Source organism: Canis lupus, chromosome 26, assembly GCF_003254725.2.
Source record: "Canis lupus dingo isolate Sandy chromosome 26, ASM325472v2, whole genome shotgun sequence".
NCBI classification, from domain to species: Eukaryota; Metazoa; Chordata; class Mammalia; order Carnivora; family Canidae; genus Canis; species Canis lupus.
Window position 1 is genome coordinate 34,561,664 of NC_064268.1, and position 144,179 is coordinate 34,705,842.

The window sequence follows — 144,179 nt, forward strand, 5'->3', positions numbered from 1 at the left end:
CTCAAATAAATAGAATCTTCAAAAAAAAAAAAAAAAAAAAAAAGAATATAAGTAAAAAGAAAAAAATTGAGAAACGTTTGTTAAGGAAAACAGGGGTAAGTAGCATAAATACAAGGAAGGAGAGTAAGCCAGGGACAGTGAGCTGCTGGATGTTGTAATCATCCTTGTAAGGCAACTCCACGGAAGGGACAGGAAATGACAGAACTCTTTAGGGCCCCTGGTGTATGCTGCCCTCTGCTGGTAATTTTTTTAAGAAAGATTTTAAACATTTTATTTATTTACTCATGAGAGACAGAGAGAGAGAGAGAGAGGCAGAGACACAGGCAGAGGGAGAAGCAGGCTCCATGCAGGGAGCCCGACGTGGGACACGATCCCAGGACCCCAGGATCACACCCTGGGCTGAAGGCAGGGGCTAAACCGCTGGGCCACCCAGGGATCCCTCTACTGGTAATTTTCAAGGAAAACGTTCACTGATTTCCTACAACAGGAGTCTCCAAGGTGTGAGAGAATCGTCGGGGAAGCAAGTCACATGTGGACAGCAGCTGAGACAGGGATGGGATCAAGTCCTGGCTCGTGTCCTTCCCACACACGGATTTCTCCAGCAGTGATGCTGACCCATTACCTTCTCCTGTCCCCTCCCTGACGCCAAAGGGCAATGAGACAGAATTTTTCCCAGTAGGACATGTGGATGCTGGTCATCCCAGTGACAGACCCCACATGTCCACAGGGCATGCAGCGTAGCACGGCTTTGTAACAACCCCCATGACTCTTGCAACCACATCCCCGGCCTCAGGGTGACTGGCTAAGCCTTCCCCCACCTCTCACTAGGCACCTACATGAGGAGGCTGACACAGAAAGCCCATGACCTCCCCAGAGATGGGTCTCTCTGCCTTCAAGGCAGAAACAACCAGATCAGATCAGGTGATATAAACAAAGATAGGAACCAGAACGAAGTATGACCATCTCAGGCATGGGGCATGGGGCAGGAAGGAACCAGAACAATCTGCCTCCAGTAGATGCCTCTCCCCAGAATCTGTGCTGAGGAGACTCTCAATGGTGGACTGCCTTGAAGAGACACAGTCTCTGGAATGTATTAGCACAAGATCCGAGTCCCTAAGTCCTCATACCCCACAGTCCCTGCCTCCACCCAAAGCCTCTGTTTCCCTCAGTGGGTGCCTTGGCAGCTACAGTGTTTAGCCCTCACGGTGCTTTGGTTTTTCTGGGAATACCCCCGTGCTTGCCCATTCCCTTCTGCCCATTGCCTGGCTCAGAGGTGCATCCTTGGAGAAGTCTTATAGGCTACTTTCCATTTCTGGGGCTGTGCTGGCTTCCAGGTACCAGGGAGACCCTTGAGTTCTACTGGGATCTTCTCAGCACTACTAGTAGGGAGCTAAACGCTGGACCCACACAGAGATGGAGAACCTGAGTCTCAGTGGCAGTCAGATGACCTGCAGGTTCTAGGCCCCCGTTACATACTTTGATCATGCTGACATCAAGGATCTGAGGCACAACTCCCCTGAAGACCGACAGATGATTTGCTTAGAATGGTTGCGTCTCTGGACGTGCTCCACGTGAGCAAAGACTAACAACCTATTCTGTACAGTGGGACTTGTCTTGTCTCGGACTAAAGACTCTTTGCTAAAATACCCAAGGCTTCACCCTTGCACCTTTCATGACAGTCCCCATTGCCAAACCTGGGGACCTGCTTGATCTCGTGTCAGACAAGTTGCTGGTCAGATCCACTCTATATGCCATACTCCCGGACACCTGAGTGCTTGGCACAAGATACCACCAGGGACACCAACATGTAAGCCTAATGATGGCACTGTGAAGGCTGACAGTGGCATAAAAACATCATCTAGAGAACTATGTTGAGGGCCACAGTGGCCCAGGTCTCCTAGAGATGTGGGGCAAAGGTGAGGAGTTACAGACTGGCCCACCTCCATCTTCACCAAGTGTCGGCATTAGCCTGGCCTCTTCCAGGGGCTCACACAGCCAAGGGCAGTAGCCACGGGTTGGTCCAGTCCTCCACACTCCCCACTTCACAGGCCTCCCTCTGCACTCAGTCCACATGCCAGCCAGTCTTTAATTCAAGCATAATTTATTGAGATCATGAAGTAGCTCATATCTTCCTCTTAAAATGCTGCTGACAGAAAAATTAACAGAGAGGGATCCCTGGGTGGCACAGTGGTTTGGCGCCTGCCTTTGGCCCAGGGCGCGATCCTGGAGACCCAGGATCGAGTCCCACGTTGGGCTCCCGGTGCATGGAGCCTGCTTCTCCCTCTGCCTGTGTCTCTGCCTCTCTCTCTCTCTCACTGTGTGCCTATCATAAAAAAAAAAAAAAAAAAAAAATTAACAGAGAAAGTGCCTTTCTATGTCAAACATCTTTGTAGGCTAAACTGCTCATTGATAATATTATGTTGTTTAAAGAATAGTAGGCTCACTCATCAAATAAAAATATATTACTTACATTTTCTAGAGATTATCATATAATGGGAAAACTTAAATAATCTCAAATTTCCAAATCCATCCTGAGATGTATATTATCATCAAGATGCAAGCCACTTGCATAAAAAGAGGTTTCTAGGGGTGCATGGTGGCTTACTCGGTTAAGTGTCTAACTTGGTTTTGGCTCAGGTCATGATTTCAGGGTCCTGAGATTGAGCTCCAAGTTGGGCTCTGAACTCAGCATGGGGTCTGCTTGGATTCTCTCCCTTTCCCTCTCTCTCAGCCCCTCTCCCTACTACTTGTGCACATGTGCATGCTCTCTAAAATAAATAAAACCTTTTAAAAAGAGAGATTTCTGCCCTAAAACATAAATATATAGAGAACTCAAAGATATTCCGAGGATAAAATGAGAAACTTGGTGACTGACGATTAGGATTGTGTCTCAGGATTTTGGCTTCTAGTGTTGTATGGAGGCTGAATGAAGCCAAGAGGTAACACATGTGCATTTTCTGGATGACAGTGTCCAGGAAAGAAGACTAAAAGGCCACAGTGTATGAAAAAGAGGGCAAGTAGGCTTTGGGGAGAAGATGGCTCCTGTGGGTGCACACAGCCTTCCTGAAGGAGGTGGAGGAAGAGGACATCTTCTTGCCAGGAACTCCCCATTGAGACTCACAGTCAACCCCTCACTGGGGAAAGAGGAGGAGAACAAATGAAGGTGATGGAGAAAGAGGAGGAGGAGTGAGAGAGGTAATCAAGTCAAGTCTCACCTCAGAGGAAGCACCCACCCATGCACAGAGAGCAGGGGACAATCTTTCCCACCAAGTGCTCCACTGAGGTCACTGAATAGAGGAGAATCTACTTCCAGAAGCCGAAGTTGAATTCTCTTCTCCTTATTCCTTGTCTCAGGCCTTCCACCTCTTGTCTGGTGACTCTGAGGATTCCTTTAGCCTCCCCAGCTCTCAACTAGTCATCAAGAGCTGTTCTTTTCAGGATCAGAATCGGCCACAGATAAGAAACGGTTCTTTCCGACAGTGATTCAAGACTTTGGAATGGCTTTTGGTAGGTCTCCAGCTCTTCAGTTTTAAGAGTTATCAGGCCATTGGCTTCAGAACTGCCCACCCTCTGCTGTAAGTCAAGATCTGCCCTGACAGGTAATATCCCCAGATGCTCCATTTCTTTTTGGTGATGTAGTTCACTCATTTCATTTCTTTTTTCCTCAAAATATTGATCTGCCCTTTCGATGGAGGCCTCTTCAGTCGGGGCACCTTTGTGATGACCTGTCAGGTGGGCTTTAGTCTTCTCTTCTTTGGCAACATTACTGTGGCATTGCTTTTTCCATCTTGAGTGTTTAAATGTGTGCTTGATGGAGCAGCAAGCTTTGGTTTCCTCCTGGACCTTTTTATCTGGTCCTCAACATGCTCTCCATTCCCTGGTTCCCTTAATTCTAAGTTCTTGACCATGTCATCACCTCCCAGGGAATCTGCCCTGTCTTTGATCTCAAGCCAATCTTCCTGCAGCGATAACAGCTGACTCTCCCCATATGCCATGAAGATCACTGCAGAGAGCTTGAGCCTTTTTTCAGTTGCTGGCAGGAGCTTTAAGGATGTTTAAGGATGTCTCATGCTTTTTTCAGTTGCTGGCAGGAGCTTTAAGGATGTTTAAGGATGTCTCATGCTTGTGTTTCAATGGTTTTCTGTTTTTGGTGCAGAGCCTGAACCCTTCTTCTGTCTGAGACACAGGCCGTTTCTGGTCTGAACACTGAGGTTCTTCCTCAACCTAGGCTGAAACTTGTTAGGAGTGTTGCATTTCACCATGGCTGGTGTCCCCGTCTCCCTGTGCAGAAAGCCCTTCTGTGAGTGACCGTACAATTTTGCTTCAAAGCAAGAAAACTAAGACTCTAGAGCTATCACAGCACCATCTACCCACCTGCCACTGATACCCAGGGACAATGTGACCTGTGCTCGTATTGTCAGAGGCAGCTGTCATGAAACGGCCCAGTATCTGCCCCAGCAGGGTGAAGCTCCTCCATGGCGGCCCAGTCTGACACAGAGGTGCCCAGGGCCATCACAGCCAGCTGGACCACACCACCCCATGCACATGTCTCCCTGGGTTCTAGTCAGAACCAAACCTGCACCAGGCGACCAGGGTAGACCACGCCTGCTGAGGGTTGGGCGAGGAGGCCCAAAGCAATGTAGAACTCCACTCTGCCCTTGGCTCGCTCTTTCCTTACATAACTTTTCCTGTGGCCCCCAAGGCCTCCTGAACTACGCACACTGTTGTCTCAGTGGATTATGCACACTGTTGTCTCAATCCAGAAAGCTCCTCTTTCCACTGCTTATCTGTGGGGACACCCCCACCTTGTACCCACTCTTTTCTCTCACTCCAGTGGCCCCAGTCAGTGCATTAGACAGGGCCTGGCCATGGTCCTCCACGCTCCCGGCATGTATGTGGAAACTATCAATGGGTGGGCATTCGAATGAAAGAAGGACAAAGCCATCCTGAGTTAAGTCATACGTAATGCTCTGCTGACCAGCAGATAATCCACTAGGACATTTAATTTCTCATGGACGTAGACTACTAATTGCACAGTACTGCGATTAAAAAGGTTGAGCAAATTTTTAACATCAGACAACCACCATGGCATTTTCCTCAGAATTCACCATTTTGAACTACCAAGACATCCTCAAATTGTTTTGAAAGATATTAAAGACTACAGTGGGGATCATGGCACAATCTCCCTTTAAAAAAAAATAGAAAGAAGTAACAACACTTCAAGTAAAACCAACAACAGCCTGGAAAATTCAGAGATCTAAATAATTTTCCGATCCAACAAGCCACCAAATAAAATTGTGCACAAACTGTAGGGAGCACAATGAAAAGACTAACCCCAACAAGCTGTAGGACAGAGCCAATTGTTTTCAATGAGGAAAATCCGCATCATTTAACACTGAAGAACCCCAACAAAAGAAGAGAATGTGAAAATGAATGGAATAACTGAAATGTTTCCAAAACCAGAAATTGATAAGGAAACGCAAGCGAAGCAGAACTGAAGCAGAACAACGGGCTTACTAGGAAAAGCTGGCGCTGAATGTCTGAGCTCGAAAACCCAAGACTGATACAGAACTCCAAGAGCTTATTGGAGATTATTTTTCTTTGCCTTAGCACAGTTTTAAACAATGAATGGAAAACTAGGAAGGGCTCAGAACCGACAGACGGGGAAGGCAGGTCTGGGCTTCTCTGAGAACCGCTGAGGCTGCCCAGGTAGGTGCACTGGAGCTGGGGTAGGGGGCCGGGGGGGGGCGGGGGGCTAGAGGTTGTTCAGGCTGGGGCAGCACCTCCATGGGTTTTCTCAGCAGAGGTTTCAAAGGTGGTACTTTCAGCCTTACTCGTATGATTTGTTATTTAAAAAAAAAAAAAAAAAACTTGAAAATGTGAGGCTGAGGTAGAATGACAGCTTCTGGATTTCAAGGCCTCTAAAGGAAAGCTGTTATCAGGAGAGACACAAGCACAGCACTTCCCTCGGGGATGTACGTGCTCCTGTTTGTGGGATGAATGAATGAACAAATGAATGAGAGAACGAGGGACCCAGCCTGAGGCCAACCCAGGGGGATGCACAGTACACTGTGTGGCCTCAGCAAGTTCCCATAAGCTGAAAGCCATGGTGGAAAAGCCAAATCTTTCTGGAAACGTGCAAGGCAACCCCACATGCTCTGTTCCTGAGAGCAGAGAGCCCCTCACCCAGATGTGGGAGCTGAGGCTCCAAGAGAGGAGGGGCTTTGCTCCCTGAACCTCTGAGGTGTCGGGACAGGCCGACCACCCCACCACCACCCCCCAGGCTGGGAGCCGTGCACTCCCTCCCTGCCACCTCCAGCTGTCGGTCAAAATAGATGTGGAAGAAGATGTCAGGGTCATGTCTCCCCTTCCCAAAGCCATGGTACCTATTTGCTTTCTCCCCAGCAGAGGGTGGCAGTTCCAGCGTCCTCCTGTCTGCGCTGATTCCTGTTGTTTGCAGCTGTTTTAATTGCAGCCTTTTCCCCGGAGGTGTGCATAGTATCTCAGGATGGTTTTCATTAGCGTTTCCCTGATGCATCATAATATTGACCGCTTGGTCTTGCTTGTGTGGATCGACATTTGCATTCCTTCCTCGGTGCATTTTCAAGTCTTCAGCCCATTTTTTTTTTAATTTCTCTGCATTTTTATTGGAGAGTTGTAAGAATTTTTATATATCCTGGGGACAAATCTTTTCTCAAGATGAAGTTGACGAATCTTTTCTAACAACTGGTGGCTTGTCTCCTCATTTCTTACCGGTGCCCCTTGATGAGCAATTTTCACTCATGATATACACAGTCTGTCCATTCTTTGCCTTTTCTCTGGAGGGATTGATTATTCGACCCGGGACACTTTTGTCTCCTCCCATTTCATCAAGGTATTCTCCTGGTTTCTTGAAAAATTTTATTGACTTAGCTTTCACATTTCAGCCTTCTACCAACCTTAAATTAATTTTTGTTGAGGATGTGTGACACAGTCCAATACAGATTATCTCTCTTCATAGACAGCCAGCAGTTTCAGCAATACTTGCTCAAAAGTTTTTTTCAGGGATCCCTGGGTGGTGCAGCGGTTTGGCGCCTGCCTTTGGCCCAGGGCGCGATCCTGGAGACCCGGGATCGAATCCCACGTCAGGCTCCTGCATGGAGCCTGCTTCTCCCTCTGCCTGTGTCTCTGCCTCCCTCTCTCTCTCTGTGCCTATCATAAATAAATAAAAATTTAAAAAAAATTTTTTAAAGTTTTTTTCAGTTCCCATGAAAGACCATTTACATGTATGTAGAAATTCAAACGATCGTTATATATGTAATGGCGTTTACATGGCGTTACAGTGGCATTCCACGTACAGAGTGAGGGCACACATATACGAGGTGTATGGACATAGTGAGGAGTGTATATATATGTAGCTGTGTGTGTACATATATATACACACACATAGGGGGGTGTATAATCACCGTCCGATGCATTGTTAGAAACATAAAGGATTTAAATTTTTCTAGAATCCATGTTAAAACAGTAAAAAGAAGTGTGAAATTAACTTTAATGAAATTTAACCCAAAGTATTCAAACTACGATCATTCCAAACACATAATCATATCAACGCATCATTCAGGTGATATTTCTTGTTTATTCTTTTCTAATAAAATCTCCCGATCAGGCACGCACCTTACACAGCACATCACGATTTGGACTAAGCATAATGCCCAGGTCCAGCAGGCACATATGGGTCGTAGCTTCCTACTTGGGTAGCACACCTCTTTGTCTATCCTGGACTGGAGGGAGGGAGGAGGCCTCGTTTTATGTGTCGACTTGACCCCCGTTATTTAATCAAACACTAATCCAGATGTTGCTGTGAAGGTGTTTTGTAGGAGTGGTTAACAAATTACCTTCAAGGCTGTGGGTGGGCCTCATCTAATCAGTCGAAAGCCTTAAGAAGAGTAACTGAGGTTTTCTAGAGAAGAAACTCTACCTCAAGACCTCTGTGTCAACTCCAGCTTGAGCTTCCGGCCCACTGCCTGCCCTACAGACAGCTGACTTGCCAGCTCCACTATTTCATGAGCCAATCCTTAACATACTTCCTATTGTTCCGTTTCCCTGTGGAACCCTAACTGATGCAGGGGGCATGCACGATGCTGATGGAGATTGGCCTTCACAGCATCATGGCTTGTGAGAGCGTGTAAGTCACACGCACATTCTGAAACCTGAGGAAGGCTATGCCCAGCTCTTAAGGACGAATGGAAGGATCAAGACTCAACAGAAGTGAGTTGCTTTCCTGGTACCAAATTACCTATAAAAAATTACAGAGATTGGTGGGACCGATCTTCAGGCAGCCCCAATTCGGTGTAAACTCATTCTAAGAAGAGTGGTGAAAATACATATGTGGCCTTGCTCTCACCACAACGTCACAGAGAGTCTGTGATTATGGCCATTTATGTATTGCAAGTATGTTTATGTCCATGTGACTCATGCTTGGGAGGCAGAGAGAAAGGGGACGGTGTGTCTCTGCCGTTGCACATCTATGTTTGTGCTTGTGTGCTCCTGACTGTGAGGCCAGTGGACTGTGTGTGTGTGTGTGTGTGTGTGTGTGTGAGGTCCAAGTGCTAGGAGGGAGGTGTGTGTGTACACAGGATGGTTCAAACAACAGCTGGATGTGGGTGGATATGTAAGATGAGGACAATCTGTGGTGCCTGGGTGGCTTAGTTCATTGTGCGACCGACTTTTGGTTTCATCTCAGGTAATGAGGCGGGGTCATGAGCTGGAGCCCCGCTATGTGCTCTGAGCTGGGCGGGGAGTCTGCTTGAAAGCCTCTGCCTCTGCCTCTCCCCTGACTCACACGCGTTCACATGCACTCTCTCTCAAAAACTAAAGATTTTAAAGAAATAAATCTTTAAAAAAAAAAAAAAAAAAGTGAGGACAATCCATAGATTATGAGGCTGAGGTTTATAAAACCCCTTTGGGGCCCCCAAGAACAGCACTGGGGTCCTTCCTCGCCAAGAAGCAACTGGCAAAGCAGCAACAGCCTTGTCCCCATCTTGTCCTCTGGTCAGAAACTGGGTGTAAGAGCAGAAACCAAGGCAGGACGCTGCTAGACAGGAACAGAGAGGGGTGGGAGGCTGTACCCAGGGGATGGTTTGCATCCTCCCCCAGCCAGAGCAGCATTTGATCCAGAAGACGGCTCGCAGTCTCGAGGAGGCTGGTGCCAGTGCCCTGTTCCCTCCACACTGCAGGGGGAGCCACCAACCCTCCCACCTATCCTCCTGGGGGACCAGCCCCTGCCCCCAACCCCCAGTCAAGGAAAGGGGAAGGCCCTGTGCTGTCCCTCTGTTTCCTCATCTACAGAATAGAACAGACAAGGGAGTCTACATGATAGATCCGCTGGACGCATATCCATGAAACAGTGAGAGCAGGGCCCATTACACGCAAACACCACACGCATGAGCTCCTGGTTCATGTTCATCCTACTGACTGCTAGTGACTTGCTAACCGTGTCAGTATTTTTTTAAGTTTTTATTTTAATCCCAGTTAGTTAACATGCAGTGTTTATTAGTTTCAGGTGTACGATGCGGTATTTAACACTTCTGTACATCAGCCGGTGCTCATCACAACAGCTGCACCCCTGAATCCCCATCACCTGTTTCCCCATCCCCTCCCCCACCTCCGCTCTGGGATCCAGGGTGTTCTCTGGAGTTAAGAGTCTGTTTCCTCCTTTGTCTCTCTTTTATTTTCCTCTCTGCTCCTTTGTTTTGTTTCTTAAATTCCACATAATGAGTGAGATCTTACGGTATTTGCCTTCCTCTGATTTAGTTCATTTAGCGTGATACTCTAAACAGCTATTTTTTTTATGTAAAAAAAAAAAAATCATGTCTTCTCTGGTATGGAGAAAAGTTTTACTTCTTTCCAATATTCTTGCTATTTTTTTTCTTTTCCTTGATATATTACAATGACTAGAAAAATACTGCATAAAAGTGATAAGCAAGGACACCCTGGACTTTTTCTCAACGTGAACAATAAAACTGTCCATGCTTCACCATGAAGGCTGATGTCAGCTTTAGGATTTTTACTGATTTCCATGCAAGGTGCTCCCTTTATTCCAAGTTTCCTAGAGTTTTCAGAAAGAGTAATGAATTTTAAAATGATTTTTAAACATCTATTAAGATGAGTATATCATTTTTCCCCTATTTTGTTAATATAGATTTCAATGCTTGATTTCTAAGTGTCTACTTGTTAATATGGTAGATTATTATTTTTTATTATTTCTGGGAAAATGTGATTTGATCATATGTTTGTAACAGGTTGTTGGAAATACTTGGTATATTTTGTTAGGAATTTTTACAAATAGCAATATTTTCTTGTATTTTCAGATTTTGATGTTAGGGTTATCCTGGCTTCATCAATAAACTGGAAATCGAAAAGGTGGGGTGGAAAACCAGACCGGAGGCCTCCAAGTGTTGATCTACAACAGCAAATTATGACCATTGTAGATGAACTGGGCAAGGCTTCTGCCAAGGCCCAGCATCTTCCTGCTCCCATCACCAGTGCATCAAGGATGCAGAGTAATCGCCATGTTATGTATGTGCTCGAAGACACTTCGGCACGACCGGCTGGCAAAGGAGCCATAATCGGCTTCCTTAAAGTTGGATACAAGAAACTCTTTGTACTGGATGATCGCGAGGCTCACAATGAGGTAGAACCACTTTGCATTCTGGACTTTTACATCCATGAATCACTTCAGCGTCATGGCCATGGGCGAGAACTCTTCCACTATATGTTGCAGAAGGAGCGAGTTGAACCACACCAACTGGCCATGGACCGACCCTCACAGAAGCTGCTTAAGTTCCTGAATAAACATTACAACCTGGAGACCACAGTCCCACAGGTCAACAACTTTGTGATCTTCGAAGGCTTCTTTGCCCATCAGCATCGGCCCCCTGCTCCCTCCCTGAGGGCATCTCGACACTCTCGTGCTGCTGCGGTTGATCCTACACCCCTGCTCCAGCAAGAAAGCTGCCACCCAAGAGAGCAGAGGGAGACATTAAGCCATATTCCTCTAGTGACCGAGAATTTCTGAAGGTAGCTGTGGAGCCTCCTTGGCCCCTGAACAGAGCCCCTCGCCGAGCTACGCCTCCAGCCCACCCACCCCCTCGCTCCAGCAGCCTGGGAAGCTCCCCAGAGCGGGGTCCCCTCCGCCCCTTTGTGCCAGAGCAGGACTTGCTGCGTTCCCTGCGCCTCTGCCCCCCACACCCTACTGCTCGCCTTCTGCTTGCTACTGATCCTGGGGGCAGCCCAGCCCAACGTCGCCGCACCAGGGGGGCTCCCCCAGGGCTGGTAGCCCAAAGCTGCTGCTACAGCCGCCATGGGGGGTTGAGTTCCTCATCCCCCAATACAGGCCACCAGGAATCGAAGCAGGGGGAACAGGAAACAGAGAATAGGTCTGCCGGCCAGGAGCAGGGCTTGTCCCAGGCTGGGTCTGGGGAGGAAGCCACGCACACTGTTCCCCGAGAGACCCAGTCCTGGACAATGGGTGGGGACATACTCAACGCCAGGTTCATTCGAAACTTGCAGGACCGCCGCAGCACCAGGCCTTGGTGACCACAGCCCGCCCCCCCCCCCACCCCCCCCCACACACGCACCTTCAAAGTCAGTATTTTCACTACAGGAGGTAGCCCAAGCCGTTCCTCCAAATGGATGTATTCCTTCTAACTTCCTTCCTTCCATGGGCTAATCAATGCCAAGTCATTTGTATTTTATTTTATTTTTAACAGAATAATAAAAGTATTTATTTTTATCACGAGAAAAAAAAATAAAAAATAAAATAAACCGGAAATCATTCCTTATTCTTCTTTTCTGGAAGAGTTTGTGTAAGATTCATTTTATTTCTTCCTTCATATTTAATAGAATCACGAGTGAAATCATCTGAACCTGGAGTTGTCTTGGTGGCAAGTTTTAATAAGAAATTCACTTTCTTTGGTAGTTATAGGGCTGTTCAGTTATAGGGCTGTTTTTATTTGATCTTGTATCATTTTGGTTAATTTTTATTTTTCAAGGAATTTAACTTGGCAAATCCATTGACATAATATTGTTCAGTCATCCCTTATGTTCTTGATATCGAATAGGATCAATAATGATATCCCCTTTTTATTCCTTTTTTAAAGATTTTATTTATTTGTTCATGAGAGACAGAGAGAGAGAGAGAGAGAGAGAGAGGCAGAGGCACAGGCAGAGGGAGAAGCAGGCTCCATGCAGGGAGCCCGACATGGGACTCGACCCCGGGTCTCCAGGATCACGCCCTGGGCCCAAGGCGGTGCTAAACCGCTGAGCCACCTGGGCTGCCCCCCTCCCCCTTTTTATTCCTGATTGCTAATTTTTTTTCCATAGTTACTCTGGTCTAATTATTGTTGTTGTTGTTGTTGTTGTTGTTGTTATTCTATGTTCCACTTGCCATAACTGATAACTGGAAAAATCAAGGACACAAGGTCTCCACGTTTATGGTGACATTTCTTGTCAAGGCAGCAGAGGGTGCTCTTCTATTAAAATACACTACATTACCCACTAGGAAATATGTTTCAAAGTGTTTACTCAAGAGTAAGAAATGTATCTTAATACAATTATTATCCTAATGGCTTTCTTCAATTTGTTAGTTTTCAAAGGAGATCATTTCTTGAATTTAGATACCATTAGTAATATTCCTGTCCAATCATCCTTGAAAATGTAATGAAAGCTATAGACTTGCAAGGAAAGTGATCCACTCACATGTACATAAAAAGTTGGTGAAGAATTAATGGAGATACTCAAAACAAACAAAAACTTGAATGTTTCCAAAATATGCTTATTATTATCCAGAGACAGTTTTTAAAAATCTTTCTTATGGAAAAATTCAAACATAAAAAAGTAGAGAAATGAAAATGAACTCATAATCCCCATAACCCCAAGAAAAATACACACTGAATGATTTTGAACCTAGTTCCAATTATCACATCAATCCTGCCATAAATTATGTATCTCAGAAAGACAAGAACATTAAAAAAATTAATCAGTTATCACATCTTATTTTATTATTTTTTTAAAATATTTTATTTATTTATTCATGAGAGACAGAGAGAGAGGCAGAGACACAGGCAGAGGGAGAAGCAGGCTCCATGCAGGGAGCCCGACGCGGAACTCGATCCTGGGACCCCAGGATCACACCCGGGGCCGAAGGCAGACGCCAAACCGCTGAGCCACCCAGGGATCCCAGTTATCACATCTTAAAAAGTGAACAATAATTCCTTAATCATATCAAATATCAGGATATCATTTTCTCATAATTTTTCACATTGACTGGCTCAATGGCCTAGACATAGGTGTAGACACTGCATTTGATTACATCTCTGGAGCCACTTTTAATTTATAGATTAATTCTCATTTTTCTCCCAGCCCCTCATAACAAATTAAGTTTACTTTAAACCTTACTACTCAAAGTACAGCCCATGGACCAGCAGCACTGACAACACCTGAGAGTTCATTATAACTAAAGAATCTCAATCCCACCCCACAGAGCTGTCAGAATTTGCATTTTAACATGATCACTGGGCAATTTATATGCATGTTCAAGTTTGAGAGCTCCTGCTGAGTTTCTTAGTCTGGACTTTGTAGATCGTAACTCTGTGATGCCATTTATCACGTTTTATCTGTCTCCTGCATTTCTTGTTAACGGTCATTAAGTCTGCAAGGCTGACCTGACCAAAGGCTGGTTTCTTGGCAGAACAATTTCCTAGGTGTTCTTGCACTTTTACCGGGTGGAGCGTGATGTCTGACTTCAACACTTTTTATGTCACAATCAGCCACTGATCATTGTTGCTTTTGCCAAGTAATTTATATTGTGGTTCGCAAAAGAATATGCTAACTTTATCATCCCTTCTTTCGTTAACTGAGATATTTTTTTAAAAAAGAAAAAAAAGTCTCATCTACTATTTTATTGCATTTGATCTACAATTTAGGCAGAAAATATAAGTTCAGTTTTCAGAGTGATAAATCACTCCCCTTCCAGGTAGCAAACATGTCCAAGAAGCTTTTTTTTTTTTTTAAGTATAATTATCAATTCATGTGATTTTAAAAATATTTGGTTTTAATTCACTAAATCTTATTCTTGTTGATTATTCTCTCGTTATTCATACTGATTCTCAATTTGTCCCAACCTCTGCTATTTGGATACACTTCTTTCTCGCTTCTGATTCCTTCTGACATGACCATGACCTCAACAGTCTTTGATGGCTTTTCTTGTTTCCTGTCATCACAAAATACTCTAGGATTTCTTTTTAAAAATATTTTATTTAAAAAAAAATTAAAAAAAATATTTTATTTATTTATCTGAGAGAGAAAGAGAGCAAGCACATATGAGCATAGGGGGAGGAGCAGAGGGAAAGGGGAGAGCAGAATCCCTGCTGAGCAGGGAGCCCAACACAGGACTCCATCCCAGGACCCCAAGATCATGACCTGAGCTGAAGACAGATGCTTAACCTACTGAGTGACACAGGCGTCCCTCCAGGCTTATCTTGTATGTTTCCTGTACCATTTTTCTAAAGACCCTGAGCTTGATTTAGGAGGAAATGGTTTTTAGAGATCAGAATCTGTGCATTTAACGCTGCTCCCTACAACTAGACAATCATTAGTTTATTGTTTCCAAGATATTTTACTGGACAGAGCTAAGAAATGACATTTATAAGAATGTGTATCTTGAGTTTACACTAATAATCTTAAATTCAAATTTATTAATACAGAATTTTTTACTAATTTCAACTGTTTTAATTACAAAAATCTTGATTCCTAATATTAACATTATTATAGTTTTATCCTACTACACATGGAATATAGTATTAGGATAACTACACTGTTATTATTACCAATGATATAATTACTGAAAACAGTTTTAATTTCGTCTTGTTTTGTTTTGAAGTTATTTTGTCCTTAGGATATATCCAAGTAAAAATGTACTATCAAATTACTGCACTTTAAGGTAATGTGAAATAATTCCCAGTTGGTTAAGTCACCAACTCAATGCAGAATAAAATTTATTTATTTCGTTTTGCTTTCCATGCTTAGGAATGCTTTTCATTTTTATTTTGATTTAATTTTGCTTTATGACTGTAGGTCATTTTATAGTTCCAAAGTCAAATCTATACAACAAGGTATATTCCAAGAAGTGTAGCTATAAGAACCTATTCGTAAAAAACTCTACCTGGGTTGATTTCACGGCACAGAACAACAGCTAAATCAGGTTAAAAGCGCAGGTGTTCCAGTGCAAAACGTAGCCAAAATAGGAAACTTGGGCTTTTTTTTCTTTCCTTTTAAAGTGAAATGCAGGGCAGCTACACTTATTTTCTATAACATGCCCTATATTCATTTTAGAAAGTGCTTGTACTTGTAATTTATGCATGGTCCTTTGCTAGGCTGTGAACGATGCTGTGAGCAATCCTACCACAGTTTGGGGGTTTCGTTCATAAAGGGAAGAGAGCCTAATGTATATCGTTAATATGGGGCAAGTCATTTCATGTTTCTAATTATTATTATTTTTTTATCTTTATCAAAATGAGAAAGTCGAATCAGATGATCTTTCAAATCCTTTCCAGCACTGAAATTCTGTTCTGTTTTACACATGGGATGTTGTTTCCAAAGATGACCACCATCAATGCCTGCCCTCGTGGAAATGCATACTGTTCCTCACATGGAGATGGAGCCTGATTCCCTTCTCTTTGAATCTGGGCTGGCCTCAGTGACTTCCCTGGCCTACAGAATATGGCAGGAGTCCGTTCCAGCACTCCCAGGGTAGGTCATAAGGAACCTGGCAGCTTTAGCTCTGGAGGAAGCAAGTCCCTGTGTAAGAAGTGCAGTTATCCTGAGACTGTCCTGCTGAGAGGAAGCCCAAGCAGGCCTCATGGAGCAAAATATAAGGAGACACAGAAGTACCCGGCCAGCCCTCATCTATTCCTGTCATCTCAATTCGGGCATCAGACATGTGAGTCAAAAAGCCTCGTTATCTATCAAGCTTAGTCAAGCTCCCACATGACTGGAGTCCCAGCTGCCATCTGACTGCAACCACATGAGAGACTCCAAGTAAGAATTGTCCAACTGATCCCAGTCAATCTATGGAAACATGAAAAATGGTAATAAATTACTGTTTTGATCATTAACTTTTGGTGTAAAGTCTGTGAAACTGTGAACAACCAAAATTACATACTATAATCGTTATATGAAAAAATAATCGAAGTGCACAAAGGAAGGCAAGACTAATTTTGACTGTGGGAAATAGAGACTTTCTTAACAAAGAAGATATTTTAGTTGGGTCTCAAAGGATAAGAAAGCACACTGATGGAATATACAGAAATGGAAGCGTAATACAGAATATCCGGGGAAGGCTATTAAGAGTGTTTTATTTAATTTTTTGAAGATTTTATTTATTTATTCATGAGGGACACACAGAGAGGCAGAGACACAGGCAGAGGGAGAAGCAGGCTTCCTGCAGGAAGCCCAATGCGGGACTCGATCCCAGGACCCCAGGATCACGCCCTGAGCCAAAGGCAGATGTTCAACCACTGAGCCACCCAGGCGTCCCTCAGAGTATTTTAAAATAAAATTCAAAATAAGCTCGTTAATACTGTTTACAGTTTCATCACTTAAAAACCAAGACTATATCACCAAAGAAAACCTCATTAAAAGCAAAATACAGTCCAGTTGTATATCCATATCCTTATGGTGGATCTGACATTAATCGATAATAGCATAAGACTATTGAATGTAGAGAACTATCTGCATGACATTCAAATAGTTTTTACAGTTCATGCCATTTCTCTCAGCTCCTCTGCTTTATATGAGTCAGAATCAGATGTTTGGTAACATAAGTGCAGAGTGCTGGCCTTGTTTCACATACTTAAAAACCAAAAATTAGGTATAAGCTGCTTCTATTTGAGGGAAACCTGCCAAATCTGATTAAGCTCCATGAAGTATCATCCCATCCCTGCCTGCACTAGGACATGAGAGAAACTTTAGGCTGTCAATTTTTGTTTTATTTGTTTTCTTTTGTTTCAGCTAATCAATGATTTGTGAGCACTTTTTGTACGTGTTGTTTTAAAAAATGGTTTAAATTGGATGAATATTATCCCATCCCTGTGTTTTTGCATATTTAACTCCTCCATAGCAGGACATTTAAGTTTTGAATTTTTCACTTTATACATACTTTGTGATGACCATCCATACAATAAATTAGTCGTACATATGCATGATTCTTTTTCCTTAAGAAATGAATAGATGGGGATCCCTGGGTGGCTCAGCGGTTTTGCCCGCCTTTGGCCCAGGGCGCGATCCTGGAGTTCCGGGATCGAGTCCCACTGCATGGAGCCTGCTTCTCCCTCTGCCTGTGTCTCTGCCTCTCTCTCTCTCTCTCTCTCTCTCTCTCTCTCTATGTCTATCATAAATAAATAAAATAAATAAATCTTTAAAAGAAATGAATAGATTACCTTTATTGTACTTTTTAAGTGTTTTATTTATTTATTTGAGAGAGAGAATGAGAGAGACAGAGGAAGAGAGCGTGCACTAACAGGGGGGAGGGGCAGAGGGAGAGAGAGAAGCAGACCTCCTGCTGAACAGGGAGCCAGACATGGGGTTCAATCCCAGGACCCTGAGATCATGACCTGAGCCAAAGGCAGACATTTCACCTACTGAGCCACCCAGGTGCTCCTTTATTGTACTTTTTAATCCTGAGTGTCCATGAAAAGAAATAAAGACACAAAATGGTAAAATTGGCCATAATTGAGGATACACAATAACTTTAAACACAATATCAGCCTGCTTTCTTTCCCTCAATCATTATTTCTTTCACATGTTTCCAGACACACGTGGTATAAATCTTAGAATAAAAAACAAATTTGAAAAAGCTGAATTTAAAAAGTTCTGGATTATAGATGTTTACAATCTGGAGTCAAACTTGGTCATAATCGCCCTGGAACATTTTTAGGCAGCTTAAGCAAGTTATTTAAAAACTTTATTGCACATTACAATCATCTGGGTATTTATTTAAAATCCAAATTCCTAAGTTCCAAGCCCCTGATATTTAGTGTATTCTTTAAGAACTACTGGCTGAAGATCCACCTGTACTGGAGACCTGGTATATATACTCCTGAAACAAAATATTTAGGAAAATTGTCCTAAGTAATTATAGGCCACACATTATCCTTAGTATCCTCAAAATTGATGCTAATGATTATAGATTTATCATCCTGTTTTACCTCCTGTTTCCAACCAAGATCTCTTGCATGTTCCCTTCTCTTCTCCTGTCTTTTCCCTTCTACATAGTGATTATGGAGGACAAATTGCCTTTTAGCTCATTTTTCACCAAATGCAATTTTCAAGTATCATCATGGCAGTAAAAGTATTTCATGCAGGTTTTTCTTTTCAGATAAAATTCTCTGTTAAGAGTTCTCCAGACACCAATTCCAAGGAACGGTATATCTTGTGATTCGAGGCTCTGGGCAGACTGGTTGGAACAGGTGATTTGGGGCAGGTTGGTGTTCAGGTCATATCATGAAAAGAGGACAAACTTTGCAGAAGCTAAAAATGTTTCAGGTCTGTAGAGCTAGAAAATAAATCACACTTAGGAGATATGATATGAAAAATTATTTAATCAAAGGTAGCTGTGGAAATTTCTTACAATGTTTTAATTCCAATTTACTCTGAGAAAGCCCTGTTGAAGATACTATCCAACCCAAGGAAAAGAACTTGGAACTCAAGACAAAAGTATAAAAGGATTGTTAGAAAGGGAGAGAAGAGTAAGCAATAAGGAAAGAAAAAGGAACAAAATACTTATCAAACTATCCCTCCACGTGATTGAACTTGAAGAGGAGAACATGTGCCTCTTTTTCCCACACACACTCGAACTGTGTGTACTCAAACATGCTCCTTAAACTGCCTATTTTTTCTGCTATGATAGTACTGAGGAAGGGGGTAGGGTTCACCTTTTCAGGGAAACCCTGGTTTTGCTTTTTTCACACTTCCCATATGTTGGTTTATTTCTCCCATCCTTGTAAATTGACCTAGGCTTTAAAATGGCGGACTATAGAGATTTTCATTAACATAATCTATCAACACAAAGACTGTTTCACGACTAAAAATGAATTATAAACTTGACTTACTGAATGAGAAAAGGGAATTTACCCTGTTTGTAAAATCAGAAGAAAGACCGGATGATCAAACAAGCAAAGGAACATGACACATCTGGACTCTAAGACGACCTGGACACCAATACCCATGTGCCCCAGAACTCACTATTTATTCTGCAGGAAATATTCAGAGATCATGACATCCAGTTTTACCAACCACAATTAGCCCAATTTGCTAAAGAGGAATCTAAGGCTAGAGGGTTTGAGTGACTTCTTGAGTCACAGGACTCAAATAGTATATAATAGAGATGGATTCTAAATAGGGCCATTCTGACTCCAGAGCCTGAACTGGGAAACTCTAGGGTCTGAATGCTCTGAACACGCCTCACTTACTGTCCAATGCACCAGGACTAAGTTCTTCATGCCAGTTGTAATTAAATAGGCTAATTTAAAAGCTGTTACTTATTCTTGTGGTAAAATAAGTAAAAATGTCATCATTTAAAAATATATCAAAAATAAATTGCATTGAGAAACAACATTTGGAATGGAAAACAAAAATCAATCGTTGTCAGTACTAAACACCAAATGCTACCTACCTTTCCCTACCATTAGAAAAGAAAAGGTAATCTTAAATCACCAATATGGATTTGAAACACAAGAAAATAAAGGATTTTTGTAGTTTTTTAAACAATGACATCATCATCAACAATAATCTGATCTACTGATATTCCACAATATTATTCTAGTACCTTGATTGTTACAGTAAAACTGAAGGCACACTAACAATACAAACCTTCATTATTGCAGTACCACAAAATATAACCTTTAAATGTTTTTACATTAATTTAAAAAACAAAGCTTCTCTTATCATTTATCTCTAATTCAATATGCTGTAAGAAGTGTTCATCTAAAGGGAAATTTTTTGGTTGGCATTTACCATCATCATCATGTGCTTTCATCAATAATATTCATTAAATGTACATGCTGACTTTAACTCATTATTTAAATATTTCCATTTATTCTGGGATTTTCTTATCTCTCTGAGAATTAAATTCACTTAATGTTCTTCTTCCATGATGCACAGATCTATCTCAGAAAACCATGCGTAGTATCTGAAAAGAAAAGTTAGTAGTAACTTCCACTCTAGTTATTTTGTGTCTCTTTTAAAATATACTGCATACATGAGACACTTGACTGGAAATTCTCAAAGTTCAAATCTATAATCATCACACTTCTTATTATAATCTGACAACTGAAAATCATGGTATCTTAAAAAAATCAAGGCTGAACCACAGAGAAATGAATTTTAAGAGACTTCTGCATCAAGAAAGAAAGAAGTACATTTCTCTATTCCTTCTCACAAGTACAGCTAACAATCCTGGACATTATATATAAAACAAACATAAAAAGACTCTAAAATTTGGAGAGAAGAGGGTCAACCAGTAAGGAACATCAAGACCTTAAGAACAACACAGCACCGAGTTTTCTAGGCTTTCTTTTTGTTTCATATATTCTAGACAGGGTGCTGGAGAAGATAACACCTTGGAAAGGCAAATGGGTACAGACAAAGAAGCTCCAAGAAAATCTGAATGCTCTGAGATAAAGGACCATGCGAGGGGCAGCCTAGTAAGCCAGAAAACTTTTTAGACAAATAAGCACTCTACTTCAGCCGAAAACCACAGAAAAAACAGAGGTTCTACCCAACAGCCAAGGCCAAGGAGGAGTCTACACTTCCCCCTTTCCAGGCTGCAGTGAAATGCTCCAAACTCCCTGTTGGAGTGGTGTCACAGAAGATCCTGCAGAGAGCCAGGGTTTTCATCCCTGTGGGGTAGTCACCAGCCCACACACGAAAGGTCTCAGGGAAGGCTACAAAGGGAACCTGTACTTTCACTCCCATCTTGCAATAACAAGGGGTCTCTCCCCTCTAATGCTAGGGTAGTGTCAGAGGAGGTCAAATAAAGAGTCGAACTCTCACCACTGCTAGTAGTAACAAAGCCACATTCACCCGATGGTGTCAGTGGAAGATACATGGGTAGAAGCAATGAGGCACACCTAACTTCCCTTGCTAGCTGGTATCAGCAGAGCCTGAGAAGCCAGAAGTCCCACTTCCATCCAGCAGTAGCAAGGGGCACATAATGTCTGAGTAGGGAACTTGTACTCTACCCCATCAAGCAATAAAAGGTGGTGTCTACCTTTCCCTTACCAGCATGGTTTCAGAGGAGGCCTGCTAAAACAGAACATTGAGATAAAACTTTGGGTCTCATAACATAATGCTCCCGTTTGTAATTGAATATTACTCCACAACAAGAATCAGGAAAATCTGGATGCCGGGTGGCTCAGGGGTTTTAGCACCTGCCTTCGGCCCAGTGCATGATCCTGGAGTCCCAGGATCGAGTCCCACATTGGGCTCCCTGCATGAAGCCTCCTTCTCCCTCTGCCTGTGTCTCTGCCTCTGTGCATGTGTGTGTGTGTGTGTGTGTGTGTGTCTCATGAATAAAAAAATAAAATATTAAAAAAATCATGCAAATTCTAACATGACTGAGAAAAGGCAGTGAACAGATGCAACCTCAAGATGGTACAGATGTTAGTATTATTTAAGGATGATTTTAACACAACCAAAATAAAATGTTTAATTGAGCAATACAAACATGTTTGAAACTAATTTTAAAAAAAGAAAAATTTTGCAAAGAAATAGTCTCAGCCAAAAAAAAAAAGGAAGATATAAAAATAAATAAATGAAAAATGCAATAATCAAGATGTTTTTAAAATCCTCAAAGAGGGACCTCAGAACAGAATGCAGAGGGTAGAGGAAAGAATCAGGGAACTTTAAGACAAAACAACAGAAAGCACCCAATCCAAATACCAAAGACGAACTAAAAGAAGAAAAAAAAAAAAAAAAAAAAAAAAGAACAGAACCTCAGGGGCCTATAGAAGTAGAACAAAGGATCTGATATTCATGTTACTGGAGTCCAGGAAGAAGATACATAAAAGAGAGGAATTGAAATGATATTCAAAGAAATAATGGCTGGCAATTTCTTAAATTGGGCAAAAGAGAGAAACCAATGACTTAAAGAATCTGAGTGAATCCCAAAGAAGATATAACAAAGAAATCCACACTAAAGCTACCATAGTCAAACTTCTGAACACCAAAGAAACACAGAAATCCTGAAAGCAGTGGAAAAGAAATGAACCTTACTTTTGCACCTGAGACAATGGAGGCCAGAAGGAAATGTCAACAGTATTTTTTTTAAGTTCTGATAAAAATCCAAATCCAGTGAAAATATCCTTTAAAAATGAAGGGAAAACCAAGGCAGTTTCAGACTTACCCTACAGAAATGGCTAACAGAAGTTCTTTAAATAAAAGGAAAATGATTAACATCATCAACACAATCTTAGGATATAAAGGAAATAGAGAGAAAAGAAAAAGAAAAAATTGTGTTTTCTTCTCTTCTTGAGTTCTCTAAATTAATGTTTGACAGTTGAAGCAAAATTATAATGGTATTTGATGTGGTTTTCAATGTATAAAGAGGAAATTCCTTAAAAATGACTACAAATTGGAGAAGGTAAAGAAAAGTGAGATTTCTACATTTTGCTTAAATTGATAAAAAGTTGATACCAACAGACCATGAGAAGATAAGTATATACAATGTAATACCTGAAACTTAACTATAGATTAGTCAAAATGGAATTCTAAAAAACATTCAGTTCAGCTTTCCATAAGAAATCATAAAAAACAAAAGAGAGAAATGAAAAATAGAACAGAAAACAAAATAGAAAATGGCAGATTTAAAACCTAACACTAAATATAAATGGCCTAAATATACCAATTAAAAGAGTTTGGTAAAGTGGATTAAAAACATAATCTAACTAGATGTTGTTCACAGGAAACCGACACCAAATGTAATGCTACAGGAAAGTTAAAAAAAATAGAAAATGATATGTCATGTAAACATTAACTTTTAAAAAGCAAGAATTGCTATATTAATATCAGATAAAGTATATTTCAGAGTAAAGAAAACTACCAGGAAAAGAGAGAGAGAGAGAGAGAGAGAGAGACATTACATAATGATACAAGGGTCTATCCACCAGGAATATACAGAATACATAAAATCCTAAATGCATCTATACCAGACATCAGAGGTGAAATACCTATGAAGCAAAACTTGATAGAACTGGAAGGAGAAATAAACAAATCCACAATTATAATTAGAGACCTCAGTAGCCTGCTTTACACAACTAATAGAACAACTAGACAGAAATGAGCAAGAATACAGAAGATCTCAACAGTCACCAACCCATAGGATTTATCGACACTGATAGAGCACTGTACTCTAGGGCAGCCAACTGTACATACTTTCAAGCACCCAGGGAACATATCCCAAGGTAGACTGTATCCTGCATCATAAAATAAAACTTAATATTTTTTAAAGAATTGAAATTGTACACAGTGTATAATCTAACCACAACAAAACAAATTAGAATCCAATAACTGAAGAATAACAGGAAAATCTCTCTACAGCAATTGCACTGTTGGGGATTTACCCCAAAGATACAGATGCAGTTAAACGCCGGGACACCTGCACCCCAATGTTTATAGCAGCAATGGCCACGATAGCCAAACTGTGGAAGGAGCCTCGGTGTCCAACGAAAGATGAATGGATAAAGAAGATGTGGTTTACGTATACAATGGAATATTACTCAGCTATTAGAAATGACAAATACCCACCATTTGCTTCAACGTGGATGGAACTGGAGGGTATTGTGCTGAGTGAAGTAAGTCAGTCAGAGAAGGACAAACATTATATGTTCTCATTCATTTGGGGAATATAAATAATACTGAAAGGGAATATAAGGGAAGGGAGAAGAAATGTGTGGGAAATATCAGAAAGGGAGACAGAACGTAAAGACTGCTAACTCTGGGAAACGAACTAGGGGTGGTAGAAGGGGAGGAGGGCGGTGGGTGGGAGTGAATGGGTGACGGGCACTGGGGGTTATTCTGTATGTTAGTAAATTGAACACCAATAAAAAATAAATTAAAAAAATAATAAAAAAATAATAAATAAATAAATAAAAATACACTTGAGATAAACATTAAAACCTGGGTAAATGTGTTCATGTCTGTTAATATTTGCTGTTGTTAGATTTGGGAAGTTCAAGAACAATAATTTTCTATGACTAGAAATGCGATTTAATTAAAAAATAGTGGATTTGTTCCTATATGATTAATTTATCTGTTCATATTATTATACTGATTGCTAAATTTGTTACTTTATATCTATGGCCACTAAAACATATATGATTATATATTTTATCAAAGCCATCTAAGTAACACACATGAGCACCTACTATGTGTTAAGTGCTAATTTAGATGCTTAGGATACAGCAGTGTGGAATATACCAATGGGAAATCCTGAGGAGATAATGGCTATTAAGTTAGTTAAGTGATTGATTAACTAAATGGTAAGATAGTGATATGGAAAAATTTTAAAATAAGGAAGAATAATTGGGATTGAAAGAATGGGGCAGTAAGGGATAGAAATAAAGAACTAGATTATAATATGACAATAACAATGGTCATTATAGGCTTCCTTGAGGCGGTAAAATCTAAGCAGAGAGTAGAACAATATGTATATATCAGCAAGCGGTATGTGGGGCATGAGTAGATGAGTATTCCAATCAGAGGGAACAGTAAGAGCCAAATCCCTGTACTAGACAGAAGCATCCAGATGTAGAAGTGGCACCAGGAGGGCACAACACAGACGGATGGACATGGGCCAGAGGAGTAGAGGTGATGAGGTCAGGAAGGCACAGGCAGTGAGATGTTTGATGCCCTGTACACTCTTGAAAAGACACAGCTTTTCCTTGGAGGTGAGAAGGTCCTGAGGCAGAGGAGCAACATAATCTAAACCATATTTGAAATCACAGTCTGGCAAGATCAGAAGAGGGAAGCCAGCAGCAATCCAGCCAAAAGCCAATATGGTGGCCCGGACCAGCATGAAGACATGGAGGTGGTATGTGTGTACTTTGTGGATTTGGGAAGGAGTACTAAAACATGTGTACAAAGATACATAATGAAATTTTGAATTCTATGGGGAAAAAAATGGATAGTTTTATTTTGCTGTGGGCAAGATACAGAGCAGTCGGCCCCCAAAACTGATTTCTATCCTAGGTCTGATTATTTATGTAAACACAAGATTCTATACTTTATTTTGTATAATTAGTTAATAACAGTTTTTCATAAGGGGTTCCTAAATTCCATTCCAGCTTCCCGAGTTATGAAATAGATTATTATTTTGAATGAGCCAGAATTAACTTTAGTCAGAAGAGATGCCATCAGGCAACTCCGATTTCTCATTCCTCCAGTACTTTTTTACAGCGTATATATAGCAACGCATGAAGCGACATTTTCTGTTGGCCTTCTTTCCACAGTCTGAGATTTCTGGGTGGCCTTGTTTTGAACAGGCAATGGTCTTTAACCTGTCAGAAAATTATGATTTGTTTTTGGTTTGTTACCTCCATTTGCAGTTTTAATGTTTCTTGAAACATTACAGTCACCATGGACCAGAAATGAAGATTTAACTGCTAAATAACAAGGTTTTAGTGTAACTAGAAAAATGCACAAAGCACTCATTTGGTCATATGGCCTGCAGACCTTCTCATGGTTTCACCATCGTGTGAACAAGCTAATGACTGGCTCAAGTGTAACTAAAATTGCTCATTGCTCAGCAAATATCTGCTGCATCCTCATTATGTGCCAGTCACAGTCCTAGTCAGTGAGGAGACTATGTGATCCTTTCTCTTGCGTCTCACTGTGTGATCAAGAAGACAACTAAATATATATCTAAGTATGACGTATGTGGTTACGTGCTGCCATGAGAGGCAATGTCATGAGAGTGGGTTTGGGCTCCACCATGTAAGGTGTGACCACATGCCATCCAAGCAACCTCTCTACACCTCATATATCTTCGCTTCAAAATAAAGATGTAAGGGTTATTTTAAAGACCAAACGAGACTACTAGGTGTGTGGCCTGTAATAAACGTTCAGTAAAATTCGTTACTGTTATTATTGTTGTGGAAATTTTATTATTTTAATATAAGTTGAGATGGAATGTTTATGAAAGCACAGAGGTAGGAGCATTGCCCTTAAGTGTCTAGTCATTCTACTATCACTGGACAACAAAGCCTAGAAGAGGTAGAGTGGATTGAGAGGGGTTTGGTTTTTTTAAGATTTTATTTATTTATTTGAAAGAGAGAGCATGCACTAGCGGGAGGAGGTGTAGAGGGAGAGGGAGAAGCAGACTCCCCGCTGAGCTGGGGAGCCCAACATGGGGCTCAATCCCAGGACCCTGGGATCATGACCTGAGCCAAAGGCAGACACTTAACCAACTGAACCACCCAGGGGCCCCCTTGAGAGGAGTTTAGAATCAAATAACACAGAGTTTAAATCTCGGCCTGGCCATAGGCTACATGAGTTTGGCAATTTCCTAAGCTTTTCTTGAGTTTTAGTTTTTTCCTGGACAAATGGAGACAACCTATCTTGCAGTGTTCAGGGGAATAGCTGAGAAGATAATATCTAACGGGCTTAGTACAGGGCCCAGCATATGAAGAGTTTTCCATAAAGGGTAACAAATGTGAAGGGGAGGAGGATTATAAAAGTAGATAAGGTTTGAATAAGGACCCAAAGTTCTAATCCAAGTTAAGTGAGAATTTGTTTACTTCTAGATGTACTAAATCTTGAACTGGGATTAAGCTGCTTTCAGGCTCATCTGTTTCTCAGTCTCCAACCCTGCTCAGATTCCCCAGTGCTGAGAGACTTAGCACAGGTCCTGCTTCATTTAGGAAGCAAGGGACTCTGAAGAGGGGTAAGTGGAACACACTCCTGCATCTTCTCCATTATCGGCACAGATGGCTTCTTTTAAAGTCATGGCGTATCAAGTTTTACCTTGTGCACTTTAAAGTCTAAAGTCATAAATTCTTATCATCTGTCTCTAGGTTCAAATACCAAGACTGTCACACTGCCACGGTCCTGGGAGGAAGGGCCCCGTGGGTTATTGTAAGACTAGATGGTTATGATGTACAGTTTACGCTAATGAAGGTAGGCTTCCAGTCAGGAAGTGGAGTCACTCCCTGCGGTGAGGCTGTTAAGTAGCCAGGAATGAGACGTGTCTATAATTAGAGGCATTAGGCGTTAGTGATCCCAGTGGCCAGGGAGCCTGTGCCCAGTGGACTAGTCAGACTGGCTGGCTACCCACCCAGAGCAATTTCCTCCATCGTTCAAAGTCAGGAGCATTGTAATGAGGGGTGGGCTAACAAATTCCATTGAACTAAAATTATCCATTCAAAAAACATAGTTAACTTTTGTGGAAAATCGACTTGAAAACTGCATATGCTTAGAGCAAAAAAGCAAAACAAAAATATAAACCTATGGTATGGAGTAAAGCGACACACTGATAAGGCAAAATAAGGGGAAAAAAAAAACTATGAATATCAAAACATTGAGTGTGATCACACCATTGTTCCTCTTAATCCTTCATAGGATCTGAAAATAGAAGAGCCAAGAAATCTGGGACGAGTTTTTACATTTTTCTGGAATATATATATATATATTTTAAATTTTTTTTATTGGAGTTCAATTTGCCAACATTTAGCATAACACCCAGTGCTCATCCCACCAAGTGCCCCCCTGGAATATATATTTGTTAAAAAAAAATGCAGAAAGTGTTCATTGTCAAAGACCCCAGAGTCAATCATCAAGAATATCTTGAAAATGCAAGTTCTGGGAAAGATGGCAGAAATGTTAGTTTACTTCATTGTTGCAGAGATGAAAAAATCAAGGCTGAGAAAGGAACTGAAGAAGAATTAATGCAACCACAGCTATTATGAATTAAGATGTATATTTCTGCACCCTTTTTAGCCTTACTTCATTTCTCATTCTTTGCCTTGTTTGATCCTCAGTGACTTATCATCACTCACACGTTGTCGTGAGAACACGAAATGCCGGAGAGGGTGAGTAAATTATAATTGTCCATCTTTGAAACCAGCTTCCTCAGAACCTGTGCTCCTCACAAGTACACAGTTCGTGTCTTGTCTAATATTTCAGCGCTGCCAGTGTTGGTAGAGCCAGAGCCGGGGTTTAGGTTCTGTGAGGTCAGGCATTCCTCCCTTCGCAGCCCTCCCAGCAGGTTGGGCTGCAGGCCCAAACATTCTCAACTCACCGTAGATTGTTTGCTTGTAGTTGCAGGACCTCAACACCATTGAAAAGGAACATTCCCTGTAAGAATTGAGTTCATCTAGAACCTGTCCTGCGGGTACTTAAGAATGTACTTTGTTTAGAGATTTCATCTGCTGTGTTCATCTCTTTACCCTTACTGCCTAGAGCAGAGCCTGGGACATAGTAAGTGCTTAATAAAGAGTTTCTAAAATGAGCAAATTTATTATGTGTCTAGGATGTGCTGCTAGACACTGCTTGAGGGATGAGGATGGTGTAAAAAAAAAAATAGAGGTTCTGGAATATGGAACTTCTCCTAATAGTTGAGATGGTAAGCAAGCATACAAACACTTCAATAAATTTTTAAAGAAGGTTACGAAGAAAAGAGGCTAATGTGAGACAGTGTAACTTGGTGGGTGCCTTGCAGGAGTTCTTTCTGAAGCACTGACATCTGAGCTGAACCCTAAATATCAAGAAGAACAGAGCCACGTGAAGATCTGGTGGGGAAAGGAATTCCAGAGAGGCAAGTACAAGTGCTCTAAGGCAGGAATAATTCTGGTGACTTTGAGGAAGAGGGAGAAGGGTGGCTGAGCTTAGAAAACACATGGGCAAGTAAAAGGAAGGGACATAGAGGTGTAAGCACCGCATAGAGACCAGAGGTCACTGGGACACTTTGAAAATGCTTATAAGAAAAAAAATTCTTATAAGATTATAAGATTCCACTTTTATAAGTACATTGCCCTGACTGGTTTCACTCAGCATAATGTCCTCACGTTTTATCCATGCTGTTGCAAATGGGGAGGCTTTCCTTTTTTATGGCTGATTAATATTTCCTTCTATGTGCAACAGATACAGATATAGACCTATAGATATATCTAGCTCACTTTTCCTTTATCCATTCCTCCTCCATCAACAGCCTTAGGTTGGCCAATGTGAACAATGGTGGTGTAGGTATCTCTGCAGGTCAGTAATTTTGTTTCCTTTGGGCCAGAGGCTGGGTGGGTGGGGGATACGGGGAGATTACTGGTCAAAGTGTACAAACTTTCAACTGTAAGGTGAAGAATTTCTGAAGATGTGGCATACAACATGGTGACTAGAGTTAGCAATACCAGATTATATGCTCAAAATCAGCTCAGGTAGTAGATTTTAAATGTTCTTCCCACTCACACCCAAGAAAAATGATAAATATGTGAGGGGATGGATGCGTTACTGGATTTTACTGTGGTAATCATTTCACAATATATGTGCATATAATTCGCAATTTTTGATTGATCATTAACCAATTTGTCTAGATTGCACCTTGCAAAAAAGTATTTTTAAAAGCAATTTTGGGGCAGCCCAGGTGGCTCAGTGGTTTGGTGCCGCCTTCAGCCCGGGGTGTGATCCTGGAGACCTGAGATCGAGTCCCACGTCGGGCTCCCTGCATGGAGCCTGCTTCTCCCTCTCCCTGTGTCTGCCTCTCTCTCTCTCTGTCTGTCTCTCATGAATAAATAAATAAAATCTTTAAAAAAATAAAAATTAAAAAAAAAAACATAAGCAATTTTGTAGTTTGGGGGCTAGCCCCCCAACAAAATTAGTCGGAGAACTGCTTGACTCGTGCATTTGGCAACTATAGCCAAGCAAGCCAAGTAAATCAGGCTAATTACTGTACCTTTCTTGCTGAATATATGTGTGCATTTAAGAGTAACGTGCTCCAACTTCTCATGTTCTCTGTTGGAGCACAGTCTGCCCCTATTTATTTTAATGCTTTTGGTTGTTGCTTGTAACCATGGTCTTATGTTTCTGTTGATTCGATTTAAAAAATCCTACTTCATTAGATTACAAAAAGAGAAGAAAAAAAAAAGCACCTTCAAATATTTAGATTAAAGCATCCTGTGCAGTGCCAGTCTGATTGTCAATTATAATAAACTTTGTGTGAGGAAACAGAGATCAACAGTAAAACCACAGAAAATGTCCTCCCCGGCCTCTCCTTAAATGGGTGGGGTTTCCTTCGGGGCAGTCTTCCTAGACTTGTCAGCCAGTCCTCCTAATCACTGATGCTTGCTGATACAGCTCACCCATTACAATTTCACAGTCCTGTTCCATCAGAGAGAAAGAGCTTTGATTTACTGCTAATTAGAGTAGCCATGCTTCCTTGGGCACAAGCAGCATTGTGGGTGATGATGTAACCAAAAACCAGGGTTTTTGTGAGAAGTCAGTACAATTTAATGGAATTGAGAAGGCATTATTTTCTCTGTGAGATGCATGATATTACTTCCGTATCGGCCAGAAAGGCTGAAAGCACTGAAGGCATTTTTCTCACATTATAAAGATCGAGAGACAGACAGGAAATTATTCCAGATTGCTAACTCAATCTGAGAAGGTTTGTATACTTAAAAAAAAAAAAAAAAAAAAAAAATCACAGGCTTCTGACTCATTGCCAGACAATCTGTAAACAAACAGGTATAGAATTGCTATCACTGCTCAGAAAGTGTGTTTGCTCGTTTGCTTGGGAACTGACCCAGACATTACAAGTTGGTTACCAATATGGATTCATTTGAAAAAACAAACAAACAAACAAAGTCATTGGATGTGAACTCTGTTGTTCCCAAACATGAGCAGTTTAATATGGGCCAGAGGAGAGCAACTCAACAACCTTGCAAGTAAGTGTCTAAGTTTAAGGCAAAAATTGTGCGGTTACCATGCTCTCAGCCATTGTATTTATATCACTCAAAATTTCCCAAGGTTACAGGTTGCTGTTTTTAGATATCCTCAATTTCGGTGCTACCAATTTTATCTAATGCTTTGGTTTATTTGGGGAGGGGCAGTAGTTTGGGGAGACATATGTTATGTTCCAATTGTTTTACTCAGAAAACAAAAATGGGCATGGCCGAGGTTCACTCTAAGAAATACATGCTAGAGAAGCAGTATGTTTAGAGGTTTAACCATCTGTATCTGCTGGGGTTTATAAGCTCGAGGAAGAAAAATCACCTATGTATTTTGAGAAATGACAATGAAATGTGTGTTTCTTTTAACCACATCCGGAAGTTCCCTAAATAAGTGAACGTGGAGTGGTCTGAGAGACCAGCTGTGAGATACCAGACGGTTGTGAAAACTGCAACTAAAGTTCTCAAAACTCTGCTTTATCCTCTGAAGACGGGATCTCTTCCAGAGTGAAGCAGTCAGGGGCCTTTGAATATTTAAATCAGTGAAGACTTAGCAATCAAGGCTGGAGCTTCTATTTCACAATATATCCATTCTCAAAAATGGGACTTTTAGCATTCACTCTGTTCAAAATTCTTTTCTCTGTGTTTGTGACCCAGTCCCTTCCTAAGAAAAACTAAGCAAATATATAAGACAACCTGGAAAACAAGTGCCATAAAGACAGATTAAAACTGAAGTTCGAAAAAAAGGGAGGATGTGACAAGGATTTTTTTGTATGCTTATTTTTGCTTTTTTGCTTTTGAAATGCTGAACAGTCCAACTGTATAAGCTGGTCATAAAGTCACCAATTTTTGTAAATTACTGAATAAGCCTATTTTTAATAGATTAGAGATCATTGACATTTGATCCAATGCAGCAACAGAACCATCTTTAGTTTTCTGTTAGAGTTAGTGCAACACTCAGAAGCATCTAACTTGCTAAATAGGATGGGAAAAATCTCTGACATTGGGATTTGCTGGTTTCAAACTTTTTCACCAAAATACCCATAATTAGTACCCAAAATAGAAGAAACTTCAGCTCCTGAAGTATCTGCCTGTTTAGCCTGAAAACAGGCTCTCAAAACTTAATTTTTTTGGAAGACTCGTATTTTTAAAACCATGTATGGATTCCGCATGCTATTCTGCAATATATACTTTTGTCTTAATATATTCTCCACCAAGTAACACAGTGAAGATGTGCTGTCACGTTGGACTCGGCATCCCTTCCGGCCCAGAACAAAAGAGCTCTCAGAAGTAAGTGCATCCCAGTTACAAAGCAACTCATTGGAGAGAGTAGCATTAGGCCAATACAACTACTTTTTTCCCATAAAAATAATACACTCTATAAAATTGAGACCATTTTGACAGCATTTATTGCAGAAAAAAAGTAAAGTGTTGGGATTGGCTATTTTAAGGTCAACCTCAGACTACGAACTGCAGGACTTCAAGCTGTAACCAAACCCACACTTGTTATAGGACCTTAAGCAGGCCAAGCAGGCTGTGGTCATGATTATGTATACAAACCGCCCACACAGGGTGTCATGCCAAGGTCAGTGTGTTTGTGCCAACCATTTTTGTTACACATGTGGAACTGTGCACAGTGGTTCTGGGTACGGCAGCTGGAATGGGTGTCGGCATAACTGTGAGGAAGGCCAGCAGAAACAGGCTGGTCAGACAGGCCTCGCAGAGCACTGATGCATTTATGAGGACGAATCAAGTCAACAAACATGTATGTCACAAAGACTCTAGTGGTCTGGATGAGCTGCACAATTGATCACAGAATTGCAGTAACTGTTGAAACACCCCATATGGATGGTTCTAGGGACAGGACATTCATTCCTTCCAACTGACATGTATCCTTCCATTAAAACGATCTATGATGGATGGCAAAGCCTAGGGGAGATGACATCGATCCATCAATAAACTTTAATTCTCTACAAATTAGTGTGCAAGACCAATTGAAATTTTTAAAAGCCAGATAATCTTTAAAACCATTCCAAAGAGGTTGTTATACACTAGCAAGGCTTGGTTCACAGTCATGTACAATTTACATTTGAGGTCTGAGTTCTTAAAGGAAAAGCACTTGAGCCTATTAGTGCATTTATTCAGTAAGATATGTGGATTTATCTTATTTACGTTTTCATTTTGCCCCAAAACGTGATGCAAACTAAAAATTTCTGGGGAGCACCAGTCCATAGAACGTAACTCAAAATCCCAGTCACACCCAGTTATGATTCGGCACACATCCACACTCTTTACAGGTGTGGGGTCTGAGGCGGTAGCTTCACAATGTCACATAAGTGAAAGGATTAGTTAACTCACTAAAGGAAAGAAATTCAGCAGAGCAATCTGTTTGTAATTGCCTTTTTCACTTTTCTGTCTGCAGCAGTAATATCACAATATCATCCTGATAATACAAACTAAGAAACATGACATCTTCGGAAATTGATACCAACATTTAGGATCAGATTTGGGAGACACCTTAATGAAACTGAATACAAGTAAAATACCATGTTAACAAGTGGAAATTCTTGGTAAAATATATAATGCCATATAATACTTGTTTGTACACGTTATATAAAAGCTTTCCTTCCTCACTGTAGTACTTAAAGGACTAACACCTAGAATGTTTTAATGACATTCCCAGTGAATATCAGAGATATTTAGAACCCTGGTTTCCAATATTCTTCATACACTGTGGAACGACATATATATATATATATATATATAGGGTGGCCATAGAATGTATCATCACACTTTTAGAGATGAGGGATGCTGATAATAATTACATCAGGATATGAGGTATAAACACAGATTGTCCTGGGCTAACAGAGACACTTGCTCTGCCTGGAAAGAGTTATCACAACTTCATGCACAGACAGAAGGGAGGACGTGTCAGCTTGCTTCATAATCACAGAACACGTGAGATTTTGCAAATCTAAATAGATGCTCTGCCTCCATCTCATTAATGGCAGAATGTGTATCCCCAGATTCAAGTGCAAAACAGATGCTCACATGTTATATGATTATTTGGACGCAGGGAACATACAGACATAGCATAGTTCAACCTAGAAATTTAGAGTCAAAAGTTTAAGAACAAGACAAGACCAAGGGACGCAAGTTGATTCATAACAGTTCCATGACAGTTTTAAATCATAGGGCAAAGTTCTTGGAACTAATTTTTAACACAAGTTTCAACTAAAACTGAATTAAAACCATAAATTAATTTTACAGATTCAGTTATGACTCTCTAAGTATACCAGTTTTCAATATATTTGATACATGGCTTAGGATAATGTGTAGGTCTTTTATTTTCTATATTATAAATTAGAACTTTTTCTTATTAAATTTATTATGACTATATTAGAAAAACATATTTTATGAAGTGAGTTTACTCATTTATTTGTAGGACATCTTAAACCAAAGTTGTGATTGCTGTAGTTGTCAAAGGGTAACAGGAGGTGTAGCCCGGGTGGCTCAGCAGTTTAACGCCTGCCTTCAGCCCGGGACGTGATCCTGGAGTTCTGGGATCAAGTCCCACATCCGGCTCCCTGCATGGAGCCTGCTTCTCCACTTCTCTCTCTCTCTCTATGTCTCTCATGAATAAATAAATAAAATCTTTAAAAAAAAAAGAAAGTTTAAAGTTTAAAGAAGGTTTTAAAAAGGGTACAGGAATAAAACTTTTCTCATTTCTTCTCTCATTCAATAAATATTCATCACAATTGTTCTCAAAATTTGCAGAAATTAAGAAATACCTGAAGGGAGGGCTCAGATGATTGGGCCCTGTCCTCAGAGTTTCAAATTCAGTGAGAATACAGTAGGGTCCAAGAATTGGCATTTTCAGGTTATTCTAATGCTGCTGGTCTGGGCGCCAAACTTTGAGAAATGCCAATATATTGAACATACAGTATTTGCCAAGGGTTATGTGCTGGGAAGACAGCAATAAACAAAACAGACAAAAATCTCTGCCCTCATGGACCCTATGTCCTACTGGATGGAGACATACAATAAATACATAATTAAAATATATGGCATGTTAGGCAGCAGTAAGTCGTAGGTGCTATGAAGATAAACAAAACAGGAAGTGGAGTGTAATAAAGTGGTGAAGGTATGATGAAGAGGGTGGTCAGGGAGGCCCTACTCAGGAGGCAAAATTCAACCAAAGACTTCAAGAGAACTGAACGGTAGGTCAGGGACATCTGGAGGGACAGTCAGTTCAAATGCCTTGAAGCTGGAGCGCCATGGCCAAGGTTAAAGAACATGAGGAAGACCAGAAAGGGTGTGACTGAGGGAGTGAGAGGGAGCCCAGAAGGGAACAAGGCAGGGATCAGCTCCGGTGGGGCCTTCCAGGCCCCTGAGAGGTCTTTGGTTTTTGTTCCGAGTGACATGGAAAATCATGGGTAAAGTCTGAGCAGAGAAATGGCATTAGCTGATCTCCATTTTCGTGGCTGAAATAAGACTGGTGTTCAAGAAATATGCTGGCTGGCTATATACATTTGGAAGTCACCACCATATTGATATTTATAACTTGAAACTCATGAGCTCACCAAAGAATTAGTGAATCTAGGGAGGAGAAGTCCAAGAATTGGCCCTGGGGAAATCCAACTTAAGAGGTCAGACAGATAAAATAAGACCACAGAAAAGAGGTGGAGATGGAGCAGCCTTGAAGTTGGATGAAAATCTGCAGATGCTGGCATTCTGGAAAGGAAGTGAATCATTAGGAAAAAGCTTATCGGCTGCTCATAGATCAAGTAGCGTGAGTAATGGAAATGAGCTCTTCACCCAAGCAACACAAAGTCCAGTTGTGGTGTTGGCAAGAGCTGCTTCAGCGGTGCAGTAGAGACTGGCCGCTTCACTAGAGCATTTTCATGTGCAGGTGGGAAGCCAGTGTGGAGAGAGACAGTGCATGTAGGCAAGCTATTTGAGCTCAGCTGTTAGAGAAGAGAGAGACATGGGTGGTGGTAGCTGGAGTAAACATTAGATCAAGGAGAGGGTGCCTTGCTAAGATGGGAGAAAGTACTAAAAATCTGTAAGCTGGTGGCTATAATCCTGTAGAGGCAGAAACATCAATGATGCACACAAAGAATGGATAATATATCACTGTGATATCCTTAAGGAGGAGGGAGAGCTGAGGTCTTCTGCCCCAGGAGAAGTTGTATCAAAACATGAGCAGTTTGGGGCACCTAGTGGCTCAGTTGGTTGAGCACCCAACCCTTGAATTCGGCTCAGGTCATGATCTCGGGGCCCTGGGATCAAGCTCCACATTGGGCTCCACACTCAGCGGGAAGTCTGCTTGAGATTTTCTTCCTCTAACCCCTCCCCCCACTCTCTCACTCTCTCTCAAATAAATAAATTTTTAAAGAGAACATGAACAGTCCATCTATAGCAATAGGAAGGAAGGTGTAATATGTGATATAGATGCAGATGAATGGGTAGCGGTGGTGGTGGGTGCTTCAGTGGAAATAAGATCACCAGCTGAGAAAAAGCATAACACAGAGGCACCGGAAAGTTTGAAGCGAGATGAAAAATGTTTAAATATCCCCTGGTTGGGAGAAAGAACAAGAACAAGAAGAGGGAGGAGAGTTTGAGAGACTGGGATTCATTGGACAAAAGTGTAGCAGAATGGCTACCAACGCTAATAGAATCAGTCTGGTATTTTGGAATTATTCCATTTAATATCCCCTGAGTATTTTTTCAAGTATGTGTAAAGCTACTGATCAGAGCAACATATAACTTCCCGAGATCTCCCTTATTAGAAATTTGCCCCAAAATAAAGGTCATTTGTTGGACCTGTCAGTGAACCTATTCATACAGAAATGCACTCAACTGGGATTTCACAATAAATTGGGATAAAATATACTGGTGAATTCTTATTCTCTGAGATTTAATATAAACATCTGAGGGATAAACCATTAGATAATATGTGTATCTCTTTGCTGTCTTTGAACACTTCAAAGATATAACTGCCTTGTTGAGGTGACAAGGTATTAATTAGACAGGAACCTTTATGCAATGGCCCATCAGACCCCCTAGACTTTGTTTCTCAACCGTTTTGTCAGAAGAAGTCTGGTATTCCATGAACTCTTCATACATGTGTGGCCCAATTTTGATCAACATACAGGGTTTTTTATTCCTACAATAAATATATATGGTGTTACGGCAACACCTGTCAGGAAGAGTATCCCCGGAAGGTAATAAAGGACACATGCAGCTAGCTGTAAGAGGTAAAAGGAGCAGTATAACTCCAAACAGGTGGGACAGAAATATGTGAAAATCTGGCCTGTTATGTTTATAAGAGTCTACTTAGGGCAGTAAGAAATGTTATCCACTACGCCACTGATGCCTTAGTAAGAAACGTTCTCAATCAACAGTGTAACCCCAAAAAACACCTACAGGAGTATGAAGATAGCTACAGATGCTATTATGGACACTCTAAGGATTTCTTAGTCTTCATAAAAACACTGCCTTCATCAGAGACTGTCCTACAGGGCCAAGCGCAGATTTCCAGGCAGGGCACACGGGAAGGGATGACACAGGATGTGTGACACAAATGTAAAGATTTGGGTCTCCAGTCAAGAGGCTTACAGTCTAATCAGGAAAGTACCTATAAATAAAGAACGATATAGAAAATGCATTCTAAACTTTCAATGTTTTAGAATTCTACCTAATGTAGGTAACAAATATTTTGCAGGATGGGGAAGTCATCATGGGGAAACTGGGTCTTCAGTCACGCAGGAGGCCCCATAGCTCTCTGACCTACTCTGACTTTTGCTGTAAACCGGGACAACCATCAGAATGTTCTTGGGAGCTTTTCAGAAATGCGGGTTCCTAGCATCCACCACATCCCCACTTATGAGTCTGGTGCCAAACGTGGCTGCACAAGTTGTGAAAAGAGCTACTTCTCCCAAGACATGTTTATTTTTTCATTTCACCCAGATATTATTCTTTATCCAGGAAAAGTGAAAGACACTGTCAGCACTGTCAAGAGAATGGTTCCTTTGACTCGTTTCTCCACAAGGACATCAGGTTCCCGACCAAAATACACTAAACCCTAATGCTCTGTGATATAAAATAAAATCATGCTTTCTGATCTTCTGTAAAAATTACACTTTTCATATATTTGATGCTATGTATATTATCAATTACAGTTATAGGACACATTTCTATTAACTAGAAACTGGCAAAATCTCACTGATTTTTCAAAGCTCTTCTCAAATGTTTACTTCTCTATGAACCCAACCTTGACCACTTCCTAAAAAGAACTGCTGCCCCCCCAAAAGAGTCGTGTGCCTGTACATACCACCAATATTGCCATCATTAGCAAATATTGAGATTTATTACGTACTTACCGTCATGTGTTGAATTGCATCCCCCACCTCCAAAATTTATGTGTTGAAGGCCATACTCCAGTACCTTCAGAGAACTGATTAAGTTAAAATGAGGCTGTTTGGGTGGCCCTGAGCCAAACTGACTGGTGTCCTTATAAGACAAGGTGGTCTGGACACGTGAGAGAGACACACAGACATGTGTACACACAGAGGGACGACCACATGAGGACATAGTGAGAAAGTGGCCATCTGCACACCAAAGACAGAGGCCTTGGGAGAAACCAACCATGCTGACACCCTGACCTCAGACTTCCAGCCTCCAGAACTGTGAGAAAACAAATTTCTGTTGTTCACGTCCCCCAGCCTGTGATCTCTCACGGCAGCCCCAGCTGACTAACTCACTTGTCCAACTACCTTGCAAAGGATGAGCTCCTAAAAGACATGGGCTCTGACTTATACTTGGTACCCAGTGTGGTGTCTGGAGCCGAGCAAACATCCAGTAAATGTTAAATAAACTTATTTATTCTAAAGGTTAACCACTGTGATTATGAAGAAAAAGAATAAATAGCATGTAGTTCAATTATACATCAAAGTTATAATTTATCAAAAGCTAAAAATTATGTTTAATTTAGAAGGAATGTGGAAAATAAGAAAAGGTATAAAAAATATTTAAAAGCCATTTATAATGTTACCCTTGGTTATTACCCCTTTTACTATTTTAGTATTTTTGTTTCCAGGTCCTTTTAATTTCACATAAACTTTCTTTGATTTGAAATATATGTAAACAAGAAGTAAGTATGTAAATAAAATATAAATATAAATATATACACACAAAGTTTTGTATCATTCTTTTTCCTTGAAATATATACAATCACTTTTTCTATTTTTAGATAATCTTTAAAAACATATTTTTAATGCCTACATAATGTTTTATCATATTTATCTATCCGAATTTAAGTATCCCCTATTTAGTTTCTGATTTAGGAGCCACAGCTACAATGAATCTCTTTGCATAAAAATCTTCACTCACATCTCTATTATGTCCTTAGGATAAACACGTTTAGGACTTGACACTGCACATCCAGCAACAGTGATAATACATAAAGCTCATTCTAGGAGGGGTCAGACTCAGGCTGTTATCCACAACTTCTACAATTCTTTATCCATAGAACACACTGAATCATGATATGCCAAACCCTGCAACCTACTTTCCTACGGAAATGAGAAAATTGAGGTCTTAAGATGAACAACAAAAAGCAGCAAGAAAGTATACACTCATTGCATCTACACAATGTACACTAGGATCACGGTTTCACTATACAGATGTCATGGGCAGACTCACCCCTATTATTTGAGATGATCCAGGTGACAGGAGACAAGGAGGCTTCTCTTGGCTCTCCTCTCCCTTCAGAGAAGGGGGAAATTGTCATGGTTGACCATAATCTGGGGAGGCTTCCTGTACCAGGCCCTGAGGAATAAGTGAGTAGCCATAGGTAACAAATGAAGAGAAAACAGATGGCCTCTGGGAATCTGAGTCTGATACCTTATATGGCAAATGGGGAATTAATGGAGCAGAAGACATCAAGGTTGCTAATCATCTGATCTTGAAATTAGATTATCTTCCATTGTTGGGGGGGGGCATTTGTAACCATCAATGAGGGAGAGGGAGGCCATCAATGAGTCATAGTCAGAACAGTGAGGAGGAAGAAAGACTCCATCTGCCACTGCTGGCTTTGAAGATGGAAGGAGCCAGGAGCCATGGGATGCAGGCAGTCTCTTGAAATTGGAAAAGGCAAGAAATGGACTTTCCTCGAGAGCACCTAGGAGAGCAGTCTCTATGACACCTTGATTTTAGACCAGTGAGACTCTCATGTCAACTTCTAATCTCCCAAACTGTAAGACAATACATTTGTATTGTGTTAAGCCAACTAATTTTGTGGTGATCTGTTGCAACAGCAATAGAAAACATACCATAAAGAATAGAAATATACCAAAGGTACGACGTCAGAACTCATGTGGGACCTGAGATAAGCATATGGAGTCAAGATTTGTGCTGGTGAACAGTGGGAGACAGGTCAAGGGAGTTAGGTTCAGGTGGAAAGGGAAGAAACTAGGATGTCTTGAGATCATCAAAACTTGATCCTGCAGATGATAAAGGACATTTGAGCAGGAGAGTGAGAGAATAAAAGTGATATGTTTCTAAAACGAATCTGGTGGCATCATGTAAGGGAGAGTTAATGGAGAAAGAGCAGTTAAGGTTTTATAATAATCCGCGTGTGGAGCAGTAAGTGTCTGGACACGGCAGCAACTTTAAGAGAAATGAATGCTCAGGCATGAGGAACATTACAAAGGAAAACCTATTTCCTATTTTTTCCTGTGTAGAGTTCATTCTTCAGACTTCACTTAATTCCAGGGTGTCAGGTGGAATGCAGAGGATGTAGGTAAATTATGAGAAACCAAACAGTCCCTCAGAGCGCTCCAAAGATATATTTTAAAATATATCCTTTTAAAATCTATATCATTCTACATGGAAGTATTGTTAAAAGAGATTGATGCTTTCTCTCTTGTTTCACCCCATAAACCCAGATGACTAAAATCTATGATTCTCTAGTGAGAGGAAACTGAAGCCAATGTCCTGCCATCAATGTCATTCCATCTACTTAAGCATGTCACTGACTCCAGACAATGGGAAACTTCTTTTGTTTTTCAGGAACTGGGTTAGACTGCCTTCACATACAAGATATTTTTCAGAGAAAAGGAAAAGTAAGACGTTTAATTCAGTTTTCAAGAGCCCATGATTAGATAAAACTGAATGTTGTTTTCCTAGGTTTTTTTTTTTTTTTTACCAGTAGACATTTTTACCTAGGTCTGTAGGATGATAAAGTTATAAGAAAACCTCTGCAAGTCCCCCCTTGAGTGTGTGTGTGTGTGTGTGTGTGTGTCCATTTTATTTACAGCAGCTCATTTTATTTACAAACTGCATGTGATCACTGGGGTGTCACCTTGTGAAAAGTAATATATTTGTCGAAAGGCCCCTTCCCGTAGTCTAATCCTACCTATCATTCCATTCCTTCCTGTAACAGAAATTTTGTCCTTAGTGTCTGGACTCAGAGTAGCTGCCCAGTGAGATTTGATGAACAGGTGACAGATGGGTTGGTTGACATATGACTTAGAATCACAAGGTCAAACTATGTTAACATTATTTAAGCATTGTGGTACTTGCTGTCGAAATGCTTTCTGAAAAGAGACTCCATCTCCTATAAACACCCCATTCACTGTTACCTGCACCGATTAATACTCCCATTACTAAGTTTCTGAATATTTGATGTATCCCTCCACTGAAAACAGATTAAATGGCTTCCATATTCATTATATTTGTAGTTTTCCTCTCTGGCCAGTTGTCTGTTCATGTCCTCGGTCCATTTATAAGCAGAGTTGGGTTCATATCTTAGATAATTTCCACACATTATTTATGAGACCATTGTAGTAAATATTTTCTTCTTTCCCAATTTATTTGTACTCTGGTTTTAACAGGCAGAAATTTTATACTTTAACATACTTGAAACCTTCTATTCTTCTATACTCAAAACATTCACCCAGAGGCATCTCACTTCCCTCTCCTCGTGATGTACTGTGGCCTGTGAGCCTCTTCGCACCACTTCCCACAGCCTAATGGACGGTGCCCCCTTTCCTGAAACATCCCCCTCCACATCTCCTCGTCTCTCCTCCCCACTGGTCACCTCGAGCCCACCCTTCAAACCTTTATACCTCAGCTCCATCGTGCCTTCCTCGGGGACGTGGTGCAGGTCAGATACTCTAACCAACACCCTACAGAGCAGCTGAGCAGTAAATCTGCAGTCTTAACGTCAGTATTGAATCAGTATCCCTTTGGGTTACTGTCCCTGCCTTTCTCGACTGCTCATCCTTAAACCCATAATGTCTTAGCAGGAGGCCTGGCAGACAGACACTCCGTCAATATTTATTGTATTAATTAACTGCGTTTAGAATTAGGGAGTCTTACCCAAACAGGGGTGGCATCACTTCTATTTCTGCATGTTTGATTGTTAAGTTTTTCCCATTTAATCCTCATTCCGTCTGAGCTTTATAGGCTGGCATGTGACATAAATCTACATACTGAGGCTTTCTTTTTTTTTTTAAGATTTATTTATTCATAAGAGACAGAGAGAGAGAGAGAGAGAGAGAGAGAGATCGAGGTAGAGACACAGGCAGAGGGAGAAGCAGGCTTCATGCAGGGACCCCGACGTGGGACTCGATCCCGGGGCCTCCAGGATCACACCCCTGGGCTGAAGGCGGCACTAAACCACCGAGCCACCCAGGGATCCCCATACTGATGCTTTCTAATATGTTTATGTATCTCATTGATAAAGTAGGTCTCTCCTTCCTGCTCCTTTAAAAATACTGTAGAATTTGTTTCCCAGTTTGCCACTGTGAGTAAAGTGAAGATCAGTCTAAGCAAAGCCAGCCTGCTTGAGCTCACATCTTGGCAGCCCCACTTATTAATTATATAATCTGGGGGCAGCCCCTGTGGCGCTGCTGTTTAGCGCCACCTTCAGCCTGGGGTGTGATCCTGGAGACCTGGGATCAAGTCCCACGTCGGGCTTCCTGTATGAAGCCTGCTTCTCCCTCTGCCTGGGTCTCTGCCCCTCTCTCTCTCTGTCTTTATGAATAAATAAAAAAAAAATCTTAAAAAAATTATATAATCTGGAACACATTGTATAATTTCTGTGTCTCAGCTTCTTTATCTTTAAGGAAAATACAGTAATAGTACTTTCTCAAGGGGTTATTATTAGGGTTGCTGTATGTAAGATGCTTAAATGCATGTGACTGACACATAAAAAGGACTTAGCAATAATGATTATCTTCATCAGCATTTCCTATAAGAAAAGCATTTGAAATCTAATGAAAATGTCATTAAAATTAAAAATTTCTGCATGTTAAAATATGTGTTACTACTGTAAATGGCATATCTGTATTATACTTTCTAAATACTTAAAAAGTATTTTAAATCTTACTTAAAAGCAAGAGGTGTCTGGGTGGCTCAATTGGTTAAGTGGCCAGCTCTTGATTTTGGCTCAGGCTGTGATTTCAGGGTCGTGGGATCAAGCCCCACCTTGGGCTCTGTGCTCAGCAGGGAGTCTGCTTGAGATCCTCTCTCTCCCTCTACCCTTATGGCCCCCCTAACCCTGTACTCTCTTGTGCACAAGCGCTCTCTCTTTCTCTAAAATAAATAAATAAATCTTGAAAAAAATATATAAACACTTAAAAGTAACAGTTTTTATATATTTGCCTTTCAGGTAACAATATCATTTATTCTTTTAACTGGTTCTCTTTGGATAATTTAGCGGTACAGGCTGTCTGGAAACAACGGCCACTTCATTTGTCATTCCCACAATTTTACTTCTTACTTTCACTTCATTGACTTAATCCACTGGTTTGATGTTCTCAAATGCTCCAGAGGCGTATTCTCCAGAGGCTAGCTTCATGGAGGGTTGGTATGTGATTTGGAGAAAGCAGGCACCATACTCACATAAGCTTGGGAACTACTGGGCTAACTCAACAAACATGCTCTAATTTGTGTAGATAAACCTAAGACACAGACAGTAACGTGCCCAACCCATACCAACAGAGCACAGATTCAAAACTGAATCTGGATTCTTACATAAAAATAAGCTACAAATGATCAATGAAAATGAGTGAAATAAAAATGATGAAAGATGTAAATTGTGCAAAGCATCACAAAAAATATGAGGCCTATTTACGGGGATTTTAAAACTCATCCTTGTACTTAAATTCATCAATTAAGAGAAAGAAATATTTAGTCAGTTGACTCCTTATGAACTGATGACACAGCTAATTTACTCTGAGCACCTCAGCTAACCTCTCCATTCCTAGTTGTACACATTTCTGAAGTGAGACCAGTACGTACATACTTTTCCATTCATAATATAATTTGTCCAAAAAAAAAGTATAAGCTGATGTCTCTTCCATGTATGTTAAAGGAACAATTATTTGCAAGATATCTATTATGAATCATTGCTAATTTGCAAAAGATCTGGCAATAAATGGTGCCCAAACCTACATTTTATACACATCTTTACTAGCAAAATGTTTATGGGGTGCCTCAGTAGCTCAGTGAGTTAAGCATCAGGTCATGATCTCAGGGTCCTGGGATCAAGCCCTACATTGGGCTCCACACTCAACAGGGAGTCTGCTTGTTCCTCTGCCCTTCCCCTGCTCATGTTCTCTCTCTCTCTCTCTCTCAAATAAATAAAATATTAAAAAAGAAAGATATTTATTAAGTACATACTATGGTTCATTTAAAAAAAACAATATGAATAAAATTGAGAAGCCCTCCTCAAAATACAGTATAGTAACTTAAAGACAGAAAATTATATAAAAGTGTCTATTAAAAAATAAAATAAAAAGTAAAAGTGTCTATTATAACAAAGATAGAGTATAAAGCTCCAGAAGAGACATGAAACAGTGCTGTGAGAGTTAACAGTGAGCAGTGATGGAAAAAAGACACATTTCATTGCTATATATCTGATATAATTTAAGACTTAGAGATTTAGAAATACTTTTTATATATTTATATTTATATATAGTCTTTCTTTCTTCCACAAACCTTATTAAATGCTCACGTGTTCCCATATGATTTTACAAAAAATAAAGAAATCAGTTCCTCTGCTAAGAACGCTCGTAAATTTGAGAATAACTTAGAGTAGGTATATAAAACGCTCCATGGAAGCACAGAAGAGACAAATGGGCCCATACTGGAGGTGTGCTTGCCAGACAGGTAAAATGCTCGTGAGTGGAGAAGGAGAGTAAACCATTTCAACCCAAAGGAGCAGCGTCCACAGGGCAGGAGGGCACAAAGGAACCCAAAGACTCAGTCACAGACCCTAAGGCCATCCACCATGGAACGTGAACCATATACCGAGCACGGCACATACTTTGTGTCCTTTAATTGTCTAACAGCAATGAGAAAGTTTTCTGCTGTCCTCATCTTCGATCCAAGGAAACTGAAACTCCCAAGGGTAGAGTAAGTTATATAAGGTCCCAAGGAACAGTTCTTGCAGCTGGACGCACATTCGGTTCCCTGTGACAACCAACTTCATGCTCCTAATGATGGTGCCTATGTTCAGAGCTGCCCTGGGTCGGCTGGTGCACCCAGAACAGGACCGATAGAGAAAACAATCACTGAGCCTCCAAAAGGAGATCTCCAAATAAAATCTTAAAAAAAAAAAAAAAAAAAAAAAGACACTTGGGTGGCTCAGTGGTTGAGCGTCTGCCTTTGGCTCAGGGCATGATCTCGGTTAGGGGATCGAGTCCCACATTGGGCTCCCTGTGGGGAGCTTGCTTCTCCCTCTGCCTGTGTCTCTGCCTCTCTCTCTGTGTCTCTCGTGAATAAATAAAATCTTAAAAAAAAAAAAAAAAAAAGGAGATCTCGGAAAGCCTACAAGTGGTGATGCGAGCCAGATGAGAAAATGTCACCTCTTCTTCTCTGAGCAGGAACAACAGTAACAGTGGTCAAGTGCACACAATGATCACGTGGGCAGCATTCGTGGAATACCAGGTACTTTACTGACCAGGGCAGGAGGGGGATGAGGTCGCAGAGGCTGGCAGGGCACAGAATTTGAGGAGGTCCTGCCCTGAGCTCTGCACCTGTAAGAGGATGTTGAGCCAGAAGCCCTAAAGGTGGGGACGCTACAATAGACAAGTGCTCCCACACCCTATCGTGCGATGTTCTTAACCCAGAGCTAAGAGTGGGTGCGAGCTGCTCTGTCCCCGTGGGGTCACCCACCACCACATCACCCACAGGGGCTGACCCAGGGGAGTTCTGTGCCACGTCTGTCTCCTCTGCACTGCTGCCCCTGAGGCCACTGGCAGAAGGCCTGCCATGGCACTTGGCGTGTGCGCCCTGGAGGTTAGGGGATGCACACAGGCGATATGGTCCCAGGCTGCCCAACAAAGAGAAACACAGGGCTGTGATGAAGGAAACGGCCCCTCCAAGGATGAGCATCAGGAACGAGCCCTCCCTGGAGAAGGCCGTTGGCAGGAGTGGTGTTTCACCCAAAGGCCTGCTCCTGCGATGAAATGTGGACGTGACTGACGGCCAGAGAAGGCCCTCCCTCAATGGACAGTACTGCACCTGGAAGTTTCCTGCAGAGGGTGTCTAAGGAATGTGCAAACGTCTCATGAGACCCCGTTTTGACACCCTGCACGCCCCTGACATGGCACTGCACATTGCTCAGCGATGGGATGGGCCAGGTTACAACAGGGCCAGGCGCACCGCCCCTTGGCCTTAACCGTCTTTCCCCTTGGGCACAACTCAGAGATTAGATACCACGGAACCTGAACGTTTGTGTGCCTCCAAACTTCACGCGGAAATCCTAACCCCAGTGTGATGCCCATGTGATGCTCTCAGGGGGTGAGGTCCTTGGAAGTGAGGAGGTTATCTGACTCAAAACCAGCCCCCCAAGAATGGGATTAGTGATCTCATAATAAAGACCCCAGAAAGCTCCCTCATCCCTCGGACACGTGAGGACGCAGAAGACAACGTCTGTGAATGAGGAAGCCAGCTCTCGTCAGACACCCAACCTGCTAGTACCTTGATCTCAGATTCACCGTCCTCGGTAACTGAGAAACTAACGTTTGTGGTTTAAGCCACGCAGACGATGATATTTTTGTTCTAACAGCCTTGAATGAACTAAGACAAATAGCTAGTAGGTAAGAAGAAGAAATCTGAGAAAGAGAAAACAAACCATCTGTACATCTTGGGGGTTTGATGAAATTCGCCCCAAATTCTGGACTTCCATATGACACTATGCTAGAATGTCCACTTTTAACTACTAAAATGGGATTTTTCTCATGATTGAAATGAACCAAAGAAATTCTCCAACCTACCTAACTCTAACCCAAGGATAGAGAAAATAGAAAAACTAGACCAAGAGGAATTTCAAGGGCCCTGGGAGAAGGAACAGAGTTGCCCTATGATTGCTTTCTGTTGAATCCCATTTTTTAAAAATTTACTGGCTGCACTTTTACAATCCACCTTAAACCTGATGGAAACTGAGGTAGGTAGTATTGTCTCAGTTTGCCTGGCAAGGCTCCGCAGCTGACGCCCTGGGGCTGGCCACAGGAGACAAGACATGCACCTAAACTTGACACCCATACTCGGCCACAGGGATTAATGTGCGAGTAAGTGGCCCAAAGTAGCCAAAATCTGCATTCATCTCCAGGTTTGTTTGTTTGTTTTTTTCCCCCCTTGGCTGCTCCTAATAGGCAAAAACCGCTTCTGGTGTCAGGGCTGATGGGTTGCTAGTCCCAGGATGGCAGTGCCCTGTCCCCCTCCTCACGGGGAAAGTCCAGCTGCAGTCGGAGAGAAGGAAGCCAACGCACAAAACACAGAAAATGAACCAAAAACCCTGGGGAGGATCCGGGGCTTGGGTCCTGTCCATCCTGACACATTTTTCTTTCCCATGTTCCAGTTCCAGAAGCCAAAAAATGCACCTTTCCTGAGGAAACCAGTTAGGTCTGGTCTTCCTGTCCATTTCATCCAAAAAATGTGACCTATTACAATTATGTATATATTTAAACTGATGGTGAGGTTGGAAGGAGAAGGGGTTTTACTCAAGGGCATAAGTGTGCTAAGTGGCAAAGAGTGAGCTCGATTCTGGATCTTTCTGACTGCAGCTCTTGGAGCTTAACAAATAACTCTACAATGTGAAGTTTCAAGGGCAGGACTCACTTTACGTGAGAGTCTTAAAAAAGTAGCTGAGCTTCCTCTTTTCCTCCTTCTTCCCCCCTTTCTGCTCTTTCCTTTCTCATCTGCTTCAGAGCAGTTCTGTCCTGACACCTGTGTCCACCTTGGGCAGAGCAAGGTGGGCATCTGGATGAAGGGAGGTGACTCGGGCAGAAGTACTGGAAGTCGGTTGGCAGGGAGGGGGCAGGTCCCCAGGAGGCGTTCTGCTGGAGCAGGGGGGTGGGCCCAGGTGACCCTCCCAGCAGGGTCGGGGGAGGGACAGGTCCCGGAAGGAAGGTGGAAGGTGTCCTACTGGAGCAAGGGGGTGGGCTCAGGTGTCCCTCCCAGCAGCGTCAGGGGGAGGAGACAGGTGCCTGGAAGGCGTCCTGCTGGAGCGGGGGTGGGGGGGGATGATGAGGGTGGGGTGGGGGTGTGTGGGGTGATGGGGGGGTGGGGGCCCAGGTGTCCCTCCCATTTCTCTTGTTTCCACTCTTGCCTTACTTGGTGTTTTCTCCTCTTTCTCCAGGTCTTCCCCACTTTTAATTTACGCTTTGCTTTTCCTCTCCCTTCAAAACCTTGAAAAATTGCAGAAATTGCAAAACACCATCATCTGAAAGGACTGGTCCTCCAGTCGCTGGGAGGGTAGGGAACCAGAGATTCCCCAGTGAGAGGCATGAAAGTCAGGACAATCCCCAGCCTCTTCCACTGCAATTTTCCAAGCAGATGGAGGAAGAGAGCAAACACTTCCAGGTGGGCCAGAGCACAGACACACAGACACACAGACACCCCTCCTCGCCTCACCCCACGGGGCGTTGCCTTGATGCTCCACAGTGGCTCCTCAACGTGCACCCGCTTCACCAAGCCTCTCCCCTCCGACTGACCCCCGGGGACAGGCGCCCGGGTCAGTGTGGGAGGGCGGAGATGAGGGGACCAGAGGCCCCCCGTGGCGGGGGGCGGGGAGGGCACAGGCATGGGGGCATCCACACGGGACCCGCAGCTAGAGCTCTACTTTGTGATCCAGAGATTCTGGAAGGTGCGAAGGGAAGGGATTTTTGTGTATGTTGTCTGATGCGCCCTTTAGCATCAGATACCCAGCCCGCGTAGACCCAAAATGAGAATTAGGGAATGAATGAATGAACGGATTAGGGAAAGCATCCGAAGGCAGTTAAGAATATAAATGTGAGGAGCGTCATTAATTCTAGCATCTATGCTATACTCCCTGTTTTTAAACAAGGGGGAACACATTTTTGTTTTATTAAGCCACGCAGTTGTTAGGGATTTGGTTTTCTTGATGAGAGGGCTCTCCTGTTTCACGAATGCTAATCCCCGGTATCCAAAATGCCGCTCTAAAGAAATGCTTAGCACCACAACAATAAGACAAAAGCCCAAGTAAAGTAAACATTCCAGAGGCCTTCGGAGGTTAAAGAGGAATCTGGAAATAATTATCCTATTGCTAAAAAATAAATAACATATGGAAAATATAAGCAGTGGGGGAGGACTTCCTCTTCTTAAGGATTTTATTCTTAAAAAAAATTTTTTGACAAAATAATATTTGAATGATATAGTCTAAAAAGTAAAACAATAATATGTTTGGTATTAATATTACTGTTTTCATGATCCACCTTTTACTGTTGAAAAGTATTCCCTGTATAACATAGGATAGTATTTAATAATATTTTTTGTCCCACTTTTTACTACGGAAAATTGTTCACACCGTTAGATAAAATGATTTAATTTACAGAGGAAGAGAGATTCACAAATAGATAACCTACCACCCAGTCAAGGAAACAAAGAAACTGGATTTATTCTGTAGCCTCATTTTCTGTCTTTCGCTCGTTTTTATTATTTTCTGAGCTCCGTGAAGAAGGCGTCTAGACTATTACTACCACTTCCTCCCCTCGGCCTCCCCCCACAGCAGTCTGGTTTCTGTCCACACCACCCCACGAAACCGCGTTCACCCAGAAATTGTTCTGGTTGTTAAACCAGGGGGAAAATTCTTAGTTCCTAATCTGCTTGACCACTAGGAGCATTTAGCACCACTGACCGCTTCTGGAAACTCGACAACCTCGGTGCTCCCCACAACACTCTCTTTCCAAATTTCTCCCCAATCATTTGGCCCTATTGTCCCTCTTTCTCCCTTTCTTCCTCCGTTATCTCTCCTGGTTGTCACCGTTGGGATGTTTTCATCCAGTCGCCCCGGGAAGGGCCCTGGGCATCACGCTGGCCTGCTGACTCCCCTTCTGCCCTCATATTTAACTAATTCCAAATATATCTCCACTCTGTCCTCACATCCTCTCCCACCGCTGCTATCTTGGTCAACACTCTCATTATCTCTCAGCAAGTGATTGTAAGAATTTCCTAATTAGTCTCCCGCTTTCCAGCCAGACCCCCCACGCTCCAGCCTGCTTAACTGCCACCAGCACGATGCTGCCCTATGGCTCCCCATTAACGACCTTTCTGTGTTTCCCATTAATTGCAGGACAGAGGCCCAGCTCCTGGGAACAGCTGACAGACCAGGTCACCCTTTCTCAAATCCTTCCCTCTCCCCCGTGAAAGGTCGTTATCCAGGTGAATGGCTCCACCTGACTGTCCTCTGCAGAGACCGGAGCCCTCCCTGTGTCCTCCTCTTTCTGACTGTCTGCATCTCCGTTTCCCATTCAGTCCAGTTGATTCTACTCTCGAGTGTAAGTCGTGAAGGATCTGCTCACCCGTGTCTACACTGTGGGTGCCCTAAGTCAGAAAGGCACTGGCTCGACCAGTTCCATACTCTGTCCCCTGTGCCTGCGTCATGCCATGTGACTTTCTCAATCTACTTACCCCTGATTTCCTGCATTCGGGATTCGATTTCTAACCTCAAACCCTGCCCACGTTACACCTCTGCTCGAAATCCTTCAACAGCTCCCCAGGGTCGCCACATGGGGCCGAAGCTCCTTCGCACGACCTTCCCATGCATCCTCATGAGTTCCCTGCCTTCCTCGATGACTTCTGCCACCAAGACGGGAAGGCTGACACCTCTGCTCCTCTGCTTTGGGCTTTAGAAAGTTAATGGTTTCAAAATCGGCCTGTGACTATCATTTTTGCTTGTGTAAAATGAATGTGCAATAACATGACACTTAAAAAAAAAAGAAAAGAAAAGCGAGACCAGACAAGAAGAGGGCTTTATATTTTGACTTACATGAAGAAAAGCAAGCAAACGGCTCGCAGCCCTTTCTGCATAGCTACTCAACACAGGAAAAAATCAAACCATTAAGGCCTCGTAAAAGTAGCTTAATAATTTAAGAGCTATCGGTATATTACTTAAGAAAAAAAATCTACTTCTCCGCAACATGATTCAGGTTAAAGAGGACAATGGTCAGGGTTTTTCTTTTTTCTTTTTTCCCTCAGTTAATTGTAAATTATTCCCCTAGAATGAAAAATCTAAATTTGTACATAGTTTTTTTGGGGTTTGGGGTGGGTTTTTTTTTTTTTTTTTTTTTTTTGGTTTTTGGTTTTGTTTTGTTTTTGCACTAAGAACCCTTGAATTTTAACAGTTAAATTCTTTCCTCTTTTGCATTACCCTGTCTTCACTAAACATCATTTGAAACAAATTGATATTTTTGAATCTTGGAAATACTCCAGGGACAACATTACCAGCAATGAAATTTCTTCCAAAAAATCCAGAGAATGCATGAGAGCCTAATCTGGGCTCAGTTAATTATATGTTTGAAAAACACTCTGCTGGGTGTTTTTTCCCTCATGTACTTATTTTTAACACAAACATATACACTCTGCTGACTGCAGTGCAACCATGGTCTTACCCTCCACACGCCATGATAGTTTACCTCCTGCATTTATTCATTCGGTATCGAACAAGTGTTTCCTGAACACCTGCAGGAGATGGGCCTGATTCCTACCTTCATGGAGCTTACATTCTAATACACGGCATTTATTCTCCTATGTTCTGGGCATTCATTGTGTTAAATGTTCTACTTACATCACCTCCTTCAAACCTCCAAGCTCACCATAAGGAAGTGACTATTTATCATGATTGCCTTTATCGTTGTTATTATTATTGTTCAGGCGAGAAGGGATGAGCCACTGACTGGAGTCTCCAGGGAGGCACTGGTGTGTCTGGGTCAAAACTCAGAAATAGTCTTCCCTGCAAGGTAGTGTTGGCCACATACACTGCATTGGCCAATGAACTGCAAGAAGTTTTCAGGTGATGTTTCTGAAAAAAAAAAGCTCCTTAAGTTGTGCATGCCTCAGTTGGCAGATGCCCTCCAGTCCTCTGGGCTTCGTGTTCCTTCTGCTGAGACTAGACAAAGGCCTGATGTCTGAGGCTCTCAGGGGTCATGAAGAAAGACTAAAGGAACCGTAGGGGGGTGACAACGTCAGAGTGCCCGCCTCTTTTCAAGCGCACACCAGGTCATGCCTCCCCCTCCTGCAGTCACAGGGCCCTGGGAGAAGTCCTGTCTCGCAGCTTACAAAGCCCCACGCAAATTGCCTGTGGCCTCCTGCCTGCCTCTGGGCTCATCTCAAGCTGAGCACACAGAACCTTCTTTCTTCTCCAGAATATGCCAGAAGAGCCCCAGAACATGGGCTCTCCAGGGCCTTCCCACCACCTGCTCCTCAGGACACTCCAGGTCTTCTGCTTCTCTGCCTGACTGACCCTTCTTGTCAGGCAGATCTTAGCTCCTCGTCACCACTTCAGACAGGTCCCCTAACCACCATCTCTCAAGCAGCTGCCAGTAATTCACTCTCACATCCTAGCTTAATTCTTTGTGCAGGACTGATGACTATCCTATTTTTTTCTTGTTGATTTTTTCGCTGACATGTGTGTCGTCTGTAACGCCCACTCTCCCTCCACCAAAATATGAACTTTTGTTTCTACTAAACACCTCTGGCACCCAAATAGCGCCTGGCACACATAGTCAAACCCAACAAATAGTTGTCAGATGTATGAACACTATAACAAACTTCCTCCTAAGAGATATAAAACATTGCAATCTGAAATCTCTAAGTTTATCTCATGCAGGTTATATAACTCATACTATTAAAAATCAGTGTATTTCACTATATGAACTACTACACTATTATTCCACATTTTCATTTCTTCAATTATCCTTCATTCTGATGACGTCAATGCCAGAATAACAAAAAGAATTCAGAGCTAGACGAAGAGTAATAAGACGTCTCAAAATGACAAATACATGTCAGACACATGGAATTATCCATTTTAACGGGTCTTTTACAGAACTTATTATGGGAGGAATCTCTATATTCTCATTTAAGCTATATGTAGTTCCCAAATGATACTGTAACATTTGGGTAACTGGGGAAAATATAGGTTAAGACTTTTCTTCTAAATGTCTCCATTATGTTTGGGTTGAGTGGAGGATGTACAGGAAGTGTAAGTCTACTGGGAAGCTCTTGTAGACACAGGAGTCTGAATTGTCCACATTATTTTGTTTTCTTATGATTCTTTTTTTTTTTTTTTTTTTTTAGAGAGGCAGAGAAAGAAGCAGAGAGAGAAGTAGGCTCCATGCAGGGAGCCTGATGCGGGACTCGATCCCGAGACCCCAGGATTACACTCTGGGCCGAAGGCAGACGCTCAACTGCTAAGCCCCCCAGGCGTCCCCAATTCTTTTCAATACAGTGAGGTGACATAGCAAAGTGGTTAGGAGCCTAGGCTATAGGTCCATACTGCCTGGATTTGAACTTAGGTCCTGCCACTTACTAGCTCTATGGCCCTAAATGTATTACATAACCTCCCTGTGCTAATTGCTCCATTTGTGAAATGGATCAAAATAATATTTATCTCAAAAACAATAATAAGGGACTCCTGGGTGACTCAGTGGTTGAGTGTCTGCCTTCAGCTCAGGTCATGATCCCAGGGTTTCTTGATTGGAACAGGGAGCCTGCTTCTCCCTCTGCCTATGTCTCTGCCTCTCTCTGTGTCGCTCATAACTAAATAAAATCCTTAAAAAATAATAAAAATACCTATCCTAGGGTGTGGGATTAAAAGAAGTAATTCAGCAATTTGTGGACTGAATGTTTGTAGGTCTCCCAAATGTGAATGAAGCCCTAGCCCTCAATATGACACTATTTGAAGATGGGCCTTTAGGAGGTAATCAGAGTTAGATTAAGTAATGAGATAGGACCCTCATGATGGTATTAGTGGCTTATAAGAAGTGGAAGAGCTCTCTTTAAAGGAGTCATTTCAGAGGCAAAGAATCAAACTAAATGGAGGCATACAGGTTGGGGATATAGTGGAGCTGGCGGTGCAGATTCACTAAAGAAAATGAAACTTAACCTTATTTAAAGTTAGTTGCAGGAACTGAGAGCTCTTCTCATAAATCAGCAGAGAACACCAGCCAATCCCCAAATGCCAAGTCTGCTCTTGCCATCTCTGAGCTTCCTTGTTCCTCACAAGGAAGAAGACCAGTAGGCAACCGGTAACCTCCATATTTACCCCATAAAAACTCTTTGGTCTGTGAGCAACTCAGAACTCTCTGCTCCTGTAGAACTGAGTTTCCCATTTTATGGATCAAAACCTTTGCAATAAACTCATCTTTCTCCTTTTTTTCTTGGTGGATTGAATTTGGTTTTTGACAGAGAGAAGATGTTTTATACAAAGTAATAACAGCATAATTTTATGTGAATCAGTGACTGGTATTTTATTATTTATTTCATGATTGTGTTTTTTTAAAAGGTTGAAATGTGTCAAAAGTGGGACAAATGAAAACCCTGACTCCCTCCATCACATCAATTGATTGTATACCTAAACTATTTACTTTTTACTTTCCTTGATTTAGTTCTCATTTATCCTTACAAAAGGCTTACATTTTCTCCTGATCTAACAACAATAACAAAATGCCTTCACAATAGCTCAACACTTTGTTGGCCATATGGAATAAATCGATATTATAGAATTTAGATCCTACTGGCATTCTTTCAATTATAGCTTACTTTTCTCATTAATTGTACTTACTAACGTCTTCCAAATCCTTAACCCTTAAAAACATAAAATCTGACCAACCAAAATTATTAGCGCTATTCTCTCATCTTTTTTCTTATTATTCCACAACCATCTGCCTATAGCATCTTTGTCTGATAGAAACATGTGAGCCACAAACATGAACCACATATGCAATTTTAGATTTCCTAACAGTAAAAAAGAATAGATGAAGTTAATCTGAATAGTATATTTTATTTAATTCCATATAATCAAAATATTATCATTTCTCTATATAACAAAATTATTAATTTTACATTCTTTGCTTAACACTAAATCTTTAAAATCTGGTATGTATTTCACACTTACAGTACATTGTAAGAGGCCTAGACACATTTCAAGTGCTCAGGAGCCACGTGTGGCCTGTGGCTGCTGTACTGGACAGCACAAGTCTGTCTTGCACTTTCAACTGTCACAGGAAAAAAGCACAAAAAGAAAATAGTACCACAGCACCCAGCGTGGCTGTATTAGAAAGTGGCAAGGCCTCTAGCATGAACCATCCACACAGAGCCCCTGTGCTGCCAAACTATGAAGCACCAAGTAGTGTTCTACGAATTCTAAAATAGGCTGTATTCTGTGTGGGTGGTGTCATCTGCAGCACAATTCCAGACAGGACTCCATGCACAGGCCCAACTTCTAACCAATTTTTCTGAGCCAAATTCAGAGTAGACAGAAGTATCTCTGGAAGTAGTAAAAGTTGTAAGACAGTTACATCCCTCCCAAATTTCTCACTTTTGTCTTTAGCATAGCCTAGTTCAAAGTTTGGATCATTAGCAGGTTGTCTTCCACTCATGAGCACCTTTGTAAGGACAGAACCTAATTATTGTATTATATTAGTGTCTAACCATAGAAGATTCATGGTTTCTTGTTCATAATGTACCGCAGTAATTACTGCCTCATTTGGTCACCAGCTACCATGTTCCACGGGGGCCCATGTAATCGGAGGCTCAGCTGTTGGCTATCATTGCACTTGTCATCTGATCCATCCATGTGTCAGTCATGAAGGCTCTTTAACCAGTTCAAGTTGAGGTGAATTTGCAAATTATTATCCTTTTCAAAAAATACCAGACTTTGCTTCTTTGAGGTAAATACCTGACACTATCTGGTTCCATAGTTTTTTGTTTGTTTGTTCTAAGATTTTATGTATTTATTTGACAGAGAGAGAGACTGTGAGAGAGAGCGCACATGCACAAGCTGGGGGAGGGGCAACGGGAAAGGGAGGAGCATGCTCCCCACTGAGGGGGAAGCCCCTGAGGCAGGACTTGATCCTAGGACACTGAGATCATGACCTGAGCCAAAGGCAGACGCTGAACTGACTGAGCCACCCAGGAGCCCCTGATTCAATAATTTTTACACATAAAATACTTCCTGAACCAAATTTCCTATTAAGAAAACGAAAAGCAACTAGAAATGCTTATACACAACAGTTTCTACAAACCACATTAGTTTCAAACAAACTCTTATGGTTCCCATTTTAAAGAATGTTTTTTCTCCTGTGCAGAGAAGAATGCCAAGTCCTTTGCAATGCCAAGTCCTTTGCAATGCCAAGTCCTTTGCAATGCCAAGTCCTCAGCCCCCACTGTGTGTCCTGAGGGAAGGAACACAAGGAAATGAATTTGCACTTTTAGTGTTCAGAATAATTCACATGAAAGTCTTATGTCTTTATGTTAAATTACACTTATCCAAACTCATAATGAGTCATCTGTATGGAACATAATTAGGGAGTGTCCCATATAATCCAACACAAATCAGTGCCTGTGCATGAACTGAGCACCTCCATGTGACAGGCAACATCAGGTCTTGAAGACTCACAGCAGTTGAGGATGGACATTGTTCAATGTCCCTGATGCCCTGAAGAACACCCCTGAGTGTTCAGACACACTCTGCCTCTGCCCTTAGCAGGCTATGAACACACGTCTACTGAAATCATTCTTCAATTCACTCACACACAGTTTTGCTATTTTTGCTGCGTTCCTCTGCACAAGAAAATAAAAGAAGGCTGTGTCGAAATATCCTGTGCGATAGGTTAAGGTGTAAAAATGAGGAGAAAAGACTATAAAACCAGAGTTCAACTCTGTAAGGCAATACAACCAAAATAGTGCAAGATAAAATACCCCTAGGTTTGGAATAAATGCTAACTCTCTCTACATAATTATATTTTTTGCAAGTCTAGGCATGCATGTAGGTGTCTTGCAATTTAAAGTGATGATGTAAAATGTAGCAGAATCCGATATTTTTAAAGGAGAAAACTGGAAAGGTTATTACTTAGCTGGGCTAACTTATCTGAGCACTAGAATCTTTAAATTCTAATTGGTTGAACCCACCTAATGTGGTAGGTTCTTTAATTCAAATATTACCTGGACACTTAGGGATCTGTTGAGAAGGATAGAACCAGAATTCAGGAATGAGATAGCTATGGATGTTTGGCTGTGTCTTCCACCCCTGAATTCAAAGCCTTTCCCATACTTTCCCTAAATTCCTATGTTGGTCTCTAAAAAATTACAATTTTCCACTTCTGTTTCTGCATCTGCTGCCTCATTTCCACTGTTCTGATTTCCATAAAACACATCTGTTGAAGAGAAGGATCTTGTTAATTCACTCTACTGAAGATTCGCTTGGTTCTCTTGAGAGGAGTCGCATCACATAAATCAAAGTATCTCCACCATTTTTGTGACTCCACTGTCATGCTCCAGTGCCTTCCCAAAACCCTCCCAACATGTGACCCAGGGACCAAAGGAAAGTCGCCTGGGAAATGGTGTGTTTATCCCCCGAATTCTATTGAATACCATGAGTCAGTGTGAGTGTGTGCTGTTTACCCTGGGGCCTGAAGACAGTTTTTCTTTTCTCCACACTAAAGAAATCATGAAAATTATGGCAAAGAAAATGTAAGTGTAGCAAGAGCTGCATTTCTCCTCATTCAGCTTCCAATCTTCCATGACCCACACTGCTCTGTTCAAAGGAATCTGCGCTTAACTCACAGCAGCCTTGTAGCAGGGCCTCTTGACCATGTGAAAATTATCTCTCTGAATAAAATTTCTCAAAATTCACTTTCTGTTCCATATTAGTAAATGATTCTGTAAGGTTTTGCTTCTCTCTAGGATGTCGAACAAAATGCTGGCAGCTGTCGTACTTGTCACCAAAGGAAGAGTCTCTCTCTGCTTGCTCTGCCCTATGGCTCTCTGTCTACACCCCTGCTCTTTATGTGACTGCAGTGTGTACCCTGAGGTGAGGTCCCCTCTATGCTGTAGCAAAGGGGAGCATTACATCTGTTCTCTTTTGTGCCTAAGAGTCAGAACCAGATTCTTCCCATCGCGGCACTAGTAGCTTTCTTCACAACACCATGAAGCATCTCTACACAGCAGATTTTCAGATATATTATTATCCAATCATTTAAAGCTCCTAGTCGTGTAGGTTCCCCTAATATAATAGTTGATGTGTTGAATCCCGGTACAACATAAGGTCCGAAACTCAGTATGGATAAAATACACGTTCTTATTACAGGTGTCCTGTACTTTGCATCGCAAATACCTTTACCCTCGATAGAGATACAATGCAGTTTTAAAGTGAAAAGGATTATTACCGTGTGGGAGTCTATGACTAAATTCGGAGACCTGAAATTGAGGATAAATGGTAATCCCAACACGATGAGCCAAAGTTTAAATTCATTCCATAGCAACATAGTAAAAGACTAGGTCAAACGATCATTCTTAAAACTTAAGATGAAACACCTTATAAAGTCTCACTTGAGAAAATTTGAAGAATAAAGTTGCCACTTAAATATTTGTATGTTTACACCTTCCTCTTTGACTTTATAGTAGAACCCTGTATCACAGACATTTTTCTCGTTTGAACCCCTACATGAGCATAATACCTTACTGACACCAACTAACCAGAAACACGATACTGAATGAAAGAATGTGGCACATTATTTTTATCATGGACCTGGGGGAAAAAAAAAGGAGAGATTCTTTTTCTTTGTCTATGGACCTGATATTGTGAAATGGACCAAAATTAAAAATCATACCATGGTAAGGCAAGAACAAGAACATCCTCCTATTGAACCTCGCCCTGGGCAAATACTGACCCCACTAGTGGGAATGAATGTCAGAGAGGTCACAACTTTATCTTTCAGTTCTAATTTTGTGGTTTTAGTGGTAAGAAAGAAAACCCAGAAAATAATAGTCTGTCCACAGCAGAAGAGTACATGTTGGTAGAGAAGTAGTTAATGGTACTGTAATTAGTGAAAAGGAGCATGATAGCTCAGACAAATTGTCCTCGTAACTAACTCTTGAGGTTGCTTTTAACCTCAACCAGCGAGTCCTCAAGACCATAACTTCATACAAAATGAGGATGATAACAATACTAATAATACCTTTCTATATGTTCAGAGACCCTCAATTAAAAGCTAATACTCTTCCCCTGTTCCTTTGTTCTTCCAGAATCATAATGTACCCTATTTTATAATCTTATGTTATTAAACAAAAGATTGCCAAACATTTAAAGTTTTATTTTGTTTGTTTCTTATTTTTGTGGAGAAAAGTTATTTTTTTTTCTCACCCATTGATTCCACAGCTCACTACAATTAGAATTACCATAATGGTAGGATGTGGTGGTAGAAATATATGACTTCATCCTTTATAATCACCAGCATGGCATTTCCCGGAACAACACTACAGGACATCAGTGAAGCTGAGTCCCTGTTTTCGGATATAATGTTTTGAGCATCCCAGCCTGAAAGTGCTGATGCATCAGAACACTGGCTGCCAACATTAAGCTTGTAAAACAACAGAAGAGCAACAATAAAGCTGCTATTTGTGTTTTATGGAACTGTGTAAAACCAAGAAAATACCAGAGTATCCAAGGGCTGGGTTTTTAAATACTCCCAGTGGTCCTAATCTTTGTCCCAACTTATTATGGCAACACCTCCAAAGTTGTTTTCTTTCTTAAGCTGTGCTGTATTTTCAAAGAATACAATGAAATACTGATTGAAACCTGTATACGCACATCCAAAACTTCGATTACTTCTCTAAATGGATGGCATTCTGTTGACAAGTCCCATATTATACTATTACAATAGTTTATATGATATTGTGGGAAATAGTAATGTGAGATGTTTTAGAAATTAAGCAGATGGCTTAATCAAGTAACCATTCTCAACTCTAAACTAGTAAAATTTTTAGCTGTAACGTTTTCCAGTACATAGGCTTAGCTTTATTTATACCCATCATCGGTGCACAATACTATAATGATACAGCTAAGCACGTGATTAACTTTTAAATATTTACTTGCTTGAGCATATGGTAAATAAAGTTAAAAATTTTATCAGCATATCCCAAAATATCTGCAGCACTTTTCCTGACAGTCATCCTAATATTAATTTCTGTCGTGGTAGATTAAAGATAGCTATGCAATCTTTACTCTTCCTCCTGCTGAGAAGTAGAGTCTGATTCTCTTCCTCTTGAATGAAGTGTGGCTTTAGTAACTTGCTTGATCAATAGAGAGTTACTTCCTGGGCCTCTGAGGCTGATAGCAGGAAACCTGCAACATGGCTCAGGCTTCTTGAAACTCATTCTGGGTGCCTGAGCTACTGTGTAAGAAATGTAGCTACACTGAGACCAAGTGCTGCTGAGACTACTGTATGTGTCACAGTTACAATTCAGCTGGTTCTAACCTTTCATCCATCCTCCTCAAGTGGCCAGGGTCTAGAGAGGCCAGACCAGTCTAAGTACCTGCTGGATACCCCCAGAAACCTTAGTTCTGATAACAAATAGAAGAATCACCCAACTGAGCCCTGTCCAATTCCTTGACCCACAATTGTGAGATAAAATAGTAGTTGTCTTTTTTTTTTAAGATTTTTTTATTTATTGATTAGAGACAGAGAGAGAGAGAGAGAGAGAGAGGCAGAGACACAGGCAGAGGGAGAAGCAGGCTCCATGTAGGGAGCCCGATGTGGGACTCGATCCTGTGTCTCCAGGATCATGCCCTGGGCTGAAGGTGGCGCTAAACCGCTAAGCCACTGGGGCTGCCCAAAATAGTAGTTGTCTTAAGCTTCTAAAGGAAAACTGTTTCTCTACCCAACACTTCTGATGTTAAGCATGTGTTTTATTAATTTTTTTCACCACACCAACCAACTCTCCAGACATCAAGTAGGTGTCCTATAATTCAATTAAGTTCTGACACTAGCCATCCAGAGTTAACACGGATCCTCTACAAGATTGCCTCTCACTTTAGATGCCAGTCACAAGTCCTGGGCCTCCTGTGCTTCCAACTCAATGACTTTGAGTTGGGGCTTCCCACAGCTTCCTCTTCAGCTTCAATAATTTGCAGTTAATGTTTACAGAACTCAGGGAACTACTTATATTCACCAGTTTATGAAGGTTCATCAAGTAGGCATGATCCACAAGTAACTCAATCTCCAGCCCCTCTCCCCTCCCTGGTGGAGGGGGTGTGGAGCTGAAAGTGCCAGGTTTCTAACCATGGCTTTGGTCTTTCCAGTGACCAGGCCCCATCCAGGAGCCTACCATGAGTGGTCTTGTTAGAACAAAAGATGCTCCTATAGCTAGGAAATTTCAAGGAAGTTAGAAGCTTGTATAAGACACTTCTATTCCTCCCATTACTCAGGATATTACAAGGGTTTAGGAGATCTGTGTCAGGAATCAAGGACAGAGACCAAATATATATTTACTATGTCACAGCTGCTAAAGTGTGAGAATACTCTGTTAACACAAGTAAATAACACATATCTGGTTGTATGATCACTTACAGTCTTAGAAATTTGATTGAATTTTATTGGAATTAGGATGAAACTCTATTTTAGTCCTTTTGTATTAAGAAATTTCATTATTTTTCCTTTTCTTTTGCATCCAGCCTCTCTTTCTAAATTCAGCCCACACTTTCTTTTGGGAAATCCACCATTAAAGTGGTCAGGGGGAAAGGTAGTTCTAACCCCTGAATGGTTGGGTCCTTCTTCTACCTACCCCAAGTAGCCAGGAGAAAGCACTCAGACCTTCCAGCCTTTCAAATCAGATCAAGTTCAAACTCCTAACTAGGTAGAAAGGGCCCTTACAGACTGTCCTAGTTTCACTCTCCCACCTCCTCTCCAGTAGTTTCATTCTCCCATCTCATCTCCAGAATCCTCATGCACTACTCATTCTGAACTACTTAATGGTTTGAACTGTGTCCCCCAGAAGGCTACATGAAGTCCTAATGTCTAACACATCAGGATGTGACTTTATTTAGAAACTGGGTCTTTACAGAGGTAATCAAGTTGAAATGAGGTCATTAGGGCAGACCCTCATCCACCATGACTGGCCTCATTATGAAATGAGGAAACGTGGACAGGGGAGACACGTAAAGACTGTGATGACACTCAGGAAGAATGCCACGGGAAGACAGACTATTGGAGAAGCCCCCACGTGTCAAGCAATGACTGAGGCTACCAGAAGCTAGGAGAGAGGTGTGCAGCAGTTTCCTCCTCCCTACTTCCTTCAGAGACAGTGTGCCCCACTGACAACGGTAATCACACTTCCTGCCTCAAGACCCATGAAACAATGCACTTCTAGTGTCTTAATCCACCCAGTTTTTAGAAGTTTTCTATGGCCACCCTAGGAAAGCAATACAACTGCTTACTGCTTCCCAGAAGAATCCCAGAAGAATTATTCCCAGAATAAATAAGTAAATATAAGGAAGGTTCATGTCAAACATCCCAAGATTTCAGAGGAAAGCAGTAGAAACAACCAGGGATTTTTCATGAGAAACAAGGCATTTGAGCTAAGCATTACAGTTCACATTGGTTTCCACAGGCATAGACAGGGGATGGCATTTCTAACTCAGTGAATACTTGAAGCAAAGGTGTGAAAGCAGGGAGGTTTAGATCATGTTTAAAAGAAAAAAGAGATTGTTTCTTTCCTTTATGTATTAGATGTGTACAGTGGACCCTAAGAATAGTACTGTCAATGGCTAAGTTTAATTAAACTACTTCTAGAAGCAAGCACACAGGAAAATAATTCTAGTAGTTCCTTTGTCATGCTTAATTAGTCTTAACTCCAAAAAAACAAAATCTCTTAATTTTTGGTTATACTCTAGATAAATTCTAAAAGTCCCCCCAGTCTGGGAACTTCTAGAACTTACCAAGTAGTAAAAAATATAAAGGATGGAATACATCATAAAGATGTCAGAGTCTTATCTTGGGACATAAGAACACTTAACATTATCATCATCTTTTGGGCAGCCCGGGTGGCTCAGCGGTTTAACGCCGCCTTCAGCCCAGGGCCTGATCCTGGAGACCCCGGATCGAGTCCCACGTCAGGCTCCTTGCATGGAGCCTGCTTCTCCCGCTGCCTGTGTCTCTGCCTCTCTCTCTCTCTCATTCTCTCTCTCATAAATAAATAAATAAAATCTTTAAAAAAAATTCAACCTTTAAAAAAACATTATCATCTCTTTGTTGTCATAAGCTCATTAAAGGAATATTTTAACAAATATTTCATTTTTTAAAAAGATTTATTTATTTATTTATTTATTTATTTATTTATTTATTTATTATAGACATAGAGAGAGAGAGAGAGGCAGAGACACAGGAGGAGGGAGAAGCAGGCTCCATGCCAGGAGCCAAATGTGGGACTCGATCCTGGGAATCCAGGATTGCGCCCCGGGCCAAAGGCAGGTGCTAAACCACTGACCCACCCAGGGATCCCCTAACAAATATTTCTTATTAAATATTTAAAGTTAACAATATTCAAAAAATTGAAAAGTATTTTTCACTTAATAAAAAAATGAAACATCATCATTTCAGAGTTAGTTATTATCCTTTAAACTAAGAAAAAAGACAGCTTTGTGAAAAATTTCCCACACTGTCCTCCTCCTTTCCCCAAACCAGAGAAAACAACATGCTGTCTGGAGGTGAGAAATCAGTGCTTTAAAATTAAACACGCAGGGGTATCCATCTGGTGTTCACTACATGGGAGCCAAGGGTGCTGTTTTCCGTGTAGACCGGCCTTAGAAACACACAAGATTATGACTTGACAAGAGGTTCCTGAGGTCCTACCAATGGGCTGGCTACTACGTTGAGAAGCAATGTTGGCTCACCTGTTTCTACACAGGAACTGTTGGTCTCTTTCAGAGACATGATTTTTTTTTTCCCCCAAAGGAACCACACAGGTCTGCAGGGTTAAAGGTGTCTGTGCTCCTGAGCTAACCAGGACAGAAGGATACACAGAGCCTCCCTGGGGTCAGAGGCCCCCTAATAACTCCTCCCCTTTACCCTTTGTACACTCCTCATATAAAAGACCACAAATGTGGTTTTAAAAGAAGTAAAAACAACTAGTGAAAGGACATAAAACTGGATAAGAACCCTAAGAGCTGGAAAAGATTAGTTTTTAAGCTGTGCTACAGTTTAAAATACAAAGGTTACCAAGCAAGTCAGAGTGTTTATGACCAGACAAGTCAGCGAATGCCGTCTGTGCAGTTACTTCACGGGCAGAATGTCAAGGCCTTGGGCTCACAGCCTAGGGCTGCCTTCCTGCCACGGCCACAGCCTCACGCTGGAGACCTGGACCACGTGCTCCAGGCCCTGTGAATTCTCCAGCTCCTCAAACATCCCGTGATTTAAATTTCTGAGCCCTGTAAATGCTATGCCTCTTGGTTTGCCCTTTCCCTTCCGTCACAGCAGGCAAACATCTATTTACTCTGCTCAGAAAGCATCACCAGTCTTGCTCGCCATCCTCTAGACATCACCTTAAGCACTCCACGTACATCCATTCCCTGAAGTCTCCCTCCAGTCCCCTGATGCAAGCTGTCTGGTCACTGAGCCCCCATGTTACAGATGAGGATACCTAGGAATAGTGAGATTCAGCACTCTCCCAAGGACACTAGGCCAGAAAGCGCACAGCTAGCAGGAAACCTGCCTACAGAGCCCAAGCTCCTAGGGGACACAGTGTACTCTAGGGCCCCCTGGGGTGACTTTATGATTCTCTCAGAAATCATCAGTCTCACAACACTTACCGAAGCATTTCTACAGGATATATTTATATAGTCCTCACATACCTTAAATATTAAGCTTCTTGAAACATGGAGCAGTAGGGGTGCCTGGGTGACCCAGGCTGTTATGCATCTGACTCTTGGTTTCAGCTCAAGTCATGATCTCCTGGTTGTGGGATCGAGCCCCAAGTCAGGCTCTGTGCTCAGTGCGGAGTCGCTTCAGATTCTCTCTGCCTCTCACCCCCCACCTCTCTCAAATAAATAAGTAAAAAAAAAAAAAATTTAAAGAGCTTCAACTTACTGCAAATTTCTTTCCATACCCAACTCTACTACCAATAATTTACAAAAATCAATTAGAAAATATATACAGGGGTGCCCAAGTGGCTCAGTTGGTTAAGCGCCTTCAGCTCAGGTCATGATCCCAAGGTCCTAGGATGGAGTCCTGCATCCAGCTCCCTGCTCAGCGAGGAGTCTGCTTCTCCCTCCCCCTCTGCTCCTGCCCCCTGCTCATGTTCTCTCTCCTTCAAATAAATAAAATATCAAAAAAATTAAAATATATACAAAGTGAATTAAATGAAAATAATTTTGCAAAACTCATGATATATCAATCCCCCTTTTTCTTGACTAAGACATTTCTCTGTTTCCTTTTTAAAAATTTGGCAAGTATCTATTCTTTTTATCTCAACTTGGGTACTTCTACTTCTTAACGAATTGTGCTCTATTTTTTTTTAATGATTTTTAGTGCCTATCTCTGCAAGCAAGTGGTATATTGAAAGAGTAAATGAAGCACTGTTTCTATTCATTTGCTCAGTCATTCATTTATGAAATAATACTTCTTGAAGCCCTACACATTTGCTAGCTGAGATGTTAGATCAAGAGAGAGAATTCCTGGTCCTTAAGAACTCAAGCTGGTAAATATGCTGAGAAACCAACTAATGTAGACCAATGGACAGTTGATCTACAAGAAGAATATGTACCATATTGTGGCAGAAAAGGACATGGAAGATGATGGGAAAATTGTAAAGGCTTCGCAGACCTCAGCCAGTGGTGCATCTGTTATTCTGGAAACAGCAATTCTCAGGGCAGGCTGAAATTCCAGTAGAGGCCAGTGGTTTGCCAGGGGCTGTCGGTACATGGTTCCATTATGGAAAGAATGGTAAATATTCATCTTTCCGTGCTCCCTAGCTTCACCCTGTCCTTGTGGGAAGACTGACAAGAGGGTGAAAGCAGATGACACAGAGTCAATGCAAAGGCTGCACTCCCTGAAATCTGTGGGTTCCCAAAAACAATGCACACCTGGCCTAATAGAAATCTGACACAAGTCAAGATAAGCCTTGGTGGATCCAAGTGTTCGCAGTGCCCGATAATTACTGAGCTGCCCTGTTTTCACCTCTAAAACTCATTGCTGGGTGTCTTCTCCCCGCTCTGAGGGTGCCGTGCCTCCAAGTGGGGGCTTCTGGGAGAGCAGCATAGATGACTGGGAAAGTTATCTTCCTTTGTAAACACTCAGAGACCACACATGAGATGGAGACACCAAATAATTCCTAAGACAGATCCTTTATTCAATCCTTGTTTAATATAACATTGATTCCATCTCCTGGCTCTCTGGTGTATTGAAGTGTGGAAGAAATCCAGAAGGCGCTCACTTTGAAAATCACGGAAAGTTTTGAGAGCGAAGAAAGAAAAACTTCTTGTAATGCTATTTTGTTCTTTTGTAACCTATATACATGAGCTGGTTCTGCAAATGCAGCCGTGGCATAAATCATCTGTGAATTAAAAGTCAGCAAAACAATGAATGGAAAACCCCCCAGTGGATGCTCTGCTCTCTTCTTAAGGCACAAGAAAAAGAAAACTATAAGGCATGAAAGAAGTTAGACTTATAGATGTTTGGGGTTTTCCAATCACTTTATATTTCTGCGAAAGCAAATCTTCCTGATGGCTAGTTCCTGCCTCATGCTGACAGTTTACAAATAGGAATGGCAAGGTCCCATTTCAGAGCAGACAGTATGGAGCCCTCCTCAAAAGCATTTTTAAATTAGAGTGACAGAGCTTCACAAGCATTCCTGGCAGTAAAGGATGAATATTAATGCTTGAAGAAAACAATAAACTAGATCTGGATCTGTAGTCTTTGGCCTCCCCACCCCCCACGGTAAGAACAAAGATAGGCCTCCTGCAGCTGGATGTTTGTCTTTTTGATTTTTACATTCGTAAGGGGAAAACGCACAATAAGGTAACTCTTGACAGCAAGACTTCCTATTCTATTGATATATACTGCTTCATTCCAGAGCATTACCCTCTGGGTTCCTCCAAATCCAGACATACAAGCATACACACATAAAGTACATTTGATAGAAAAATTTATTTATTCAAAATAGAAATGAGGACTCGCAGGTGAGGTAACATGGCATGGCTTGAGGACAGATTTATGTAAGAAATTCTGGCCTACTTTATAGGAGAGTTGTGTGCTTGCTGTATTGAAGTATAAATAACATGCAGTGTTGGTGTTACATTATGTTGTACACAATAGATCGATTCAACAATTCTAGAAGTTCCTCACAGCTCATCATGATGAGTAGACTCTCAATCTCTTTTACTATTTCACCCCATTCCCCCCACCCACCTCCCCCGCAGTGACACCAGTTTATTCTCTGTATTCAAGAATCTGTATTTTTTTTACTCTTTTTCTCTTTGTTCATTTGTTTTGTTTCTTAAATTCCACATAAAAGTGAAATCATATAGCATTTGTGTTTCTCTGACTGACTTACTTCACTTAGCATAATACCCTCTAGATCCATCCATGCTGTTGCAAATGGCAAGATTTCATTCTCTGTTATGGGCAAGTAATATTCTGTTGTATATGTAATACCACATCTTCTTTACCCATTTAGTTGTTTTTAATTGCTCAAAGAATTTGGTCACGACATGAATGATATCAGGAGCTGACCCACCTATCCAACTACATTATCTTCAATTTGCTTCTTTGTATCAGGGAGATCTTCAGCTAGATGGAAACCAAAAGATTCCTGTGTTCTAGATTTGAAGCTATTTGTCTTTGGAATGTTTCTCTTTCCTTCTGGGTACATAGTGTACCAAAAAATTCCCATCAGGCTCTGTATCAGCTTCAAATTTTGTCCAAATTCTAGCTCTAGAGCTACTTAAAAATCTTTTCAAATATCTTGTCAGGTTTTAGCCAGAGCAAATAGTAAACATTCCCTGCAGGATTGAATAACCCTATGGACCAAAGAGACATCCCCAAAGAGGGTTCAAAAGATAATATACTCCCCAAATCCAGAGCCACACTCAAAGACAACCAAAGAAAGAAGACCTAGATAATCCCCTTAAAGCTGGCAACAGTCAACAGAACCTTAGGTATAAATGGGGGTGCAACCCACATTTCTATGCAGGCACATCCAGTCACAAATGGAGTGCAATGTACATTTCTGTCCAGTCATATTTGGGGCCCCCAACCTCACAGCTGAACCATCTGCATATGTGAGAACAGGTAACCTGGGTGCTCCCGGCAGGCAGAAAACCAAGCCAAGGTCTCCGAGCACAAAATGAGACAAGAAAGAAAATTGCTGTTCCTGGCAGAAAATGATCCACAACCAATGGATTTCCCAACACCAACTTAACAAGAGTCTGGACTTACAGGTCTTTCATTACAATATTTCTGATGGCTTGTAATAGTCTGATTCATGCTCAGATTTAGATTTTTAAAATAAGATTTAGATTTAGATTTGATGATCAAAACAGTCCAATTCTAATTTCAGCAAGTCCCCTATTACAGAATTCTAATTCCTGTTTTTTTTAGTCCTTTAAAGGCTGCCAAATGCTGTGGATCCAACATAACTACCTAGAGTCTCTTCCTGACCCCAGAATTTTCTGAGAATTTTTTTAAAGAAGCTTTTATTTATCTATTTGACATAGAGAGAGCACAAGCAGGGGGAGCAGCAGAGGGAGAGGGAGAAGCAGACTCCCCACTGAGCAGAGAGCCCAACGTGGGGTCGAGCTCAGGACCCTGGGTTCATGACCTGCGCTGAAGGCAGACATTTAACCAACTGAGTCACCTAGGCACCCCTTTTCTGGGGATTTAAATAAATCTAAGAACCTTTCTGTGGTCTCCAGAAACTTTCTGGGCACTTTAACAAACCCCAGAAAGGGGTCCCAGATTCATTTTTGAAAAAAAAATATGTTATTATTGTTACATTATTATTATACATATATATTGTCATATGTATATACACGTATATTTTAAATAAAGTCAGTTTGGATCAGAGAGCTGCATGCAAGGGAGCGGAGCTCAAATGCAAGAGGGACTTACCCACGGCCTCTGGTAACGATGAGGAATGCTGAACCTGGTTTTAGCAGGTGCCTTGCCTGTGTGTCTCCTTGTCCTGTAGCCTGCTAGCAGTCAGCTTCAGAACACGTTCTTCATCACCAAAAACTGCTAAAAGAATATTAAGAAGACAATTTAGTTGATGCAAACAAACCCTACTGAACACTCCAGGAAGTGGCAGTCTCTGTTCTCAAGGGTCCAGAGAAGTAAAATGGGGCTAGGACAAGAAGCTTTTATAAGATAAGGAATAAAGACAGGAAACAAAGAATATCTGATTGGCTGGGGCCAAACACTCAACCTTTTTTGGGTGAGAAGACCCAGAGGTGGCCTGGTGTTTGGGGACTGAATGGATACAGTGCAGATTTACTGTGTAAATGTGGGCTATCTACAGGAACTCAAAAGCCACCTAAGTTTTTGGTTTGCTGACATGGCACTCTGGGCGGGAGTGGCCCCATCTCGGGCCTAGACAGTTTTTTCAGAACCTGTTAAAAAATAAACTTTGCCATACAAAAACGTTAAGTTTATTTAAGTAAAACTAAGAGTGGTCAGATGTGCAGGGCAAAGGCATATAAGGAGAAAGTGCAGAAGCAGAGTAAGGAAATTATTTGATTGGCCAGAGTTTAAAGCCTCGTTGTCTTTTTGTGAGTGGTGGTCCTCAGTGTTTTGATTTTGTGACTTTAAGGCATGTACAGGCTTAGAGTGTGGTTTGCTCTTGTGAGCCGCCACGGCGGACGTGCGAGCCAGCTGGGTCTGAGGGCCTCCTGGTGCAGCTAACCCAACAGGCATAAGCAAGAACAGGCCCCTGACAATAGCAGACTCCTGGGGAAGAGCAGTTATTTTTACTGTCACTTTGCTAATATTAGTGTCACTATCAATAGCAATGGCATCTTGATGGAGGTAAACCAAGATTTTTATCTACCTGGGCATTAAATAGGGTGAAAAGCAGGAGGAGGGTGGTTTCAAAAAGCTTCCAACAAATCCAGCTCCTAGCCTGGCTCTGCAACTACTTGTATGACCCAGAAAAGTGGCTTAATCCTTCAAATCTCTCACTTAATATGAACATTATAGCTGTATTTACTTTATAGGATTTTGTGAGCCTTATAAAGGAGACTTTAGGTACAGTTCCCAGTATCATTTCTGGTTCATAAGTAAGTGCTTAAATAGTGCTAGCAATTATTAGGACATTTTATTACTTAGTCTCAATGAAGGTCCATTCTGGCAAGAGAATCCTAAATGTCTGATCCCTTATGAGAGGGGAAAATTATGGATTTAAAAAACTCATTTGAAATCTATTACAGAAAAACAAAAGCAATAAAATGTGAAAGGGAGGGGCGGAAAAAGACAAACATGCTCTGAAAATATTGACAGGTAAAAGGAAAGACTTTTTTTGTTTGTATATTTTATTGGAGTTCGATTTGCCAACATATAGCATAACACCCAATGCTCATCCCATCAAGTGCCCCCCTCAGTGCCCGTCACTCAGTCACCCCAACCTCCCGCCCCCCTCCCCTTCCACTACCCCTTGTTCGTTTCCCAGAGTTAGGAGTCTCTCATGTTCTGTCTCCCTTTTTGATATTTCCACTCATTTTCTCTCCTTTCCCCTTTAATCCCTTTCCCTATTTCTTATATTCCCCGAATGAATGAAACCTTTTCCGACTGATTTACTTCACTCAGCATTAATACCCTCCGGTTCCATCCATGTTGAAGCAAATGGTGGGTATTTGTCGTTTCTGATGGCTGAGGAGTATCCCACTGTATATATAGACCACATCTTCTTTATCTAGTCAGCTGTAGAAGGACATCGAGGCTCCTCCCACAGTTTGGCTATTGTGGACATTCCTGCTAGAAACATCGGGGTGCAGGTGTCCCGGCATTTTACTGCATCTGTATCTTTGGGGTAAATCTCCAGCAGTGCAATTGCTGGGTCGTAGGGCAGGTCTATTTTTAACTCTTCGAGGAACCTCCACACAGTTTTCCAGAGTGGCTGCCCAGTTCCCATTCCCACCAACAGTGCAGGAGGGTTCCCCTTTCTCCACATCCTCTCTAAGATTTGTAGATTCCTGCCTTGTTAATTTTCCCCAATCTCACATTCTCACTGTTGTGAGGTGGGATCTCATTGTGGTTTTGATTTGTATTTCCCTGATGGCCAGTGATGCGGAGCATTTGCTAATGTGCTTGTTGGCCATGTCTGTGTCTTCCTCTGTGAGATTTCTGTTCATGTCTTTTGCCCATTTCATGATTGGATTGTTTGTTTCTTTGCTGTTGAGTTTAATAAGTTCTTTATAGATCTTGGATAGTAGCCCTTTATCTGATACATCATTTGCAAATCTCTTCTCCCATTCCGTAGGTTGTCTTTTAGTTTTGTGGACTGTTTCTTTTGCTGTGCAGAAACTTTTTATCTTGATTAAGTCCCAATAGTTCATTTTTGCTTTTGTTTCCCTTGCCTTCATGGGTGTATCTTCCAGGAATTAATATTGTGAAAATATCTATACTATCCTGGGCAATGTACACATTCAATGCAATTCGTATCAAAATACCACGGACTTTATTCAGAGAGTTGGAACAAATAATCTTAAGATTTGCGTAGAATCAGAAAAGACCCGAATAGCCAGAAGAATATTGAAAAAGAAAACCAGAGCTGAGGGAATCACAATGCCGGATTTCAAGCTGTACTACAAAGCTGTGATCATCAAGACAGTGTGGTATTGGTTCAAAAACACATAGATCAATGGAACAGAATAGAGAACCCTGAAATGGGCACTCAAATCTATGGTCAACTAATACTCGACAAAGCAGGAAAGACTATCCACTGGAAAAAGGACAGTTTCTTCAATAAATGGTGCTGGGAAAATTGGACAGCCGCATGCTGAAGAATGAAACTCACCATTCTTTTACTCCATACACAAAGAGAAACTCAAAATGGATGACAGATCTAAATATGAGACAAGAATTCATCAAAATCCTAGAGGAGAACACAGACAACATCCTTTTTGAACTTGGCCACAGTAAAAGGAAAGACTTAAGAGTAAATGTCGGTATTTTATTTAACAAACGGTTTATAATACTAAGGACCAGGCACTACTATAAGCACTTCACAGATGTTAGTTTATATAATCCTAATAACCCCACAAGGTAGGTACTATTTGTATCCTAAGCTTACAAATAAAGGAGGGCCAAAAAGGTTAAGTAAGCCATCCCCAGTCACACAACCAGCCAGTAGCAGGGCCAAGACATGAAGCCAGATGAATGTTTCAGCATCTGTGCATTTACTCTTTTTACTATTCAAAGAGGCTTCTCTTTCATACATTTTAAATGTGTGCTCAAAAAGACCAGTGCAGGGGTGCCTGGCTGACTCTGTTGGTAGAGCCTGTGACCCTTGAACTTGGAGACTTGAGTTTGAGCCCCATTTGGGTGTGGAGCCTACCTTAAAAAAATAAAATATTAAAAAAAAGAAAAAGAAAAAATCAGCACAAAAGCACTGCACAAGGACTTAGAAAAAGGACAACACTGAATCCTTGTATTAGTCCCTGTCTTTAGGGAAGGTACGGACACTAGGGTTTGTGGTAGGACAAGAATCCAATAAACAAGGCTTGAATAATTCCACTGTGGGGATGACAAGAGCGTATAATCTTACTAGTAAAACATGAAATGAACGTAGGAAGTTAATTGGAAATGTAAGCCCTGTGTAAGGGCCTTAAGAATAAGAGGGAGTAAGATTCTATTTTCTCCCCATATGCCATTTTAGCCCTAGGAATCCAAGAGCACCAGAGTTGGCACACAGTCTAAGATGATGACTAAACATGTCATTTTGGAGAAAAAGCACACTCTGCCTCCACTCTGGGGTGATGATGGAGTAGAGTTTGCCAACTGCTGATAGCAAGAAGCTTGTGTTTGCAAAATACCATGGCCCTACCTACCCCAACACACCAACATCAAATTATAAATATATTCCATTTTGAGCTCTCCGTCCCTGCTACTGTCACAATGTGACCTTGACTGAAAGAAACAAGACAATGCAAAACATAACCATTTCTCCTCTAAACTTTATCAACCTTTTATAGCTTCATGCAGCTGTTGATTAAAGAGCCATTATTGGAGTCTTCATCAATGTAGATTCCTAAGGCATGATGATTTATTCACTAGCTATCATGTTAAGATCTGAACCACTGAAGTTGTCACCAGCAGGACCCCAAGACCTCACCTTGACTCCCCACCTGCTTGTACTCACAGACCTTTGTCCCACATTTTTCCTTGAGCTCTTCTCCCCAGCTTCTCTCTTAAACAAATGGAAACCAGAAACCACCCCTCACAGCGAGCAACTGCCCTGACAAGACCTGCAGCTGGCTCTGACCACCCAGACCAGTTTGAGTAAAACCCCACTCATGCCTGTGCAGATGGACCGTGGCATGACCTCTAGAGTAATTGATGACTACAATTACCTCATTCTAATATAAAATCTTGGCCCGAGGAGGAGCACAAATGTCATTACATAACATGTAATGTATATGCAGGCATGTTTCCTTAACACATACGCCCAACCTCATGCCCACCTCTACACATCATAACAAGTCTTCCCTAATTGAATATTCATCCTAACCCTAAACAAAGAAACCCATCCACCCTTGCTCAGAGAGTCAGGGCTTTGGAAGTTACTCCTAGTGATCTCCTTACTCATTGCAAATAAATTTTACTTTGTGTGCCAACCCCACCTGCTGTACCTGTGTCTCACCAAGGAGCAAACCCACCTTGGTTCTGTTCTAAAATGCACCTTTACCAACTTCCATGAGTTGAGCTCCAAGAGTAACAGTTAAGTACAACTCCTGTATATACTTTTTGTGAGAAGAACATTCTTCTAGTGAAAATTCAGTGGACAAACACAAGTGTATATGTTCATATGGAGGGTAGATTTAGCAATGTGCGTCAAAAAGACTTAAAATTATGCTTATAATCTGATCCAGAACTCCCAGCTTCATAACAACTTTAAGAATATATACTAAATTTTTGTGTAAGGATGTTTACTGTATGAGTGTTCATGAAAATTTGTGACATCAAAAACGAATTAAATATCCAATGACAAAATGCAGTAATTTATAATATATTCACCAAATGTAATAAAATGCCCTCATTAATAAGATGGTGCAGAGGAATGTTTAACAATGACGTGCAGAATGGTTTTTAGTGCATTGCATTTATCAAGTGCATAGAAAAAAGAAAAAGTTTATTCTGAAATATAAGAGATAACTGATTCTCATATTTTTTTTAAATTTACTTTGATTTCCTAAATTTGTTTCGGAGAACTTCTGCAATAATAGAAAAATTTCATTTTTTTAAAGATTTTATTTATTCATGAGAGATGGGGAGGGGGGCAGAGACACAGGCAGAAGGAGAAGCAGGCTCCATGCAGGGAGCCTGACGTGGGACTCAATCCCGGGTCTCCAGGATCACGCCCTGGGCTGAAGACGGCACTAAACTGCTGAGCCACCTGGGCTGCCCCTCACATTCTTTTTAATGTAAAAATTTGTTCCCAGTCCTGAGAGTCCCAAAAAGACGAGTTCAGAATCCCCAGAACCTAACACCGATAAGCAGAGACTGGACTGAACCGAGGAAATGTTGAGGATCCCCTCCTACTCTATAGCTTTCCCTAAAACATTTTTTGTTTTTTGCTGTCATAAAACAACATATGATATTCTCAACCAAATGCATATTATATTCTAGAATTCTCTTAAAGCCCTGGGGCCCTGCTCACATTCTTACTTGTGAGCTAGGATGGATACTGTAATGAGAAAAACCTTAAAAACATCCTTTGCCTTTTTTCCTTAAATGTCCTAGAGAAGCGCAGCCCAATACAACTGTCAGTATTAATGGCAATATTCAGTATTTTTGCTGTACCTTATGTAGCCACTAGAGACATGTGGCTATTGCATGTTTGAAATATGGCTAGTGAGACTGAAAACCAGAATTTCTAATTTTATTTAGATTTCATTAATTAAATGTGAATAGCCTTGTGTGGCTGAAGGCTGCTATAGTAGACAGTGTAGCAGAAGCTGTCAGGAATAGTTGGCTGACGTTTCCTTTTCTGGATTCCACTCTGGACCTTTCTAGCTCTTCCACATTAAAGTCCCTACCCAACATTTATCTACTCATTTATCTATTCACCTACATGAACTTTATTAAGTAAGCATCACATGCCAGTCTTGGTACTGAGATCTAGTAACTCAGGTGCCAACAAGGCAGCAGTGACCCTACCCTCGTAGTGTAGCAGAAATGTTATTGCTCCAAATTGCACACCCTGTGATCTGCCTCACAAAAGTCCACTGAGGTAAAAATGATGGAATCTGGTGCATCCAGTCACTCTGTGTTCTGCTCAAATTGCGTCCTCATCAGCACAGTCAGCTCAGTGTCAGAGCCCACCCAAGCTCCCTTTCTCTCCACTGGGTGCTTGAATCTTCCAAGATCCATTCCTTAAACTGAAGGCTAAATGTTCTCCTGCCTGAGCTTCTCTTTCTGAGCAGATCCTTGATCTGCTAGATCAAGGGATTGCTTGATCCTTCAGAGCACAAGGCTTTGTTCATCTAAGTAAAAGGGAAGTGGACATAAAGGGTAAATAAAGATACTTCTCTCCACCTCTGGGAAATTAAACAACTTCCTACTAGCTAAAAGGCACAGAAGAAAACTCTGTATGTCTTGAAATCCAGCTTCTTTGGGGGCAGGCCTTCATTTTGTCTAGATCATTGTACTAGGAATTGTAGATGACCAAAGATCTGAAAGACTGGGTCCCTACCTTCCATAGAACCCCAAGTAGTGTAGGATCCAGTGGAAGTCACCATGTGTCTCTGCTTTCTTAGAAAACAGTATCCTTCTTAAAGCACTTAAAAGGTAGTGAAGGAGACCAAAACCCGGGGGCAGGGCCATTTTGTGTTCATCTTTCCATTTAAGACAAATGTAGGGATGCCCAGGCGGATCAGCAGTTGAGCATTTGCCTTTGGCTCAGGGCATGATCCCAGAGTCCCAGGATTGAGTCTTGCATTGGGGTCCCTGCATGGAGCCTGCTTCTCCCTCTGCCTGTGTCTGCCTCTGTCTCTTTCTCTCTCTCTTTCATGAATAAATAAAATCTTTAAAAAAAAGACAAATGTAAAAGAACCTGGCATGCCTCTAAACTATGCCCAGCCATATGACAAAGAAGATAAAACTACAGTCACTGCTTTAAAGGAGATTAAAATTTAGTTGGCTTTACATGTAGTTCATGTGTCTCACATATATGAAAGTATTAAAACTGTAACTCTCAGAGTTCTCCAGAGAACCAGAACCAATAGAAAAACATATATTCTATATATAGAGAGAAAGACTTATTGTAAGGTATTGGCTCATGTGATTATGGAGGCTGAGTTCTATGATCCTAGATGTGCAAGCAAAAGACCCAGGTGAGCCAGGGGTAGCTCCAGTCCAAGTCCAAAGACCTGAGAACCAGGACCTCCAAGGGCAAGAGACCTAGGTCCCAGCTCAGAAGTCAGGCACAGAGTAGTTTGAACCTTCCTCTGCCTTTTTGTCACATTCAGTCCCCAAACTAATTAGATGGTCCCCATCCATGCTGCGGATGGCCTGCGGCTTTGTTCACCCCACCTATTCAAACACTAATAATCTTTTCCCAGCACATTGTCACAGACACACCCAGGCTGGAGACCTCATGGCCCAGTCAAGTGACAGACAAAAATATCCACCACAGGCTTTCCCCATCCAATAGGGATTTCCTTCTATATGGCCTTTAGGAGTCCTTGAAATGCTACTCATGTGGCTCAGGATTCTGCGTTCCATTTGTGCAAAGGGGATGGCACTGCTGCAGAGTCTGGGCTCAAATTCTGAAATTCCCACTGTGGGCAAATTATTGAGGCCCCCTAAGCTTCCTTTTCTCATTTGTAAAACAGAGACAAAATCTGCTTTGTGTCAATAATGCAAACACTGAAGATGAAGTTTGAGCAGGGCCTACCACTGTGCCCACTTGTTAACAGGCATTTGACACCGTCTAGATTGATCTGGGAATAGTCTTTGAGGGAATATTTATTGCTAACATCAAATAGACAAAACTTCATATCGTAGCCTCAGAAAATAGCTCTTCTCCAACACAGGACAGTTAGTAAGCTCTCACATGGTGTGAAGAACGAGGCGGACACCATGTGGCCTTCTCAGTGCTGGCTGGCTGTGACCAAAAGGCCACCGAGTGATGGATCTTTCTCTGGAGAGAAGACGGCGGGCAATGCAGTCCTAAAGAATCCTACTGAAGTTCTAAGCTGGCGGGGCTTTTCTGCACCTTCAGTGTTGTATCTCCCACCTGGAGGAACGAGAGCTCCAGATGGGTCAGTGCCAAGCCTGAGGCATTGATGGTCGGCTGGCAGGATGGCACCACCCTCTTCACCCAAGAGACAACGAGAGGGGGTGCTGATGGCCTGGTGTCTTGCCAGTGGCCCTTGGAAGCGTGGTTGGGAATGGCACCCGGTTCCCCCCACTCCCCTCTGCGGGCTGTGCTGCAGGGAGTGTGCACTCTGACCTGGGCCACCACTAGCGAGGACACCCATCCTAACCACATCCGCTTTGCCATCATATCTGTTCTTCACCACGGAAAAGATGTGATGCTGCTCTTTCAGGCTCTTCCTGTGGAGCAAGCTAGCATAGGATGTCACTGGGGGGCTGTGCGAGTGGAGCACCCCCAGAGCCTAGGGCAAGAGTTCATCACGCAGCCTGGCACTGATGCTATTTTCAGATTCTCAATCCAGTCTATCCCAAGAGCAAGGGTCCAGGGAAAAGGCCAAGCAGCCTCTGAGGCACAGAATTCATAGAGATCGACCCTCCCCTCAGATCACTGGAAAGGTCTGTTTGTGAGCAAGAGACTCTGTGCTTGCTACATGTTTCCTGAAAACAACCACTTAATACTCTAAATATATACTCGAGTCAGAACAAGTGACGTCATCATCCTAGGAAAGACTTACAGAAGCATTTCTTCGATAACTGAGCTGCAAATATGAACCAAGCTTCTTATCCTGATGACTTCATTACCAAGTAACAACCAGCTATCAAGGCGCTCAGGCTGACCTTCGAAACTACTCTGGGACGTAAGTCAGCACAGCAGGCAACGCAGTTCAGGGCAATTACAGGCACAGCTCAAGTATTTACAGGACACAGCATTGTAAGAGAACGACCTTTCCGGAATTTCTGAGGGAACAGTTAGATCCTGCCACGGTGGTGGCCCATCAGCGGTGGGGAAAGACCAATTGCTCCTGAGGGTGGAAAATAATTTTGCAGGTCAAGCTAGTGAGGGATGGCATTTCTGCTTGCACTACATGCAAAGCTGAATGAGCTTGCTACGGTATTTTTTTTTCCATGATTTCCTCATGACAATGTTGTGGTTTACTTTAGCAGGGGGTGGAAAGCTGATAAGTATAATTGCTGAATCACAGGATGTATAGGATGTAAATATTTGCAGGGCAATTAAAAACCATTTGCCTCTTTTGCTTCTTAAAGTAAAAGGCATGACTCAACAGCAAGCGGGTGGAGATTTTTTTTTCAAAAATGTAGACAAGATTTCAAGTGGCGAGGATATGAAATGGTTTATTGAACACTGCTTCTGTGGTCTGGTCCGATGTAATGCTGGAGGAAAAAGAGCACAGTATTGTGGATTAGGAGAAATGTGTCATCAAATAACTAAAAATAACTTTCAAGAGAACACCCCGAGGTTATAAATGATCACGGTGTGTGGTGCTGTCAATTATCAACCCAAGCAGGGGCATCCTTTGGGGGGGGTGGTGGTGTCTAACCGCCAAGTCGCTATTGTAACAAGCCATGGAGGGTGCCTCATTCACACCACCTGTAGGATGGCAGTTAAAATAGCCATGTCAGTAGACTCACAGCTAATAATGCCAGTTTTCTGGTTGTTTCTACAAACAGTTTTTCTTTTCAGCTCTTATCTGGTCCATATGTAAAGATCTCCTATGTCTCACTCTATATTCCAAGTAATATTTTGATTGCATTTGATTCATCAATTGAATTGCTAACATTCTGATCTTTACTACCAGTAGAGACGGAAAAAAAATTACATTCTACATATGTAGAGCATGTTGGGCTTGCATGAGGTAGGAAAGAAGAGGATTAAACAGTACTCTGATACTCCTATGGCAAGGTTAAAATTCACACACTACAATTTAGATGTGCAGAAATAGTCATTTATTATGTCCTAGGACAGACCTCATTTTGCCCTGGATCATCTATTTCTCTGATTAAAAATGAATTTTATATATATATATGTATATTCCAAGCAACCAAGCAAACAGAAAACCCCGTGTATTTGATGATGAATGGTAACTTTGTCTCCTGTGGTTATAAAGGCTCAGATTAATTCAATCTCTTTAGGGTATAAATCATCATTTTGGAGTTTTGGGGGATTTAAGATTTTATTCATTTGAGAGAGAGAGAGAGAGAGCGAGCGCGCACCAACTGAGGGTGAGTGGGAGAGGGAGAGGTAGACACCCAATGAGCAGGGAGCCTGACCCAGGGCTCAATCCCAGAACTCTGGGATCATGACCTGAGCTAAAGGCAGACGCTTCACCGACTGAGCCACCCAGGCACCCTCATTTTGGAGTTCTTACCTCTTTTGTGCTCTTAGGAGCATATCTAAGGACATACAATCTCATGGGCACAAGGAAAAGGGAACTTTGATCCACACAGCACACACTGCTAGCCCTGCTGATTCTAACTGATGAATAACCGGTGAGTCTTGGCATAGGTCTCGCTCTGAAATTTCAGCATACATTGTGGATTATGGCTCTAAGGTCTGTGTTCACAAGGTAAGCAGAGTGACTGCTCCCATGAAGCTCAATAAACTCCTTGTGGTTTCATTTTGATTTTTGCTGGCAGCATGGATGCTTTGAAATTTAGTGACCTTTCCTTGGGGCTCTTTCACTTTGCACTGGTTTCCTCACTCCGAACCAGGACAACCCTTTTGCAGTTAAGCCTAATTTTATTTAGTTATGCTTATTTAAGTTTTTTTTTTTTTTTTTTTTTTTTGAGAAAGCAAACAGAGGGGAGGGGCAGAGGAGAGGGAGAGAGAAACCCGAGCTGACTCCACAGAGTGTGGGGACAGACTCGGAGCTTGATCTCATGACCCTGAGATCACAACCTGAGCTGAAATCAAGAATCAGACGCTTAACCAACAGTGCCACCCAGGCACCCCATAGGTACGCTTACTGTTAATTTTCAGCCACCTACTTCTTCCTTCATGCAGTCATCCTGGGACATCCAGACCTTTAATTATTTGAGAGGGAGCACGAGTTGGGGGAGGAGGGGCATGGAGAAGCAGATTCCTCGCTAAGCAGGGAGCCCGGAGGCAGATGCTCACCAACTGAGCCACTCAGGCACTCCAGGGGATAAAGCTTTTATTATTTTTTTATTGGAGTTCAATTTGCCAACATATAGCATAACACCCAGCGCTCATCCCGTCAATTGCCACCCCTCAGTGCCCATCACCCAGTCACCCCAACCCCCCGCCCACTTCCCCTTCCACTACCCCTATTCATTTCCCAGAGTTAGGAGTCTCTCATGTTTTGTCACCCTCACTGATAATTTCACTCATTTTCTCTTCTTTCCCTTTATTCCCTTTCACTAATTTTTATATTCCCTGAATGAATGAGAACATATAATGTTTGTCCTTTTCCGACTGACTTACTTCACTCAGCATAATACCCTCCAGTTCCCTCCACATCGAAGCAAAAAGTGGGTATTTGTCATTTCTGATGGCTGAGGAATATTCCATTGTATACATAGACCACATCTTCTTTATCCATCATCTTTCGATGGACACCGAGGCTCCTTCCACAGCTTGGCTACTGTGGACATTGCTGCTAGAAACATTGGGGTGCAGGTGTCCCGGCATTTTACTGCATCTGTATCTTTGGGGTAACTCCCCAGCAGTGCAATTGCTAGGTCATAGGGCAGATCTATTTTTAACTCTTTGAGGAACCTCCACAGTTTTCCAGAGTGGCTGCACCAGTTCCCATTCCCACCAACAGTGCAAGAGGGTTCCCCTTTCTCCACATCCTAACATTTGTTGTTTCCTGCCTTGTTAATTTGCCCCATTCTCACTGGTGTGAGGTGGGATCTCATTGTGGTTTCTATTTGTATTTCCCTGATGGCCAGTGATGCAGAGCATTTTCTCATGTGTATGTTGGCCATGTCTGTGTCTTCCTCTGTGAGATTTCTGTTCATGTCTTTTGCCCATTTCATGATTGGATTTTATTTGCTGTTGAGTTTAAAAAGTTCTTTATAGATCTTGGATAGCTCTTTATCTGATACGTCATTTGCAAATCTCTTCTCCCATTCTGTAGGTTGTCTTTTAGTTTTGTTGACTGTTTCCTTTGCTGTGCAGAAGCTTTTTATCTTGATGAAGTCCCAGTAGTTCATTTTTGCTTTTGTTTCCCTTGCCTTCATCTATGTATCTTGCAAGAAGTTGCTGTGACCAAGTTCAAAAAAGGTGTTGCCTGTGTTCTCCTCCAGGATTTGGATGGAATCTTGTCTCACATTTAGATCTTTCATCCATTTCGAGTTTATCTTTGTGTATGGTGTAAGAGAGTGGTCTAGTTTCATTCTTCTGCATGTGGATGTCCAAGGGAAAAATCTTTTAAAAATCGGTTTAATGTCTTAAAATAATCATTTCAGTTACACTTCTTAGTCAAAAACTCTCAGTAGCTGCCAAAGCTTTCTTGATCTTGTACAAAGGTCTGGGGCACTAAAGGCATTTACAAGACCCTCCCAGGCTTCCCTCTCATTTCTGTGTGAGAGAGGAAGAGACTTAACAATTCTAAGCTAAGACACAGCCAATGAAGAGGAAACTGTCAAAAGGTAGATTTTGTCCCATCTAGTAGAGTCCTGTGTAATGTCAGAATTAGGTTCTGAAATTAACATTTATGGTAAATACATTTATAAAAATCATCTGTGAAATTCCTGAAGTTACCTAGAAATACAGGTCAGTCTCTGAAAAAGTCAAAAAATACTATCTTGCAGTTAGCCCAATAACCAGGTTTTATTCCTGAAATAAGTGTGTGTTGCATGAAAAAAGATCTCTCTTCAAACTCTGCTATCTTATTTGGTGATGCTCACATTACAAACATGGGACCAATGGATCAACAAAACTATTACATCTCCTTTTTCTAGAGGATGCAGAGTTCAAGCTGCCTACGTTAAATGTGATTATGATGTAAGGCCACTCTAGAAGGGACATGTCCTGATAAATACTGCAACTTGATAATGATATGGATGGGATGATGCTGACAGTGATCAGGCAATGAGAATGAGAATGGATGATAAGAACACTATTTGCCTATCTCTGTGCTAGGTAGGTCATCTAATTTCATCTTTGCAACACCCCCAGGAGTAGATACTATTATCCTTCCTATTTGAAGAAAAGAAAACTGAGAGGTAATATTCAGAGAGATTGGTATTTTACAGCATTAAGTAATCAGCCTAGAGAGAAGGCAAATATGTTTTTTTTTTAAGTACTCATCACCTTAGACTTACCATTTTCTGATTAAAAAAAAAAAATCAGAAAAGGGACAGATTACCCTAAATGCATAACCTGAATATTTACATGAAACCTATCGCAAAAATATTTATTTTTGCTAGAAAAGAAAAAGAAGAGAGAAACTAATTATAGGATTCATTCGCTGTTACGAAGAAGCTGTATTATTTTCTTGCTTGGAATTCTAATATAAAATAATTCATAAAATTCCTGGGTGCATTCAGAACTGAATAGGCATACTTCCTACTTGAGGGATTTCTATTGTTTCCACATGTACACACCAATTAAAACAATTTCAGACTGAATTTGTTATAACATTTCAGTTTTGCAGAGCAGGTTTTTAACATTAGACTTTGTCCCTCTATGCATGCTAATCTTCAAAAACACTTTCTAAATCAGTCTTTGCTGATAAATATGTCCATTTGCTCTGGCTTTTTGACTCATGTTCCATAATAATTCTGATTTTTTTTCTGAGCCATAAACTGGAGGCCCGGGAAGAATGAACCCACTGGGTTTTCTTTCCTCTTTGTAAGTTTATATGAAGGTGAGGAGACATGTCTTTCATTAAGTAGATAGTAACTCCTTAAAGTTTTTGGAACCAGATGGACGAAATGATAAGCTCTCTGTTGATTAGAATGTCTGATTCCTTCTAAGAGACTCTAAAGGAAGCCAATTAGCATCAGCAGATGTGTGTGCCCTGGACAAAAGGAAGGAAAAGAGGGTTGTGGTAGTTTTTGGGGGGACTTGGGTGGAAAAAAGATAAGACTGCTAGAGAAGGGCAGGGGCTAAGGCTTTGTTTATAAAGTCAAAGGAGGGCAGCCCCAGTGGCACAGCAGTTTAGTGCCGCCTGCAGCCCAGGGTGTGATCCTGGAGACCCGGGATCAAGTCCCGCATCAGGCTCTCTCTCATGGAGCCTGCTTCTCCCTCTGCCTGTGTCTCTGCCTCTCTCTCTGTGTCTCTCATGAATAAATAAATAAAATCTTCTAAAAAAAATAATAAAAAAAATAAAGTCCAAGGAAACAGGGCAGGGTGGGGGTGAAGAGGGGAGGAACAGAGAAGGACAGCCCCAGATCTGAGGGAGAGCTGCTGCTCTGGGATCCAGGGGGACACCGTATGCTCAGGTGTTGGTCATGGAATGTATACTCCAGAGGTAGGAGAGACCAGGAAAGCCCTCTGCTCTCACAGCATCTTCCCTTCTGAGACAGTACTCTGGAATCAAGCATTCTAAGGATGTTAGGTCACAATAAGGCTCCAATATTCCTCAGGGCTGAGCCCAGCTCCCCAAGTAATTCGGAGCGCAGCCCAGACCAATGATGCTCAACACAAGGATAATGAGAGCCAGAGGAGTAATTTAAAGTTTTACAGTAACTACAAAAGAAGAAAAAAGGAACAGGAGAGCTGAATTTGAGTATTATACTTTAACCCAATGCCCAAAATATATTATCATTTCAACAACCAATATTTTAAAATATGAATGAGCTATTTTACATTCTTTTTCTTGTACTAAATTTTTGAAATCTGGTGTGCACATTGTATTTACAGACCATAGCACATATTGTGTGGGAGCTAAATTTTTACTGGGGAATGCATGATCTGGACTCAGACTTCATAAAATTCGCAGTTGAAAAAGTAGATTCACCTACTGATTTCCCAAATATCCTTAAATGTTTCCCAATAACTGAGGCAAGTAAAAAAAAATCATTTTCTATTAATATTCACATCTGCACTGACAAAACTGATTCATGATTCTTTAGAAAAACTTTGTCTTTGAAGCAGAAATATGTCAGTTTCAACTGTGTCTACCCAAATTAAGTAAATTTAACTCTTGTGTCAGCTCAATGTTATTAACATCAAATTCAAAGAACTTCCTGAATCAAAAAGCAATTCTAAAAGTTTATCAATATCAACATTGTTCCTCAAATTGTTCTAATTTTTACAACCAATTTACATAATATTGGCAATTACAATTAAAACTGTCTTGTTTGTTGATTCGTTTTAAAAATGTATAAAATATTGATTTGAAACATGAATAGTTTTAGTTTTGACATAAATTTTTGTACCTGTCTAGCTAAGTTGCAAATACTTCCTTTTCGAGAGCTTTAAATTTCACTTATTTTTATGCAGTGTGATATAAGTTGAGAAAACATAAATCCCACTGCCATTTTTCATCATTATTACCTCTGTTTCAAAAAATCCTGATATGGGGGCATCTGTTAAAGACAACCATAGTTTGGGGCACCTGGGTGGCCCAGTGGTTGAGCATCTGCCTTGGCTCAGCATGATCCTGGGGTCCGGAATCGAGTCCATCGGGCTCTCCACAGGGAGCCTGCTTTTCCCTCTGCCTCTGTGTGTGTGTGTGTGTGTGTGTGTGTGTGTGTGTGTGTGTGTCTCCCATGAATAAATGAATAAAATCTTAAAAAAAATCCTGATATGGAGGTAACAATACATCTTTGTAAAATTCTCACATGACTCACCTAATGAGCACTAGCAGAGAACACAGGATTTCATGAATCTGTTGTCTTTTCTTTCAATAGTTACCAAAACTAACGATAACTCATGATCTGTGAATATATGTATATCCATGGCCTTTACATTTAAATTTGAATAATTTTAACAATTTCATTCATGATACTTTTAAGACTCTCAGTACACAAAGCACAAGTATTTCCAATGTGCACCTTAAAGTGAAATGAAGCAATAAGAAAACATGAGTCTCTTGTTTCATAAAATTCCAATATATTTGAATTTTTGACCAAATGTATCTAGAGTCTGTTACAATAGAAAGTGACTTTTTGAAACAAATTTGAAATTCTTCTTAACAGAAGTTAAGTATTCAATGTATCTATAGCACAACTTAATTTTCCAGGTCATGAGTTGCTAACAGCTTTTTGGTGAACCTGAAGGCCTTTTGACACAAAAGGTAACTAAGATATTAATGGAGCAATATCTCATACTGCATGATTCATCTTAAACCTTAAAGAAAGTATTTCAGTTTTTCAAATTTTCAATTGATCTTTAATATTTTTAGAAAGACTTTGTGTTTTATTGGTAATTTCTAAAAATATTTTATTTATTCATGAGACACACAGAGAGGCAGAGAGACAGGCAGAGGGAGAAGCAGGCTCCATGCAGGGAGCCCGATGTGGGACTCCATCCCAGGACCCCAGACCCCAGGGTCATGCCCTGAGCCAAAGGCAGACGCTCAACCACTGAGCCACCCCAGTGCCCCTTACAGGTGATTATTTGACAGTTTACTCAATGATCTTTAACTTTTTATAAAATGTATTTTTTAGTCTTTTTATTATCTAACAAAATTGCTGTAATTGAAATAATGATTTCTTTGTCATCTATCTAAAAAGGATTTTCTTTTTTTTATGCAAGTATCCAAGTCATTTTATAGCTTGTCAGGGTTACAAGCTCAGATACTGTTAAAAAATAACTTAAAATGTATAAAGACATTTAATTACCAAATTTACGTGTTTGCTAAAAATATCTCTGAACATTGTCCACTTTATCTTCAAAAAAATTTTTACACAAGCAAGCAGTTTTGATTTGCCCAACAGAATGTAATTGCCTCTTATCATTACATTCTCACATATATTTTTCCATTTTTTTTCTTTACTGTTTCCTTCAAAATACCATCTTCTTCCTTTCCAACTGACTGAATCAGACGTATGTCTTTATTTTAAATTTGTCCACACTTATATTAATGTTGAAAGTATATTATCATTTAAACATTTCAATTTAATTATCAATTACAATTTACATAGGTATCACTGTAACTCACGCTGCCTAAATAAAAAATTCACATAAACATATCACAAATACCACCCCAATTGAATCAATCCTTTGACACTGATTCAGTTGGTGGCGTTATGTATTTGTAAGACCAGGAAGGATGTGTGAATCAACACACTCATTACAATGCAACAGTATCTAATCCAATGGTTAGATTACCAATGGTTAGATAATCCAGGGGTTAGATAACCAATACCATGGCTAAAGAGAAATGAATCCTATCAAGACAATAAAGATGTATTTAACAGGGAAATATTTTATATTGTTCTGCTTTTTAAACTGAAATTAATTCAAATCAAATCAAATCTAAGATTCAGTTTCTTGAGTCTCACCGGTCTCTCAGTAACACTCCCAAGTGCTCACTAGCTGCTGATGGCTCTTGGCTCTGAGTAGCACAGCCCTAGGAAAGGTAAAATGCAGTTACCCTTATTTGTTTGTACAGTGGAGAAGGATAGGATTCTCAATTCTCTCCCCACTTGCTACTGAAAGTGTAGAGAAGTTATCTTGATGGGCCTGGCTTCCAGAACAGTGCTCAGGCCACAGCTGCTAATCTTTGATGGCTAGGTACCAGCAGTTCCCATGGTCGGTATGGCTTTCTCTCTTGGACTTTGCCCCTACATTTTCTGCTCTTCTGTTTCCACAGGGAAAGTGACCCAGGATCCAGACCCTTCATACAAACCAGCCATCCTGGGCTCTCAGCTGCTCAGGCCACGAAGAATTTAGACTTATTAACTCTTTTATTTCATCGTGCAAACCAGCTGGCAGTAAGAAGAGCGCCCTAATAGAAGGCAGAAGCTCCACTTTGTGCTTGAGCTCAGATCATCTGTGAACGTCCAGTCTTCCAGCAAGTTCCAAACGGGGCAGTTAGTGGGCAGTTAGTAGAAAGTCAACCCCAACAAAAGGGTGGGAACTAGTTTATCACCTGTTCCTCTTGCAAGTAGCATCTCCTTCTCAGGAACTTTATAGGGTTCGAGTGGTTAGGTTCAGTAATCCTAGATTTCCTAGCTAAATATCACTTGATTATAGCCCAATGCCACACGTATTTCTAATAATTACCATTTTACTTTAATCTCGTGTCACACTGTCATCTTTGTGATAATGACCCTGGAGAAGAAGGATGGAGTCTTTTTATCAACTGACAAATACATGATACTTGGCACAGAATTATCTCTTTATCGAGATGATATTATTAATTGTAGTTGACAATTTTTGAGGTTGATAGAAGAAACTGATGAGAATGTTAATAGATAATATGCCATGCCTGTCTTGAGCCAGAGTCAGAAAGGTCCCTTTAGCGGTCACTTTTGATCCAAGAACATCTCATACCATTGAATGAGACTGTACAGTTTCTCACTCCCTATCACCCTAAGGCCTATGGTTTAACCCTCTTGCTCCTGAAAATAATTAAGGTGTCCTGGGCCACCACTGCCACCTAGTGGTAATTACAGAAACAGGTTGATCCAGAATTGACTCCCTCTTGTACCAGTTCCCGCATACATTCCACTCTTCTCTTTCCATCCCCAGCCTTAAAGTCCTCTATGCTATTTTGCATTACACTCAATGAAGGAGGAAATCAGATATGCTGGCTGGCAGTTCACACCTAAAGTCAAACTTTCAAGGGTCACCTCTCTTCACTCCCTCCAGCTCTGTGGCCTTGGGCAAGTTGTAGTGTTTGTCCAACTGTAAATGTAAAATGGAGTAGTAACAACACCTCCCTCTTGAAGTTGTTTCGAAGACTTCGTTATATAATTTACGTAAAGCGCTAAAATTAGGAGCTGGCATGCAAAAAGCGCTCAATAAATGCCAACAAATGGCAGCTGCTATAGACACATATCCTGTTTAGTCCTTCACATTTCCCCTTTCTCTTCCCTTTTTGGTTCTTTTTCCATCTCTCTCAAATCAACCTAAATCACATCTGATATTTTGTTGTAATAAATGATTAGAGGTATTACCATGGAAAAGGAAAATAATGTCTTTTGACATGAAATTAGACGTAACTAATACAACTCATAAATCTCTCAGCAATGCCTTTGGAGCATTTGGAGTCTCAGTTAAAAGACGCATTTGGAGTCTCAGTTAAAATTTTCATTTGCTTCCTGTTTTATTCTGTTCGAGCTGCTCTAACAAACTGCTGCAGACCTGTGGTGTGTAAATAACAGAAATTTATTTCTCACTGTCCAAGATCATGGAGCCAGCAGATTCAGTGTCAGGGGAGAGACTGCGTCCTGGTTCACACAATGCTTCCTCCCTCAGTGGTGACAGGGATGACAGCTCTGTGGGCTGTGGTACTAATACCACACATGGGGGCCCTACTCTCACGACCTCAACGCCCCTCGTGGCTCCACCTCCTTATACCATTACCTTGGGGGTTAGGATTTCAACATGTGAATTTGGGTGGGGGGGGGGGATACAGACATTCAGCGGGTAACACTTTTTAAACTTTTTTAAAAATCATCAGCTGTCAAGAATAAATTTTAAAGTATTTGATTATGATTTATTTTTTAAATCAATGAGTTAAAATTCTTTGGATTACACATCAAATAAATACTTTCTTGTTGTAAAACCTTTAAAACAGAGAATACCCCCAAATTCTCCCATCTCCCCCAATTCCACAAATGGCCTTGGTCATGAAGATTATCCCTTTCATGTGCTTCCTCTAGGTCCTTCCCAAGCATTTTCCCATTGCCCCAACTGTGTACACAATTCCTGACTGTGGACACGGTATCCAATTCTCCATCCCTGTGATGGGGCTTACAGATGCCCCCAGGGGCAGATGGCAGGGCCTGTTGTCTACACCAGCAGAAGTACAGGCCAAGGTCCCTCTACCTGACTCCCTGGTCCTATCGAGAAGCTTCCTCCTCTCCAGTGAGGACTCCAGTTACCTGCTCCTTCCTCTCTGGACCCGTGTTCACAAGTCTTAGAAGGAGAAAAATCATCTCGACATTTGGAGCCTGAAGCAAAATCTTTCCTAGTCTTGGGTCAGCAGCTTCTTTAAATTCCTGCTTCTGCTTCCCTATGGACTGAGAGTACCCTTAGGGTTCAACTCTGACAACGAGAAATAGAGAGGGACCAAGCAATGAGTATGCTGGCATGTTAATCTCTCACACATGTATTTTATGCATATGAACAGATATATGGTTTTATCTTGACTTACCATTTTTCCCGCAAATATCACCGTGTAAATATCATTTTTAGATTGCTTTTTTATTTAACAATCCCTTGACGTAAATTTAAGAATATTTATAGAGCACTACTTCAGGGAATAACTGAAGAGTTCATGACTTAAGAAATAAGCACTCTTAATGGTATTTTAAGAACGTCTTTCTCACAATTTTGTAGTTCTAATGTGCCGAATTCAGCAATTTTTTTTTCAGCTTTGCTATCTCTAAGCAGGTATGTTAACTTTCAAACCATTAACTTACAAATGAACTTTATCAAAATAATCTACTTCTAAAGAGGCGACCTGTATTTATATTAGAATTTTTTTAAACCTAGCTATTTTTATATATTCCCTCGAGAAATTAATTGCTTCGAAAACTTCTCTTGTGGTATGGTTCCAAAACAAACAAAAACCTTTAGAATACAATATTTTAAATCTTTCATAAGTGCCTAAAAATATAATTTGGTCTTTCTGCACAAAAATTTATATAAAAAATTTTTTAAGTGTTTTGCCATTTTCTCTTATGGTAAACTGTATGTAACGAAGTTTCCCATGTAGAATTATTTGCAAAACAAAGGACTGCTGTGTCTAAATGAAAGTGGAATTAAAAGTGAAGCCATATTCATAGATCCATTTTTCTTTTTCCTAAGATACTTTCTTTCCACTTTTCTATTCACAATGTATAGCAATGTGACTCCTATTTACAGCTTTCCAACCCATGGTCATCTCCTTTTGCAACAGTATTTGTAGGTGACATACAACTGCCTATTGCAAGTGGGAACTTTTGTCAAATGAAAAAAGTAAAAAGCTTTAGAAAATTCAATTGTATCTTAAATTTATTTTTTTTTTTTAAAGAAGAGAAATCAAGTCATCCTTTAAGTTGTACTGGGTTTGTACAGATGGGAGTCAGGGAAGGAGATTTTAGGATAGCAACTGCTATGCTGATGTTAGTAAGTTGTGTTTTTTTTCTTGTTAGTGTATCAGTACTTCACTACTCATTAGCTTTCTAATAAACTTGATACTACAGTCGAAATATAAAGGACAAATGTCTGGATCCCTTGCATTTTACAAAAGTCTTTGATCATCAACCTGAAAAATGTTTATATAGAACAGACTCACCATAAACCTTACATACACAGCCCACATCTATGCTACAGACATGTCTTTGACATTGGAAGGGTGAGCACAAGTCAGGTGGGAGAGAGGGAAGAATGAAAGAAAACAAGAAATCTTGTTTTCTGTTGCTGTTTTTATACTGCTGTAGCACTAAAAATACTCTTGGACTTACAGTGGGCAAGAAAAATTATTTTTAAGCTAGTCAGTAAATTGGATATTCATCTGGGATATGAAATCACCCACTTTTATTTTTATTTTTTATTCTTGGTGCAGTTAGCACTTTGCCAGCATCGCCTGAAATGGTCACGGGGTTAAGCACTTCCATGATCTCATTTTTGCAATTACTATCTCTTGTTCCCAGGTAAGTGGTTAAAAAATGCATGCTGTACATATGTGGAGTCTGTGTCCCTCTCAAGGGCTAACTGGTTTACATGCAGTTTTCTGTGGTTAGCCGCTGAACCTGGGACTATCTTTTACCTCATGATTCATGATTCATGGAACCCTTCTCACTCTATCAGGTCCTAGAGCAACTGTGAACACGTAGTGATTTTCTCAACGTTTCTGCTTTTGTCTCCCATTCTGCACCATGCTGGGTTCTTGCCAAGGTGAGAGGAAAAGTTGTAAATTAATGTAAAAGTTTTATCATTATTATAGCTAAAGTAGCAATGCCTGAAATCCAAATGGTCACCGACTGGCTCCTTTGGAACTCTCAAATATCACATAAACGCGGTGATGTCAAGGATTTAAACAGACTCTTAAAGTAGGCCACTCTTTGCTATTTCTTCCCAGATTTCAACATCAATGTAAAATAAGACTGTGTACACTCAAGTATAATTGGTCTTTAATTCTGACGTTAAATTAGTCACTATTTAGTGATAACACACTTTCTGCTGCGCACTATGGAAGATGTAAAACTTATATAAAGGATGAGAGTCTTCATAGAGGTACATGGTGGTCAAACCCACAGGCACGTGTGTCTTTGATTGCTGGGGAGGGTCCCAGTCTCTACCCTCCCTTCTCTAAAAAAAGAGAGTCCTCTTCGTATGATTGCTGGGAGTATCGGCTAACATGGGTTTAGCACCTAAACAGGTCTCTGATATAAACAGCACACCATTAGATATGATTATATTATTACAGGGTGATCCACTGACAAGTACTGAACTTCATGGGCTAGACCACAGGAGCAGAGCCATTTTGAGGGCAGGGACTGCCAAGAAAGCTTTTGTGGCTTTTGGGTTGAGCTTTAAGGGAAGAAAGCAGAGTCTAGGACAAAGGAGGATGAGAACAAAAGTAGAAGGTGGTCTATCGGGAGAAACCATGAAGACTCGCTTGAGAGCGATGAAAGGGTGACACGCTAAGCAATGCCAGGTGGGACTGTACAGAGCAAAGATGAAAACTGGAATGTGTTGAATTGTGTGTACTTGCCAGTGTAGGTTTTAAATCTTTAATATAAACTTAGAAAACTCTTCAGGAAAAGCCCTTTCCTTTCTAGGGAGAGCCTGACCTCTTCAAACCAGAGACTCAATCCCCGGATCAGAGACGATTCCTACATATTTTGATTATCTTTGTCTGGACAACAGGTAGCTTATTTCAACCACCAGTCTGCTAAGATGAGAACTATTTTAAGAGAACATTTCGCTGTTTGAGAACACGGGCCTTAAAAACACAGGCAAAGGGAAAAGCTGCTCTGACGTAGGAGGAGGAGATGACAGAGAAAGTGGGGTGCTGAAGAGTCACGTGTACATTTACATCATCACAGTGGCAGAGCCTAAAACAGAATTTGAGGTCTGTAATAATGAAGTCTGAGCTACTTTGTAGGGCTTTCTTTGTTCTTAATGTCCCACTTGCTTTTCAAGTTCAGTGCTTTGTAAAAAAATACATATATACTCCTATCCTCTCAAAATCTCGAAGAGATTGAAATGTTTTTAAATAAAAACATTAAAAGGAAAAGACAGATTGATATTAGTTACCTCTGTCCACATCTTTTAAATTTGTATGAAAATCCGATCCCGTGGAGGAGATAACATCTAGTACCTTCTTGCTATTTGGGCACTGCCTGGCCTAGGGTCAGGGCTTGATTCACTGCTTACACAAGGACAGACCAGTGCATACCTGGAAGTCTTCCACTAATTCAACGGCATACCTCACTAATGACTGGCTAGACAGGCTGGTGTTTCTTTAAAGTGCCAGCCATGTATACATCATTCTTTTCCTCCCCAAAACAGAGAAACTCTTGTACAAACATGGGCCCAGTCCAAACTCCATGTGATGTGTGTCTTCTGTTATTCAAACATCCATTAGTTGGGCAGAATGGCCAAGAAGTCCTGGAAAATTATCCTACCTTCTACACATACTTACGTCAGTTCTCTCCAGAGTAGATGAATGCGTAGTAAATGGCAAGTAGCAGCATAATAGCATATGATTCAAAAAATAATAAACCAGGTTACCTGCTCAAAGCTCTCTTTTCAACCGACTTGAAAAAAAGTCTGAAACTTCTGCCCGCTTCTTACATGAAAGCATTAACTTTACAAAGAGGTAACAATGTGTTATTTATGAGTGTAACGTGTCACCCGTAACGACTTTAGCAGGATGGGTGACTAAGGGAATGGGACAGAGGACAGGTTAATTTTGTTCAGACAGATGGAAACACAGGGATCTAGAGCATGATGAACTTTCCAGACACTCCAGGATGGACTTGCCATACGCTGCTGTCTGACAGATAAACAGGAAGCTTCTCAAAAACATTTGGATGGGAAAGGATCAATAAAAACGTATCGGACTTATTGAAATGATCTGTGTTTAACAACTGTATGTGGAATATATTTATAGAATAGTAAGTACTTTGTCACTCTCAAGCTAGCAGTACTTTTGGATAAACCACTCTTACTTTGTGCCGATCCATAATGACATACAGACACCGAGTACTATAAGGTCTTACTCCAGAACACGCTTAAGTACGATATACCACGATTCAGTGTACTTTCTAAGTAACAAGGCACAAGTCTGGAAAAATTAGCCTTACGAGATCTCTCTTTGAGTATACTTTTAGCTATTAAAGATGTACTTTTATCCATAATAAGATTGTACAGAAAGCTCTATGGACTAATTAACCTTTAAAAAGTGGAGGTTTATTTCACTTCTCTAAGTACTCAAATATTCTAAATAAAATAGTAGTACAAGGAAACTGGTTTAAGATGGGACAAAATACCCAGGGCTTTTTCTATCTAAACACAAATGAATGCCATTTTATTTTCTATTCAGAGGAAAACAGCTTCTTACTTTCTTCAATTTGTCCCAAGAGTTTATGAAAGAACTTTGTTATTTTATTAATGAATGATCAGTAAATACTTGTTCAGTGCACAATCTTGGCAATCTCAAAGGAAGTAAGATATATATGTTTAAGCCCTCACAGGACGGAGACATAAATACAGAAAACTGCCCCCAAGAGCAGGCTACGATAAACAATACTAAACACTACAAAAATAACAACGTTGCCAAAATACATTTCGCTGAGGGTTCTCTCGTCCCACAGTCAGAGGCTCTGCCTACTTTAGGGTATAAAATATTTTTATGGATGCCAACCCACACTCACAGCTAACCACATCACTTAGTGCTCTCAAACGTTGAGTCAAAGGAAACAGAGAAAGAAAATCTTTAGTTCACTCACCATAAATCCCTACAGCTCTCACTAGGGCATTTTATTTGCAAAAAACGAAGGTAGGTGTGAAAGTACAGGTCCAACCCATCAGAGTCGGTTGGTGGAACTGGTCAGAATTTCCAAAGAACTGTTTGACGTTCCCTCCAAAGATGATGCTCCAAAACCAGACAAAACTGGACAGACTTAAAAATCCAAAGAAAGCACATGCAAATTAGAGGTTTTACCAAATGTTGTAAACTTAGCCAACGAGCTTGCTGAAAGTTACATAACGGGCCTTGTACTTTCCGCCAGGGAGGGCAGAGAGACTCTGGGACAGCTCTTGAATTCTGCCCTTACTGAGTTGCAAGGGGATCAGAGGTTTTCTGGGAGGAGTGTGGCAAAGCTGATCACCTGCATCAGCTCTTGTACTTTAAGCCTGATCAGTGACCCTTCATGTGCTGCCCTCAGTGCCCAGCGTGCTAGGCTGCGTCCACGGTGGTCACACGCCAAGGATGCCTGGAAACCGGTGAAGAGTCCGTGACAGCTGTGAAAATCATCATGTCGTTCACTCTGTTTGATAAGCTGGCCCTTCTTCCGGTGCACCTGTAAGAGACGATCATATGCCACGTCCCCGTGGGCCGAAAAAGTGGTGAGGGGGCTACCCCGCAGCTTGAGGGCAAGCAGGCACAGCTCGCCTTACGCTCTCTGAAGGCACTTTCCACTATTTTCAGTCACTTGTTATATATCAATTTTTTAATGTCTCATTTTTAAGAGTGGAGAGGGAGGCCTGTACACGTATCTGAAAAGAAATCACATAACTAGATCCCTCAGGCCATACACACCTTGCCTTAGGGTCAGAGAATTATTAGCATTTAGGGTTAGAAAGGGCAGTACTGACCGCCTAGGCTGACCGCTGTATCCTGGGAGAATGAGGCTGCGGGGGTGGAGATGCCACCGACTTAGGCGATTCAGTTACCGGTATAGAAAATAATATTCAGGGGATCCCTGGGTGGCGCAGCGGTTTGGCGCCTGCCTTTGACCCAGGGCGCGATCCTGGAGACCCGGGATCGAATCCCACGTCGGGCTCCCGGTGCATGGAGCCTGCTTCTCCCTCTGCCTGTGTCTCTGCCTCTCTCTCTCTCTCTCTCTGTGTGACTATCATAAATAAATAAAAATTTAAAAAAATATATACAACCCCAAATTCAAAGTCAAGGAGAAGTAATTAAGGATACAAAAGTCCTGCATAAAATGAAGTGACAATATGGAAGGCAATTATTATTTTTTTTTTGGCTATTAAAAAAAAAAGGAGGGAATAGAGGGGATGCCTGGGTGGCTCAGTGGTTTGGCACCTGCCTTCGGCCCAGGGCATGATCCCGGCGTCCTGGGATCGAGTCTCGCATCGGGCTCCCTGCATGGAGCCTGCTTCTCCCTCTGACTGTGTCTCTGCCTCTCTCTCTCTCTCTCTGTGTGACTATCATGGAATAAATAAATAAAATCTTTAAAAAAAGAAAAGAAAAGGAAAGAAAAGAATATTCGGAATCACCGTCACGATGAACAGCGATTCGTCTTTTCAGTCTTTGCAAATGCTCCACGTGCACGAATCCAAACAATTTTTTCCCCAATCTTTATGAGAACAGATCCCGTCCCATTTTGTAGATGGGGACACCGAGATGGGGGAAGAACCGAGTGACGTGCTCCTCAGCGGCAGAGGGAAGGCTCACGTCCGGGTTTACGGCGAAGAACGCTCCCGGCACGTGTCTCGGATCGCGAAGCTCTCGGGGAGGCTTCATCGAGTTTTAATCGTTCGCGAAAGGCCGAGAGGCGGCGGCCCGCAACACGGCGGCACGGCCCGATGCAGAACGCAGACTCCGTTCCGGGAAGACGGTCGGCCGGCGGGGGGGGGGGCGGGGGGCACGGGACGGCGCTCCTGACCCCGCAGTGCAGCGGGCCTCGGCGAGGGGAGGCGGCCTCAGCGCGCGACGGCCTCCCTGCGGCCAGTCACCGCCGCCGCTTCCCGCTGCGGGCGAGGCCTGAGGCGCGCCTCGGTACCGCTCACCCGCCGCCGCGCATGCGCGCCCTCCGCCTTCCGGGCTGCGGCCTCGGCCGGACCCCGCGGGGCTCCCAGCGCCGCCCCCGACGGAGCGCCCTCTGCCCCCCCCCCCCCCGCGGCCCTCCCCGGGCGCCGCCCTCTGCGGCCCGAGCCCCGCCCCTCCCCCCCACACACACACACGCCGTCGCCCCCACTCCAGCCTCCGCTCCCGGAGGGAAGAACACTGACCGCCCCAGCGCGCCCAGCAGGCCCTGCCGTGTCCGCCTCTCGCCCCGAGGGTCTTCCACGGCCGCGAGCGCAGCCAGCAGCCCCGGCCCCGCCGCGGCTTCTCCGCCCTCCTGCTCCGCAGGCGCCTGGGCCCGCGCCGAGCGGACCGTCTGCCTTCTGACCTCACGTCGAAGGTCACTGGTCGCCGATCGTGCGTCACCACGCCTACGTCACTCACGTCACGACCTCACGTCGGAGGTCATCCGTAGCCCCAGGTCAGAGGTCACTAGTAATGAATCCTGGATCTCAACGCCTTGATCAGGATCAGTCACCTCAGGTCAGGGGCCAGCAGGGGCCTCTGTCACCTCAGGTCAGGGGGCAGCAGGGGCCTCTGTCAGTCACCCCAGGTCAGGGGGCAGCAGGAGCCTCTGTCAGTCACCCCAGGTCAGGGGGCAGCAGGAGCCTCTGTCAGTCACCCCAGGTCAGGGGTCAGCAGGGGCCTCTGTCAGTCACCTCAGGTCAGGGGTCAGCAGGAGCCTCTGTCAGTCACCCCAGGTCAAGGGTCAGCAGGGGCCTCTGTCACTCACCTCAGGTCAGGGGTCAGCAGGGGCCTCTGTCACTCACCTCAGGTCAGGGGTCAGCAGGAGCCTCTGTCAGTCACCCCAGGTCAGGGGTCAGCAGGGGCCTCTGTCACTCCCCTCAGGTCAGGGGTCAGCAGGAGCCTCTGTCAGTCACCTCAGGTCAGGGGCCAGCAGCGGCCTCCGTCACTCCCCTGAGCTCCGGGGGCAGCAGCGGCCTCTCCGGGTCCACACCCGCCTCACCCCGCCCCGCCCCCCAGAAGTCAGGGGCGTCCCCTGGCGGCCGCCCAAGCCCCGTGCCCGGCGCGCCGTGGCGAGGCCTGACGCCCGCTGCCCGCCTCGCCCTTGCCGTGGGCACGTCGCCCCGTGCGCCGCCAGCGGGGGCCGCGCCCCGTCCGCCAGACACCCCGGCGCCCAGACAGCGCGTCCTTGCGGGCCGGGGCGCGTCGCAGGTTCCGCCGGGTGCGGCCGCGCAGGAGGGAGCCGCCGCCGATGCCGCCGCCCGGGGCTGGGGTCCCCGCGACTCGCGATTCTCCGAGGAACGTTTCCAAGTGCGGGGGACGCGCACGACACAGCGAGCGAGCGAAATAGACGACAGTGTGTGCGACCGGAGGGCAAGGGGCAGGGTCCTGGCCGTGGCGGCGGATCCTGGATTGTTTTTTTATTTGCTTTTTTTTTTAATTTGCTTTTTTCTTTAATTTGCTTTTTTCCTAATTTGCTTTTTTCTTTAATTTGCTTTTTTTTTTTTTTTAATTTGCTTTTCAGCTTCACGACTCGACGAGGCTGCCGCAGTTGCGATGACCTCGTGCGGTAACCGGTTTCCAAGGGGATCCCTATACGGTGAAGGGCGGGGAGAGAAAGCCAACCCCTGGAGGCCCCGTGGGTAAACTGAGGCGGGGTTGGAGGGTGGGCGTCCCCCCGCGTCTCCAGCCGCGTCAGCTGTGACACTTCCTCTGAGCCTAGATTTGAGGCTGGGGCCGCAAAACGTTAATCACCCCACTTTCCCCGCTCGGCCGGCGCAGCCCGTTTGCGAAGGTGATGACTTGGGTTCCCCGGGGCGCCGAGGCTCGTAGGGCGCCCGAGGCCCACCCTGGGAAGGTGGTGTAGACGGGAGACCGCCCCCGGCTGACCGTCTGCCCCCCTCCAAGGCCTGGGCCCCCGACCGCGGCTCCCGTCCTCTCCACAAAGGTGGACCTGAAAGAAGATCCCCCCGAAGCGCTTCCCTGGCCCTGGTTTCACACCGGGTGGCCCCGGTGCTCAGCCTGGCTGGCGGCGGCTGCCTTCGGCCCAGGCCGTGACCCCGGGGTCACAGGATCGAATCCCACATCAGGCTCCCTGCAGGGAGCCTGCTTCTCCCTCAGCCTGTCTCTCTCTCTCTGTCTCTCATGAATAAATAGAATCTTAAAAAAAAAAAAAAAGCCCTCAGAGGAAAAAAAAAAACCTAAAGCAGGGAAGGTCAGGGTGGGGGACTGTCCCTGAGAGCGTGGGCCAGGGACGCGCTCAGGAGGACCAAGTGACTGAAAGGAGGGAGCAGTGACCTCCCTGCCCCGGGAGTGCGGCGCCCAGACCTCAGCCGGGGAGCCGGCCTCGTGGCCCCAGCCCGGCACCACCAGCGGCAGTTGAGAGCGGGGACGCTGGCTCTCAGGAGAGGGCGCTGCGGAGAGCAGATGGAGCAGAACCTTCTAGAACATCGTAAAGACTGTGCTCTGAGCAAGGCCGGAAGGGACCCGAGGGCCTTGTGCCCTCAGGCCTGCGTGTTGACTAAAACTGTTGAATCGTTGACTCTTTTTTCCGCGGAAAGAGAAATGGAAACATACAGCTCGAATCTCCTCGGAATACCGACGGGGAAGCGCATGCTGCCGTGGGCCGGGTGGTGGGCCTCCCCCGCGCCCCCCGCAGAAAATTTTAAAAAATACAAAATCCTGTAGTGACGTCCCTACCCCCGGCCCTCCGGAATGGGACTGGATGTGGAGATGGGGCCTGGAGACAAGTGATTACGCTAAAAGGAGGCCCCTAGAGTGGGCCCTAAGCCACTGCGGCTGGCGTCCTTGTGAGCAGACCGGAGGGAGGCAGAGAGGCCCGAGGGGAGGTCACGGAGGCCACAGGGCGGGGGAGGCCGTCTGCAAGCCGAGGAGCGGGGCCTCAGAGGAAAGCACCCGCCCTCCCCTTCCCCGTGGCCCTCTAGCCCCAGAACTGCGAGAAAGTAAGCCTCGGTGGCCCAAGCCCCCCAGTAGGCGGTTCCCCTTGGGATGGGGTGGGGTGGGGGGACTGGTCAATACAGGTAGACCACGGGATCAAATGCATGTTTTCTTGGGGGGAATGAGCCCACTCAGACCACAAAAACAACCACAAAACTACTTTTTCTCCCTATTCTTCCCCCAATAAAACTACATATATTTCTTATATATTCTGTAATATAAATATCTGGGCAGAGCATATCCTGCCTCAGTCAGTGTGGCCACGGCAGACACGCTCAGGGCTTCAATTTATCTCACACACGCATAATCTTAAAAGGAACTGCTTCTCCCGAATGTTGCCAATGAAGCTTCTTTGTCAGGGGCTGTTATAAGCCACCAGGGTTGTTTTTTTTGTTTTTGTTTTTTTTTTTAATTTTTGAGATTTATTTATTTATTTATTCATGAGAGACACAGAGAGAGGCAGAGACACAGGCAGAGGGAGAAGCAGGCTCCATGCATGGAGCCGAACCTGGGTCTCGAACCGGGGTCTCCAGGGTCACGCCCTGGGCTGAAGGCAGGCGCTAAGCCCCTGAGCCACCCAGGGATCCCGGCCACCAGAGTTTTTAGTCACCATTTTCTTACCCGCTCTCTAAAGAAAACCCCAATGTCTAGATTTTTTAATGATGACTGACTTTTGTGTTCACATGTGTGTTTTGAAAAGTGCTGGAGTTGAGTTTGGTCGAGGTAGGAATCCTCTTGAAATAATTTAGAACTTTAAAAAATTGTTCATCGTATTGCTTACAATTTTTTAAAAATATTTTATTTATTCATGAGAGACACAGAGAGGTAGAGACATAAGCCTGCTCCCTGTGGGGCGTCCGATGCGGGACTGAATCCCAGAACCCCAGGATCACACCCTGAGCCAAAGGCAGACGCTCAACCCCTGAGCCACCCAGGTGCCCCCGGATAAACTTCTTAATTGTCCTCAAAGTCTCCTTTTTGTCCTGAAGACTCAGGATGAAGGCAGAGTATAGATTGGGGAAATTCTGGTCTAATATTTCCGACAAAACCAAAGAAAATGAAGAAAAGGGAAGAAAAAAATGCCAATAAGCCAAATGCATAAAGACCCTCTGTGGTTGAAGTTGTTGTGGGAGGAGGGTGCCTGTCTTTCTAAGGGCCTCAGTTATATCCCAACACACACACGTACACACATGCGAACACACACAGACGTGCTCACCACGTCGGGTTGCCAAATAAAATACAGGACACCTGATTAAATTTGAATTCAGATACACAACAAAAAATTGTTTAGTATAAATATGTCCCAAATATTGGCGGTAGTTGTAGTTGCTGAATCTGGCAACCCTACCCCTGGTATGGTTTTTTCAAGCTCGAAAGAGCTGATTATTCAATATTCTGAAATTTTGTAGCTTGGTTCACATGGAGTTGGCAGCTTGAAATCTGCCAGGGCAGAAGGATTAACACCTCTGAAACGGGCAAAATTTAAACAGCAGGGCTTTTTGTCTTTGGAGAACTGGTTGTTGAGAAGATACGAGAACACCATGGCTTCCCCCGAATGAGAAGGCCGCTCAGAGCATCATCTGAAACTTATTCCTTATGGGAACACGAGGAACTCACAATTGCAAAACACTTCGCAGTTTACAAAACTGCTTCGCATCCTTTACCTCACGGAGGCCTTACAATAACCATGTGTTTTATTTTTAGTTACTGGATGGAGGAAAAACGTTTCAGGGAAATGAAATAACTTCCTTGAGGTTAGCAATAGGTTGAGAACCAAAGCCGTGAAAGAAGGAAGGACAAATGGGGTGAGGAGGAGTGTAAAATGACCTTCCAGATGACTGACTTATTGTAGAGAGAGCGGGTTGTAAACACCTGCTCCAACGGATCAAACGGCGGCCAACCTGACATTTTGTCAGTCCTGATGTTGGGGCAACACGAAACACACAATGTCACCGATGACCTATTCTTGTCAAAACGTCACCCTGAGTCAAGCTGTTGACCTCAATTTCAATGTATAGGAAATACAAGAGAGATGGAACGTATTACGCTTCACAATGAGGAAGCAGTTAGGCAAATTCAGAATGTGGAGCATCTTATGGATAAAATGGTCTAGACTTAAAAAAAAAAAAAGAAAAAAAGGAATATCCTAAAAAAAAAAAAAAAAAAAAAGTGTGTAGAGGGAAGTATTCGCTAAGAGAAGCCGAAAAAGATGGGACAGCACACACAGCGTGGGATTTGATTGAATTCCTCTTTAGAGAAAAAAAAAAAAAAGAGCTCAAAAAGATAGTCCTTGGCAAACGTGGGGAAGTCTGAATAAAGATGTTAATTTTCTTAGGCGTGCTAATGGCATTGCACTCATGTGACAGACGGCCCTCGTTCTGAGGAACTTAAGGGTGAAAGTATCACACTGTCTGAAACTTATTTTCAGACATTTCAGAAAACAAATGTGTGCACACTCATATAGAGAAAGATCTAGAACAAACACAGAATGTTAATTGTTAAACCTGTGTGGTATGAATACAGTGTTCGTTGTACTTGCATTTCAGCTTTTCTGGTTGTTTGGGAAAAATGCATAATAAAAAGTTGAGGATATAAAAGAAAACAAGAGCATTAAATATTGAACAGACACTGGGACAAATGGAGAAGCGGTGGTTAGAAAAGAAGGGGACACCTGAGTGGCTTAGGGTTCAGCATCTGCCTCCCACTTAAGTCATGATCTCAGGGTCCTGGGAGCCAGCCCGGCATCGGATTCCTTGCTCCTCGGGGAATCTGCTTCTCCCTCTGCCTCTGCCCCTCCACCCCTGCTCATGTTCTCTCTTTCACTCTGCTCTTCCTCTCTCTCTCTCTTTCAAATAAATAAATAAAATCTTAAAAAAAAAAAAAAACCCTAATTAAGGGAAAAGAGAGAAAATGCAAAATGTTTAATGAGGACTGACCAGTAGGCACTAGATTGGCCGCTAGAGACAAACCAGAAGGACACTTATTTATTTATTTTCTTTACTGGATATAGGATACATGCTTCTAAAATAAACTAAACCAAAACTTCCTCAAATCATCCAGAACTTTAACCAGGTTCAAGATCCTTGCTACCCCATCAATCATCTAGAAGATAGGAAGCTCGTGAGATTAAATTCAGTTCTTTTATATTTCTCAAACAAGCTTTCTTTTTTTTTCTTTTTCTTTTCTTTTTTTTTTTTTAGAACACTTGTTTTAAAGTTTATTTATTTATAATCTCTACACCCAACATGGGGCTCAAACTCAAACTCATGACCCTGAGGTCAAGAGTCACGTGCTCCACCACCTGTGCCAGCTAGGGGTCCCTAGGACACTTTTAGATTTACAGAAAAATTGAGAAGCTAGTATACAGAATTCCCATATACCCTATACCCAGTTTCCTCTAGTATTAACATCTTATATTGGTATAGTGTATTTTACAACAATAAACAAATATTGATACACTATTACTAACTAAAATCCAGAGTTATTCAGAGTTCCTTAATTTTACCTAATGTCCATTTTCTTTTTTTTTTTTATTGGAGTTCAATTTGCCAGCGTATAGCATAACACCCAGTGCTCATCCCATCAAGTGCCCCCCTCAGTGCCTGTCACCCAGTCACCCCCACCCCGTGCCCACCTCCCCTTCCACCACCCCTAGTTCATTTCCCAGAGTTAGGAGTGTCTCATATTCTGTCTCCCTCCCTAATATTTCCCACTCATTTTTTCTCCTCTCCCCTTTATTCCCTTTCACTATTTTTTATATTCCCCAAATGAATGAGACCATACAATGTTTGTCCTTCTCTGATTGACTTATTTCACTCAGCATAATACCCTCCAGGTCCATACACGTCCAAGCAAATGGTGGGTATTTGTCGTTTCTAATGGCTGAGTATTTTTTCTTTACTTTTTTTCAAACCAACAGCCTGATTTCTGTTTCAGTGTCTCTTTGTTCTTTTTCTCCCCAGGCTTCATGTATATTCCAGGAGCTCTTGAGGGAGCAGGCGGCTGTCCATCAGAGGAGGCTGGCCATGGCTCCCCCACCCTCCACTGAGAGGTGCCTATCTGTCTGTTGCTGGCCCTCCACACTGTGACATCCCTCACCCTCGTCCCTGGACCTTCCCTCGTCCGTCCACCCCCCTTCCATTTATGTCCCCGCACCTCCTGAGGGCTCAGGGAGCATGATGGTGCTCTAAGTCAGGACAGCTCTGGGGTCAGGACAGCTCTGGGATCTTGCTATCTCGTTTGCATAAGACTTAGGTCTCCCGTGTGTGAATTCTTTTATTTCCCCTTCTCCACTCCTAGGTTGGTGGCCTCCATGAACTGCAGGGCTCAGGTCCTTTCTCAGGGATGTGACCCCATCTAAACTCTCTCAGATTTTCTTCCTCTTCCTCCCCGCCCTCCCCTCCAGCTGGAGAAAGCTTTATCTGCTTTTGAAGATAAGACAAAATCATTCAGACTGCTTAGAGTATCCTCCCAAACCTTTTGTTTATGCCCCAAGTTCTAGGCTTTTAAAACTCCGAAATAAATATTTACTCTTGTTCTCTGGATTCCGCTGGGTCATCACTCCTGAGGTTAAGTGTAGTCAGACCCAGATGCCACCTAATTAGATGAAGGAGGACAACATAGCAGGCATATGGGAAAAGCCCTTTGTTTTAAATATCAACACATTATCTACCACATTTATAAAAACACTAGTGTGGCTTACCCACGATTCAGCCAGAGTACCAGCCCCCCGCAAACATTTTCTAATTCTGAGTATAGAAATCCTTTCTGATCACTTTTGATCTCAGGCTTTTGTGTGGAAACAAAATGAATTCTCTAACAGAGGGCAATCCAATGCAAATATAATACAAGGCATATATGAAATTTTTAATTTCCTAGTAGCTGCATTAAAAAAGTAAGAAGAAACAGGTGTAATCCAGAGGATAATTGTTTCATTTGACTGAATATGTCCAAACCATTATCATTTCAACATGTAATCAACAGCAAAAATTCAATACTTTATATCCGTTTTTTTATGCTAAAACTTTGAAATGTAGCATATATTTTATACTTACAGTAATATCAACTTGCCTTTAGCTATATTCCTTTTTTTTTATTTTTTAAAGATTTTATTTATTCATGAGAGGCAGAGAGAGAGGGAGGGAGAGAGGGAGGGAGGGAGGGAGGGAGGGAGTATTTAGCTACATTCCAAGCTAAATACAGTAGCTACCATACTGGATGGTGTGACTCTACTTTGTTTTTCAATATATGACAAAATATCAGAAACTTCCAAAGTAAATATTATTTTCCTAGGTGGATTAAGGCTTTCTGATGTTTCTGGTGTTTTCTTCCTTTGATTCATGGAAGCAAACAAATGATAATAAAAATACCTGTATATCACACGTAGAAACTACAATCTTCTGCCTTGGAAAACTATGCTTTTAGGTTTATGCAATTTTTTAAATTATTTTTTTTGTTTATCCATAGTATGTATGATTTATCAGTAGTGATAAATAAGAATTCTGACCAGACTCTGAATTTATAGGGTCATTGTTGATCAGATGACAAAACTTCCTGGCAGAGAACACTAGATATGGGAAGAGACAACATGTAAAGAGAAAGAGAAGCTGAATATAGTTTGAAAAACCAGATTTTTAAAGTTTCAACTAGTGTTTCCTGATGACACTTAGCTGCATTATTTTTGCAGGGCAGAGACAGTGAAAATTTACAAAAATTGGAAGCAAGCCTAGTAACTAGGAAGGTTCAAGGAAAGTTTCAGCGTTCAAAAGGGAAATGACATACGTAAAGAAACATGGCATTGTGGAGACTCCATCTGTAGGGACACAAGTGACAGGGTCTCTGTACACGTGCTTCCCGAATGCTCCCATAGTGTTTCCCACGTCTTAGGAACATAATATTTTTATATCAGAGAACACAGCAGAAGTGCAACTTGTTGAAACCTGGCACAATAGTGAGATACTAAGCAACCAGGACATAGGTTATACGAATTGAATTCTTTATATGCTTTGATCAAAAGCCAAAAGTATGGCACTCGACATGATAATTGTCCCCACGTTTGATTCATATTACAGTCATTCTCAACATAATGGTTCCCACAATATTCTGGGATTTGTGCTTTTTTGTGAATATCCTATGTTCTGCATCTATCAGCTTTTAAATTCCTGGATAGCTATGGCAATCTCTTCCATTGGCGCCAATTTTTGATGACAAGGCCATTCTTAGAAATATGGCCAATGGGAAAAAAAAATATGGCCAATGTCTAAAGAGTTCCTCAAACGCAAATACTTTGTAACTAAAATGGTGGCTTGGCTGCCATATGGTATGCTGCTAGCAATCACACTGGGAAGCAGCAGGTCAATTTAGTCCTTTCTAAAACCTATAGGTTGTTCAGTAATTTATAAAGAGCTGATCTGATCAGTTGTATACAATTAACTGTAGAGTCAATCACATTTTTTTTAACTAAGTGCTACATAAAGTCCCTATACCTAAAGCATCAAACATTAAAAATTATAAATTTGAGCCCAAAGATTCTTGTCTTAGAGTGACATTAATTTTAGCAGTACCTGGCTGTCTCAGGTGCTAGACCATGCAATTTTTGATCTCAGGGTTGTGAGTTTAAGCCCCATGTTGGGTGTGGAGCCTACTTAAAAAAATTAATTAATTAATTTAAAGAGATAAAATTTGGGGATCCCTGGATGGCTCAGCGGTTTAGCACCTGCCTTCAGCCCAGGGCATGATCCTGGAGTCCCAGGATGAGTCCCACATTAGGCTCCCTGCACAGAGCCTGCTTCTCCCTCTTCCTGTGTCTCTGTTTCTCTGTTTCTCTCATGAATGAATAAATGAAATCTTTAAAAAAAAAAAAAGAAAAAAATTTATTAGTGAAGGACTTGTTTTAAGTAAGTGAGAAATATTTTTTTATGAACTGAGATCATAACAAAATTGAGAAAATTTTGATTCCATTTACCTTGGGTAGGCTTCTAACAATCTGGACAAATTGCCCAGGGAGTTTTAAAGATATAATAAGGGGGATAATCCGATAAGAATGTGACATTCTCTTTCTAAGAGTTGGTGTAATTTAATCTCATTCAGTAAAAGAACACGTCTGTGACTCTTTCCCAGTAAGGGATCTCATAAAATTTGAAAAATATCATTTAAAGTTATGTTCTAACTCTCTAAGAGAACTCTTTTGAGAAAGCATAATGAAGGCTTTAGATTTCAGGGCATAAATACAGTCTGAAATGGTTACTAAAGTGTATTTGTTAGATTTATTATTTCCTTTAAAGAACTCATGTAGCTGCCTAAGATTTATCAAAGTGATGGATACCAAGAAAATAATCTGTGGTCTTAATTACTACGTTCCCAAACCATAAAGAATGATACTAGGATCAGAGGGTAAAATCGCTGCTTTGATCACATGGAACAAACATCATAGAATCTTTACTGCCACACAAACACATCTCTATGAGGAATGGGGGGGAGGGGGCGGGATTGGTTTTTGTTCTTTTGTTTTTTTACAAAATACACAAAAATTACATTGTTTAGGGTTTACTCAGGTAATTAAAAGCCCAAGCTAATACTTTCCTATAGTAGTATTGATAACATCTCTGTACCTAAAAATATTCAGCAGGACCAGTAGATGATATGTGAGGTATGTCCCTCCTGAAGTTCTACAATCCAATGAAAATTTTCAAATTTGAGAGAGGAATGGAATTTTCATTTCAACTTAGGAAAGTCTCGCATTTTTAAAATCACTATCTGTAGCATCAACTCTGAGCCAGTGAGTCTCCAATCTATACCCAAAACTCAAGTTTCTCCCTTGGGAGGCTCAGATACATAGGCCCAGCTCGTCTCTGAGCTCTTCCGTCTGGTTCTCCCAAAAGCACCTCAAACTAAACACGTCTACACTGGAAGACATTGTCATCTGTCCTCATCCTCATCTTTTTGTGTCACTTATCCTCGTGGATGATGCCACCACTCCTTCACTCTCCCAGGGCAAAGACAATTGGAAGATATTTTAAATGGCTCTTTATTATCCACATTCAGTCTTTTCAAAAGTTAGGTCACTAAATGGTGTGACATAGGGAATTCAAACTGTTCTCTGTGTCTGGAATAATCACTAGAGCAGAGCATTATGGTGAGGACCACATCTACTTTCTTCAGGTGAGACTCTCATTTTTTCCCAAGTAGGAGAGAAGCTACTTGGGTGGTCTTTATCAGCCAGAGACACAAGAATGACCTGGGAGGAGATAAGGGTCGTCATCTTCTGGAGACAGACAGAGCTTGGACAATGGTAACCCTCCCTTTCGATCCTCATTTCTCTCTACAGAGGAGAATAGTCAACCCTCCCAATCCTGTCCTTAGGATTACAGGTGTCAAAACCTTCCCTTTCCATGCCACATTGAGTGAGGACGGTAAAAAAATGCTTGCCTGAAACTTGTGGAGCCATCAAACTAGTAGAACACTCGATGGTATTGGGTGTGCAGAGAGGGTCAGGAGAGAAGAGGGCAGCGAGACAGGGAGCACCGGGACGCAGTCTACATTCCCAGGCAACCCTGTGTGAGTCGACACTTCCCTTGTTTAGACTGGAGACTGAGGCTTAGGTCATACTTCCAGCTCCACCACCACCACTGCACCCAGGGCCGGGGCCATCCCTTCATTAAGAAGTCCTCCTCAGCAGGAAAAGCTGTGGGATGAACAGATCTCCCGCTGGGAATCTGGGAGGAAGGGGGAACTGGCCAATTGCCAAGCCAGATCTCCCAGGTCAGAGGACCCAAGGGATAGCCTGGTAATGTCCTCCAGATAAAAACAACGGTACCCACAAAAGAGGACCCATACTTGGAAGTCTCTCTGCAGATAGCTTTGCCCTGAGAAGCAGTGGCCAAGAGAAGGGGGGACGTGTGCCTCTCAGCAGTAAGTTGTGTCGTCCAGGTGAGCCAGTGCCACCCCTCCCCTGCATTGGTAGATGGAAGCTTGGGGGTACGAGGGGAGGAAAAGTAGATGGAGGGAAACAAAAAGAACCAACCAAGAGCCCCTTCCCACGAGTCTCATCTATGCTAAAGGAGGAGAATTTTGAATAGCAGAAAAAGCTTTTTTAAGAACCCAAGTGACCAAAATATTATGAAATTATACAGAGATGTTATGAAAAGAGTCTGCTTCTCAGGAGAAAAAGCAAGTCTATAATTAGAAACAGTTTGGGAAAGATAAAACCGTCCCACGTGTACATCAGGATGAGCAGAGACTTCTCGACCAAATCAGTACATGATGGGGCACGGGGTGGCTCAGTCAGTGAAGCATCTGCCTTCGGCTCCGGTCATGATCTCAGGGTGGTGGGATTGAGCCCCAATTCCCCATGTAGTGGGGGGAGCTGCTCAGCAGGGAGTCTGCTTTTCCCTTGGCCCCTCCCCCTCCTCCTGCTTGCTCTCTCAAATAAATAAATGAAATCTTTAAAAAAAAAAAAAAAAAAGAATCAGCACATGAATATCTGAGCTCCTAAATATTCCCTAGTGTTCTTGTGCTGTTATGAGGGCCACAGGCCAAGTTCTGCATGATGACCTCCGACCCCAGCCGTCACATAGTTCCTTTTTCTTCCTTTCAGGCTGCAATCTTTCCCCAACTTTTTCAGCACCATTTTTTCCTCTATCCTTTCTGACTTACAGATTTGATTGTCCCTCTCCAGTAGCTTTCATTTGCAGCAAATCAAGTTTTACTCGTTTTGGATGACACTCAATGCACCTGATGATGATCTGGCTTCCTGCTTACTCATTCATCTTTATCTGTTGCTCAGAACTTTTACAAATACAAACCTGAGCTCCTAAGAAGCCCCGAACAATCCTTCCTATCTTGGTGTATATGCATTTGTGTGGATTTTTTTCTCTCTGCTTGGAATGCCAAAAAGTTCTGCGAGGTAATTCATCAATGTTCAAGAATGACCTAAATGCTAACCAGCCACGAAGACTTCTCCCATTTCTTCAAGCTGTCTCAAACGTCCTTCTCGTGGGTTCCCTCTGTTCTCTGTACACATCATTACAACTCTTTCATTGATTCTTTGCAATGGTTTGCCATTGTGCAATAGTAAAAATTACTGTAAACATTAACTCGTTTTTTTTCATGAGGATCCACAAGAGGACTTTCCCTTCACTCTTAATATTAGGAGAAAAAACATGCTTCTCTTGAATTATGTGTTGGGCTTTAATATAAGGACACCTAATATTGTACATGTCTTTAGAAGATTATAACACCCTAGGTGCTAGGGTCCCTAGCAAATACTAGCAGATTAATTTCTTTTTCTTGAATCAATCAATAAATGATAATACATCTTTCTTGCTTTGGTCAACGGGAAGCTCAAAACTAAATCTATGGCCCATCTGTAGCTATCACACAGGACTTCATGGCATGTGATTGGTGTATTAACCTTAATTTTAGTGTCACCTTATTTTTTTATGTGTTTTTATTCATCATTGTAAGTATCACCTCATCAGTCTATTTTTCTTTTTAGAATGTATACATGCCTCACTTTCCTTCTAAAAGCAAAATAGGCTATAATGGTAAGTCGTGATCATGCATTCATTATTTCATGAAAAAAAGAATGAATACAAATAAAACACCAACAAAGTTTTGGCAGAGTTTAGTAAAAAAGATCATTGAATTTAGTTTGCTTGTAGACAGTTATGGCAAAAAACAATAAAGCTTAACCCATCATTTCTTAATTCACTTTCACCGTTCCATGTGTCTAAACTTACATAGTCTAAACTGTTGTATGATCGCTTCTTAAAAAAAGTTGTGGCTGATTTCATTAGATTTTCAGCAAAATATGTTTCAGTGACAGGCATGAAATGATCCGAAAGATTATATCACCCTAGAGTCACTCTACCAGATAGGTTTTTCCATAAGCAAATCCTTGATAAGTATCTAAAATTACAATGAACTTTTCTATGTTGAATTCCCCCAGTGTAAAGGAAATGGTTATAATGCAGATCCCTAAGTGTGGTTCTTGTTAGGTTATCTGTACCTTCCATTCCTCAGCCCTCAGGAGAATGTTTGCTAATACCGCAGGGAGAGAAAGTTTGTGCTTTAGGAGAAAAACGAACAGATCCAAAGCCATGATTTTTAGTGCTACTTTTGTATATATTTGTATTTTTGTATATATTTTGTGTGTGTGTGTGTGTATGTGTGTGTGTATAAAACTGAAGTATAGACATACAACGTTACATCAGTTTCAGATGTAGGACATAGTGATTCAACATCTGTATATCTTATACTGTGCTCATCACACCAGTAGTGGTGGATTATGTGTTACTTAAATCTTGGTGAAAAAGAATAATTAAATTCTAATATTATTGAGGTTTCTACTATAAAAAGAAATACAGGGCAGCCCTGTGGCTCAGGGGTTTAGCGCCTGCCTTCAGCCCAGGGCGTAATCCTGGAGTCCCAGGATCGAGTCCCACGTCGGGCTCCCTGCATGGAGCCTGCTTCTCCCTCTGCCTGTGTCTCTGCCTCTCTCTCTCTGTATCTCTCATGAATAAATAAATAAAATCTTTTAAAAATAAATAAATAAATACATAAATAAATATTAAAAAATCAGAAGAAATACACTCCGGCATGATTCAACTGAAATGTACTTATGTAACATACCTCATTTAACTTCTCGACACAGGATAATGACACAAAGGAGGTGACTGAGTGGTTGGGGACTTGCCCAAGGGCTCCCTAATTCATATACAGCTGAAATAACGGGTTAGGGGCCCTGGGGTGAGAGGTATCCTGGACTAAGGAACAGTTTGAGCCAGATACGGATTTGAGACCATTTTACCACCCACCAGCTGCATGGCCCTGGTGAAGTACTTACCCTGAGGATCTGTAAGGTGATCATTATACCTACCTCTTAGTGTTGTGAGAATAAATGGAATTGTGTATCAGAGAGAGAGTACGTGCTAAATAAATGTTTGTTCAATGTATCAACAGATAGGGACACCTAGATGGCTCAGTGGTTGAGCCATCAACCCCGTTGTGATCTGGGGTCCTGGGATTGAGTCCCACATTGGGATCCTTGCATGGAGCCTGCTTCTCCCTCTGCCTGTGTCTCTGCCTCTCTCTCTGTGTCTCTCATGAATAAATAAATAAAAGCTTAAAAAAATATATATATATATATGTATCTCAATGGATAATTGATTAGTGACAAGTTCTAGCATGGCTTTTAATGAAGACTAAATATTAATGATTATGTAGCACATAGTAAGTACTAATAAATGTTAGGTATTATATTGTTATTGTTATTATTGTTATTATTATTATTATTATTGCCTCCAAACAGTAATCATTATTAAGGTCTCTAAACACACATAGCTATTATTATTACTATTAACTTAGCAAGTTTGAATTTCAGCTTTTAGTTCCTGCTTTCTTGTTCGCCTGCTTAGAAATTAGAACCATCCAGCCCGTCCAGAGCAAAACAATCTTCAAAGTGAGCGCTGAGAAGAGGCAAGTCTTTTGTGCTCTCTCGTCTCTGACCTGACAGACGTACTTGTAATCCACATCTTGTCTGTTCTCTCCCTGCTGATTTTTCTAGCATTCTGTACAGTACTTCATGAAAAACTGCCCGTGAACGTGGCTACTCTGCAAAACTTGTCCCTCTAATTGGAGCCAGCAACACGCCGTGCCCCCTGTCTGCTGGCCCAGGGCTATTTCCTTGCTTCGGGAGAGATTTGACACTGCCATTTCCAATCCACAAGCCCACATGTCACTGTCACAGACCTGGTTTTGATCTTTGAAGCACCTCTTCCTAAACTGGTATCCTTGCTTTTAAGGGAGACCTGGTGCCTCCATCACATATTATTAACCTGAGGAGAAACACAAATCCTGCCATGACAGATGTGGCTTGTGACATAAGCATGCTGTTGTCTCCAAGAGTCTGGGTACAGACACACAGTCTGAGGACGACAGCCCAGCCCATTGACTGGCACGGCACACACCGGAAGCCACCCGGACAAAGGGCTGAGTCTGGTTCAAATTAGGCGAGCAGAAATACAGTAAGATGATTGCACTGTGATTAAATAACTGAAAACTATTTATCAGCTCAATAAGTTGTCACACCATCTGTCACATAAATGAGACAGTAAAACAGATTTGGCCTATAATACAGTCTGATGAAATGCAAACTTGATCAGATGATTTCTTTGTAAAATCCCCTGTTTTTATTACCTTTGTGGAATGAACTTCCGACTTTTAGTAGTCACTCATCAAGAACTCAGTTCTCGTTGTGAGGTCCTTGTGTTTTTGCTCTTTCATTTTCCAAAATCTTATTTTAGGGAAGCATGGCTTGAAGACTGTACCAAAGTCTGTCGTCTTTCCGTTCATTTTAAGAATCAATGAAACTCGAAATGCCCTCCGTTAATAATGGCTACCATTTGTTGAGAATTATTAGAGGCCAGCCTAAATGTTTTCTAGGCAGTCTCATTTAATCCTCACAGGACCAGACTACATAGGTTGTTTTTGTTTTGTTTTGCTTTGTTTTGTTTTGTTTTTTAATTCTCACTTCAGGGATCCAAAAACTGTGCCTATGATAAATTAAATAACGTACTCAGGTTCATAGAAAACTTAGGCGAAAGCTCTGGAATTTGGACTCAGGTCTGTCTGACTCCAAAGACCATAGTTTGCATCACCTACTCTTCATTTAGACCCAATTCGACTTAAAAAAAAAAAATGGGGCCCATTAGCCAAATATTGTGAGGAATTCAGAGTAAGTATACAGCAGATTGGGGTTGGTAGGTGCAACCAAGGAGGCAGCCTAGGGAGATAGGGCTTAAAAACTATTAAACCGACACAAGTTCAGTTCCTACTTGACTGCATCAAGCCAGTAAAATATAACTAATATAAAAAGTAACCATGTAAAGGCCTTCTAGAAATCCTAGAAGTGTGCCACACAAGGAGCTATGGATATGAATAGCCTGTCCCTTAATGAGATTTTCAGAAACTAGATTTTCAGCCTCCTTCAGGTAACTCGTACTCTGACCTTTACAGCCTGAACTGGAACACGGGTAGTTTCGCCACCATCGTGAGACACACACGTACAGAGCCAGTTATCACTTGTTTGTTGCCTCTTTGCTCCAAATCCATCCTTCTGGGCCCTGTCCCCGCTGTCCTCTCTTGCAGCTGGCACAACGGCCTACGGGGAGCTTCTAGATGTGGGGCATCCTGCGGGAGGAAGAGGAGTCTCTCCCCGTTCAGGTGCTGTCTCTTCTCTTCCAGCAGCTCAGCTGCAGGTGCACGGCTCTCACGGCAACAGGTGGGCTGGTGGGCAGCCACACTCCCTCCAGAGAAGTGGGGGTCCCAGCCTCGGGCAGAGAAGATGCGGGCAGGTCTTCCAAGTTAGCTTCTTCCCTGGGTTCCCTCTCGACCCTGGAGCTAGAAGCTCCTCTCTCTGTTATTCCCCCCAGAAGCCTCAAGGCAGCCTCCTCCAGAAATCCCTTCAGGCTCCTGATGTCATTACCTCTGTTCTCTCAAGTTTCATTGACAATTTATGTAAACCTTTCCAATTCTTCCCAGGACTTTCTCTCTGATGTTTTAGGTGGAATAAATACGGATTGCTTCACACCGCTCAGGGTATGGGTGAGACCATACTGTTTCTTCTCACGTTAAATTAGAATTCTGTTCTAGAAACACAGAACGGGTCTAGATTGCAAGAAGTCCAGAATCATACTCTTGATGCGACCTATGTGCCAACCTAGGACATCCAGGAAAATGAGTCCAGAAAACAGGTCCTGAGTCTTCCCTACTCAAGAGGAGACAAATTAGCCCTTACCCTTTCCACAGAGTAAGTAAGCAGAGGCTTACCACTGGCAAAATCAGGGCACCAGAGCGATGAGGAATGTTCACCTTTTTCTTATTTTTTCATATTTGTTTTCATCTGAAAATATAGGAAGAAGGCATTTGGATGGTAGCACACATACAAGTTTTACCTTTTATGGCTTAGTGCTGGCTTTGATTTACATATGGAGTAAACAGGTGAGAATTTTTTTTTTTTAAGATTTTATTTATTTATTCATGAGAGACAGAGAGAGGCAGAGACACAGGCACAGGGAGAAGCAGGCTCCCTTCAGGGAGCTTGATGCAGGACTCAATCCCAGGACCCTGGGATCAAGACCTGAGCCAAAGGCAGATGCTCAAGCACTGAACCTCCCAAGTGCCCCAGCAGATAAGAATTTCTTAAACGTTTCAGGGCTCTGAATCCCTGAAGGACCTGCCTGGGAAGAGCACTGGCATCTCAGTCTGCCTCCGACATCACCTGCTGGTACAGCGCCACTGCTGAGCGGTTGGGGTCTTCCTTCCTGGGCCAATTGCTATTGTTTCATACTGAGTCCCTGCCTGGGCCAGCCTGGTCTTTGGAAGGAGGGTGGCTTTGAGCATGATTTCATTCCCTCATTACCAGCTTGGTTCTGACTCACCCTTTTGCTCAGTTTCCCAAGGCCTGAGCTCTAATGCCATGCGGGTACCCATACAGCCACCCTCATCTGAGGCCTTTCCACATCAGAGCCTCTGAATCCAAGCGGGGTCAAATACTCACCCTCACAGAACCTGCAAACTAGGTCTCCCATGCCCTGAGAGATCATCCAACACAAAGGGTTCCTTCCACACTCTGATGATTCATTTGCAAAGCCTGATGGTCATTAGAAAGGATGAGGGGAGCCTCACAGCGTTCTAGGAGAATGAGTCACTGCCCCATTCCTTCCAATCAAGTCATCTTTCCAAGGATGGACATAGAACCTTTTGCAGCAGTCGCCATACAAACACACACACACACACACACACACTCTCTCTCTCTCTCTCTCTCTCTCTCGCTCGCTCTCTCTTTTCCTGAATGGTCATCTCCATATTTTTTATATCATTATCTTGTCTTTCCTACTAGACTCAAAATTCCAAACCTGAGCTTAATAAAATTGGCACCCAATTTATTCCTGGCCTTCCTGCAATACATAAAGCAATATTTTTCTATGTGGTGAGTGAATGAGGTATTTGTTGATTGAGAGAGTGAATGAACTGCATTATTTTTAATTCCAAGAAATTAGGTTGATTAGCATAAATCACATAATTAACATTTTCATTTAAAAATAATATATCATTGGGAGTAACAGAAGAGGAACTCAGAAATTGCTTACCTAATTAGAGACTGGTTATAATAATCAACCATTCGAAAAACATTTATTAGGCACCTACAATGTGCTTGGAATTATGTTAGTTTCCAGGGTCACAAAAGTAAATAAGATGCCAGTCCTCAAGGAGTCCGTTGTGTAAGGAGGAAAGCCGGCACATATACAACATATATTTATTTTTCAATGCAATGAGGTCAATAAAGGTGAATAGAAAGTACTGGGGATGTAGAGAACACGCAATTATGTGACACCCTGTAATTCCCCCAATATGACACTTATTGCACTCCAGGGTAGCGTAACTACCAGCTGAATAATTGCGCTCCCGAAAAGACTCTAAGCTTGGCAAAAGGTACGTGGCCATGTTTGCTATGCTTGTTACAGTCTCCAAGGAGCTGGCCGAGAGTCAGGCACATGGTAGGTACTAGATAATCTTTTGAATGAATGAATGAGAGATGGTAATACTACTATCACTGCTACCACCACCACTAGCTGGGGGAAAGAAAGGAAGTACAGGATTTTGCTTTAGGAGATCAGACTCTGGTGTTGGATGGACTTGATTGTAATCCTCGCTTTGCTACTTCCTCCCACTGGGTGGCCCAAGGTATTGGCTTTCTATGCCTTGGTTTTTATGTCTGTGAAATGAGAGCAATAATACTAGGTAAGGCATAGCTTTATTGTGAGGATTAAACAAACCAGGAAACATAGCCACTCAGCACATGGCCTACTAAGAGCAATTGTGGTTAATATTATTGCTTCCTGTATTTTATCCTTTTGCTACTTATAATAAAAGTGGAGGAAAGTAAGTGGCAATATATCTTCTCAGTGTAAATCTGATAATAGTGATTTGCATTTGTTGACAGTCTGGAAACAGGAATCCCTGAACCCTCCCTTGAAATGCTAGTAACAACTAGCTCAATCCACTAGTAATTTTCACAATTTGAGATTCAAAGGCTATGTCCTTATTGAAACCTTCTATATAAGTTGATGATGACAAATGACTGACCGAGCACTGGTTTCAAAGACTAAAATGATTCTTGTTTCATATGGAAACCTTAAAAAATATGCATAGCCTTTGTCCTAACCATTTTTCTTTCAGGGATTTATCCCAAGAATCAATCAATCACAGGATATATCCGATGATTTCAATACAAATTTAAATCAGTGATTTTTAGATTAAAACTGGGAATACAATTATCCAATAATGAGAAGTTGTTACATTATGACTCAAAGGAATAAAGGGATCAATTAATTATACTGGTATTGAGACTACTAGTGACAGGAAATGCTACTTAATATATTAATCAAGCAGGCTTCAAACTGTACATTCAGTAAACACACATAAATGTGATGTGTCAGTTTATAAATATCCCTTATTCACTTGCATATATATATATATATATATACACCCAAATGACAAAATATCTAATCAAAATATTAACAGTTGATATTTTTTTAATAAGAGTAAAACCATTTTCTGGTGTCCTTTTCATGATTAATTTATATATACTTGATGATAAATATCACTTCAAAACATTAACATAGCACTGCTTTCAACCTTATGACTTTCAAGAATTAAAGGTTTTATTTAGGGTCTTCAAAATAATTTTTTCTTCAAAAGTGCTGTTTTAAAAAAGCTTCACTGGGCAAATAACAATTAGGACAAACCTGATGACCAATAATACGTTTGTATCCATTTGAACAACCGTTACTATAAAAATTCATAAGCATATAATAATTATTAAGCAAACTGTTTTATTTCTAAACGCTTTAGAAGTGAAATTTATATAAAGAGAGCTGATTTGGCAATTCTGCACTTTTATAGAGCAGCAAAACTTATTGCTATTCCACTCCCATCTTGCTTCTCAATATATTTCTTTTAGAATATAACGGTATGTAAGATCAAAGGCATGTATGACTGTATTGTGGCTCCATTTGGTTGTCCAATAAGCATCTATGGTAGGAAGAGTAATGCCCACCACCAAATGTCCACACCTAGTTTCCAGAATTGGTGCATATGTTACCTTTCACAGTTAAAGGGGAATTGAGACTGTAGATGGAGGGGCGCCTGGGTGGCTCAGCCCATGAAGCGTCTGCCTTCAGCTCAGGTCATGATCTCAGGGTCCTGCGATTGAGCCCCACATCAGGCTCCCTGCTCAGCGGGGCGTCTGCTTCTCCCTCTCCCTGCTGCCCCCCCACTTTCTTGTGCTCTCTCTCATAAATAAATAAATAAATAAATAAATAAATAAATAAATAAATGAATAAAATCTTTAAAAAAAAAGGCTGTAGATGGAGCTAAGTTGCCAATCAGCTGACCTTAAAACAGGGAGATTATCCAGGATCTTCTGGAGGAAGAGGGTCCAGCATCATCACAAGGGTCCTTGTAAGTGGAAGAGGGAAGGGTGAGGGAGGCACAGTCTGAGAAGGACTTGGCCCATCTTGGCTTCGAAGGCGGAGGAGTGTGGGCAGCCTCTAGAAGTAGGAACAGTCAAGGAAGCAGATTCCCCTACAGGCACAGGAGTAAGGCAGTCCTCCCAACACCTGGACTTTAGCCCAGGGAGATCCATGTCGCCTTTTAAGCTACAGAACCATAAGATAATAAATTTGTGTTGTTTTGAGCCACCAGGATGGTGGCACTTCATGGCAGCGTAATAGAAAATAATGGAGCATTTCAAAATTAACAAAGTTGAAATCACATCTTGGATCTCTCCGTCACACCTGCTGCTTCTCTGGTCTTTCTGACTCAGGAAATGCACCTGCGATCCTCCAGCTCCAAGGCTGTGATTCTTAGAGCCATCCTAGGCTTCTTTCTTCTTCTCACATCTCATCTGCAGAAATTCCGGTCCCATCAACCTTCTAAAAATATCCAGAGTTGAAACACTCTTCACCTTTTCTGCCTCTACCAGGTTGGTTGTAACCATTATTTCCCCTGAGACTGCAAAACTGACTCTTGTCTCCCTGCCTCCACCGGCCCCATCGTAGATGCTGGCACTGCAGTCAGGATGATGCCTTTGTCCCACTCTACCCAGATTCTTCCCATGCTTTTCCACCTTGAATGGAATAAAGCAGTGTCCAGCATGGCTTACCAGGGTCCGTGTAACATGTCCTCCCAATCTCATCCTTCACCTCTTTGCCCTTCAAGAACTCCCCAAGCGTGGCCTCCCTGGAGTACTTCCCCTGGTTGGTGCAGCACTGCACACAGCTAGCTCCATGGCTTCCTTCTGATTTTCCCTGATGTCCCATCTAAAGTCACCTACCTCCTTCCCCTTGCACTCAGTTTTCTCCTTGTCCTATTTTAGGTTTTTCTTGGCACCTACAATCATTTTACCTATTATACTACTTATGTCCTCACTTGAATATAATTGAGAGCCTTTCTCTGTCTCTTTTCTTCTTCTTCTTCTTCTTCTTCTTCTTCTTCTTCTTCTTCTTCTTCTTCTTCTTCTTCTTCTTCTTTCTCCTCCTCCCCCCCCTCCTCCTCCTCCTCCTCCTTTTCTTCTTCTTCTTCTTTTTTGTGATTGTTTACTACTATACCTTCCTCATCCAAATTAATATCTGAGTCTTAGGAGATGTTCTGTAGATATTTGTTGAGAGAAGAAATAACTGATGCTTAAGTATCCATCATGCTGTTCATTTGTTCAGTATGAAGTCTTCAGTCAACTGCTTTGTGAAACTCCAAGCAGTTGCATTTGACATACTAGATGAAGGGATTATTTTCATTCATGGAAGGACATCAGTGTAGCGTTTACAGGAGACATTTAAAATCTAGCCACAAAGAGAAGTCCAGAGTTCAAATTATGTCAGAGCATGGAGGCTGGGATCAGGCTGTCTAGAGTTAAAACCTACCCAATTCTAACCTGTGTCATCTTGGGTAACTGACTTAACTTCCCTGAGCTTCTTTTCTCATCTATAAAATAAGGCTAATTGTAGCAGCTGACCTCATAATGTTGTTATAAGTATTAAACAAGCTAGAATTTGTATAATGCTTGGAATGGTGTCTGACATGTAATTAAGGTCTACAGGATAGTTTTGTGAACAAACCCTCCTATTCCATTTACATTTATTTATTTATTTATTTATTTATTTATTTAGATATTTATATTTCTCATATATATATATTTCAGAACATAGAGAAAAAGAGAACATTTCCTGAATTCTTATTTACAAAGAGAAATATTGAAACCAAACCTGACAGAGATGCATACTGAAGATCAAACCATAGAATAATTACACTTTTGAAAATAAATGTAAGAATAACATAGATAAAATATTAACAAATAATTTAGCAGTGTATTTAAGATATGTTACAGAATAGTGAAGTATGATTCAAACCTGCAAAGCAAGGATGATTCAATAGTATGGAATACAGGAGAAAAAACATGATCTTAATTGATGATGAGAGGGGCGTCAGACAAAATTCAATTTCCACCCTTAAATGGTGGGGGAAAATATTCAACAGTTTCTAATTACCTTTTCTTCCAAATTCCCTGATACATATGCCACACTTTATTCTAAAAACCAGGCTAGAAATAGGGACCATGTCAGTTGGAAACATTGATTTAAAATAATAAAAATAAAATAATATTTTTGTTAACTTTAAATAAGCAATATTCAACCAGTGTTATTATATAATTCTAGAAATAAATGGGACTGTTTATTTTATTTTGATGAAAGAATTCAGACAGAATTTTCTGGGTTTTCCAACTTGGACTTGAAAGCAAAATTTGCTTTAAATATGTAGTAAATATTACCATTACTATGTAAAAACTAGGGTAGTTTTTACTCAGATTATATTAAAATGCCTAGGATAAGATTTGGGTGCAATATCATAATCAAATTAATTCCTCTTGGTAGTTTTTATTTTTTGCTTCATCTGAAGCTACTGAAAAGTTCTGAGTCATGGTTGAAGATTACATTTACCTTAATTTTGCTGTAATGATTGAGAATCACTAAGCATTATTATCTTTAATTATTTGTAATTGTTTTAATTTAAAAAACTAAAATTTTCCCCAAATTTCGGAAGTAGCACATGCTCCTTTGGGACAATTTAACAAGGAAATGCTGATAAACTGTCCCCAGTTTACCTCTCCATCTCTCCACTGTCTGTTCCCCGTGCTGTCTGCCTGTCCATGGCCATTCCCTCTGAGACATCTCCACCTGCCCAGGAAAAAGCTAACCCTTCACCATGCCCCTGGAGTCTGCATAATGGGTCTGAGGAAGGGTTTCCACGTTTTTGGTCTCAGGGTCCTCTTCACATTCCTCAAATTAATGAGCTATCCAAAGAGTCTTTGTTCATCTGGGGCATATCTGTGGATAATTACCATTTTAGAAATAAGAGCAGAAATTTATATATATATAATCTTACTCATTTTAAAATAGCAATAACACACCCATCACACATTAGCAAAAATATTTATTTATTTATTTATTTATTATTTATTTATTTTAAATAATTTATTTTTATGAAAAATGGGCCTCAGGGAGCCCCCAGAGGTATTCTAACTGCACTTTTAAAATTGCTGTTCTGAGGTCATTGACCTCTCTAATACCTGAGGGGCTTAAAGATATGCTCAGCATTTGGCATTTCCACTGGATTGGATCATAAACGGAGACATTACCCAACTCAGGCCAGTGAATCTTGAGAAGGACTTCACTCAGGTGTTCTGAGAAACTGGTTTTCTTTCTCATGGTAAAGCCAGTAAAAATGCCATCTCTTGGGGGCACTTGGGTGGTTCAGTCAGTGAAGCTTGGATCATGATCTCGGGGTCCTAGGATTGAGTCCCCCATAGGGCTCCCTGCTCAGTAGGAAGCCTGCTTCTCCCTCTCCCTCTGTCTCTCCCTCTGGCTTGTGCTCTCTCTGTCTCTCAGGTAAATAAGCAAAATCTAAAAAAAAGAAAAAAATAAATAAATAAAAAGAAAAAGAAAAAGAAAAAGAAAAAGGAAGAAAGAAACAGAAAATGCCATCTCTCCTCCCCTGGCCGCCCTGATGTGTGAAAGGTAGCCCTTGGTCCCAGCCTGGGAGTGTTCTGGTTTGTGCCTCTGGCCTGGAGGGAGTATTAATAACACCATCTTTCACTCTCCAAAGTCCCCCAGGTGATGAAGTGGACAGCCACCTGGGTGTGCCAGTAGGAGATAAGGAATTATAACAGCTATTTTGCCAGTAGGAAGAACCCAGAGAGAAGATAGAAGGAGTGCCCCAAACTTTCAAGGACAGCAGGGAGAGAAATCAGAGAACACAGACAGAGACCCTGACCCCAGATCACCCCAGGGCTCAATTTCCAGAATAGATTTCTATTCCAATCTTTTTTCTCAGTTTCATCAAAATCAATTTGAATGGGGATCACCAGGACCTGCAGCTGACGGGTACCTAACTAGGTGCTCCCACCACCTAACGTGACGGGGGGAGTGGTCTGCTGTGGATTCTGCAGCCTTTTTTCACAGTCTTCTAACCATGCACCCGCACATTTCTCACCTTGGGTTTTTGGTTGAAGTTTGTTTTTATAAGAATGGAATTGTTATACGCATATTAAAAATTTTAATACGAATGTACAAACCCTTTGGATCTGTAGATACATATCTGACACCTTTTTCATAATTCATAGTACTTCATCACAGAAATGTACCACTGTTTTCCCCCCTGTTCTTGGTGATATCGTTGTTTCCAGGTTCTGCCACTTTTAATAATATTTAAATGAAGATTTTAATACACATATCCTTTGTACTATTGCTTTTATTACGATAAAAGAGACTCCTGCACCTGTGACTTCTTGATCAAAGGGTATATGAGGATTATTCTTACAGGTGATGGAAAGCCACTACATGGAGAAACCATGTAATAAAGACCCCTGGGACATATTAGAAGGAGCAGGGATCTAAAGTTAGTGTACTTCTTCTGAGGGTAAGGTTGGGGGAAGGAAAGAGATTTGGGATCTCTGATTGTCATCCTCCATTTCCCATGATGTTTCGGGAAGAGAGTGTGGATGGGGAATAAAGAGGGATGTTAGCCCCTTCATTTCGGAGATGGTTTTTCTCCCCCGTGCAACATCAAGGAAATCAGACAACTGATCCATGTCTATATGAAATATAAATTACTCACTCAATTAATTACATGCATATTATATTTTGTTTGAAATGACAATGGATATTTTTGTCAGTATCCAGAAAAGTGATTTTGGAAATCATGGTAGTATATAGAGGATTAAACTCTTGGAAGCTGTTTTCCTTAATTATGAGACATAAAAGAAGACGGAAGTTGAATAGTGCCTTCTTCAAGGCACAAAACTGATTTCTTTTAAGGTGCTGCTGCTGTCAACCCCATATAACCATTTATAAATAAACAAGAGGAAGTCATAAACTGAATATTAGACTTTTTCTATTATTATTCATGCAAAACAATACTGTGTTCTGGATTTTACATCCATGTCCACTTTATAAAACAAACAGTTTTAAATCTCTTTCTTTGGTTCTCTCTTTGTTGCCCCCACCCCCCCCCCCGCAGTATGGAGTAGAGGTTGTGGAAATCAGGCACACAAAGTTGAAAGTAGAGGTTATACTTAAAACAAATATTCACCAATTTCTTTCATTATTTTCTAATTAAAGGGTTTAAACAGTTCATACAATCACCATTCATTACTCACAGAGTTCGAGCATTCTTCAGAATTTCCAATCTGTAGATTTTGAGGGGGGGTTCTAAAAACACAGATGGATTATTTTTAAGCTTTTTTTTTTAATTGAGATATAATCGACATGTTGTGTCAAATGTACAACCTAACGATTTAACATTTTTATACATTTCAAAATGACCATTGCAAAAAATCTGGTTAACATCTATCACCACACAGTTACAATTTTTTTTTTCTGGTGATGAGAGATTTTAAGATCCATTTTTTTAGCACCTTTGAAATACACAATACAGTATTATTAACTACAGTCTCCATGCTATATATATATATATATATATATATATATATATATATATATATATATACTACACCTCCAGGGCTTATTTATGACTAGGAGTTTATAACTTTTGACCCCATTCACCCATTTAGCTAAGACCCTTACCTCTGGCAAACACCAGTCTGCTCTCTGTATCTATAATCTCTTTTTAGGTTCCACACATAACACAGTGCAATGGACAAGAATACTTAGGTGTGTATTATTGCTTTTTTACACAAATGGTAGTCTATTACTGAAAGCATCGTGCTGTCTCATACTTTACATTGTGTGATGGAGTTCCAGTCCAGTTCCAATCTATGTGTACATATAGAGCATGGTTTATTTATTTATTTATTTATTTATTTATTTATTTATATCTTTTTAAACTTTTAATTCCAGTATGGTTAGCATACTGGTTAGCATGTAGTGTTATATTAGTTTCAGGTGTTTAGTACAGTGTAGTGCACTCCTTCATGTCCATCACCTAATTCCCCCATCCCCCTCCCACCTCCCTTCTGGTGACCATCAATGTGTTCTCTGTAGTTAATAATCAGTTTCTTGGTTTCTCTCTCTCTCTCTCTCTTTTTTTTCCATTGCTCATTCATTTCGTTTCTTAAATTCCACGTATGATTGAAACCATATGGTATTTTTCTTTCTCTGACTGATTTATTTCACTTAGCATGATACTCTCTAGCTCCATCCATGTCATTGCGAATGTCAGGATTTCATTCTTTTTTATGGCTGAGTAATATATATGTATATAAAATCTCTTCTTTATCCATTCATCTACTGATGCACACTTGGGTTGCTTCCATTTTTGGATATTGTAAATTATGCCGCAACAAACATAGGGGTGCATATATATTTTAGAATTAGTATTTTCATATTCTTTGGGTAAATAACCAGTAGTGGAATTACTGGATTATTAGATAGTTCTATTTTTAATATTTTGAGGAACCTCCATACTGTTTTCCACCATGGCCGCACCAGTTTGCATTACCAACAGAGTAAGAAGGTTCCTTTTCCACTACATCCTCACCAGCACTTATTTCTTATGTTTTTTGATTTTAGACATTCTGATATGTGTGAAGTGATGTCATCTCATTTTGGTTTTGATTAGCATTTCCCTATGAGAGTGATGTTGAGCATCTTTTCATGTGTCTTTTGGCCATCTGGATGTCTTCTTTGGAAATGTCTGTTTGTGTCTTCTGCCAATTTTTAAATTAAATTACTCATTTTTTGGGTGTTGGGTTGTATAAATTCTTTATATATTTTGGATTTTAACCCATTATCAGATGTCATTTGCAAATATCTTCTCCCATTCAGTAGGTTGCTGTTAGTTTTGTTGATTGTTTCCTTCACTGTGCAGAAGTTTTTTATTTTGATGAAGTCCCAATGGTTAATTTTGCTTTTATTTCCCTTGCCCTTATTCCCCTTTCTAGGAGACATATCTGGAAAATATTGGCATGGCCAATGTTAAAGATATCACTGCCTGTGCTCCTTTCTAGGATTTTTATGGTTTCAGGCCTCATGTTTAGGTCGTTAATTCATTTTGAATTTATCTTTATGTATTGTGTAAGAAAGTGGTCCAGTTCCATTCTTCTGCATGTGGCTGCCCAGTTTTCCCAATGTTCATTGAAGATACTATATTTTTCCCATTGGGTATTCCTCCTGCTTTGTCAAAGATCAGTTGATCATATAATCATGGTTTATTTCTGTTTTGTTTTTTTTTGTTTGTTTGTTTTTTTGTTTTTTTTTTGTTTTTTTATTCTGGTCCTTTGGTTATGGTACTGGTTTTTGTGCTACTACCATACATTAATGATCAAGAGATCATTACAGCTCTTTACTATAACTTGAAGTCTGGAATTGTGAAAAACCTGCAGTTTTGTTTGTTTTTGTTTTTGTTTTCATGATTGCTTTGGCAATTTGGCATCCTTTGTGGTTCCATACAAGTTTTAGGATTGTTTGTTCTACCTCTGTGAAAAATGCTCTTGGCATCTTCATAGGGATTGCATTAAATCTGTAGATTGCTTTGGGTAGTAGAGACATTTTTAACAATATTTGTTCTTCCAATCCATGAGCATGGGATGTCTCTCCATTTTTTGTGTGTCATATTCAATTTCTTTCATCAGTGTTTTATAGTTTTCAGAGTACAGATCTTTCACTTCTTTGCTGAGGTTTATTGCTAGATATTTTCATGGTTTTGGTGCAACTGTAAATGGGATTGTTTTCTTAATTTCTTTTTCTGGTACTTCATTATTAGTGCACAGGAATGCAACAGATTTCTGAACATTGATTTTATATCCTATGATTTTGCTAAACTCATTTTTAAGTTCTAATAGTTTTTTTTTTTTAATGGAGCCTTTAGAGTTTTCCATATAGAGCATCATGTCATCTGAAAATACTGAAAGCTTTACTTCTTCCTTACCAATTTTGATGCCTTTTATTTCTTTTTGTTGTTTAATCGCTGTGGCTAGGACTTGCAGTACTATGTTGTATAAAAGTTGTGAGAGTAGACATCCTTGTCTTGTTCCTGATCTTGGGAGACAAGTTCTCAGTTTTTCCCCATTGAGTATGATGTTAGCCGTGGAGTTTTCATATATGACCTTTATTATGTTGAGTTATATCTCCTCTCAATCTACTTTGTTAAGGGTTTTTATCATGCATGGATGTTGTACTTTGTCAAATACTTTTTATATCTATTGAAGTGATCATATGATTTTTATCCTTTCTCTTATTGATGCAATATATCACACTAGTTTATTTGTGAATACTGAGCCACTCTTGTGTAACCAGGAATAAATCCCACTTGATCATGGTGAATGATTTTTTTTAATTTTTAAATTTTTAATTCATGTATTGTTGGATTCTGTTTGCTAGTATTTTGTTGAGGATTTTTGCATCTATATTCATCAAAGATACTGGCCTGTAGTTATCGTTTTTTGTTGTTTTGTCTTTATCTGGCTTTGGCATCGGGATAATGCTGGCCTCATAGAATTTGGAAGTTTTCCTTCCTTTTCCTTTTTTTTGGAATAGGTGAGCATAGTTCTTTGAACTGAGCCACATATACTCTATTTAACCATTCTTCTGTTGTTATACATCTACATTGCTTTTCTATTGTTATAAATAATACTGCAAGAAATATCTTTGCACATGTCCTATGCTTATGTAGGAAAATTCCTAGATATCAAAGACTTATGAATTTTACATTTTGACACTATTTCAAAATTGTCTTCTATAGATGGAACCAAGTTCCACCAATTGTGCGGGTTGCCTGCATGCCAAAAAACATTTAAATCATTTGATTGCAAATCTGATAAAAAAAAATGGTACCTAGTTTTCATTTCGTTTGTCTAAATATAAATGAAGTAGAGAATTGTCTCATATATTTAAGAATTTTGTTCTTTCCTGCTGACTGTTCCATCTTTTGCTCATTTGCTTTTTTTCTATTGAAATGTTGGCCATTTTTAAATTTGTTGTTTCTCTTTATATAGCAAAGTGATCAGTTCTTTGTAGCACTTATGAAAAATGTTTTCTTAGTTTGTCATTTATCTTTTTAAATTTTTATTCTTATTATAGAGAATTTTAAGTATTAAGGTCAATAATTTTTAATATCACAGTAAATAAAATTCACTTATTTTCTTCTATAGCCTGAATTTAATACCAGTCTTATAATGGTTAGTTCTTCAGCATTTCTCCTTAAACCCATATTTTCTCATAGTTGCTAATTTTATTTTTTTTATTTAAACGTCTGATCCACCTGAAATGTATGTTGGCAATAATGAGTGAAATTCAGATTTAATTGCTTTTTTTCAACCTGTTTATTGATTAACCATCTGAAGACACAAAGAGGCAATGCCACTTGGTTTCATATAATTTGTTTCAGACAATAAATTATACACAGAAAAAAATACACATGTAAAAAAACCAAAATATGATGGTTTAGTAATCAGCCAGGTTAGTTTCCCCTATATTTCTTAGTTTATAAGAAATTTTCTGGCTATGTTTGAGTCCAGGATGGTTCCTCAGAGCAACAAACTTAGTGCGTTCTGCAAAAGGATATTTGTGGGACGAGTAGTGGATTTAGAAAGTATTTATGTAATCTGATATAATTCCATTTAAATTAAAAAAAATTCAAACAAGAAAAGCTTTTTGTTAAAAGGAGAAGATAACTCAAAATGGGTACAGACATGACAACAAATTATATAAATTCCTGCCCCCCCCCCAAAAAAAAAACACTCATGTAACATCTTTACTCCAGTGATGTTCTCTTTAGACAATCATTTTTGTATTTGGATATTCAGTAGTTGTTATTTGGGAAATGTGACATATTGTCTGAAATTCAACAATAAAATACAATTGTGAGCATTTTTTTTTTCTTTTTTGCCATGTTTTCTGAACTAGTTTCCACTAATTAAGCAGCAATTTAGCTCCTTACACTTTGAAGTTTGGCTCATTACCTGGCTTCTGTATGTCAACAAAAGGCAACATCTAAAGCCCTCAGTATTGGGCCATCACTTTGGGGACTGCTAATTGAATGTAATTACTTTATTTTGTGCCAGGGTTCATACTTGTAACATTGCCTTGTAATAATTTAAATTGTCTGCATACTGCAGGGGGACTGCTTGACGCCAGAGTGGAGACGGCCAGGCAGCCACTTGGGTCTTGGAAGCAAAGTCAAAAGTAAGGAGACATTGTCATTTGCTTACCTACTCATTAGCTGCCCTCCCTGTCTGTCTGTTGTTTGGAGTGGACAGGATGTGTAGTGACTGAATCTTGCCCCTAAAAATAGCTGTGAAAACATGCATTTGGGATGTACAGTAATTGGTTGCTTAGTCGATCATAGATATTTTTAGACCTAGAGAAAATGCAAGATATTTTTAAACCATGACCTTGCAATACCACATTACTTTCCTCTCTCTCTTTCTGTCTCTTTGTCTCTCTCTCTCTCTCTTTCTGTATTGAAAGAAACAGGAAGACAGAAGAATTGTAACAGAGCAAAGATCAAAAGGATAAAATGTAGGGTCATCCTTCATTATCTCATTTGAGAAATTTGAAGAATGGTGTGTCCTTGAAGAAAAAAAAAATGTATTTTTGCCATTTCACGGGCCTGATATTTTGACCATCACCTTACTTTCAACAGGAACCATCACCTGAACTTCACATTTTTACTGCACATTAGAAGGAAGTTTATTGTAGAAGGGGAAATTACAAGCTTGAAGCCTTTAACAAGCTCTGGAAGGGCCCTCTGACCCACACACTAGGTGCAATCCCAGCTGAATTTTTGCCTCCTTTTGGGTGATTAATCATATGGTGAATCAGGTCTTACTAGCTCTAATAATAGGGCTTACTTTTGGCTTTTTGAGGAGCAGGGAAATAAGAGTGTCTTCCCTAAGTGTCAGAATCCTTCCCTTTTGTTAACGGTGCCAGCAGGTCTACACCAGTGGCCGTTAAAGCTAATGTGAACCTTTTACTCTCAAATTACATTTGAGTTTAAAAAAGAAAAAGTGCTATAGTTTTGAAGGAAAAGGTAAAGCGTATGGTAATGGGGAGGAAGATCACTGAAAGAAACAAAATGACCTTGAATTGGATAATATTAAATGTAAATCTTTGATTTACCTGAATCCCCTGTAATTCTTCCTTCAAGTTGATTGGAAGAATAAAATGACCACCAAAGTAATAGATGCCAATTCGTTCCTAATATGTGTGTGTATTTAGTGAGTGTTTTTTAAAGATATAATTCACATACCATAAAATTCACCTTTGTAAAGTGTACAACTGAGTGGTAAACAAACAAAGTGGTATAGCCCGTAATCACTAATTCCACAGCACTTTCATCACCCAAACATGAAACTCCATACCCATCAGCATTACCTAGATCCACACCTTCCGCCACCATCCCCTGGGACCCTTGTTTATTTTCTGTTTCTATGGAGTTGCCTAACCTGGATATTTCATATAAATGGGATCACACGATATGTGGCCTTTTGTGATTGGCTCCTTTCACTTTACATGTTTTGGAGGATTCATCTATGTGGTAGCCTGACTCAGCACTTCATTTTTTCTTATGATTGAACAATATTCCAGAATCTGAATAGACTGCATTTTGTGTATCCACTCATCACATAGTGGATATTTGGATTGATTCTACTTTTTGGCTCTTTTGAATAATGCCGCTATGAGCATTCATATACAAATTTTTGTGTGAATATATATTTTTTGATTCTCTTTGGTATAATATATACCTAGAAATAGAATTGTTGAGGCATATAGAGGCTCTGTTTTAGTCTTTGAAGAACTGCTAGATTGTTTTCCAAAGTGGCTGCACCATTTTACATTCCAGCCTGTAATCTATCGGGATCCCAATTTTTCCACATCCTCACAACACCTGTAATCACCTATCATTTTGATTATACTTATCCTAGTGGATATGAATTGGTATCTCATGGTTTCAATATGCATTTTCTCTAATGATATTAAGCATCTTTTGTTGGGTTTGTTGGCTAATCTTGGAAAAAAAATGTCTATTTACATCCTTTGCTCATTTATTGATTGGGTTATTTGTCCTTTATTGTTAAGTTATATGCTTTTTTTTCATATTTTGGAAACTGTCATCAGATTTTTAATTTTTTAATTTAAATTCAATTTGTCAACATATAGTATAACACCCTGTCATCAAGATATTTGATTTTCAAGTATTTTCTCCCATTCTGCAGATATTCTTTTCACATTCTTGGAAGTATTTATCCAGCTTCTCTATTTTTTTCTTTAGTTGCTGGTGTTTTGGTGTCTCATCTAAAAAAATATTGTCTAATCTTAGATTTCAAAGATGTACTCTCATGTTTTCTTCTAAGAGTTTTATAGCTCTAGTCCTTGGATGTAGGTCTTTATTCCATTTTGAAGTAATTTTTGAATATTCCGTGAGATAGGAATCCAATTTAATTCTTCTGCATGGAGATATCCAGTTATCCTAGCATCATTTGTTGAAAAGCCTATTCTTTCCTACTGAATGCCCATGGTACCCTTGTCAAAAATTAATTGACCATGTTGGGTTTATTTCTCTCAATTCTATTCCATTAATTTATAATTCTGTCCTTTTACCAATACCACAGAGTCTTGATTACTGTAGCTTTGCAGTAAGTTTTGAAACTGAGAGGTGTAAATCTTCCAAAAGTGATCTTCTTTCAAGATTGTCTTAAGTGTGTGTGCTAGTTTTAATTATTATTATAATCAAAATCACAATATAAATTTTTGGCCTGATAAAACCTGGAAACACAACTTGCTTTTGAAAAGTATTTTTTAAAAAGATCTTATCATAAAATAAGTATTATTAGATAACCTGAATATCTCAGTCCATAAACTCCTCTAGTAAAAAAGGAATTCTTTTTTTAGTAAATTCCTAATGTATCCAAAAGCCAATTCACATTTGACAAATTAATATTAGAATCTAAATCATTGTAGGAGTGGAGAATGCCATAAAATATTCAGACTTATATGCTTGGAGGAGAATTTGTGTCAGAATACCTGTGTTTTACTTAGAGCTCTTCTATTCACTGCTGATGATCTTGAACAAGGAACTTAATCTTTCCAATCTTGCCTTTCTTCTTCATAATTTGTTGCTGGCAGCTGGAAGGGAGAAAAGAGGAAGTGATGAGCACATGTCTTCCATGGAGACTCAATTTTGAGTATTGTACACATCATTCCCATTCACAAACAGTTACCCAGAACTTAGTTACGAGACCATCACTAGCTGCAAGGGAGCCTAGGAAATAGTCTTCATTCTGGACATCCATGCTTTCAGCTAAAATTTGGAGAATTATCTGCTACTGCCATTCGGCTGTCAAACTCCTCAGTTAAGCCCCACTCCCCTTTACTTCATTTGCATGGCCAGTTTGTATACCTTTCAATCTGCAAAGTTTTTACATGTTTTAATGACACACTTTTTGAGACTGCAACACGTTCTCAGAACACGCCAATGATTTTCTCAGACCCTTCCAATACATTTTCTTTTCTTATTTTTAGATCTGAGCTTTACCAAAGAACTATAGGCACTTGATAATAAATCAAACATTGCAGAAAAGTTTATAATAAAAAACCACAGCCACTCTCTCTGCCCACAGCCTGCAATTTGTTTCTGTTTTTAATTCTTGCGGTTGCGGCTATACAAGTTTGATTTCTGTTTACTGTTTTATTTACTTTAGACAATACCTATTGATTCTCTGACATGGATAATAAAGATCTTACTCACTTGCTGTATTCCACCCATTTGGGTATTCATTCATATCAATGTTTAAAATTTGCTTGATTGTTTTTTTATTGGTCACCTTTATGATCTTTAATATACTTAGAGCTCTGATTCTTTTTTTTTTCTTATTGGAGTTCAATTTGCCAACATATAGCATATCACCCAGTACTCATCCCGCCAAGTACCCTCCTCAGTGCCCATCACCCAGTCACCCCCACCCCCCGCCCACCTCCCTTTCCACTACCCCTTGTTCATTCCCCAGAGTTAGGTGTCTCTCATGTTCTGTTCCCCTCACTGATATTTTCACTCATTTTCTCTCCTTTCCCTTTATTCCCTTTCACTAATTTTTATATTCTCCAAATGAATGAGGCCATATAATCTTTGTCCTTTTCTGATTCTTATTCCATCAATTTCCAGAGTATTTGATTTTTACTTTGTAAGATAAAGATATTAGCACTCCCACTGTTTTAATTTCCTTTCCTCTCTTTATTTCCCATTTTTTTAATCAACTTCATTTTTACTTGTACATTATCAAAATTATGAGCACTTTCATTCCACCTGACAACTACATAAAGTCTTGATATACATCTTTTCTATAAATTTGGCTCTAAAAGTTGGAGAGTGATCGTAGGATTTCACTATTATGACCATGTAAATAGTATGATAAATTGGGTTAAGTCACACTCTAGAATTACATTTTCGATTTACAGTTCCATTGCCACTACTATTGGGCAAATCAAAGGAGACTGTTCCCAGCATTAGTGCCACATGAACTTTTCTTTCTTATGCCTCATCAATTGCTTAAAATTATGCTTCATTTGAATGTGTTTTTTGGTTGAAACAAAATTTCTTGTTCTAAAAATTTCTAATGTTCTCTATTTAATTCATTTCAATAATTGCCTTTATCATGAACTATTTTTTCCTTACAATTCTCTAACCTATCATTTTTTCCATTGGTCATTTCATATACAATCTTTTCCTTACAGACCTTCCTCCTAAAGCCCTCCCTTCCTCTGTTCTAGTCAGCTGGCTGTCCTTGCCCTGCTGTTCAGTCATTAACTAGATCTTCCCATTACAATTTTTTCTGGGTTGAAACCTTTGCTTCTTAGATCAAATGAACTCTATTTTTTACTCTCATTTTGCTGAAACATTTCACATAACTTTCTACGAAAATATCCACAAAATGCAAAATGTCTGAATCTCTTCTTGTATGAAAAAAAATCTTTATTCTGTGCTCAGACTTGAATGCTAGTCTGGCTGAGTGAAAGCTCTAGTTGGACATGATTTTATGTCAGAATTTAGATTGCTTTGCTCCATTGTCTTCTAACATCCCATATTCATGGAAGCATGCAAGTTTAATTTTTAATTCTTTGCACAGAACTTGATGTTTGTTCTTGGAACTTTTTTGTGATTTTTCTTTCATGCTAGGTGTTCTGAATTTCAGTCTTTGAGCTAAGTATTCTCTGAGATCCCCACAACAGCTTCAGTGGTGCCCCAGGAAGGACCTGTGTGCCTTGATGTGCCTATCTTATGTGTATCAAATCAACTTTTGAAGAACCAGAAGGAAAATCACAACCAGTAGAATCAGAATTACCTTAACTGTAGTTTTATTTTCTTGATGATGAACTTTATCTTCCAAATGGATTAAATATTTAAATTTTAAAATAATAATAAAATGGGCTGCATAAAATATATATGTGTGAATCTAGAAGTGGAAGACATTCTAAGAAAAAAGTAAAGGGAGATACCGCTGAGGAAAACTTCATAAGTTTGATTATATAAATTTGGGAAGCGTTTATGCTGAAAAACATAAGTAAAATATTATAAGGCAAATGAAAAATTGGGAAAGTTATTTGCAAAATAGTCATAAAGGTTTGATGTTCTGACTATGATAATGAACTCTTATAAATCAGAAAAAGAAAAAATATTCCAAAAGGAAAAAATAACATGGAAAGATATATGTAGGTCATTCACAAAGGAAGCAATAGAAATAGAAAATAAATTATAACATAATTCATTTTCAAAAAAAATCAAAGAAGATAGCCAAAATTTGAATTTTATATGTATCAAATTGCAAAACCACAAAATAATTTTAAATAAAGATGTCTACTTAGGGATGACAGACTATAGGAAAACAAGCACTCTTGTACCCAGCTTGTGCCATTAAGAAGTCCTAAAAGTGTATGATATTCAGTTGACCGATATATATCAAAGGCCATAAAAATGTGCATTTCCTTTACCCAGCAATTCCATTTCAAGGAATTTCATCTACAGGGGGAAAAATCAGGTAAGTATGCAAGGGTGCATGGTTTTCAAACACGAGTTGTTTATAAGACAATTGGAAACAATTTAAATGTCCAAAAATAGTGGTTAGATTTATGTTGAGCTCATATAAGAGAATTAAAATGATACTATATTTATATTTTTATGGACATAGGAAGACACCTAAAATATCATCTAGCAAAACATGCATGCTTCAAAACAGTATGTGCAGTACAATTCCAATTTTTAAATTGACCTATGTAATTAAAAATTATGCCAGGTTTGATCCAGAGGCTCACATAGCACCGTATATTATTACACAGTACAGCACATTCATAACAACATTAAGAGTGATATTGTCTGGATTGTGACTTTGGTATGATTTTCTGTATTCTCTAAAACTTCTAATGTGAGCAAGTATTTCATAAGCAACAACAAAAAAAGGTAACTGATTTTCTTCCTTCTTTTAAAGATTTTTTTCATGCTCCTTGACAATCAGAGATCATCAGAATATAGATTTCCAATGGATATGGTCTGGGACAACTTCCCATTTCTTATACCATCTTTAACTTCTCTTACCTCACTTCTTATACAGGCCTTCACATTAGATTCAACACAGTAAATCTATTTTTTCCATGTGTTATTTCCTTTCTGTGGTCTCCTGTTTTCCACTTACATAAAGATAAGCACTCATTCTTCATTTGGACAAAATGTTATCCCTATCATTTGGGATATTTTCACAGGATAGTGTGATAGTTTTTTCCTTATGAATTTGACTATTAAAACATAAATAGTTCACACTAAATTTAGATATAACAAACAACCCATTTAATCAGACCCCATGATGTGATTAAAACTGCTTTCCGGTAGACAGAGTGTAGGTTGAGTACTTATCCAGATAACTTGATTACTGTAAACAGTCAACTTAGCCTGAATTATCTAGATAATTGCCTCACCTCTCCATTTGACATAGCCTAAGGTTCTAGGTTTATTTTTGCATCCTATGGGCCACTTTTTGCAGTGATCAGCAATCAGAGAAAATCAGATTATCACTCTGTTTAACCTTCCTGTGCCTTGGGTAATTAAGTCAACAAATTAGCCGAAGGCACCAATGCGGAAGGGGATTGGTAGACTGCGGTCAAGACACATATTTATGAATTTTCCCTTAAGCTGCTTTTCTTGAGGAAGCTTTGATAAGAAACATATGATCTCAATTATCATTAACTCTCTGTGGTTTCCGTGTTTGGGAGCTTGACCTAGACTTTAGAAGGCCTAGGACCCCCTTCAGTGTGTGCCTGAGCAGTATATTGCCAGTCCATTCCCATTTTCCATCTTGTTATCTCAAGTTGAGAAAGGGGACTTAAATCACTCTTCACACACTCATTGCAGACTCAGGGCAATACTGCGTATGCGGGCTGCTTTTTAGTTGTTTTTACTGCCTTTTGATAATATGCTTTTCTAATCAAGCAAACATCTTTCTTTAAGGATGTTTTTCAACGCAAGATTCTTGAAATGAAATCTGTTAAGGTCAAAAGGAAAAGATTTAGACGTGAAAAAAATTCCTATCATAGATAGGCAAATAAGAATGGAACAAGAAATACCATTGCTATTGTTTGAAAATCTGACCTTATAAAAAGGGATTTGTTTTTGTTTTTTGCTTTTAGAATTGTAGATTTAGTTTCCCTGCATGAAAAAAAAAAAAAAAAAAAAGCTTAAAGGATGTCAGAATGGTTAATTGCTGATGAGTCATAAAACCATCTATGAAAACACATAGTGAAATGCTACTCCGAATGTTAACTTTTGATTCAGCACCAGGAATGGGGCTCCCAGTAAGGACTTGTCAGGGCTGGCCGGACTATGCGGGCTGACTGGCCCACTGCACAATTTAAAAGGGGTATTTCTGTCTCCCTAATACCACTTAAACGTGTATACCATTCAAATTTTAATCAAATAAAATGGTCTGTCTGAACCCTTCATCTATAGCAAATAGCTTTAAGGAAAGAGAAGATTAGCTCCCAGAATAATTATCTTAAACATCTTGTTTGTGACCAGAAGTGAATTATTTACTTATCTATGTGTGTATCATAATGCTTCAGAAGAAAAATATTATATTATTACTGTACCCTATTACCACCAAACCTGGTAAGTATTTTATCTTAGATAATGAATGTAATATATATGAGCATTATGAAATCTGGAAAAATTCATGAAAAGGTAAAAAGGTAAAAAATACCTATATATATATATATATATATATATATATATATATATATATATCTGATCATCAAATAGATATCTTATGTATTTACCAGTGTTTCTGTGAATATGCACAATTGAGAACACTCTGTGTAATACAATGTTGATTCATACTTTTTCCCCCCTCCTTGTATTATAACACACAGCATATCACTTAGAATTTATTATATTTCGAGGGTCAGTAAACCCGACTTAATCTGGCTGAAACAAAGCCAGGAAATTACTGCCTATAGAACTGAAACGTCCCGAGGATGAGGTGGGTTTGAGCACAAACCAGAGATTCAACCGGGCTTTGGTTGCATGTGCCTCTATTTCTCTGAGATCTGCTTCTTTCTGTAGGCTTTATCTTCATACTAACTCTGCTCAGGTGTGGCACCAAATCCAGCAGCTTCGGTTCCAGGCTTCATACCCTCTCCCCAAAGTAGCCAAAAAAGAGGCTCTTTTCCTGCATCTAAGAAGAGAGTTTTGTTCCAACATTTCCAACAACAGCTCAAAAGTGTGCTCTAATTGGGCCTGCTTTAGCCAGGGGCACACCCTCGAAGCTGTTACCAAGATAAGGGAACATTTTGCTCTGATAGACTTAATTTGGGGCCCATGCTAAACCCATGCATGGGCTAGAGGACACTTTAATAAACTTTTTATGACCACATTAAAGCATTTTCAGAAATGTCATTGTAACGTCTGTATGCTATCTCATTTTACTGTAATGTTCACATTTTATTTAACATTCTTCTCTTGTTAGACATTCAGTCTGTCTCCAATTTTTCTCTAGCCCAAGTTATTATGTTGTGAATGTGCCTTTTTATAGCTTCTTGGCTGCCTTTGGTTTTAATCTTGGGGTATATTATGACAAATATAGTTGTTAGGCCAAGAAACAGAGTATTTTTCCTTGTTATGTTGCTTTTTTAGAAGAATCAGGTGTCTCACAGGCAAGGCTACCTATCTTATCAGACAGCGTCGTCATTTGCAAACAAAGTTTTGCTAATTTGTCTAGTGCAATGTTGTACATTGGGGCTAATTTTCATTCAACTTTCTATAACTTATGAATGGAGTTGATGTTCTTCTATAATAATAATGATAATAGTAATTGAGCATTACTATTTCTGTACCAATCACTGGTCTGGGTATTTTATGCACATCAAATCATTTACACATTATACAACATATATAACTAATTAACTTATTGAAAGCAAAATGGCCAGGAAGTGGATGGCTGGCCGGGATTCCATCCCACGTCTACAGGACTCAGTCCTCAGCTTCCAACAGTCATGCAAATCTACTTCCCTGTTATGCATAACAACTATTTGTATTTCGTACTTGATTTGGTTGCAACGTTTACTAAGATGCCTGGTGAAGAAGTCTAATTCCTAGATTAGAATGTCTAGAAAGAATGGAAAACAGAAAAAAGACATCACAATTGAAAATGACTGTGAAATTGCCAATTTCTTGACCAAAAAACTAAACCTCTAGGCGAGAATCATGGTTGCCATGGAGTGTGCCATCGTTCATTCAGTCAGTCTGTGGGTGCCACGCCAGAGCTCTTTCTATGACTTTGTGTTATTAACACTTGCAAAGTGGGAAAGAAAATACTTTGTTAGGAATGTTTACAGAGCTGTGAAGGTCAAGAAGACATGGTGTGTTGGTAGTACCCACACGCCGTAGGTTCAAATGTGCCACAATAAGGGGAAAATCATAAAACGAGTGTCCGTGTACTTGTAGTAGCTTGAGACATGGTTACGCTCACCGGACGCCTTCTGAGATCACTGAGGAGTATCCAGCGCAGGGCAGAGAAACACTATTCCTCTCCTGTGAGCCTAGGAAGCCACGGGGCAAAGCTTTCATAAACTTTCTAGGACATCAAGTTGGCCACAGGTGAGCAATTTTTATATCCTAATTCATTCTACTGAAGTCTGGATAAACCACAGAAATGACACAATTGTGTCACAGCACTTCCAATTGTGCCACACACTTGGAACGCAGCACTTCCCCTCATACAGCCTTCCTCTTCCTCCCACCACCACACACGCACACACCATGCGCATTGCACACACGCCACAAACCACATACACACAACACCCACACCAGACACCTCACACACACTCCACTAACACACACACACACACCCCACACACATATCACACATCACACAAATACCTCACATACACACCACATACTATATACACATAACACATGTACACCACACACATCATATGCATTCTTCATGAACACACACATGCTGCACACACCACACACACACACACTACACACATACACACCAGCATCCCCCATGCCACACACACACCCGACATGCACACCCCATATCACATACATTCACAGCACACACATTCCACACATCGCATACACCCACTCCACCAACACACACCACTCCACATGCACACCACGTATGACACACACATACATACCATAGTACACCTATAGCCCCGCAACACAAACACACATAGAGTAAGACTATAAAATGTTGTTGGTCATCGTACACTACCACTGAGAAGTCAGTTCAGTTGAGGAGATGCATACATTCTGATGCCCCGACGTCTCCTGCGTGTCCCTTGGATGTGGAGGGACATGAGTTATTTATTTGGCTGAGACTGAAGCTTTACGACTTATCCATATTGCTAGATTCTACTCACACTCCTTTTCTTAAAACTTTCTGTTCATCTTCTTTTCCTTGGTATATCGAGTTCTCTTTCCTACCTCTAAACCTGTCATGAGCCTGTATCATTTACCTGAATCCTTATTTCACAACCTGTTCAACCTAAAACTCATCACATAGTTAGAAGCAAAAACTCATACACATATCAGAAGACAAATACAGGGGCGCCTGGGTGGCTCAGTCAGTGAAGCATTTGCCTTTGGCTCAGGTCATGATCTCAGGGTCCTGGGATCGAGTCCAATGTTGGGATCCCTGCTCTGTGGAGAGTCTCCCTCTCCCTCTGCTACTCCCCCTGCCACTTGTGCGCTCTCTCTCTCAAAAAAAAAATTTTAGAAAAATATAAAAACATCGAAATTAAACAAACATAAATCATATTTGGCTAACTATAGAAGAAACTCATTTTCTAACAAATATAAATTTTCTTTTCCAAAAAAGTTAACAAATCTTTAAAGAATTTCTATAACAATAGCAAGAAAGAGGTGTGGTAATGTGGTAACAGTATGCTAACTCATAAAATATATAGTTTCATAGACAGAATATTAATTCCGTCTTGAGAGTTTGATGTAAGGAAGTCACTCAACTTGCTTTTATTGCACTTACATCACTTCAAAAAGTCACCAGTAGAGGGAGTAAATAATTTAAAAATCGAATCGATTTTGATCTACTTTATTTTTGAACTTGTATAAGGATTTACCTGTTTTTGTAAACTATCTAGATTTAAAGCTCACTAATGTGGGGCACATGGGTGGCTCAGTTGGTTAAGCATCAAACTCTTGGTATTGGCTCACGTCATGATCTCAGGGTCATGAGATCTAGCCTGAGTTCGGCTCTATGCTCAGCGTGGAGTCTGCTTGAGAGTCTCTCCCTCTGTCCCTCCCCCTGTTCTCTCTCTCTCTTTATCTCAAATAAACATTTTTTTTAAAAAAAAGGTCACTAATGTAACTTATGCAAGACCTAGAATCATATAGGAAACAGAACAATTTAAAATAACTATGAATGTAATTTGTAAATCTCTTCCCAAACTAAAACATAATCACAGTGTTATGAAAAAACAGGGAATGGGGCTGAATAAACCAAGATTATGCCATTCTTTCCCATTTTCTTTCCAATTCTGGGACTTGGGGAAAGCCACCAATTTCCCTAAGCTTCATATGTCATGCTTTCAAAATAATAAAGCACACAGATAAGATGTTGTAGAGCATCTCAGAGAACTAGATATGACGACGTATATCAGGAAATGAGCACCAGTAAATAGGAAGGAGCTTTACTTCATTAGATTTCCACATCTGCGTGTGATCCCCCTCAAAAAGAATGTAGATCCCGCCCTAAAGACATCCTCCCTTCTGGATTCATTTTTCAGCGGCCACATCCCTGTCTCACGGCATTGCTGACGTGTATCAAACTTCCCTGCTGGGTTTACTAACTGCAGGGACTTAGGGTGTTGAAGGAAGAAAATGAAAGAAGAGTTTCTAAATAACTACAACTTTTGCAAAGTCTAATATAAAGACACCCACGAAGCTGGATACTCCTCAGTGAAGACAGTCTCAAGAGGATCCTCGGTTCTTGAATTCACTTGCTTGAGCTTAGGTTTGAGCTTTCTGGGAAAGCTCTCATTTCTGTTAAGTCTTGTCTGTGAGTTCGCACCCTGAGGGATTGCAAACCCAGGCCCACCGCCGCTGGTTGTCCTCCAGACCCCACTACCTCCCAAAGGACACTTCCCCAGGACTAAGCTCCTCAGTTTGGGCTGATACACCTCTCCCCATGTCCTTTGGCACTCCAAATCCCACAGAGCACTCCCTTGTGGTCCCCTTGAAAAGCTCCTCTTTAATCTTGTTCTTGATAGGCAGATCTGTCGGCATGCACATGTGGGTGCGTGTGCACACACATACATCTCTTAAGGGCACAAGTTTAGTCTCAGAGTTCATTGCATTTTTTAGAGAGGAGAAACCTGTTTCTTTTTTCTTTTTTCTTTTTCTTTTTTTTTTTTTTTTTGAGGAGAAAGCTGTTTCCCTAACTGCATTATCATTTGCAAGGTCACCCATTTTGCAGTAATTCATACACTAGGCAGACCAACACAATGTTTTTTTTCGGTGACTATCAAATTGTGCCACGTAGGCGTGCTGCAAGTAAGACATAAGCCAACTGGTGACTCATTTATCTGCTAATTGTCACTGCCATAACCACGCAAATATGTGGCCAGAGTTTTGAATTTATTCCTCATAGGGCTTTCTGTAAACTTCTTAGAAAAAATGACAATCTTCTCTCTAGCGTCCTTGGAGAGGAGAGAACTAGTCGGTGTTTCTAGATACACGTGAAGTAAAATAATTGGAGGGGGATTCTGAAGGTTTGTGGTCCCGACAGTTGAGTAGGGGAGACATGAGATTCTTTATGGGAAGTTTGTCATTTCCACTGAATTTCAGAGTTACAACTTTCAATTGCTCAAAAAAGCAGCAGATTGAAGGAGAAACGTTTAGTTCTAGGGTTTAGAATGTTGTATGTCAGGAACTAGCTGGAATAATCCGGTAAAGATGAGTGAGAACACCAAGAAAGTGAGTATGTAACGTGAGAATGACTGCAGAAGCCACCCCATAGGAGACCAGAGAAAACAAAGAAACTCCCTCAGGCTCATGTGCTATAAATCCACTCATGGATTGAACATTTGATCTGAGTTTTATTATTGTACCTGGAACATCTTTCTATTAACTTGGAGTAACCTAGTGAGAGTCAGGAGTGATAGGTTCTCTAATCAGCATAGCTGATTCTTCTAGAACATGGGTAGAACATTTCTGCCAAGAAGGGATGTTCCTAAAAAGTATGGATGAAACCTTGTGCTAAAAACCTCATTAAAACCAGAGTTATTTTTATGACTTTCTATTAAGAGCATTGTGGGAAGGAGTTAGCATGAAAGAGGGATGAAGAAGAATCCGAAGTACAGAAGCACGGGGAGGAGGAGGAGTGAGTGTCAGTCCTCTGACAGTGTTCTCAGAATCTGATCATCAGAGTACAAACTAAAGTAATCTGTGCTGGTAATTACTGAACAAATGTCAACAATCAGATAGTCTAGATTACATTAAAAATGTGATTTCAAGTTCTTACATTTTTGACTCCCCTTCCGTAACTTGAGAATTTTAGGCAATGGCATCTACTTCCTGCCATTTTGTGGCTATAACCTTGGATCACGTATTACTTTCAGTGAAATTAGATAAAACGTGATCTCTCTTATTTCTTTGGTAATCTCCTTTAAAAATGTGACACTCACATTTCAGGAGAAGGTATTAACTGTCACAAATCAATATATTAAATGGTTATAACATATAACTAGTATTTATGTCGGATAAAAGATAAAATTGTTTATAATATAAAAACGTTTGTAATAAAAATTGATTATTTATAAAAGTTGTTTATGATAAACAAGAATTAAAGAGAATTTTACCTTTTATATTCAATTAATTTTTTAAATTGCTCTGATCAGTCCCACAAATAAACATTAGAGGCCACCAATGTACTGTATCATTTGTTGACTTGGGGTGTTTTTTTTTTTTTTTTTTTTTTTGGTTCATTTGTTCTGGTGTCAAAGGTTTGAACTATTAAGGTATGAATGACAGGAACATTTCTTTTAAGTCCCCAAATCAATAAGCATAGCACTAGGCAACACTCAATAAACAATTAAGTTGACCTGCATAGTATTTTCCTAGCTAGACCCTGTTCAGAGAAAGGATTCCCACACCCGGTGAACTTGCGTTCTGCAAGTCAATTTAAGATTCACAGTAGAAGATTCCTGTTGGCTTTATAAGACCAGGGGCATTGAAACATTCCTCGTGATTGATGAAGTTCCCATTCCTTCATTGATAATGTGCAGCAGCATTTTCCCGGTGAACGCCCCCCGTGACCTGTGGGAAGGCACCATAGAGCATAACGCCAGCAGCTGCAGGAGATGGGCGCAGATGCCGCACAGCAGAGGAAAGGAGATGCTTTAGGGCCAGTTTCAGGGCCAGGGGATACCTTCATAGTGCAAAGTAAGCAGAGCCATTGTGACTGACATGAAGCGAGACACAGGTCCAGGGCCCCTTAATGGCCTCAGAGTAGGACAAGCACAAGTTAAGGACCTTATGATTCGAATTCCTCCACCTGGTCTTCAAAAGCTCATGTTGCTTTTTCTTTATCTATTTTTTCTTTACTAGAATGTTCCTAGAGTAGAACATGCATCTTCCTCTTTACTTAAAATCCCAGAACAATATTAAATTTCTTTTATGTACCAGACACTGTGTCGATCAGTGAAAAGCCACAAATCAACAAAAACCCTGGTGTAGGCCGAGGTCCTGTGCTGGTCCCCAGATTCTCAGCATGTGTAAGTCTTATTCCAAGCACCCGTGCTGAGAGGAAAGGGTGGTTCCTCAGGGGGAGAGTGGGTCTGTGGTCACCAAGAGGAAGAAGCTCAAGGGCTGGGTGGCCTGAAAACCAAGTCTGTGCTACACCAACACAACCGTGACACCCAGGATTCTACCCGACATGCATAAAGGGCGACAGTTTTCATCCCCTAAGATTATGACACTGACATTCGTTATCCTTATTACTCTTCAATTATCACCTCAACTTTAGAAATCTTTTTGCATATCTAAGCCTTATCTCAGCAGTGCTACATAGTTGCTGTTCCATACTCAAGGACAGACCATCCAAGTCCCCTGGGTCTGGCTCAAGGGTGGCATGAGTTATCAGCAAAAGATGATGCTGAAGGAGGGGATGGAGCAGGAGAAAGTTTGGGACAGCACAATGATAATAAGCTTGAATGAACTGGATATAATTCTTATTAAGCTGGCGTTTCTTTATACATAAGAAAGGTTGGAGTCCCAGAAAAAAGAGACGTTGCCGTCCTATGCATTCCCAAAGACATAAAGACATGGTTAATGTTTTCATGTTCACTTTGATAAAATCTCATTGCCCTTTCAGGCACAAAACTTGA

General features: G+C 41.0%; 1 protein-coding gene and 1 long non-coding RNA gene across 8 annotated transcripts; one reads left to right on the plus strand and one right to left on the minus strand.

Moving 5' to 3' along the window:
• The first annotated feature begins 7,310 nt into the window (after window positions 1-7,310).
• Window positions 7,311-11,613, plus strand: LOC112656233 (alpha-tubulin N-acetyltransferase 1-like). The gene is given in 3 exon segments (XM_035706440.1): window positions 7,311-7,374; window positions 10,353-10,976; window positions 10,979-11,613. Coding segments are annotated over 3 exon segments (1,290 nt in total). The 3' UTR covers window positions 11,581-11,613.
• A 20,758-nt stretch (window positions 11,614-32,371) lies between these two features.
• On the minus strand, window positions 32,372-97,114 carry LOC112656230 (uncharacterized). 7 transcript variants are annotated; one of them, XR_004809449.2, is made up of 4 exons: window positions 94,706-96,556; window positions 69,392-69,517; window positions 39,678-39,803; window positions 32,372-32,900 (listed from the first exon to the last, which is right to left on the minus strand). It is a non-coding gene; the product is annotated as an uncharacterized LOC112656230 (long non-coding RNA). The 7 variants fall into 7 exon arrangements; XR_004809451.2 differs by lacking the exons at window positions 32,372-32,900; window positions 39,678-39,803 and adding exons at window positions 66,621-66,836; window positions 96,954-97,114 and having other exon boundaries at window positions 94,706-95,278; XR_004809450.2 differs by lacking the exons at window positions 32,372-32,900; window positions 39,678-39,803 and adding an exon at window positions 66,621-66,836 and having other exon boundaries at window positions 94,706-95,474; window positions 95,574-96,556.
• Window positions 97,115-144,179: the final 47,065 nt, after the last annotated feature.